At 44.1% G+C, this 104,612-nt stretch overlaps 1 protein-coding gene across 1 annotated transcript; it reads left to right on the top strand.

Moving 5' to 3' along the window:
* Window positions 1–3,172: 3,172 nt before the first annotated feature.
* On the top strand, window positions 3,173–100,976 carry LOC120053414 (protein kinase C-binding protein NELL2-like). Its single transcript, XM_039000537.1, has 20 exons — window positions 3,173–3,221; window positions 3,504–3,632; window positions 14,308–14,458; window positions 16,285–16,458; window positions 18,142–18,238; window positions 22,164–22,236; window positions 22,450–22,532; window positions 25,118–25,246; window positions 34,243–34,345; window positions 36,897–36,988; window positions 39,896–40,001; window positions 40,418–40,546; window positions 48,174–48,299; window positions 63,620–63,742; window positions 64,247–64,342; window positions 89,782–89,922; window positions 91,071–91,264; window positions 92,081–92,257; window positions 100,464–100,688; window positions 100,935–100,976. Exons 1-20 carry the CDS (start codon window positions 3,173–3,175, stop codon window positions 100,974–100,976), a joined length of 2,439 nt encoding a protein of 812 aa, XP_038856465.1.
* Window positions 100,977–104,612: the final 3,636 nt, after the last annotated feature.

A 104,612-nucleotide genomic window follows, 5' to 3' on the forward strand; every position in this document is an offset into this window, starting at 1 on the left:
TCTTCCAATTGCACGTTGTGTTAGCTAATCCAAGTTTAAAAGGCTAATTGATCATTAGAAAAGGCTATTCCATGTGAGAAATTGCAAAGAAACTGAAGATCTGGTACAACATTGTGTACTACTCCCTTCACAGAATAGCGCAAACTGGCTCTAACCAGAATATAAAGAGGAGGGGGAGGCCCCGGTGACCAACTGAGCAAGAGGACAAGTACATTAGAGTGTCTAGTTTGAGAAACAGACGCCTCACAAGTCCTCAACTGGCAGCTTCATTAAATAGTACCCGCAAAACACCAGTCTCACCGTTAACAGTGAAGAGGTGACTCCAGGATGCTGGCCTTCTAGGCAGAGTTGCAAAGAAAAAGCCATATTACTGGCCAATAAAAAGAAAAGATGAAGATGGGCAAAAGATCACAGACACTGGACAGAGGAACTCTACCTAGAAGGCCAGCATCCCGGAGTCGCCTCTTCCTTGTTGACAGAAGAGAAAGTTGGACCTGTAGCTAACTCTAGGGCTGGGTATGTTCCTAGCGGTTTGAACGTTCTGCAAACACTAGGTGGAAGATGGTGGACAAGAAAAAAAGAAGGAAAGTGGAAGATAGTTTGAGTAAATATGGAGTGTGGGATTGCACAAGCCTTTTGGAAAATCTAATGAAGGAGAAGATGGCAGACAGGGTAAAAAAGGAGAAGTGAGTTTTGAGTGAATATGGAATGGAGGATCACACAGAATGTTTGGAAGAGCTAGAGAAGGAACTTAAACGTGATGAGTGTGAGGATGGATTAAATGCGGTGACAGGTGCAGTGATGACCACCTAGAAGGAGCTAAGTGTATAGAGAAGTGATGTGGTGAGGAAGGTTTGTGTCAAGTACAAAAAGAGGGATATGTGCTCCAGTAGCTCAGAGATTGAACCTGACGAGAGTAAGGAAGAAGTACCTGCGTTGAGGACCACCGAGTTCAAGCCTCATCCCAATGATAAGAAGGATTCTGGCCCAGTGCGGGTGAGCTTTAGGGAGAGAATGGATCCTTGTATTCTGGCTGATCCATATGTGATGTCAGGTTGAGTGGAGAAGAGTTTGGGAACTTTTGAGTTGTTTAAAGTAACGCGAAGTGGACTTGTGGTGATTTATTCTGTCTTCCATCCAGAGTGCTCCGAACCACAGGACTAGGGACAAGAATTTACTTGCTTTGCTCTCCAGAGAAGGGTGCCTTTGAAAGGAGTGATAACAGGACTGGCATTAAATGTTGAGGAGGATCAGCTGAAATGGAAGATTCCTGGTGTCTGTGATGCCCGCCGTTTGGTGCGACGCAGACCCGATGTAGAGCGTGGTGAAACGGAGAAGATATTGTCTGTCTTGCTGAGTTTTGATGCAGAGTCTTTGCCCGACAAGGTCAAGTTAGGCTTTGCCAGTTATGCCGTGAGAGCTTTTGTTCCAATAATACTACAGTATTTTAGATGCCAAGCTTATGGTCATGTTGCAGCAGTGTGTAGGAGGGGGATTCGTAGATGTGAGAAGTGTACAGTAGGGAATAAGACAAAGGAATGTGTAGTATTGGTGGAGCAAGTTGTGTGTTAGCTGTGGGAGTGCCAATGGGGCTGGAGATCGGAGGTGTCCGATGAGAGAAAGGCAGGTTGTGGTTACCAGGGTCAGAGTAGTACAGAAAGGGTTGTATGCTGAAGGAGTGAAGAGAGTGGTAGAGAAAGATGGGGTGAGGGATCCTGAGAGGATTCCTGTGAGTAGGCAGAGACCAATATAGAGGGATGGGAATAGTATGTGTTTCAGCAAGGTGGGTGTCTTAGCATTCATAGTCATGGTTGTCAATTTAATGCAGAAATGGAACGTAAGTCACAGAAAACAGAGGTTGCGGTGGTAGCTGCAGAGAGTACTTGGGGTTGCGAGGTTTTACTGCAGAACAGTTGCAGGGGGTGTTGAGGGGTAGTGTTCTGTCCTCCCAGACCATTGGCCTAGAGTAGGATTAGACAGAGTTAAATAGTGGAGTGGGTGTTGGGTTTTTTAGTGAGAGCTATTAGTTGGAAGGTTCATTTTCCTTTACCATTTTTTCTATTTTCTATTACTGGAATTGAATGTAGGTAGGCCGTGACTGGCCTCACACTCCAGTACAGTAGGTGTCGGTGAATGCACCTAAAATTAGGATGCGATCCGCAAACCAGATCATAAAGAAAGACAAATAGAATATGTATGTGTGCTATTTTTTTTATTTTACTAGTCAAGTCAGTTAAGAACAAATTCTTATTTTCAAAGACGGCCTAAAAACAGTGGGTTAACAGCCTTGTTCAGGGGCAGAACGACAGATTTTTACCTCGTCAACTCTGGGATTCAATCTTGCAAACTTTCGGTTACTAGTCCAACACTCTAACCACTAGGCTACCTGCCACCCCATGTGTGCCATTCAGAGGGTGACTGGGCAATACTACAATACTGCCTTTGAATGGGGTATGGTAGTACTATAGGTGCCATGCACACTGGTTTGAGTGTCTCAAGAACTGCAACACTGCTGGATTTTTCATGTATCAACAATGGTCCACCACCCAATGGACATCCAGACAATTTGACACAACTATGGGAAGCATTGAAGTCAACATGGGCCAGCATCCCTGTGGAACGCTTTCATCACCTTATAGAGTCCATGCCCCGACGAATTGAGGCTGTTCTGAGGGCAAAATTGGATGCAACTCAATATTAGGAAGGTGCTCCTAATGTTTTGTACGCTTTAATGCGCGTTTTGGATTAAGGCCAGTTCAAGTCATTTTCAGCTGAAGACCACAAGGGGGCTTATTGGTCCTATTTCATTGGCTATATTCTCCTTTACTTCCCACCCTGAAAGCGGGTACCCTCGCTCTCCTCCGCCGCGCTCGTGCAGACTGCTGAACAGAGCGTCTCCGGGACTGGTGAAACTTGTTTTGTTACAACCTCTAGGCTATTGCCTACCCACTTGTGTTGCCGACGGACCGATGCCTGTGTAACAGACCTGTAACGGAGTTTGTACTGAATGGAATAATATCTCTGGCGTCAAAGTTCTGAATCTGATACGGTTTTCACAAGTGTGGGATTTGTAACACTGCGCTGGTGTGACATCGTTCGCATGTAAACCGATTGAGCAGGATTGACTCTTGGAAGTGGACAAAAGATGGACTACTGTTAATTTTGATTCACAATGGGATTAAAACTATTTATTTTCCTCGGTTTATTCTGCGTCACCTCAGGTAGGACACACATAATGTCTTGTAGATAAACATGTAAATTACTTGAGACACCCATTTTACAACAAAGTATGGTATAGGCTTTCATAAAAGGTATTGTTATTGTTTAGTGTTTATCCTATCAATTTTCACCTATTATTCCAAATTGCCGGTTTAAATATCAGCTGGAATTCTGTACACTTTGATGCGCATCTATCTAGCACCTTATAACGGTTCGGAAACGGGTCACTGAATTGATGCTATGAATTGTGTCCATGCGTACTGTGTTTGTTTCTGTCACTTAAGTTTTAGGTTTCGGGGTTGATCCTGCTCTATGCATCAATGTTTTCGATGAATTGACGCTTGGAGAGGGTTTTGATGGAGTTACTCAAGTCCAGGGCTTCCACAGCGAGTCTCGGGCGTTCCACTTTCAAGGTAAGATGCTCCCATAAAGAAACCTAATAGGCTATGCTATGTGGTATGTTGAAGGCGAGAGGGCAACAATGGTTATTTGCAGTTTTTTCCTCATCAGAATGAGACAACAAAACAGCAGGCATTATGAGTTCAAAAACTCATGGCAAGGGAAAAAACGTGTTTCTTTCCATATAATATTAGATTGACTGTCATGCATGGTGAATGGGTGTTGATGCTTTTGGAAGCTCTCACATAAAAGGAAAACCTTCCATTTATACATATTGTCCACAATACAACCTGTTTGTTTGCGCAACCATTTATTTTGACATACTTATCCTAGTGTTGTCATTTTCTCTCTGAATGAGGCCAGGGGCCCTGGGATGCCACCTGCCCAAAGCAAAGAACAGTGTTCCCATAAGAGAGAGGGAAACGCACATGCAAAGAATTATGGAAAGACTGGGCATAATGAGAAGTCAGCAACAAAACCCCAGGCTCATGGCGATGTATGGAGTGTGGTTGATGTTGAATGAGCCACTCTACAGGCCCCAGCCAGAATGGACCTTTAATGACCCCCCTGTGTCTGAGGTCTATGGGTTGTCTAGCCTGAACCTGTTGTTGGCGATTCCTACAGAGGACCAGTATGAAAATGTATGCACTCACTACTGTAAATCGCTCTGGATGAGAGAGTCTAGTAAAATGTAATTCTATGCTCCAGTTGTACATCCTACTGCTCTGCCCTCGGACAAGCACCTCTCAGAATATCACTACATGATACATAGTGTTTCCATGGATAAGTTCTCTGGAGAAGAATTTCAACCTGGACAAATTGGCACCTGATGCAGTAAGCATCCAGATCAATGTATACAAAATAATGAGTTATGGCTTCAAAAGGAACATTTGCCATCTTATAGCACATCATCCTGTATAAAAGTAAATAACATTGTTATAGGAATAACTCATTTCCAAATCCTTCTACGTGTACCTCGTATCTTCTCCTGCCTATCCTCACATATACTTCTCTGTAGCGACGCCAGCACAGTTACTGTATGTATAGTGCAGCTGGAGCCCCTCTTCCTCTTTGAAGATAGGGGGACATGATGTCCCGTCCTCTACTCCAACGCTTATGCATTCCACCTAGGCGGGGTTCCACCCGCCCTCTCTCCTTCAGTTTGCTATTAATTTCACAAAATGGAAACATGACTCAGACATCCCTGTACATTCTTCAGTGTTGCCCCTTATTTCATTTAGGATGTCTCTGTTAAGTAAGTAATGCTGGGTGGAGGCGCGGAGCGGCAGTCAAACCTGCTGGCCTCTGTGTAGTGTAGTCACTGAGCAGGCTGTCTAGAGCGAGGGGAGCTGTCTGAGTCAGGAGAACATTCCCTAAATGTCAAACAGAAATTACCCTGAACGTGGTTGCCATGTTCTCAGAACATAAGATATTATTGTTCTAAACACATTTCAAGGGAATGTTGCAAGAACATTTCTGTGTATCAGTTGTCAGAACATCACCTGATGGTCCCAAAGAAACATTCTCCCCAAAATGTTTTGTTTCGTTACACATTGTTACTGTTGCCGAGCCCATCAAGGACCTGATTAATTTACCGCTGATCTATTCACAGCTCGTTGTCAGTTGGCAATGTTAGGGACGCACATGGTGCTTTTAACAGTGCGTTCTATTGACATACATAATTACATTGCTCATGTTCATTTAAAGCATTCCAATCTTTCTGCTACGCCACCATGTCTGTCAGTTATCAGTTATGAGTTAATCGGACTATTTTCTCATTGATTTGATTTTCTTATTTCAGCTATTTTAGTGTTGGTGGGGCATTTTACCCTGTTTTAATGTTACTCCTGATTCACTATGATCAATAAAATAGTTTTTTATTGTGTATACTTTTAAACAGAGCTGAGATTTACTTCAAAGTGTGTTTCAAGAAGATGACGGAGAGATGCTCAGCTATATATAATTAATAAATACTCATAAATTATGAGAGGTAGTGGAAATGTCATTTGTGCTCAAGGGGTAAACTTACAGATTCACTTCTTTCAATGATAAACTGATTTAAATTAGATCAGTTAGGGGTGTTGTATATGTTACCAAATAATGACATTAACATACATTGCTTAGAAAGTGAGAGTAGTGTGACACCCCATGCGGATCTCAAACCCAGGCCACCAGCACCAATGAAGAACACCCTAGCCACTCTCCCAATAAGGGATGTCCCTAGAGTGTACAGTATGTGCTTATTGGGCCAAAATAGTTAGGTCCTGTCCTGAAGCCAACCCTAATTCCTTCTCCCTAGACACTTGTGTAGATCTGAAACTGGGTAGATATAAGCAATAGGGCAAATTAACTTTGAAGTAAATCTCAGCTCTGTTAAAAGTACACAAGAAAAACGATTTTATTGATCATAGTGATTCAGGAGTAACATTAAAACAGGGTTATGCCCCACTAACATTATACAACTATACAAAAAGCCCTAAAATTGCTGAAATAAGTCAATCAAATCAATGATGAGAAACTGCTCATTAACTGATACAGACATGGTGGCGTAGCAGGATGATCAAAATGCAGTGAACCTAAAGGTTGAGAGTTCAAATCCCAGGGCTGGATATTTTGAATAATAATTACTGTACTAATGAAGATGCACAATATAATAATTGATGTCAAATGTAAGTTGAAAACACTGTTAAAAGCGTTGTTTGAGTGTACCTAAACTTGCCAACAAACAAAGAGCTGTTGTTCACCAATCAGCCTTGATGGGCTTGGCCACAGTAACAAGGGGTGATGTGTAATGATGAAACAAACATCTTTGGTGACCATCAGGCAACATCCTGAACACTGATACACAGGAATGTTCTTGCAACATTCCCATGAAACGTGTCTAGAACATTAATATTGAATATTCTGAGAACATGGTAACCAATTCCGGGTAAGTTATGTTTGACATTAAGGGAATGGTCTCTGGGAAACAGTCCTTGTATGTCACTGGAACATTCCTATGAAAACGTTAGGTAATGACCTAATGAGGCTCTTAAGAGAACGTTCTCTAAAGTTGTTTCATTCTTAAAGTTGTGTGAACGTTTGTTGTTAGCTGGGTGCCTGATTGCCCATGGGGATGGCTGGTATCTCTAGGAGGGGGGAGAAGAAGGATATGTGTGTGTGCACTGGCTTGCATGAACTATGTGTGTGTGTGTGTGTGTGTGTGTTTGTGAGAGAGCTGGGAAGGTGGGGATTACATTTTAGAACTTCTCACCTGCTGCAGATTGCCTTTGAAATTACCTGTCAGCCGTACAGTGAGTGGCAGTACTATAGATATACAGAGGTAGGCCTCGGACTGATATGATAAAGCTGGAGGAAGGAATGTCCCTGTGCTACATATGAAGCAGACTGCCACAACCAGAGCACTGAACTAGGATCAGACTCTGTCCTAACTGATCCTGGAAGAGGAGCCTACAATGGTCACGACAGCAAGCAGCCAATGAGCAGTATCCTATCTACACAGCTGCATGCATGTGAGCCCAGAGACCCACGTGCTGATTTTATGTCATCATCAGTGTCAGAAAGGCATTCGTTCTTGTTGAGTGTTTGAGCACTGAGCAGCACTGCCGGTGAAGTGTTTCTGTGTATCTGGTGGTGGTTATGCTCCTAACTGCAACTGCCCTGGAGGGTAGCAGGATGGAAGAGACTCATTTGTTATACAGCAGCGCTCCCTGTGTGTGTGTCAACTAAATAGGAGGCAACTAATGGGCTAACCTCTGGGGCTACAGCCACCAATGCCAGCTACCAAAGCTATTCTGGCAAAAACACTGAATTCCTTTCTGACTGATTCTGTGGTTGGACTTGTAACAGTAACTTGGAATCCAGGTGTCCAGGTGCCCTCTTAGTCCAACCAGATCCTTTATTCCAGAATTGCTTATGGTGGTTGAGTGATATTTGTGTCAGCTCCGGGCCACTATAAATAGAGTGTTTACACTTAACCTTTTATTTAACTAGGAAAGTCAGTTAAGAGCAAATTCTTATTTACAATGACAGCCTAGGAACAGTGGGTTAACTGCCTTGTTCAGAGGCAGAACAACCGATTTTTACCTTGTCAGCTCAGTGATTCAATCTAGCAACCTTTCGGTTACTGGCCCAACTCTCTAGGCTACCTGCCGCCACCATAGATATAGGACTAGTGGCTGACACAAGCTCAAAGACTCTGAATGTCAGACAGCCAGTGGCTGACGGTCAGTGCAGAGTCGATCAGAGAATTTGGGAGAAAGTGCTGCCCCAGCAGTCCTGGAGGTGCCCTTGGCTCGGTTTAATATTTGTTCCAGTAGAGTGGACACACAGTGGAGGGAGAGACCATCCTCCGAATGCAGATTTCTTGAGTCAGCCGGAGCCGGAGCTGGTATTGGAATGTTCAGGGTGTAGGCTAGCCAAAAGGGGGCTACGTGAGGGTTTTGAGTTGCTGTTGAGTTTATTATTAATGTAATCCCCCTAGAGAGATGTTCTCAAGCCCAACCCTCCCACGCAGATGCCTCAGCCTCAGCACCGATGTTTAAAGCAGAGTGTTTTGAAAAAATGCTATGTCATTTTCTAACTGGCAGTGTTACGCAATGTTGAGTGAGTCATGAATATTTTTATCGTCTACCTGTGGTAGAGCTCTGCTACCCGAGCCGAGCCTGATGGGCCCCAACATTATACATTGGGTAGGGCCTGTTTTCTTCCATCAATAACAAGGGTATAGGTACGGCTCGGGCATCATTAAATTGATCACTAACATTTTGAAGCTGAGCCAGTACAGTCATATCTTACTAAGATCAAAACATGCTGTCAGAAGTGCTTCAACCTCATCAAATATAAGACAGGAGAGATTATTTCACAGAAAATAATAATGTTCCTTGAGTTTTGTCTGGGTTTAGAGTGACAAAAAGTAGTTAACAGCTCACTGCTCTGTCTCGTCATTGAGCAGAGAGGCCCAAGCGGAGCTGTTGCTATGGTTACTCACAGACTCAGAGCCGCCATGAGCAGAATGCATGCAGAGCGAGCCTCCTGTGCACAGGGAGCCAGTGACCAACAGAGAGGAGCGGCTAATGGATTTACGGTCAGGAATCCAGCTTTTGTCAAATTACCTTCAGATTGGACTTTTCGTAGCAGGTTAGGAGAATTAACGTAGCAGGTTACGTGAATTAGGTTAAGGTTAGGAAAAGGCTTAGGGTTATTATTGGCTAAACAATTTAACTTTTGACGATAATTTTACAAAAGCTGGATCCCTTCTAGCCATGATTTGTATTTACTAACTGAGGAAGTTATTTCTGATTTCAGGCAGGGCTGGACTTTAAATTTGGCAGAAGCAATCGGGCCTGGGTAGGGTAGGGCCTGAATGTCGCAGGCATGGGTAGGGGTCGGGCTAAAAATGAATGCCCATGCAGAGCTCTAATCTGTGGTATATTATTTGTTCTCTAATATGGCCGTTTTTGATTTTTTTAATGTTTGGACTGACTGGTCCCACTTGGTCATTCTGTGCCAAGGATATTTATGCAACTCACAATAATAGCATTTCATAATAAACAAATTCAAATACCCTGGGTTAAATAATCTATGGGTCTATTTCAATACCTCAGGTAAAATCACGTTCTCCCTTCTATAGTATCAATTATCACCAGTACAGTTCAATTCAGAAAATTACATTCAAATACAGATACAGTATTTCAGTCTTACCACATAACATGGGGTGATCCGTTACTGTTCAATTGAATGTTAGAATGGGCTAAACGAGTGACTTAAGTGAATTTGACTGTGGTATGATCGTCGTGCCAGGCACCCCAGATCCGGTATTTCAGAGCTGGGCTTTTCACACACACAACAGTGTCAAGGGTTTACATAGAATTGGGCGACAAACAAAAAAATATCTAGTCACCGGCAGTCCTGTGGGCGAAAACAGTTAGTTGATGAGAGCGGTTCGAAGGAGACAAACACAGTAGAGCTGTGGAGAATAGTGTACTTCAAGAAAAGGTCCTCTTGAAAAGATGTCTTCAGATGTTTTCTTTCTTTTGCATGCAATGGAAGATGTCGTTCTCCCTGGGTAGGCTCGCCATCCAAGAAGACTCAAACTCCATCAAAAAACCTGACCTGCGTGTTGAATAAGCAGGCCAAAAATTACAATCATGCATACTATGGATTAATAAACTGTACTTGGCTCCAAAAGGGGGCTTCGCCCCATACCGCATTGGTAATAAAACATCATTTGTTCGACCGCAACTTCTGGGGTAGCTAGCTTTAGCTAGGTACCTAGCTAGCACCAATACAACCAGCCTGAAAACAATGACCAGTAGAAACTGCAGTCATTTTCATTATTCTTAGCAATGATTTAGGAATTATTTTGAGTAAGTATTAGCTAGGTTGCCACTTGTTGTTCGCCTATTGAAATTGAACTTCAGTTCATGAAAATAAATAGCTATTAACCCTGTTGCCCAAAGCTAACATTATAAGCAGCCAGCTAGCTTCATCTGGCTAGTGATGCTCGACCGTACCGGGTTTTGTGTTGTGAAGCTAGCCACAATAAGGATTAGGCACAATAGTGGAATTTGTGGTTTGCCTTCAAAATTACTTTTTGATTTGTGTATATTGTTGTGAATTGTTAGATACTACTGCGCTGCTGGAGCTAGGGACGCAAGCATTTCGCTACACCCGCAATAACATCTGCTAAAAATGTGTATGTGACCAATATAATTTCATTTGATTTACTCTTCGAGCTCCTTCCTGCGATCAGAGACTGATCTACCTTGCAGCTGCTCGTATGCATTAAAGATTTTTTCTATGATACAATTAAATAGTCTCAGCCTTAATCTTTGGATCTAGTTTTCCACAATAATAACAAGGAAATAAATGTACAAATAGAATAAACTGCTATTAAAATGTCTTCTCTATGGTTACACAACATGTGCGTCTCAAAAGTTACCGTGAAATGGCATCTGACATTAGCTAGTGCTATGTACGTTTCAATGTGTCACTCAACTAACAAATAACTTTGAACAAAGTACCAATAAGTTGACTTTTCTACAATATATTACTGACACCAAATGCATCCGTTTGATATATTGTTCGCTTGGGAAAATTATAATTACTGCTACAAAAGTTTGCTTAGCAATTAGCATAAGTTACACCATTTACATTCACTAACATATAGAAAAGTTAGCATTGGCCCGCTAACGTGGCACTAATACAATAGCTTCATTAATGAAAATAAAACTCAGAGTAAATGGTCCACAAATGCATTCAACCACTTCTCAAGATGTTGCAATGAATAGAGCATCAATTATCAGCGTTTTTCTAAAGATATATCCATGTTTTACTCATTATTTTTGCTTTAGAGCATAGGAGAGAATGTGCCATAAATGGCTAATATGAGAGAATGTGCCATAAATGGCGCTTCCTCTACATGGCTTGCTCGACATTGCAACGATTGAACTGTCAAAGGTGGGACCTAAAGGATTTGCGCACTTCTGTTTGGGGGACAATCTAATTGGTGTGTATGCTCATATTTACATAAATATTTCACCCATTGTTTTGACCTGGGTTACACACAGTTGCCTTTTGAGAGAGATGACATGAAATGTTGGAGAGGAGTGTTATAAACGTGACCAGTGTTATTTCGATCAGAACACCGCTGTGATCTTTTACTTGCTGTTGTTGCTTTGTTATGGGTAAAGTCAGGCATCTTCATAATTTGAAACCAGGGCCAAAATGAATTTAAATGTTACCCAGTGAATTCATATTGTTCTTGGGAGGCTGTTTACATCTCAATAAACTAAGTTCTTCCCTGTACAGTATACAGTAAAGAAGTCACTCTGAAAATACAGGAACATATGGGAGCAGAAAGGATCATGTGATAGTTAGGTTAATGTACTGTAGGGCAGCTTTTCAAATTGAGCTTTTAAAGGCACCTGATCTAAATAGTAAACATATGAACCATTGATTAGATTGGCAGTATTTATTTTGCAATGGTAGGGAAGCATTCACCGTTGTGCACGGACTTAGAGTTCAAACCGACAAAATAAGGTATTATTACTCAGTGGCAGATTAGAGTCAATCCCTATGATGGAGACAATCGCCTGGTATGAAACCATTTAAAGCTGTTTATACTGGATCCTGCAGATAAGATTAGCGTGCCGGCAAGGCTACCACAAAGCTGTGCTTCCCAGGAACACTCTGAGACTTTGGACTTCTCACTCTATCAATGTATTATTTGATTCCTGAAAATGTAAATGTTTTCTTATTTTTTTCAGTAATTATCTGTGTGCGTTAGTTTTAATGACACATTGAAAACGGTGCCGATGTGAGATAAGGTATGCCGATGTGAATTGATTGGTATTGATTTGGTGGGGGGGGGGTCTGGCCCTCTTATCAGAGCAGAGTCTCATCCACTCCTCTTTCATGTGGAGGGTTTTTGGGAGGGTTACTGGTAGGGTACTACTGTCTGGTGGTAATCTTATGCCATGAGTGAGCAGCACCGATGCAGGGGTCCTATCTCTGTGCTTTAAATGCAGGCTTCTCCAAGGACAGCCGTGCTTATCAGTAAGTCTTAGAAAGGGGTCCGGTGAGTCCCACCCTGCCCCTCCCCCCATGTGGGCGTCTCGCCATCCCTCGTGGGGAGGCAGGCTGTGTCCTGGAGAAGAGAAGCTACTAACAGATCAAAGGCTGATGGCTTTCTGTGGAGCCCTGTGGTGGGGCTCAGTGCCAAGGTCCCTCGGCCCAAACTGCCCCCTAACCATTGTGTCTGGGATTGAGGTATCACTGTGGTCCTCCCCTTGCCTTGCACAGCCGCCCTGCTTAGGTCTGGCACATGACTGACCAGCACGGCACTCTACCATCTTCGGGCTGGAGTCTTTTGCTTGAGTTTTGTTTTGTTTCAAGTCTGACAAATGGCTTATTGTATTTCTGTTGTAGAAAATTCCACGGGATCTGAATGCAATTGTATAATTTTTCCAAAGGGAAAAAATGCACCAAACCCTTTATTTGATCTGTAATTGTGATTCAATGAGGCGGTCTACTAAGACACTTCAAAGCATTAATCATTTCCACCAATGTCCTACATTATTATGAAAAGTGGTCACTTATATTTAATTATTCATTCAGAGGCTTTCTGTTGCTCCCATCATAACTTCAAAAAGTGAAATCTAGACAAGCCTAAATATATTTTGAGTGATAATTCACTTTTTAAAATAAATCCTCACCAAGCTAAAATTATCTAACCTCGTTGGCAAAAATGGGTAAAATATATATATCTTGAAATAAGATAATTTACTTGTATTAAGCCTTTGGGGGGGGTAAAATAAGTACAAGTATCTACCAATGACGTTAGGTAATTTAGCTTGGTAATAGACACTAAGTGAATTATCACAATATAAGATATTTAGGCTTGGTTAGATTTCCCTTTTTGCAGTGCAAAAAAAAAAGACCCAAAGACCCACCTCAGCCAATAACACTTTAATGATAGTAGCTCTGTTGAGGATGTACTCAAGCCCTGTATCTGTCTAGTTGACCTAAAAACCAGACAACCTTTTTGTTTTGACAGAAACGACTCAAAACATGGCCTCCCCATGGAGTAGCCTAGCCAGGATCAGACAGATGCTAATGCTGGCAGCACACGCTACACTCCTTCTCTGAAGACTGTATAACGTGCTTCTCTCCAATCGCATGCATTGAAGCATCTACTCTGTGTACTCACCCTGCACAGTGACAGGCTTCATCATGGCCTTTTTAGCATTTTCATACTACATTGTGTTAATTGGCTACTCCCACCAGCACCAGCTGACGAGAAGAGAGGCAGCGATGCTAGCTTAGCTTCCTGTAGCTCTAAAGTGTGCCATGGCATCATGCATGCATCCCCTGGCTGGGAGTGAACTCTTTGATGTGATTTGCTTCTGAGAAACATCATAATTTATTGATGCTTCCATTAAAGTAGCATAGATGTCTGGGTGGAGTTAGGGGGAGAAGGTGGCACACTAGTGGGACTGGAGAACAGAAGACTAGCTACAGAACAGCAGCTACAGACTAGCCAGGCTACACAGAGATCTGAATGTCCACCGCACTTCTTCCTTCTTTTTCTTTAATCTTTCTTCTTCTTATTATTTCTTCCTTCCTTTTTCTTTCTTCTTCAAGCTGAGCTCAAAAGGTGCAGCTCTGAAGCTGCTTGTCGGAGATTGTTCAGCTTCAGAGGAGCTGATGTCTTTTGTTTGTATTTTCTAAAACAGCCAGATGTGTTCTGCTGTAATTTCAAGAGTGGATAGTTTCAAGCTGTGTTGAAATACTTATTTTAACTGTCTGTACCAACAACTGAGGCATTTGTGAATCACGCTAACGTGGGGTTGTTTCTCTATTCTGGCTCTGTTTGGCTTCAGTTGAGACACATTTACATTTTAGTAATTTAGCAGACACTCTTATCCAGAGCCACGGTGTAACACTGATCTCCCTGTTATTAATCTAAACACATTATACTGGTTGAAATAATCCTTAATTTCTAATATGGCACTATGGTTGAACAATCATGAATATCCTTTGTGTTTTGCAACAATGATAACCTGTAATGAATGAAAACACATGGAAATGAAATGCCTACATAAATAATGCTAATGTATTTGAATGCTCAAGTGCTACTACAATATTGCCTTTTAATGACCAAACTGCCAACCACCCTTTCCCCAGGTTCGTCCAGGGAGGTGAAGGCTCCTGAGGATGTGTCTGAGCGGATGCTCCAGAAGCTGAGGGGCCGGAGGGAGTTCACCGTTGTGGTCACCCTGAAACAAGAGCACTTCAACTCTGGGGTCATCCTCTCCATCCACCACTCTGAACAGAGGTATGGCCAGAGCCATTACAAATACGTACTGAATACAATGCTAGAGTCCTCACAATACCCACTGACCACAATGCCAGAGTCCTCATAAAACACACTGGTCAGAGTATGAATGGCTCACCTTTGCAGTGAAGTCCTTTAAAAAATATATGGGATTGTCATCTCTGCGTAAAATGTGTTGAGGGTACATACAGTATTTTTGTGTTTTTGTAAATCTGTTAGTGCTGCAGGAATCAGATGACAAAACAGACTAAACAATGCTGTACAGAAAAAGCAAATTACACCAACACTTTATTCCTAGTACATCACCAAACTAAACACACAACCGTGGTGATTGTGAACAGTTAGTTAGCTAGTATGCTGATCTGTTTTCCAGTCAGGACGCCACATAATGTGTTGATTGAACTGTGTATATTAAAGTCAGCGCAGAGTAAAGACCTCATAGCGACGTTAATGACTTTCCCCAGCTTTGATTAGCTGAGCCAGACTGTGTGCAGGATGTGTGTTCACGCTACAGAACCATTGTTTCATTTGGTTTAGAAATGGGTTGTTGGGTGATCCCGGCAGGCAGAGTTACTGGATTTGTGCAGCTGGTATATTGTGCATGGCTGGAGGACAATAACTCATTAGATTCGGTTTGTAGATAAATCCACTCCACCGCTACAGTTTTCCTAAATGGCTGTTTTTCTTTTGAATAATGCTTTGAAGTGAGTAGAAGTCTTTAAAGCCAGAGCTGATGAATCTGTATTGGCAACTCTGTCAGCTCTTTCCATTAGTGTCGCTGCTTCACATGGGGAATCTCAACGGACTAGACAGAAGGAAGGCAGGGGTTTCCTGGAATACCAATGTACCAATGAGTTTACTCCTCTCACTCACATTACACATATGCATTAGTGTTGTCTCACTGAAGCTGTCCTTGACAGCCGTTGAGTAGCATTAAGCTTGCACTTCAAGTGATTGGATCTTGAAAGGGTTTGCAGATCTACAGAGGAATGTGTCATGATTCTTTGAAACAGGGTGAAGCACTTATAATTTACCATGGGGTGAGTGTGGTGCACAATACACTTTACTGGAAGTATTCTGATTCAGGGAATGAACAGGAAATGTTCAGCTATCTGTAGAGTTATGGGTGTGGTCTGTCCTCAATTTTACTGCCTTTTTACCTGTTAGTGATGTTGTGGTTGAATTGGGTAGTGTGGGTGTGCACGTGCAAAAAGTATGTGGACACCCCTTCAAATTGGTGGATTCGGCTACTTCAGCCACAGCCGTTACTGACAGGTGTATAATATCGAGCACACAGACATGCAATCGGCATAGACGAACATTGGCAGTAGAATGGCCTGTACTGAAGAGCTCAGTGACTTTCAACGTGGCACCGTCATAGGATGCCACCTTTCCAACAAGTCAGTTCGTCAAATTTCTGCCCTGCTAGAGCTGCCCCGGTCAACTGTAAGTGCCTTTATTGTGAAGTGGAAATGTCTAGGAACAACAACTGCTCAGACGCGAATAGGTAGGCCACACAAGCTCACAGAAGGGGACTGGTGAGTGCTGAAGCACGTAGTGCGTAAACATTTTCTAGCGGAAAACCTTCCCAGAAGAGTGGAGGCTGTTATATCAGCAAAGGGGGGACCAACTCCATATTAAAGCCCATGATTTTGGAATGAGATGTTCGACGAACAGTTGTCCACATACTTTTAGCCATGTAGTGTATGTGTGTAGCATTTTCTCTCTCCATATTCCATCTGCTCATTCTTTCAGGATCCACTTTAGACAAACTTGTGTCCATATCAATTCTTCTCCATCCATATTCTGTCTGCTCGTCCCTTCAGGTTCCTGGAGTTGGAGAGCAGTGGGCAGCGCAGTGAGGTGCGTCTCCACTACCGCACCAAGGGTCAGAAGGCCCACACCGAGGTGTTTCCCTACAGCCTGGCAGACGGACAGTGGCACAAGGTTTCTGTGGCTGTCAGCGCCTCCCACATCATACTGCACGTTGACTGCAACAGGTAGGCTAAATGTACTGAGATATAAACATGTTTAATTTAATCCAGTATTATTCCCAGTATAAACAACCTATAATAAGTAGGGAATAGGATGACTGAAGAGGGTGTATTTTAGTGTTAGAGGCATTATTACCAATCAATTTAATCAAATATGTGACTCACCACCTGGATTTTGTCTTATGTAGCAAAATTTGAAATTGTGTTTTTTTTATATTGGATAAAAGTAGAGACTCAGAGCTACAAAATGGTATATCATACACTGCATTTCTGAGGAACAATGGGAAAGTAATTATGCTTTGAAAGTTGATAAACTTGTAAACTCACTTTTGAGAATGTTTTCTGAATGTTTTGGTGTCTAGTGAAGAGCTCTTCTTTGTCTACACCCATTCAGCATCGTTCACACCCTCTTAAGCTTGAGCCCCACCCACCTCGTTTCGCTCTCGGAGCGTTCAAAGCGCACACTTGACGCTCTGGATGATTTGTTTACCTCTGGATAGCATGAAAACAGCCTAACCAGCTCTGCTGGCAACAATTTCATGAATCTTTTTTTGCCGACGTTTACTGACACCGGCCATATTCAATGGGTGTTTTACACTTTAGCTTAAGACATGTAGCTAGCTAGCTAGGTAAACAACGTATAAGATCACACACGTCACGTAACGTTAGCTAACGAGCCAGCCAGCTAACGTTAGCTAGTTAAACAACAATGAACATCGTGCCAAATTATGTCGCTAGTACCCTGCATGAATCTGCTGGGAGCTAACCAACCAGGTTCAATGTTAACTAGCTAACATTAGGCTCTAACTAGCAAAGCAAACGACTCTGGGATACGAATAATAACGTCATACACGTAACGTTAGCTAGGGAGCCAGCCAGCTAACGTTAGCTAGCTAGCTAACAGTATACTTTAGCTTGAAATGAAAACACTTTCTGACAAAATCAGAAACTTGTCATATCTGAAAATGTAGCTAGCTAGACTATCTTACCCGTATACATCATCATGCATGATGGATGCGTCTCCCTGTCACGGATGCCATACCACGGTTGCCCTTAGTTTGAAGATGTAATCCGGTGTTTTCTCCATCTCTTTAGCTATCATATTCCAATTCCACTGATTTCAAAACTCGATCCTCCAGAAAGTGGTGAGCAACACTTACGCAGCTCCACTACACAATACATTTTAAAAAAGGCTCGTTCAACAGGATTACCAACACAGACTGACCAACTCAAATAGACAGAAGCCCTCTATATGGCAGACCAATCCGAACTCCTCTTTCGGCATGTCTAGCCCACTCATTATCTCAGCCAATCATGGCTAGTGGAAAGGTTGCTGACTTTTTCTGTGTCTTAACCAACAAGGCTCATAACTGTAAAGTTTTATTCGTATTTACAGATGGCATATACGTTTCTTATTAAGGCACATGAAAGTTCACATGTTCCTGAAGGCATTTCTACCAAAAAACACATTTTGATTTATTTATTTTAAGAAAAAAAAGAATGGCTCTCCTCTGAAGTCATGACTTGTGACATACGCCTAGATTCCTGAAACGGGTCACATATTATTACTGTTACAAGCTTTAGTGGTTGTAGTATTAGAAGGTGTGGTGTGGTTGGCAAATACAGTATGTTTTATGATGAGCAGTAATCATGTTTTGCTGACTCGTTCCTGTCTTTCTGTCTCTGTAGGATCTATGAGAGGGTGGTGGAGATCCCATTCATGGACATCCCTGAGGACACAACCTTCTGGTTAGGGCAGCGGAGCAGCGCCCATGGCTTTTTCAAGGTAAATATGACATGTTTTGTAAAGCTGAAGACACTTCATGGTGGCTTAGGTTTGACGGTGTGGCATAAACGGTGCTGATGCTGCATAATAAATTATTCAAATAATTGAAGAGGAAATTAAGCGCGTTGGCTCATGGACGTTGTTTTCCCACATGCCACCCTGGTACGTACCCCGCACCCCCCTTCCCATCCTCGGTTGTTTAGCCCTGGAATTGTTTTATTTATTATGGCTGGGAATTTAATTGCTCGCATTTTCTCAAGACTGTCAATGTAATTTGTGCATTCTTTCTCCTTTCTCTCCCTCACTGCTAAGAATACATTTACAATTTTGTCCCATAAATTGTTTCCCCCCTAGTCTGCTGCTCTATGCATTGCTGCCGTAATTATCCCACTAACACTGATTTGGGAGAAATCATTAAACTCTCTGGACCGTGCTCATTAAAGATGGTCCATTGTTTATCAGACATGAAGACATGTATCACCCCTCACAGCGGTTTAATCCACATGGGAACATCCTTCCCATATTGATAACTTAGAGTATAATGTCAGCTTTAATGTCAGATTTTACCTATTTTAACCACACTGGTACTACTTTTTGTTTGCTGTCGGGCAGAACGTGTATGTGTGTCTGTGTGTTGAACTGCGTGTGTATAATTTTGTGTGACGCTCCTGGCTGTTGCATTTCCTCTGCGTTAATTGGCAGATGAAAGAAGACTTGGAGGTCACCCACTAATCTTGACGTGTGCCCACCACACCTCCCCCTTTTGTGCCTCTGAAGCCCTGATTAGTGCTGGGAAAGGAAAGCCACATCTCATCTAAAGGAAAACTCCTTCATTAACAATCAGACATTCTTTCTCTCGGTTTGGGTGGGGGTTTAGAGGAAGCAAAAATTGCATCCCCAGCAGTATAGTGACAAACACTTTTATCACAGAGATGTGATGATACCCATTCAGCAGTTCGATATTATAGCATCCTACATGTATAATATACCATGATATGTGTGAAGGAGAAGTCCATAAGATGATTCATTCACAATTGATTACCAATTTAGTTGCATTTAGATCTTCATCTTTCATTAAAAGACACTGTGTGTGGTTTACAGCTGTAGTCTACATCTGGAAAGTAGCTAGTTAGTAATCATACACTCAATAACCTTTCACACTAAATGCACACATTCATCAGTGATACATACATGCATTATCGTCCCTAGTCTAATGGTTTTTCAGCCTTCCACTGAGTTGGTCTAAATTACCGGGAGATGGAAACATGTTTAACTTTTACCGCCTCAGAAACCCGGATCCGGGATCACCCCCCACCCCCCCCACACTGATTAGCATCGCTAGCATAGCGTCACAATTAAATAGTAGCATCTAAATATCATTAAATCACAAGTCCAAGACACCAAATGAAAGATACAGATCTTGTGAATAAAGCCACCATTTCAGATTTTTAAAATGTTTTACAGGGAAGACAAAATATGTAAATCTATTAGCTAACCCCGTTAGCAAAATACACCACTTTTCTAACTCCATCAGTTTCTTACTCCATCAGGTGCTATCACCAATTCGGCCAAATAAAGATATTGATAGCCACTAACCAAGAAAAAACTTCATCAGATGCCAGTCTGATAACATATTTATTGTATAGCATAGGTTTTGTTAGAAAAATGTGCATATTTCAGGTATAAATCATAGTTTGCAATTGCAGCCACCATCACAAATCTCCCCAAAGCGACTAGAATTACTACATAGAGCAACGTGTATTACCAATTTACTCATCATAAAACATTTCTTAAAAATACACAGCTCACAGCAATGGATAGACACAGATCTTGTGAATTCAGACAATATTTCAGATTTTCAAAGTGTCTTACAGCGAAAACACAATAAATCGTTATATTAGCATACCACATATGCAAACGTTACCCGACCATTGATTCAAGCCAAAGAGAGCGATATCGTTATCATCGCCAAAATATATTAATTTTTTCACTAACCTTCTCAGAATTCTTCCGATGACACTCCTGTAACATCATATTACACAATCCATATAGAGTTTGATCGAAAATGTGCATATTTAGCCGCACAATTCGTGGTTACACAACGTGATTAGTGGGCAAAAAATCAAGCAATTTGCCCGGCGCCATTTTGGAAAGGCACCTAATCTTATCGAAAACTATTCATAAACTTGACTAAAAAAATACAGGTTGGACATGAAATGAAAGATGCATTAGTTATTAATGCAACCGCTGAGTTAGATTTTTAAAATTAACGTTACTAGACATACAGTGTGCGTTACAGCCAGACTAGTGCCGCAATAATGGCGTCACTAATCGCCATTATTGAGTTTACATTTTTCCACATAAAAACGGAATAACATCATAAATAGCTCTTACTTTTCGACGAGCTTCCATCAGAATCTTGGCCAAGTGGTCCTTTGTCCAAAAGAATCGTTGCTTGGTTGTAAAACGTTGCATTCAACTTCTGATATAGCAGCTAACAATAGCTAACAATAGCTATTTTGCCCCAACGTGTCCAAATCCTCAAGACGCAATACTGAGGAAATTCCGAAAAATAGCAATATACTCGCATAATCTGATATAACTCGGTTTAAAATAGCTTCGTTATGATGTTTCTAAAACCTATATCGAATTAAATTACAGACGGATACATCTAACGTTGATAATTGAGCGTTTGAAAATGGCATCCTGAGGTCCCTCTCTGCGCAATGGTCAGCGTCGAAAAGAGGGCGCACCTCACTCCTTGGCCTTTTATAACCTCTGAGAGCTACGTATAAAGCCCATTCCACTTCTCATTGGTTACTGACATCCAGGGGAAGGCGGGTGCAGTTCATGTCGTTCCATAGGATACACACAGACCTTTAAAACTGATCTGAGACCAGAGCTTCGCTCTCAGACCATCGCAGTACCTGTCATGGATTTCGCTGTAGAAAGAGTTCTGGGTCACCCACAGACATAATTCCAACGGTTTATGAAACTAGAGAGTGTTTTCTATCCAATAGAATTAATAATATGCATATTGTACGAGCAAGAATTGAGTACGAGGCAGTTTAATTTGGCGACACCCAGAAAAAAAAAATGCTAACTGCTCCCCCTATTGACAAAAGGTTAACAAAACATGACTCATGCCTGCTTCCATCTCGCATGATGTTGCCATGAGAAATCAGCTAATTGGTTTCTTTGGATTTTAATTCATGGCCAGTAAATTAAAGTGGCAAGACAATTAAAAAAAAAAAAATTCTCATAAGTTGCGTGGCTCCACTTCTGTAAGAGAAGTACATGCACTCAAGGAATGAGATGGGCCAGGTTTCCATGGTTACTGAGTGTCTGGATGTGTGCTTCGACCACACGATGATATGCTATACAATGAGGATACCTATGAATCAAATTTAATGTGTATCTCATAGCTATGCTTATCAAAGGGAATCAGGAGAAAACAGAAATTGCGATTACATTCATTATTGGTTCACTTTACATCCCATTTCAGTCCAATTATCTCAACGGACATCAGGCTGTACCAGTCCAGAGAACACATTAGCTCAGAATAAACTTGTCCAACTCCCTCCCTGCTATCGAAACATACATTTCCAGTAACAGTAATCTTCACTAAATATGTAATACATTTGTTTACTTATAGCACAGTATTTATTGAGCTTTGTGCGTGACTTGAGGTGTGTGTGTGTGTGCTAAGAATATTAGACCATCTCTCTTATCTATTTTCTACCTATTGCACATGTAGTTGTCCTAGCTTCTCTTTCTATAACACCGTCCACTGCACTGTGATGACGGCTATCCTCTCATTTAGGGGTGCTATCTGTGATCAAGTAGGACACATTTAATCAGACGAGACAGTACGCTCTGTGCTGGCTGTAACTAAGCCAGTGTTTTTTTCTATGTGTGTCTGCAGGGTGTAATGCAGGACGTTCAGATATTAGTCATGCCTCAGGGATTCATCTCCCAGTGCCCAGATCTCAACCGGAGTAAGTCCACATTGTAGGAGGATGCTGAGGAGAGAACAGCTCATAATAATGGCCGGAACGGAGCAAATGGAATGGTATCAAACACCTGGAAACCATCTCTTTGATCTATTTGATACCATTCCACTACTTATTGGTGCAGTCATATTAAAATGTTATTCATCTGTAACAAAGTTATGTGTAAACATGTTGTCTCTGTGGTCTGTTCTTTTCTAGCTTGCCCAACCTGCAATGACTTCCACGGACTGGTGCAGAAGATCATGGAACTGCAGGATATCTTAGCCAAAACATCCAGCAAGGTACTGTAATGTATCCTGATCATAAAACTTTGTTGTCAAGGCTGATACCTCAGGCTATTCATTTCTGTTTCAACAAGTTTCATTCACCATCAAAGGGCATCTATGGTCTACCTACAGTGCCTTTGGAAAGTATTTGATATTTTGATACGTTACAGCCTTATTCTAAAATGGATAAAAAAATTATAATAATCCTCAGCAATGTACAAGCAATACCCCATAATGACAAAGCGAAAACACGTCTTTAGAAACAGAAATACCTTATTTACATAAGTATTCAGACCCTTTGGTACAAGACTCAAAATGTTTACCATTGATCATCCTTGAAATGTTTCTTCAACTTGATTGGAGTCCTCCTGTGGTAAATTCAATTGATTGGACATGATTTGGAAAGGCACACACCTGTCTATACAAGGTCTCACAGTTGACAGTGCATGTCAGAGCAAAAACCAAGAATTGTCCGTAGACCTCCCGAGACAGGATTGTGTCGAGGCACAGATCTGGGGAAGGGTACCAAAACATTTCTCAAGCATTGAAGGTCCCCAAGAACACAGTGGCCTCCATCGTTCTTCATTGGAAGAAGTTTGGAACTCCAAGACTCTTCATAGAGCTGGCCGCCCGGCCAAACTGAGCAATCGGGGGAGAAGGGCCTTGGTCAGGGAGGTAACCAAGAACCCGATGATCACTCTGACAGAGCACTAGAGTTTCTCTGTGGAGATGGGAGAACCTTCCAGAAGGACAACCATCTCTGCAGCACTCCACCAATCAGGCATTTATGGTAGAGTGACCAGACGGAAGCCACTCCTCAGTAAGAGGCACATGACAACCCGCTTGGAGTTTGCCAAAAGGCACCTAAAGACTCAGACCATGAGAAACAAGATTGACTGGTCTGATGAAACTAACATTGAACAGTTTGGCCTGAATGCCAAGCGTCACGTCTGGAGGAAACCTGCCACCATCCCTACGGTGAAGCATGGTGGTGGCAGCATCATGCTGTAGGGATGTTTTTCAGCAGCAGTGACTGGGAGATTAGTCAGGATCGAGGCAAAGATGAACAGCGCAGAGATCCTTAATGAAAACCTGCTCCAGAGCACTCAGGACCTCAGACTGGGGTGAATGTCCACGTTCCAACAGGTCAACAACCCTAAGCACACAGCCAAGACAACACAGGAGTGGCTTCGGGACAAGTCTTTGAATGTCCTTGAGTGGCCCAGCCAGAGCCTGGGCTTCAGAGCCCGGACTTGAACCTGAAGGAACATCTCTGGAGAGACCCTGAAAATAGCTGTGCAGCAACTCTCCCATCCAACCTGACAGAGCTTGAGAGAATCTGCAGAGAAAAATGGGAGAAACTCCCCAAGTACAGGTGTGCCAAGCTTGTAGCGTCATACCCAAGAAGACTCGAGGCTGTAATCGCTGCCAAAGGTGCTTCAACAAAGTACTGAGTAAAGGGTCTGAATACTTATGTAAATGTGATATTTCAATAACTTATAACTTAGATCTCCTTTAGTGCATGGTTGACTCTAGCAAGGCTTGTAGTAGAATGCGTTTCATGTGTATATAGATCAGTGGTCACCAACCTTTTCTGAGTCATGATCGCTTTCTGAGTCAAAATGCAAGCTGAGATCTCCTGCTCAGATTTTTTTTTACATGACTTAGAAAATGTAAGCCTATGCAACATTAACCAATCAAAAACAGTAGCAATGACGTTTGTGCAGTAGGCTATAGGCCCAATACATTATCATTGCATATTGGCTAATCTTGAATTGCCTTGCCATTGTTGTTCTTCTCAGACCATTTTGAAATTATATTTACAAAATGTAGGTGTATGATCACTCTGGTAATAGATCATTTGTTGTATTACTTATGAAGCACAGCTGAGAGAGCATAATAATTATAATAACAACGCAAGCTTATCGGAAATCATTTGCTATACTCATTCTTTGCAGTGCTGGTTGTATTGTGAGTGGAAGTAGCGAGAACGTGCATTTTATGGCTTATAAAAGTGTTGAACAAAGTGTTGACAGTGCTGAATAACAATTTAAACATGAACATACTTTTAAAAACAGCAGCCGTTTGCTGTATGTGTTGAGTCTCTCTCTAGTCATGGTTTTAAGTTTTGCTGTATGTGTTGAGTCTCTCTCTAGTCATGGTTTTAAGTTTTGCTGTGCATTCGAGATTTATTTTTTACAGTCTATGGCTCAAGGAAACTGTGCAGACACAGTGGTCTGAGCTATCTGATTGGCCAGCGGTAAGCCTATAGGTTCACTTGAACTTCTCTAGGCCTGCCCGGTAGGCGGAGTCTACCTTCAGACACATGAAATGGTTAAAAATGGGAACACTTTGCCTTTCCGGGGCTAGGGCTGCTGAATCAAGTGCACCTCCAGCCAGCAGCACAAAACAAATAAAAAAACATAGGAACGCAAGGCTTTTTGGGGTTTTTACAGAAATGTTTGGTGATCGACTACGAATGCCTTGGAGATCAACAGGTTGGTGACCACTGATATAGATGGATTATATGCACCGATCTGAGACCCTCTCCCTCCCTCCATCCCCCTCCCTCCCTTTGTATCTGGGCCTGGCTTGGCCAGCTGTCCAGAGCAGAGGAGATGATGAATGGTCTGGATGGATGCTACTGTGAGAGGACCTGCAGCGTCAAGGGGGTCATCTACAGAGAGGACGAATCATTGACAGATGGCTGCAGGAACTGCACATGCACGGTGGGCTATATCAGTGTGTGTGTACTGTGTGTGTGTGTGTGTGTGTGTGTGTGTGTGTGTGTGTGTACTCTGACTGTACAAAATATTATGAACAACTGCTCTTTCCATGAAATAGACTGACCAGGGGAGTCCAGGTGAAAGCTTGGATTATTGATGTCACTTGTTAAATCCACTTCAATCAGTGTAGATGAAGGGAAGGAGACCGGTTAAAGAAGGATTTTTAAGCCTTTAGACAACAGAGACATGGATTGTGTATGTGTGCCATTCAGAGGGTAAATGGGCAAGTCAAAAGTTTCCCGTGTGTATCAAGAATGGTTCACCAACCAAAAGACATCCAGCCAACTTGACACATCTGTGGGAAGTGAACATGGGTCAGTATCCCTGTGGAACGCTTTTACCACGTTGTAAAGTCCCTTCCCCAATAAATTGAGGCAGTTCGGAGGGCAAAAGGGGCAGGGGTGCACTCAATATTAGGAAGGTGTTCTTAATGTTTTGTACACTCATTGTATATAACTGGTGTGTGTATGTGTGCGTGCATTTGGTTTTACTATCCTTGTGGGCTTCAGAAGTCCTCAAGGTAAATCTGTACAAATGCCGACATTTCACCGGTCCCCATAAGGAAAAAGGCTATTTTAGTGATTGGGGTTATGGTTAGTGGTTAGGGAAAATAGGATTTTGAATGGGAATCTATTTTTTGGTCCCCACAAAGATAGTAAAACAAACATGTGTGTGTGTGAGTGATTCAATCCCATAGTTGTCCCTGCCTATGTTTTTGTCTTCTGTTAATCAATTGTTGGTGGGAGGGGGGGGCAGTACTCCATTGTTGATGGCTTATGTTCTCATTACTTCATTGGTTTGAGAGAAGTGTTGCCCTAGATATTTAAAGAAAACAGGGCAGAAACACTGAGGAATTATAGAAAACATACACAGTAACTAGGATTAAACAGAGCACCAGGACTCAGCTATGCTGGACAGACCCTCTCAAGGGTCTACTTTCCTCTTCACCAAGTATGTCAAAGGAGCGTAAATACTTATGAGAGTGCTGTGGTTATTTACCACATCAAAAGAGATTTCACCTCTGTCACTCTCCCAGCTATAGGACATGCATTACTCTCTATGCCACTGGACTCCTGAAATGAGCCAATGGGGTGGATCTGTGGCTTAGCACCTGCAGCTGAGAAACTGAGGAGATCACATATTTCTCAGTACATTACATTGGTATAATGTGAGTAAATCACATCTCTCACTACATTGCACCTAATTACTCTCGACAGATGATAATTATCGTCTGCGATTCGTTCCGCCCCGTTCGTCGAATGAATCATCGGTGCTCATCGACGTGTCACTTCCCTGATGCAGACTGCAATTATGCCATTAGATAGACGTGTTCGTTACCTTATGTGTGGCAATTAGCCGCGACCTTTGAAACTCAAAGGTCACGGCATTAAGATGTTATCAATTATGGTGGATCAGTCACATACAGTGGTTCTTCCTTCAAAAGTTGCATCATACTGCAGCACAGCTTGAAGGGTGCTGCAGAATGGTATGGCACGTTGGAGTGCATGACACCATCGTATTTTACTCTCAGCCATTGTCTCCATTAATGCTAGTTAATTTTAGTTTGACCACCAGAGGACATCTTTGAGATGTTAAGTTATTGAAATGACATGGAGCTGTAGACCTAGTGTCCTGTTTACTGTAGCTATTTTAGCGTAACTTACTTATTGGCATACAGGCCTACTTCAATATAAAGTATATCAATCATTCATTTGTGTGTGTCATCACACAGCATACTGTAATGGTCTGGATGTAGCTGGTGCAGAGGAGTCAGGCGCAGGACAGCAGAGATGAGTAACACAAGTAACTTTACTCAAATATTCCAATAACATGTCGTAAATACCGAGGACACAGTAACGGACCGAACATACATAAAACAATCAAGCACAAAAACCATGGGGAAAACAGAGGGTTAAATAATGAACATGTAATTGGGGAATTGAAACCAGGTGTGTAAAACAAAGACAAAACAAATGGAAAATGAAAAGTGGATCGGTGATGGCTAGAAGGCCGGTGACGTCGACAGCCGAACGCCGCCCAAATAAGGAGAGGGACCGACTTCGGCGGAAGTCGTGACACATACAAGTCATCCATGTCTTTAAATACAGCATTATAGTTCTAAAACGAAATAACAAAGGGATCCTTGAATAATTAAACAATGAATAAACCGCAACACGTCGGCTAAAGCAATTGAATTCACAAATGCATTTGACTGTTTTTAATATTGGTTGTACTAGAGACTTTAAAACCGTTTTTGTTAACAGACTATATGGGATTGTTAGAAATGTTGCTTAATTAAATTGATTAATATCATGGTGTTTCTATTCCAAGAAAAACTCAAATGCAATTTACGGTAGCCTGTGTAGGCCTCAGGGTTTCCGTTAGGAAGATATGGCTCTGTACAATGTGACCGGTCGGGAGTAGATCTAAGCTACTAAGCGACTGCGAGTGAAGAGCAAAATAATCCTAACATTTCCACACCCTAATTGTAGGCTAACCAATACCCACATGGAGATTCGGTGAAAATAAAAAACGGATTTATCAAGACCAGTCCTCTCAAAGCAGCACGAAACGGTGCTGAAATAGTTGACCACATGCTGGTAGGGTATTGCTTCAAATCCTATTATCACAATTGGATGACTTTGGGTGTTTCATTAAGCAACAATTTGTTGCCTTCAATTCTAATAGCCTACTTTGTTCCAATATTTTAGTCATTCAGTGATATTTATTCCCATAGTAATTCGTTATGGATCCATCCAGATCTGAATGGAAAACAATGCATGTGGTGGGCTATACAAAGAGATGGGTGAAGCAACGTACCTCGCAAACATCCATTAATACATTTAAAGTCCCTAAACTCGGCAAGAGTCTATTGTCCTGCTGATAGCCCATCAAGGGTGGATGGCTTCTTTTCTATTCCAATTTATTGGAAAGGCTGCTGAACCACACTTGGACCACAGCGTTGTTGCATACTTACAGTACAGTGCACTTTCACTCCATTCTCCGCCTGTCTCTCTACCAATGCCACCAGATTATTATTGTTGTTATCGGTAACATTCTACAAGTAAATGTGTAAATGTAATAAATAAAATACCTACATTAAATAGCTCAGGTCTTCAAAATATGTGAAACCTTTTTAAAATTATTTTTTATCTATGCTTAGTAGCGGAGCTTTATGGCTTTGCCATTAACTTGCGTATATTCAGTCAACACATATATTTTAAGAATATAATGGAATATAACAGACCATTTTTGTTTCTCTTACAATAAAAACCTTATAGTGTAACAACAGTTTTAGTAAGTAATAAGCTACGGTCCAGTTACAGCTTCTTCTGACAAAGTAGGAACAAAAAAAAGTATATTTTGAGTGTGCTCATGGGACAGAGGAAGAGCAATTCTTACACTATTGTTCTAAATTCAATCACTCTTCTTCTTCATTCTCATCATTCAGTTCATTCAAATTCAATTGTAATACATTTTGTCACTCCCGTTGAACAAGTCCAAATCCCTTTTGCATGTGCTCCAAAGGGATAACTTTAAAAAAACATGATATAGGTACATTTAAATAATCTAAAGGAAAAATGTTATTATTTATGCCTACTCTAGTGGATATAAGTATTTGAGGCATATCATGTGAATTAGGCCTCATGTAAAATCATTGTCAAAAGTGCAAGAGATACTGTTGCATGACAAACAGGTGCCGTTAGATTACAATATAATTTATCTGTCAGCTTGGCACAGTGTAAACAATAATAAATAAAGTAAAAGTAATACCAGAGTATGTTCTAATGTGAAAAAAATGTAAATCCTTTAATACAGCATAGCAAAGTTTAAAAAACTGCCAGATTTGTGAAATTGCTATATCCGATATTTTGCGGTTGCATGAGGCTTGGCGATCACAGAATCAGTAGGATCTTAAACAAACACTCACATAGGCAAGAGAAGCAGGAACAGCGGAAGGTAGTCTAGTGGTTAGAGCGTTGGACTAGTAACTGAAAGGTTGGAAGATTGAATCCCCGAGCTGACAAGGTAAAAATCTGTTGTTCTGCCCCTGAACAAGACAGTTAACCCACTGTTCCTAGGACGTCATTGAAAATACGAATTTGTTCTTAATGGACTTGCCTAGTTAAATAAATAGGGCTGAGTGACTCACTCATTTCTGGCTTCTGTTCAAAATAAGTTATATTAAGGTTAAAGACATTCTTTCTGATTGTCTATAGCATGCAGTCTGTCCTCTCGCTACAGCTAATTTTGTTTTAAGTACTATGTGGATTATAATAAATATATATATTTGTAGGGATTGATGTATTTTTCGTAAGGCTAAATCTGGTCTGTGATATTGAGTACTTTGGCGTACTTAAGCATCAAATACATTGCAAGTTTGCCCTTTTTTGGCCATTAGGCTACACTTCACAATAGGTCTCAACTATGACTGACCACAGTATCTGTCGGTAGTCTAAACTGTGGCACAAATTGGGGGCTTTTTCACACTTAGCCGAGCTATTAGACTAACCATTTGTAAATTAATGGAGGTGTAAATGTTTCAGTCAGTCTTTCTCCTATCGCACTAGAGTCCTGCATAACAAAGGCTTAACAAAATCAGCTGGTGGGTGGTCCTGGAGTTGAGAGAACTTTGGTAAATAAAATGGCGCAATTACACTTGACATGTGGAATGACAATTTTAGAAAAATAGGATACTTGTGCCTTACAGCCCATTACATAAATGAAGAGTGGATGTTATCCACCACGGAGTAGGGCAGAGCAGCTCAAAAATACAGATGACATAAGACCAGCTATTGTGAAAGAATACTTGTGGATCTTGTTGATTTCCTCTATCGCTTCAAGAGGCCTACTGTCCACCTGGTAATTGTGTGGATCCAAAGGATAAAGGGTCACCTTCAGATGGACGACATGAATAACATACAGTTGGCGGTTATACAGTGCCTTGCGGAAGTATTTACCCCCTTGGCATTTTTCCTATTTTGTTGCCTTACTACTTGGAGTTAAAATAGATTTTTGGGGGGTATGCATCATTTGATTTACACAACATGCCTACCACTTTGAAGATGCAAAATGTTTTTTATTGTGAAATAAACAAGAAGTAAGACAAAAAATAGAACTTGAGTGTGCATAACTATTCACCCCCCCAAAGTCAATACTTTGTATAGCCACCTTTTGCAGCAATTACAGCTGCAAGTCTCTTGGGGTATGACTCTATAAGCTTGGCACATCTAGCCACTGGGATTTTTGCCCATTCTTCAAGGCAAAATTGCTCCAGCTCCTTCAAGTTGGATGGGTTCCGCTGGTGTACAGCAATCTTTAAGTCAAACCACAGATTCTCAATTGGATTGAGGTCTGGGCTTTGACTAGGCCATGCCAAGACATTTAAATGTTTCCCCTTAAACCACTTGAGTGTTGCTATAGCAGTATGCTTAGTGTCATTGTCCTGCTGGAAGGTGAACCTCCATCCTAGTCTCAAATCTGAAACAGGTTTCCCTCAAGAATTTCCCTGTATTTAGCGCCATCCATCATCCCTTCAATTCTGACCAGTTTCCCAGTCCCTGCCGATGAAAAACATCCCCACGGCATGATGCTGCCACCACCATGCTTCACTGTGGGGATGGTGTTCTCGAGGTTATGAGAGGTGTTGGGTTTGCGCCAGACATAGCGTTTTCCTTGATGGCCAAAAAGCTACATTTTAGTCTCATCTGACCTTCTTCCATATGTTTGGGGAGTCTCCCACATGCCTTTTGGCGAACACCAAACATGTTTGCTTATTTGTTTCTTTAAGCAATGGCTTTTTATGGCCACTCTTACGTAAAGCCCATGTCTGTGGAGTGTACGTCTTAAAGTGGTCCTATGGACAGATACTCCAATCTCCGCTGTGGAGCTTTGCAGCTCCTTCAGGGTTATCTTTAGTCTCTTTGTTGCCTCTCTGATTAATGATTGCCTGGTCCGTGAGTTTTGGTGAGCGGCCCTCTTTTGGCAGGTTTGTTGTGGTGCCATATTCTTTCAAATTTATATTAATGGATTTAATGGTGCTCTGTGGCATGTTCAAAGTTTTGGATATTTTTTTATAACCCAACACTGATCTGTACTTCTCCACAACTTTGTCCCTGACCTGTTTGGAGAGCTCCTTGTTCTTCATGGTGCCGCTTGCTTGGTGGTGCCCCTTGCTTAGTGGTGTTGCAGACTCTGGGGCCTTTCAGAACAGGTGTATATACTGTATATATACTGAGATCATGTGACAGATCATGTGACACTTAGATTGCACACAGGTGGACTTTCCTTAATTAATTATGTGACTTCTGAAGGTAATTGGTTGCACCAGATCTTATTTAGGGGCTTCATAGCAAAGGGGGTGAATACATATGCAAGCACCATTTTTCAGTTTTTTATATTTTTAGAATTTTTAAAAACATTTTTTCATTTCACTTCACCAATTTGGACTATTTTGTTTATGTCCATTCCAAGAAATCCAAATAAAATCCATTTAAATTGCAGGTTGTAATGCAACAAAATAGGAAAAATGCCAAGGGGGGTGAATACTTTTGCAAGGCACTGTACACAGTACACTGTATCGGCAGGATAGAACAGCAGCCTCTTGTAAGACAAGGGATGACGGTCTATGTATATTTGTAAACAACAGCTGGTGCACGATATCTAAGGAAGTCTCGAGGTTTTGCTCGCCTGAGGTGGAGTGTCTCATGAGAAGCTGTAGACCACACTACCTACCTAGAGAGTTGTCATCTATATTCTTCGTAGCTGTCTGTTTACCACCACAAACCGATGCTTGCACTAAGACCGCACTCAATGAATTGTATATGGCCATAAACAAACAGTGAAACCCTCATCCAGAGGCGGCGCTCCTTGTGGCCGGGCACTTTAATGCAGGGAAACTTAAATCTGTTTGACCTAATTTCTACCAGCATGTTAAATTTGCAACTAGAGGGATAAAATCTCTAGACCACCTTTACTCCACACACAGAGACACGTACAAAGCTCTCACTCGCCCTCCATTTGGCAAATCTGACCATAATTCTATCCTCCTGATTCCTGCTTACAAGCAAAAATTATAGCAGGACTCACCAGTGACTCGGTCAGTTAAAAAGTGGTCAGATGAAGCAGATGCTAAGCTACAGGACTGTTTTGCTAGCACAGGCTGGAATATGTCCTGGGATTCTTCCGATGGCATTGAGGAGTACACCACATCAGTCAATGGCTTCATGTACGTACAGTGACTGTACGTACAGATCCCAACCAGAAGCCATAAATTACAGGCAACATCCGCACTGAACTAAAGGGTAGAGCTGCCGCTTTCAAGGATTGAGACTCTAAACCGGAAGCTTATAAGAAATCCCACTATGCCCTCCGATGAACCATCAAACAGGCAAAGTGTCAATACAGGACTAAGATCAAAATGTACTACACCGGCTCCGACGCTCATCGGATGTGGCAGGGCTTGCAAACTATTACAGACTACAAAGGGAAGCACAGCCGTGAGCTGCCCAGTGGCACGAGCCTACCAGACTAAATTACTTATTTGCTTGCTTCGAGGCAAGTAACACTGAAACATGCACTGAAACATGCGGACGACTCCGCAGCCAATGTGAGTAAGACCTTTAAACAGGTCAACATTCAAATGGATTACCAGGATGTTTACTCCGAGCATGCGCTGACCAACTGGCAAGTGTCTTCACTGACATTTCCAACCTCTCCCTGTCTGAGTCTGTAATGCCAACATGTTTCAAGTAGACCACCATAGTCCCTGTGCCCAAGAACACCAAGGTAACCTGCCTAAAATACTACTAACACGTAGCACTCACGTCTGTAGCCATGAAGTGCTTTGAAAGGCTGGTCATGGCTCACATAAACACCATTATCCCAGAAACCCTAGACCCACTCCAATTTGCATACCGCCCCAACAGATCCACAGATTATGCAATCTCTATTGCACTCCACACTGCCCTTTCCCACCTGGACAAAAGGAACACTTATGTGAGAATGTTATTTATTGACTACAGCTCAGCGTCCAACAGTATAGGGCACTCAAAGCTCATCACTAACCTAAGGACCCTGGGACTAAACACCTCCCTCTGCACCTGAATCCTGGACTTCATGACGGGCCGCCACCAGGTGGTAAGGGTAGGTAACAACACATCCGCCCCTCAGGGGTGCGTGTTCAGTCCCCTCCTGTAGTCCCTGTTCACTCATGGCTGCACGGCCAGGCACGACTCCAACACCATCATTAAGTTTGCCGATGACACAATAGTGGTAGGCCTGACCACCGACAACAACGAGACAGCCTATAGGGTGGAGGTCAGAGACCTGACAGTGTGGTGCAAGGACAACAACCTCTCCCTCAACATGATCAAGACTAAGGAGATGATTGTGTACTACAGGAAAAGGAGGACCGAATAAAAAAAATGTTTTATTATCCAAATGTTGAACTCCGGGATCACCCGCAAGCAATTTTTTTGGGGTTGCCTGATGCAGGACTAGCGGCAGACAAGAGAGACTCTTGGACTGAAACATTCACACCTCCATTCATTTACGAAAAGATAGTCAATTTGTACGAAAGTTCCGACTACCAATAGATCAGTGTTCTAACTCCCCCTTGTGATAGTGTGGTGCAATGACAGAATGATGCAATTTACCACAATCTGCCACCATCTACCACAAATGGTCATGGCATATTTTTTTTATTTAACCAGGCATAAGCTCAACATTTAATTGAGGAACCACTGTACATGTTCCTTTTGAGCAAAGTTGAATTATCTGAGAGGAATGGGGTGAGCTACAGAGGTAGAGATACAGTATGCATCTCATACTTATTTAATTCTTAAGACTGAATACTCCCCTGACCTCTTATATTAAGATGCGTTTAATTCTGTTGCCTGTCAGTTTGAGTGACTTCCTGTCTTTTCTCTCTCCTACAGAACGGCACGGTGCAGTGTGAGACTATCTCCTGCCCTCCCCCTCAGTGCCCAGCGGACACCACGCCTGCCTACGTGAAGGGTGCCTGCTGCATGGAGTGCCAACGTGAGTAAAATGTTTTAACATAAACACGCACAGATGGACACATGTATGCACACACATACACACATAAACACTCCTCTTCTCACACACTCAACACAGAAACACCAGAGACACACATAGCACGCCTCCACAACGGCTGCCTGGCAACTGACCACAGCTCTGCGTTGCTAAGCTGCTCCCCAACACACCTCCTGAGATGCTCCATACTTTTGCATATACATGGACCAATCAATTATTCAACAGCCAGCTTCTCAACAGAGCTGGCCACATTGACACAAATGGGAAACAGAATTCAGGGGTCGCAGGATGTGAGATGAACTAGTTCCTGTTTACAATAGACAGGATGATGCTATGAGCCGGGAGCTCGTCCAAGGACTTTCAGGGAGTTTTCTTTTTAAGAAAAATGTCAAATTAAAATGGAAGTTGGAAGCTGTTGGAGTATCCTTTTGTCTGGCTGAGTGGACTATGAAACATAAAGATAAATGTCTGTGTTTTGTATTTGATCAATAGCCGTTTGCTATATACGCTCAAACTTGTAGTGTATTTGAGGTTTAAAACTGCTTCTAAAGTTTGTAGTTTCCACTTGATTTTCCCTGACAAAAAATGTATCAACCCCTAGAAAAATGTTAATTAATTATAATCCACATAATAATTCACATTTCCTTCTACTGCGGGATTATTTTCCTGCTGTAGCAAACTGGCTCAAATTAGGATCCTATATCTGTACATGCTGTATGTCATATATTCAAAGGTTCTCTCAACTTTGTTTGCTCTCAATAAGACATGGCTCTTATTTTTGTCTCTTGTGTGGCTACCTATACCTTATATATACAGTACCAGTCAAAAGTGGGTTAGTACCCGCAAAATACCAGTCTCAATGTCAACAGTGAAGAGGCGACTCCAGGATACTGGCCTTCTAGGCAGAGTTGCAAAGGAAAAGCCATATATAAGACTGGCCAATCAAAAGAAAAGATTAAGATGGGCAAAAGAACACAGACACTGGACAGAGGAACTCTGACTAGAAGGCCAGCATCCCAGAGTCGCCTCTTCACTGTTCACTTCACTCTTCACAGACGTTGAGACTGGTGTTTTGCGGGTACTATTTAATGAAGCTGCCAGTTGAGGACTTGTGAGGCATCTGTTTCTCAAACTAGACACTCTAATGTACTTGCCCTCTTGCTCAGTTGTGCACCGGGGCCTCCCACTCCTCTTTCTATTCTGGTTAGAGCCAGTTTGCGCTGTTCTGTGAAGGGAGTAATACACAGCGTTGTACCAGATCTTCAGGTTCTTGTCAATTTCTCGCATGGAATATCTTTAATTTCTCAGAACAAGAATAGACTGACGAGTTTCCGAAGAAAGTTATTTGTTTCTGGCCATTTGAGCCTGTAATCGAACCCACAAATGCTGATACTCCAGATACTCAACTAGTCTAAAGAAGGCCAGTTTTATTGATTCTATAAATAATATAAAATCTATAAAATGATAATGGGCCTATGTAGATATTACATAAAAGAAATCAGCCGTTTCCAGCAACAATAGTCATTTACAACATTAACAATGTTTACACTGTATTTCTGATCAATTTGATGTTATTTTAATGGACAAAAAAATTGCTTTTCTTTAAAAAACAAGGACATTTCTAAGTGACCACAAACTTTTGAATGGTAGTGTATATGAGGCCTGGGTGGGTTAAACAGTACATACTCTCACATGTAAATTGAATTCACTTCAAACTCACACTCTACAAAACCTCCATTAGCTTAGCTAGCTAATCAGGCTGTGTTGATGTAAACACTCTCACTCCATACCCACTTCATACCCAACTGCACTGCGTTGTGGCAGGGGGAGTGGATCATAAGGCCTGTAAGCATCCTAATCTGACATCAACACACTGGTATTAATCCTCCTGCTACTGTGTCTCTACCGTGTCTCTGTGTACAGCGCTTATCTCACTTAGGTAGACAAACACAGGGTTTATTAAGCTTGCTTTGGTGTTAGACACAAAGACACAGCGCCCTCTCCAAATTAAAACCTTATCTGTTCACATACTGTACAGTACCCTCCTCCACGGAGCGGGAGGCAAGGAGCTAGGTTCTCGTTCTAATGACTTGTCAAACACAATGTTTAATTGCGTTGTCAAAAGTTCATCATTGATTTTCCTTGTAATCACCATTCTAACATACTGGATGTGATGTATCAGTTTATTCAGTTTTACTACTGTAGTTCTTGTGCAGATGTAGGAATTCACAGTTTGATTGAAGTGTGAAGTGGCTTAGGGCTAGTTCTATATCGTGCTTTCCTCCAATAATTCTGATAACCAGGTAGCCTATCCACTCAAACCTCCACATCAAACTGACACATTTAATACGATGTTCTGCCCAAGTAAGAATGACATTGAAGTCCAATGCTCCAATTCTATTTTCTGATAATAAAGATTGCCATGTCTGATCCCAGTGTCTCCACACCACCACAGGTTGTCACAGACTGCCATACTGAAAAGTGTGTGTGTGTGTGTGTGCATGCGTGTGTGTCCGTGGCATGTGTCTATTTCCAGCTGTATGCCATTTCGGAGAAGAAGAGTTGGTGGAGGGAGATCAGAAAGCGGTGCATTATAACTCTGGCAGATGCCAGCTGTCTGAGTGCAGGGTGAGTAACACGGCAGCCCTAATGAAAACATACAACTGTTTTTCTGCAGTACTGCTTGCTTAAAACTCCTTCAACTCTTCTGAAAAAATACAATAATTCAAGCAAACAAGCGCTAAAAGTGTATTTCAGTGTTTCCATTTTCATCTTGATGTGTATGACAGCCTCATTAAATACTGATTCCAGACTGGAGCTGCGCTCCTCAGGCCAGGGGCTAAATCAAGCCTGAATGAGAGACTGTGGTGGGCCGTCAACATCAGCTAAATGAATTGATCCGTTGGTTGTCAACTCTCCATTTTTTCTATTGCTCTCTAAGGAGAAAGTAAATGGGCAGAACTGAGTAATTGAGTTTCCATAAGGGTACCAAACTGTCACAGCATGTCAATCACTCCAGTGTTTTGATCCATCCTCATCAAATAGATCTCCTGTGGATTCATGCATGGACCTATAGATTTTTTTTTTTAAATACCTATATTCTGCATTGTTGGGAAGTGCACGTAAGTAAACATTTCACTGTTAGTCTACACCTGTTGTTTACGAAGCATGTGACAATTAAGATTTGATTTGAGACTGATGGATGTACACTCTTAGAAAAAAAGGTGCTAAGTACTGTACAACCATACAGGGTTCTTCGGGTTGTCCCCATAGGGGAACCCTTTTTGGTTCTGTGTAGAACCCTTTGCATAGGGTTCTACCTAGAACCCTCTATGAATGGTTTTGCCTAGAACCCTCTATGAAGGGTTTTACCAAGAACCATTTTATCATCTAAAGGTTCTTCCTAATACCGTCTATGAAGGGTTCTACCGAGAACCCTTTTATCTTTGGTGGGTTCTTCCTAGAACCCCCTATGAACGGTTCCACCAGCGTTATTAGCCTTTAACATGTATAATTTATGATAATACATTACATATCTTGAGGCCTTTTTTAAGGCCTAGTTATACCCTAACACGGCGGTGTTAGGAATCTCCTGGTTGACAGGCCACATCAGGCCTGAAAGTTACATAATGCTGGCTTGCAAAAGTGATGTGTAATTCTATTGAAATCGAGTTAGGATATCCAAGAAGTGGAATTGTTAATCACCCGCAACCTGCATTCAGGGTGACTGCCAGGGTAGGAAAGATTAAATACTGAGACGACCTACAATCATCTAAACTGAAACAGCCAGTAACGGGTGTAATAAATCCAACAGATTGGATTAGTTTAGAAAACCGTATGTTATTAATCACTGTGTAGCATAAAATGTATCAACCAATCAATGTACATGCACAAACAAATATTACAGTAAAACAACCAATTCTGAAAATCTCCCTGCAATAGAGCATGCTGGGAAATATTATATATGGTTCAATGTAGAACCCTTCTTGCCTTCCAAAGAATCATCAAAGAACCCTTTCTTCCAAAAAAGTTTACTATGATGTTAAAGGTTCTAGGTAGAACCTTTTGCCTTAAAAAAAGAACCCTTCTCTTCCAGATAAATTTTTCTGATCAAAACAATTCTTGGTAGAACCCTATCGCTCCACAAAGAACCCTTTTTTTCTAAGAGTGTATGGTTAGGTCACTCACCTGGCCCACTGACAGCCCCTGCTTTCTGACAGCACAGATACAGACATGGATAAAGATACAGCTACAGACAGACAGACTCAGAGATAGATATAGATAAAGACACAGGTACAGACACAGATATAGACATACAATAGACAAAGATACAAACAGAAAGATACAGACTCACACAGACATAGACACAAGCAACAGACAGAAGCTGCAGAACCAGACATCAGCTGCAGATGAAAGGACTGGGTGATGGCAATAGTCATCCTGGTCCTCCAGTCTCAGACAGGTGGCCATCTGGCTACTGGTGACAGCTGCCTGTCATGTCTTGTGTCTCTGATCTCATGTCTGACTGCTGCTGGTTGAAGGAGGTTTCTGGGGAGAGGGTGACTAACATAGAGAGACAACTATTAGATTTATCTCTATTTTGACTGAGTTGTGTGGAACGTAGCTAGTCAGAGATTAGTTCTAAGTTGGTTTATTAGGTTGGTTTTCTCTGGTTGTGTGTTAATGATCATGAATTGGCATCAGTCAGGTAGACAGAGTGGAGAGGAGCGGAGCTGTTGAAGAGATGGTGGGAGAGGGAGCCCCCTTATAACGTTACTGTCTAATCACACAATTGGGGACAAATAAACTGGTTTCATATCCTATCCAATGAGCTCTGTTCAATTGGATATCATGCTCATACTCATCATGAATCTTAAAAGACGGGTTGGTTGTTTAGCATCAAAACCGACTCGTGCACAACTATGGGGCAAAACAGTAAGGGTTGGCTTATAAGCTATATTTCCTCTCCAAATGTTGATTAACAGCATAAATACTTTTGCACAATGAGCACCTGTTGTTGCTCAAATGCATAGTTACAGTTGTTGGTTAGCTAGCTAGGGAATTTTTGCCTTATTAGCATAGACATGACATGAGTCAAGACATGACATCAATAACAAGCTACAACGAGCTGAAATGAGACACCTACAATTCTCCACATGGCAGCTTCTTGTCATTGTTTCTAGCTATCTGACCATTCAGAATCATAACGTCACACGGCCTTCTACCTCATCGATGCAAGTGCATAATTTTCGTGACGTTGTCAGCCAATCCATCTATAGGTAAGAGAATCAACGTGCAGAGTTTACTACATCGCTAAAAACTAACCTGAAATATGTAGACCTTACTGCTATTGACCCATTATGTCACTTTAGTTGGGAAGATGTGCACAGTGAGGAAGGAGGCACACAATGGATGGCTTACTGCCTCTAATTAAATTCAAGCCTTATCAAATCTGTGGGAAACTAGCAGCTGAGCTAATCTAACCCTCCATTGGGTTGTGTCTCATATTGTTTCTCATTGGTTCCCTGTTACTAGGAGAGGACCATGCATCGGGTCGTCATGACTAGCCCCTGTCCTGAACTCAACTGTCCAGAGTCCGAGGAGGTCACGCTCACCGACAGGTGCTGCAAAGTCTGCAGAGGTATTGGAAAATACATTCACCTACCTATATTCTACTGTACAGATGTAAACCTTAAAATAATCTGCAAATCATGACTGGAATCATTGCAAGAAACCCACCTGGACTGTTAGACCCAGTCTGAGAGGAGTGACCTGTGTGTAACCTCCATAGAGATGGATAGAGGATTAATCTTTGTATCTGTATCGTTATAGCATCTGTTACAGCATGGGCAGCGCCATTGAGGCTATCTCCATTTTAAAGTAGTCCATTTTCTTCTTCTTCTTCATTGGCTGATTGCTCCCCAGTAGGAATCCCCACCCAGTTGACTGCTTTAAAATGGTGGAAGCTATCAATGGCAATGTCCATGCTAAAACGGCTTATATCCATGATGAGTCTTCTATCTATCTCTATGGTAACCTCTGACCTCTGTGCCCTAGGTCACGACTTCTGTGCGGAGGGCCACGGCTGTGTGGAGAACTCTGACTGTATCAACTTGGAGGCTGGGGCCTGCTGCAGCTGCAAGGACGGCTTCCGCCCGCTCCGAGATGACAACGCATACTGTGAAGGTACATAAAGGATTCTAATAAAATAATAATAGAATTGATAACAAACGCCTTCCATTGATCTACTGTTTTCCTCCAGGATAATTTATTTTGTAGATCCAGTTTGCTTTTCCTTTTGTGCACTTTGGTTGAACTGTGAGGTACTTGTAACAGCATAATTCTTATTTTGCAACATAACTACATCTTTCAACACTTTGAGAGATGACATCCTGTTAAACAGACTCTCTGCTGTGATTTGTGTGGAGGTATTAGACATACGTACAGTGTCTGATCCAGGGACTTACTTTCACTGACACTCACACCACTCTTGTCCCTTTGTCTGCTTGTGGTTAGTCTCTACTGTCTATTGGTATGAAAATACAGAACGCTCCCTAGCTGTGTTTATTGTATCACTGTCAAGAATACATCAGTGCTATTTTATGAGCAGAGATGTGCATAAGTAGTGCTGTCATGTAAGTAGTGTTACACTATATATACAAAAGTATATGGACACCCCTTCACATGAGTGTATTCGGCTATTTCAGCCACAACTGTTGCTAACAGGTGTATAAAATCGATCACACAGCCATGCAATCTCCATAGACAAACATTGGCAATAGAATAGCCTGTACTGAAGAGCTCAGTGACTTTCAACGTGGCACCGTCATAGGATGCCACCTTTCCAACAAGTCAGTTTGTCAAATATCTGCCCTGCTAGAGCTTCCCCGGTCAACTGTAAGTGCTGTTATTGTGAAGTGGAAACGTATAGGAACAACAACTGCTCAGCCGCGAAGTGGTAGGCCACACAAGCTCACAGAATGGTACCGCCGAGTGCTGTAGCGCGTAAAAATTGTCTGTCCTCGGTTGCAACACTCACTACCGAGTTCCAAACTGCCTCTGGAAGCAACATCAGCACAAGAACTGTTCGTTGGAAGCTTCATGACATGGGTTTCCATGGCTGAGCAGCCACACACAAGCCTAAGATCATAATGCCAAGCGTCGGCTGGAGTGGTGTAAACCTCGCCGCCATTGGATTCTAGAGCAGTGGAAAAGCGTTCTCTGGAGTGATGAATCACGCTTCACCATCTGCCAGTCCAACGGATGAATCTGGGTTTGGCAGATGCCAGGAGAACGCTACCTGCCCCAATGCATAGTGCAAACTGTAAAGTTTGATGGATGAGGAATAATGGTCTGGTTATTCATGGTCCGGGCTAGGCCCCTTAGTTCTAGTGAAGGGAAATTCTAGACAATTCTGTGCTTCCAACTTTTGGCAACATTTTTGGGAATTCCTTTCCTGTTTCAGCATGGCAATGCCCCTGTGCACAAAGCGAGGTGATTTGGCCCTTCACTTTTGAAGATTGGAAAACGTGTTAATACATCAAGGGCATTATAATTGCACATGGGTTGCCTGCTAAAATACATGCTCGTAAATGCTATATAACACACTGTGAATATAGATGTCTTTGCCCCTCCTCCCCTCCCTCTGTTGAACTTCCCACATACATACAGTACATGTATGCTTCTTACTATACGGAATCTTCCTGGGATGATCAAAGACGAGATGACTGCTTCATCTGCAGTGATGTCATGCTTTAACATCTACAGTGTTTACCCCAACTCATAGTAATACATGTGGGATTCCGGGAGCTAAATCTAAACATGACGTTGATGACTAGTGCAAATAAGCCATTAAATCTTGGCTCCATATCGCTTTCTTCCTCACTGCCTCACTCCGTGCCTGTGTGCATACATGCCCTACTTTTAGCAAGCTGACAAATTCCCTCCAACTTCTCACCTTCACCAAGATCAGTGGGATGTCTTTGGCTACATGTTCATTGGCGCTGACAGAGATATCCAAGGAGGGAAAGGCATGTGTGTGAGAAAGAGAACAGTTATTCCTGACCTCATGTCAGTCTGTTTTAATATGCTGAATATGACCAGTTGGTCAGGTAATTACACTATCTCTGGGAATCTGCATAATTGAAGATGCCATCAGCCCCCAGTCTCAAATTAATGGAGTGTATGGTCTCTGGGCTTCAGGTTAAGCTCTTGCCACACGGCACCACCTCCACGCACTGAAATAGACTGTGACCTCCCTCCGCTGTGTACATGCAGCACTACAGGCAGCTTAACCCACTATATGTTGGAGGGAAGAGTTTTGCTAAAGGCTTTGCAAAATCTGTGAAGAAGACGTGTCCAATGTTTTTGCACACCTATTGTGTTATTTAAGTCATTTGTTATGAACCTGAAGGTTCAAATTAGGTGTGCATATTTCAGTTTAGAATTTAGCCATATTAGGTTTTTTTGTGTTTTTATTTTGCTTTATCATGGTGTTGTAGTATGTTTGGAAATTGACCATATTCATGACTGTATTCAGTTGTTCACTGAATGACTCAGAACAGCCATTCCATCAAAGGGGCAATCAGCTGTTAAAACGACAACAAAGCGTTTCCCTGCCACTCACCTCGAGAGTGACCCGGTCTCTGTATGAAATTGGATAGGGGTGTGATCTGAAAACTGCATTTGCATCTGAAATTGCGTAGGGACCAAATTGACTGTAACTCTCACAAAATAAATGTATTTTTGAGGGTGTTTCTGGAAATCACTTACATTTTGAGTAATGTGCCCTGCTAAAATAAGTGGACCCGTCAACATACACTGTAGTTGTTTTGAGGATCACACAGGTGTATGAGAGAATGTTGTTGTTCAGATAATAGTCTGGACAAAGGTAGTTATGCCATTTTGCTGTTGAGGGTCGGTATATGTCAGTAGACAGATGCACACAGACATTGAAATTGGCAGGTTCCAAATGTTTGTCAGCTTCATTATCAGATCGCAGAAGAGATGAGATGGACTCTGATAGACAGTCTTGCTGCACACAATGTACATAAAGTACATACAAAATACCCCAATACAGTTCCCTGCACCCATCAGGCAGGAGTCAGATAGGACTAGGTATATCTCTGTCTGGAGGAAAAGACAGACACTAATGTTAGCTCTTTAAAACAGTCCTAGGTCACTGATGTGCTGAAAATAGCATATGAGATCACTCCTGTGTAAATGTTTCATAGAAGCAGTGGTAGCAGAGACAAAGGGGGGCAGATGCACTCCTCTCCCAGCCTCTCTCTGCTCTGTGAGATAGATAAAGTGCTGTTCTCTCAGACAGAAAAGCACCAGAACCCATCTCTAAGGGGTTGTGTCCCAAATGGCACCTGTGTTCCCTATGTAGTGCACTACTTTTGACCAGAGCCCTATGGCACCTGTGCAAAAGTAGTGCACTACATAGGGAATAGGGTACCATTTGGGATGTAGTCTCAGTCCCTCAGAAGGCAGCCATTAAGAAGGCTCCTGAACAGCTTTTACCCCCAAGCCATAAGACTGCTGAACAGTTAATCAAATTGCTACCCAGACTATTTGCATTGACCCCTTTTATTATTATTATGATTTTTATTTTGTTTGCACTGACTGTATGAGCACTCTACACTCTACCCACACACTCACACATACTACACTGAACCTTCAACACACACACTACATACGCTCACAAACACACACACACACACACATGCATATTGACGCCACACACACACACACTCACTCGCACATAGACACACTTTCACACTCTTCACATATGTTGCTGCTACTCTGTTTATCTATCCTGATTGCCTAGTCACTTTTACCCTTACTTACATGTACATATTACCTCAACTACCTCGTACCCCTGCACATTGACTTGTTACCAGTACTAGTTGTATCGCATTGTTATTTTATTCATACTATTTCCTTTTATGAATATTTTTTATTTTGCAAATATTTTTCAACTCTGCATTGTTGGGAATGGGCTCGTAAGTAAGCATTTCAAGGTAAAGTGAAATTTGGCGCATATGACCAATTTTGATTTGTATTTTCCAACACAGCTCCATGTGTTGGGGTGTATTAAACATAACTGTTAGAGTAAGAGCCAAGCTGCTGTGGCTATGTGATGGACTGTGTGATTGGCTCTAAATTGAGGCATCAGTAAAGCGCTCTAAAGGTTGGAGCTAGTCTCATTATTAGTATTTTTACCACAGGAGAAAAGGCAAGGGGCAGATCGTGTAGGTTTTCCTCTTACGGAAATCATTATTTTCTGGGTCTCTGAAAATTACTGTAGTATCACTTTTCTTTTTATACCTCAAAAGGACAATTTGAAATGCGTCTCTATTTTGAAGTACACAGTAATTTAGTCAACTATCGGCATTTGCACATTGCAAACCTCACAAGAGATTTATCTAGTGTATGATTACCATTCAGAGGGACTATGTTGTGTACCATCCAGTGCATTGTGACCTGGCCGGTGTATTTTGCAGCGTGTTTTAATGTCACAAGGTGGAGGGAGGCTAATTGGTGTTGACTGAGGAGCACAGCTCACTCCCCAACGCAATCACTGCTGGGATGAGCCTGACCCACACAGCGTGCAAACGCCAAGACTGCTGACAAACACCCTGTGGTGCTGAAAACCAGGCCAGTCTGTAAATAGCAACAGCATATGACAGCAACCGCGCTCCTACTGTGTCCTTCATCACCAGAGACACTTCCCCTGTGTTTGTCAGGCAGCATTAGAGACAGCTACAACTACTAGCACCTGTTATTCAGAGAGAAGGATGATAGATGATGGTGATTCATTGATTCATTCAAAGAGGCAAGATTCCTCAAGATTAATGAGTGCCGTGAAGGAGCGTAAAGCCCACTCACTCCCTCAGACAAATCCCCCATCATTTCCTTACATGCTTGATAGCATAGCAAGGAGTTTTTTCCGTAAAATACATTAGCATTCATCTAGCTTGTCATGACACACACGCACGCACGTGCACAAACACGCACACACACACACACACACAGTGCATTCCTCAGTGTCTGCAGAGTTCATTCATACCAGTCCATTATTCTAAACTCAGGTACTGTAGTGGGATGATTCCTCTCACTTCATTCTCGCTATGATTTATCACTTCTGGTTGTTGCTTTGAAAAGAGACAATGGCTGTACTGCTTTTTAAACAGAATTGAGACAGAATTGTTGTTGCATCCTAATGTGCTTCTTTTCACTCCATTGTGTTAATTGTTTCGCTTTCCAAAACAGTTTGAGATGCTTTTCCATGTTTGTTTTGGTCTTTTTAAAGATTACTCATTGCCTGGTTTTTGAAAGAGATGAAAAGATGTTGAGCATTGTCTCTCGCCCATTAAAACACAAGCAACAAAGCATATAATCTCCCCACCAATGTTTAGGCAATTGTTCTGAAGAGATACTAATGGCTTCCTAGTTGTTTACTGAGAGGCCTGTTTGCGTAGAGTGATTATAACATGTAGCTTGAAAATAATCGGAGACTCTTGGGATTTTAACATAAAGGAGCCAGCTATTTTTTCCTCTATCAATTACAGCTGCAGACTCTGCTGAATGAAGGAAATGGAGTTGCATTTACTCTCCCTCCTAATATACTATGCTCTGCCTCCTTCGACCTAAGCAATATATTGTGGAAATTATTACACAGGAACACTCAAAGTCAATCTTAAATTAATCATTGTTTATTGTCAGCATGCTTGAGAGGTTCCAACAAAGTTAATTCCCCATAGTGAACGTCTGTCAGAAGCTCGAACGGGGCAGTCCCGTTAGTTCCCTTATATACTGACAAGTCATATTTGCATGATTTAGCTTATTCACTGTTCCCCGAGCGCCGAAGACGTGGATGTCGATTAAGGCAGCCCCCTCGCACCTCTCTGATTCAGAGGGGTTGGGGTAAATGCTGAAGACACATTTCAGTTAAAGGCATTCAGTTGTACAACTGACTAGGTATCCCCCTTTCCCTTTCATAATGAATTAATCATTCATGTTTGCTTCATTCATGTGACCGACCAATACTGGGTCATGCATGTGACAGACCAATACCTCACAAGGCTTCTTCTCTCTAAGCGGAGACCTTAAAACTGAGATATCTCTAAACAAGGCTCTGTGTGTACTGACAAATTGTAGACACTGATAGTGAGGATTCGTTCAATCAGTCACTAGCATAAACACAGAAATTGGTTTATAGAAAAGCACAAACATAGAACATAGAAATTGGTAAATAGAAAAGCACCAACAGCATTTTCCATCACAAATACATAGACAATTAACATGTAGCATCACAGTAAGTGGAGTGCTGCCTAGAGAGAAACCTATTGAGGACCTATTTTTTTATTGTAATATGTAGAATCATTTAAAAACATAATTCATACGGAAAGCGGTGGCACCTACTGAATTGTCTGAAAGACAGAAAAGTCTGAAAACTCTCCAAACAGAATAGCCTATCTATATACTGCAGCTCTGTTCACCGAAGGTGCTTCAACAAAGTACTGAGTAAATGGTCTGAATGCTTATGTAAATGTGATATTTGTTTTGCTTTGTCATTATAGGTTATTGTGTGTAGATTGATGAGGGGGAAAAAATAATTTATACATTTTAGAATAAGGCTGTAATGTAACAACATTTTCTACACACAATAACCTAAAATGACAAAGCAAAAACAAATTTCACATTTACATAATCATTCAGACCATTTACTCAGTACTTTGTTGAATGTGGAAAAAGTAAAGGGGTCTGAGTACTTTTCGACTGCACTGTATACAGTAGATCACTGGTTGTTGGTTGAGCTCTGTTTGCATTGCACTGTGTTGAATCACAATATGAGCATTTTATTTACCCCAGCAGTGAGATTCTGCATGTTGTGTATAATGCTTTTGATAGGTTATTTTGTTTGTGTACTTCACAAAGAGTTGCTGTGACCACTCTCCAAGGGTCTCTCAGGGGGATGCAAACCCATTTCACACCTCACACATGTACAGGTTACCCACTTGTACATACAGTGAAACAGGACTATATAAGCACCCCCTAATTATTATATTAGCTAATGGGATTAGGAATACATTTATAAAAGATTGAATCTACTGCCTTGTGGTGAGTCATTATGCATAAAGAAAATATATAGACAGTTCTGTGAAGTTGACTACTTGACTACTTGGCTTCTCCAATACAACAGCAGGGATAGGCAACTGGCCCTCCTTTTGAAGGCCCTCAATCAAAAATATATCTCACTCAGATATCATATTAAAACCTGCAAACATTTCTCTCCACCCTATTGGAAAATATGTAGAATTGCAGGAAATTAGCTGTTAAACAGCAACATTTTCTCTTCGCCCCATGGCAAAATGTGTAGAATTGCACGAAATTAACTCTAAAATGTAAAAAATGTATCTTCTGTCAAAAGTGGGCTGCTAAAATGTTTTGCTTGCAATGTGGTGGTGGGGGAGAGGTACGCAGACCTGCGAGCAACTGCCGCCCTTCAAGATTTTTGATGGCCACCACCCCATCAATGTTGCCCATCCCTAATCTAAAGTATGAGTAAAGGATGTTGTTCTTTGAGTACATGGAAGATCTAGAAGCACAGCCTCCAGTGTCCCCCTCCATCTCCCCAGGGTCTCCACTGATGAAGAAAAACTACACTTGAGCTCTCCCTCCTTCCCTAGCTTTGTATGAGGACTTAAAGCTGATCTGGGGCCCTTGTCTTTAGTAGAGCACCAGTTAGAGGATCCTAGGGTTGGCCATGCATGACCAGCTGTCCCATCTTTACACCTCTCCCCAGATATCGATGAGTGTGCAGAGGGGAAGCACTACTGCAGGGAGAACACCATGTGTGTCAACACCCCCGGCTCCTTCATGTGTGTCTGCCACACGGGTTACATCAGGATCGATGACTACTGCTGCACGGGTGAGTCCTTTCTTCTGGCAGACTCTTATGGCTGCTAACAGGAGAGACCCATACTGCCCTACCAAGCAAAAAGGCAGTAACTGCTAATTTGGTCGAAAATGAGTTAATGTCATTTTTGCTACATTAAATACATGCTTAATCATGTGGACAAGTGTCCTTCCACTATTGTTTCTTGGAGAAAATGGGGGTCATGTCAGCAGTAACTGCATAAAGTTATTGTGAAACCACGTTAATAAAAGCCATTTTTCTTAGTTCCACGCTATGAGCAGTTACTGCCTTTTTGCTTGGTAGGGCAGCATACTGTACTTGTTTCATGTTTATGACTTCGGACTAAACCGTTGAAAGCTGCAGAGGGGAGCCTTTTCAACAGAAGTTATTGGAAGGGATATTATTTAATAAGGCAACTTAGCTGTGCTCAGTGTGTGCGTCAGCGTTTGTGTGTGTGTGTGTGTGTGTGTGTGTCAGTATGTGCGCACAATTGTGACTCATGCTTGTGAGCCTTTTTAAAACAGTTCCAGAACTATCATCATGTGATGAAAACACTTCAAACACTGCATAGCCATGTACAATTGAAGTCGGAAGTTTACATACATCTTAGCCAAATACATTTAAACTCAGATTTTCACAATTCCTGACATTTAATCCTGGTAAAAATTCCCTGTCAGTTAGGATCACCACTTTATTTTAAGAATGTGAAATGTCAGAATAATAGTAGAGAGAATGATTTATTTCAGCTTTTACTTCTTTCATCACATTCCCAGTGGGTCAGAAGTTTACATACACTCAATTAGTATTTGGTAGCATTGCCTTTAAATTGTATGACTTGGGTCAAATGTTTCGGGAGCCTTCATCAAGCTTCCCACAATAAGTTGGGTGAATTTAGGCCTATTCTTCCTGACAGAGCTGGTGTAACTGAGTCAGGTTTGTAGGCCTCCTTGCTCGCACTTTTTTCAGTTCTGCCCACAAATGTTCTATGGGATTGAGGTCAGGGCTTTGTGATGGCCACTCCAATACCTTGACTTTGTTGTCCTTAAGCCATTTTGCCACAACTTTGGAAGTATGCTTGGGGTCATTGTCCATTTGGAAGACCCATCGCGACCAGGCTTTAACTTCTTGACTGATGTCTTGAGATGTTGCTTCAATATATCCACATAATTTTCCACCCTCATGATGCCATCTATTTTGTGAAGTGCACCAGTCCCTCCTGCAGCAAAGCACCCCCACAACATGATGCTGCCACCCCCGTGCTTCACGGTTGGGATGGTGTTCTTCGGCTTGCAAGCTTCCCCCTTTTTCCTCCAAACAATAAGATGGTCATTATGGCCAAAAAGTTATATTTTTGTTTCATCAGACCAGAGGACATTTCTCCAAATAGTACCATCTGTCCCGATCGTCTTGAGGATAATGAGTGGACCAAGGCGCAGCGTGAGAGAAATACATCTTCCTTTTATTAGACGAAGACGTAACACGAAACGAAACACTCTTACAAAACTAACAAAACAATAAACGACCGTGAAGCTAATAAACGAAAGTGCACACACAAGCTACTAACGTTCAACATAGACAATTACCCACGAAAGCCTCTGCCTTAAATATGGCTCCCAATCAGAGACAATGAATGACAGCTGTCTCTGATTGAGAACCATTCAGGCAACCATAGACTTGCCTAGACAACTATACTAAACCCAACCCCATACACTCAACAAAACCCCCTATACAATACAAACACCCTAAACTAGACAAAACACACAAACATCCCATGTCACACCCTGACCTAACTAAACTAATAAAGAAAATCAATATAACAGAGGCCAGGGTGTGACAGTCCCCCCCCCCCCCCCCAAAGGTGCGGACTCCGGCCGCAAAACCTGACACAGAAGGGGAGGGTCCGGGTGGGCCTTCCTATGGTGGCGGCTCGGGTGCGGGACGTGGACCCCCCTCCACCATAGTCACTAACCGCTTTGGTGGCGCCTCTGGAACGGCGAGTACCGGACTGAATACCATCCCAGAGGGCGCCACTGGACTGAGGGGCAGCTCCGGACTGAGGGGCAGCTCCGGACTGAGGGGCAGCTCCGGACTGGCAGACGGCTCTGGCGGATCCTGGCTGGCTGGCGGCTCTGGCGGATCCTGGCTGGCTGGCGGCTCTGGCGGATCCTGGCTGGCTGACGGCTCTGGCCGGTCATGGCTGGCTGACGGCTCTGGCCGGTCATGGCTGGCTGACGGCTCTGGCCGGTCATGGCTGGCTGACGGCTCTGGCCGGTCATGGCTGGCTGACGGCTCTGGCCGGTCATGGCTGGCTGACGGCTCTGGCCGCTCATGGCTGGCTGACGGCTCTGGCCGGTCATGGCTGGCTGACGGCTCTGGCCGCTCATGGCTGGCTGACGGCTCTGGCCGGTCATGGCTGGCTGACGGCTCTGGCCGCTCATGGCTGGCTGACGGCTCTGGCCGCTCATGGCTGGCTGACGGCTCTGGCCGCTCATGGCTGGCTGACGGCTCTGGCCGCTCATGGCTGGCTGACGGCTCTGGCCGCTCATGGCTGGCTGACGGCTCTGGCCGCTCATGGCTGGCTGACGGCTCTGGCCGCTCATGGCTGGCTGACGGCTCTGGCCGCTCATGGCTGGCTGACGGCTCTGGCCGCTCATGGCTGGCTGACGGCTCTGGCCGCTCATGGCTGGCTGACGGCTCTGGCGGCTCCTGTCTGGCGGACGGCTCTGGCGGCTCCTGTCTGGCGGACGGCTCTGGCGGCTCCTGTCTGGCGGACGGCTCTGGCGGCTCCTGTCTGGCGGACGGCTCTGGCGGCTCCTGTCTGGCGGACGGCTCTGGCGGCTCCTGTCTGGCGGACGGCTCTGGCGGCTCCTGTCTGGCGGACGGCTCTGGCGGCTCCTGTCTGGCGGACGGCTCTGGCGGCTCCTGTCTGGCGGACGGCTCTGGCGGCTCCTGTCTGGCGGACGGCTCTGAAGGCTCAGGACAGACGGGCGGCTTTGAAGGCTCAGTACAGACGGGCGGCTTTGAAGGCTCTTGGCAGACGGACAGTTCAGACGGCGTTGGGCAGACGGGCAGTTCAGGCGCCGTTGGGCAGACGGGCAGTTCAGGCGCCGTTGGGCAGACGGGCAGTTCAGGCGCCGTTGGGCAGTCTTGCAGTTCAGGCGCCGTTGGGCAGACGGGCAGTTCAGGCGCCGTTGGGCAGACGGGCAGTTCAGGCGCCGTTGGGCAGACGGGCAGTTCAGGCGCCGTTGGGCAGACGGCCGACTCTGACCTGCTGAGGTGCACAGTAGGCCTGGTGCGTGGTGCCGGAACTGGTGGTGCCGGACTGGAGACACGCACCTCAAGGCTAGTGCGGGGAGCAACAACAGGACGCACAGGACTCTGGAGACGCACAGGAGGCGTGGTGCGTGGTGTAGGCACTGGTGGTAATGGGCAGGAGACACGCACCATAGGGCTAGTGCGGGGAGCAGGAACAGGGCACACTGGTTTCTCAAAGCGCACTATAGGCCTGGTGCGTGGTGCCGGAACTGGTGGTACCGGACTGAGGGCACGCACCTCAGGGCGAGTGCGGGGAGAAGGAACAGTGCGTACAGGGCTCTGGAGACGCACATTAGGCCTAGTGCGTGGTGCCGGAACTGGTGGTACCGGGCTGGGGACACGCATCTCAGGGCTAGTGCGGGGAGCAGCAACAGGACGCACAGGACTCTGGAGACGCACAGGAGGCTTGGTGCGTGGTGTAGGCACTGGTGGTAATGGGCAGGAGACACGCACCATAGGGCTAGTGCGGGGAGGAGGAACAGGGCTCTGGAGACGCACAGGAGGCTTGGTGCGTGGTGTAGGCACTGTCTTAACCAGACGGCTAGCACGCACCTCAGGACGAGTATGGAGAGCTGTTCCCGGTGACATCAAATCCCGCACACGCTCCTTCAAGAGGATGCGGTGCTTTATGCTCCACAACAGCACTTCCCTCATTTCGCTCTCCTCCAATTTCCCCATTAATTCATCCACAGTCTCAGCTTCACTCCCCTTACTCACCTCCAATTCCACCTCGACTGGCTCTGGTTCCATCTTCGGCTCCTCACAGTAAGCACGGGGAGCTGGATCAAGTCTCCTACTTGACCCAGCTACACTCCCCGAGAGCCCCCCCCCCAAGAAATTTTTGGGGTTGCCAGCCGCTCTGCCGTGCTAGCTCCTCATACCGGCGCCTCTCTGCTTTCGCTGCCTCCAGCTCAGCTTTGGGGCGGCGATATTCTCCCGGTTGTGCCCAGGGTCCTCCGCTGTCCAGAATTTCCTCCCAATTCCTGTAATCCTGCGTTTGCTGCTGCTGCCTTGAATCACGCTGCTTGGTCCTTGTTTGGTGGGTAATTCTGTCACGATCGTCTTGAGGATAATGAGTGGACCAAGGCGCAGCGTGAGAGAAATACATCTTCCTTTTATTAGATTAAGACGTAACACGAAACGAAACACTCTTACAAAACTAACAAAACAATAAACGACCGTGAAGCTAATAAACGAAAGTGCACACACAAGCTACTAACGTTCAACATAGACAATTACCCACGAAAGCCTACTGTCTATGGCTGCCTTAAATATGGCTCCCAATCAGAGACAATGAATGACAGCTGTCTCTGATTGAGAACCATTCAGGCAACCATAGACTTGCCTAGACAACTATACTAAACCCAACCCCATACACTCAACAAAACCCCCTATACAATACAAACACCCTAAACTAGACAAAACACACAAACTTCCCATGTCACACCCTGACCTAACTAAACTAATAAAGAAAATCAATATAACAGAGGCCAGGGTGTGACACCATCTTTGTCCCCATGTGCAGTTGCAAACCGTAGTCTGGCTTTTTTATGGCGGTTTTGGAGCAGTGGCTTCTTCCTTGCGGGGCGGCCTTTCAGGTTATGTCGATATAGAACTTGTTTTACTGTGGATATAGATACTTTTGTACCTGTTTCCTTCAGCATCTTCACAAGGTCCTTTGCTGTTGTTCTGGGATTGATTTGCACTTTTCGCAGCAAAGTACGCTCATTTCTAGGAGACAGAACGCGTCTCCTTCCTGAGCGATATGACGGCCGCGTGGTCCCATGCTGTTTATACTTGTGTACTATTGTTTGTACAGATGAACGTGGTACCTTCAGGCGTTTGGAAATTGCTCCCTAGGATGAACCAGACTTGTGGAGGTCAAAATATTTTTTATGAAGTCTTGGCTGATTTCTTTTGATTTTCCCATGATGTCAAGCAAAGAGGCACTGAGTTTGAAGGTAGGCCATGCACAAAGTAGATGTCCTAACTGACTTGCCAAAACTATAGTTTGTTAACAAGTTAAACGAGCTTTAATGACTCCAACCTAAGTGTATGTAAACTTCCGACTTGTACATACAACCTCAAATACCAGTGCACCCGCACATTGACTCTGTATCGGTACCCCCCTATATATGGTCTCGCTATTGTTATTTCACTGCTGCTATTTAATTACTTGTTACTGTTATCTCTTATTCTTATCTGTATTTTTTGAAACTGCATTGTTGGTTCGGGGCTCGTAAGTAAGCATTTCACTGTAAGGTCTACTACGCCTGTTGTATTCGGCGCATGTGACTTGGCGCATGTGACTTGAATCGCTTTGAGATTCTTTGAAAGCGCTATATCAGTTGAACAAATTAGAGCAGGCAGGGCGTGCATGTGACAGTTAGAGTGGGGAGGGAGAAGCGGCAGCCAAGTCAATCTATACTGAACAACAATATAAACGCAACATGCAACAATTTTACGATTTTACTGAGTTACAGTTCATGTAAGGAAATCAGTCAATTGAAATAAATTCATTAGGCCGTAATCTATGGATTTCACATGATTGGGCAGGGGCACAGCCATGGGTTGGCTTGGGAAGGTATAGGCTCACCCACTTGGGAGCCAGGCCCAGCCAATCAGAATTAGTTTTTCCCCACAAAAGGGCTTTATTACAGACAGAAATACTCCTCATTTCCATCAGCGGTCCAGGTGGCTGGTCTTAGACGATCCCGCAAGTGAAGAAGCCGGATGTGGACGTCCTGGGCTGGCGTGGTTGCAAGTGGTCTGCAGTTGTGAGGCCAGTTGGACATACTCTACCCCAAATTCTCTAAAACGACATTGGAGGTGGCTTATGGTAGAGAAATTAACATTAAATTCTCTGGCAACATCTCTGGTGGACATTCCTGCAGACAGCATTACAATTGCATGCTCCCTCAACTTGAGACATCTGTGGCATTGTGGTGTGTGACAAACTGCACATTTTAGAGTGACCTATGCCACACCTGTCAAGTGGATGGATTATCGTGGCAAAGGGGAAATGCTCACCAACACGGATGTAAACTAATTTGTTCACAAGATTTGAGATAAATAAGCTTTTTTTGCTTATGGAACATTTCTGGGATCTTTTATTTCAGCTCATGACAGATGGAACCAACACTTTCCATATATTTATATATATTTTTGTTCAATATAAAAAGACTGCAAGCAAGATTCCTCATCTTTCTTCTCCTCTGTTCTTCCCTGTTCTGTTTCTCTGTCAGCAGTACTGTAGCCCTCCATGTTCAGGTCAGCCAGTTCTCTTCACACCAGATTGAAATGCCACATGGTGACACAGTTACTACTGACACAAGCACTCTTTTTCTGTAGAGCTACCCTTAGAGTTGTGTTCCCTTAGATTGTTTCAGGCAGTGAGTTGAAGAAACAGACTTTGGGAAATATTTACTAAGTTTGCATCAATAAAGTTTGTGGTTTTCAGAAGAGAATGATACTGCAGCTAAAAAGCTTACAATTTCTTCTAAAGTCCATGTTTTTACCATGGATGTCATATGTAGGTGCAGACCTTGAATAGATAAATGGCAAATACACTACTTGAACTTGAGTAGACCTTTGTGACTACACTCAGGCTTTAATGAAGATCATTTGATTATGGCCCTGACTTCTTGATGACCCACAAACTGTTGACGAACCACCATTGTTCCATTAGTCATTTTAATCAGTCTTACGTTTCACAATAAACAATATCACAAAGATAAAGAAAGAAATCAAATATTTAAAATAACATCATGACTAATATTGTTACTGAACAGCAGGCCCATGTCTCCTTCCAGTTGTAAAGATGACTCAATGGTATACGCATAGATACAGTATGTAGCATGGTCGTCATGTTCGCTGTGAGTGCATTACAGTGCGAGTTATGAGGCTAAGTAGATCCCTGTGTGTGTCGTCTCTGAGGGGGACACAAAGAATTTCCTCTTCGTCTGTAATTAAAAAAGCAATTACCACTAATTCAAACTAACTCAGCACGGAGGAGAGGAGACAGAGAGAAGAGGAGGTAGAATGCATAGTAAAGGAGCAGCCTGCCTGGCTGAGACGTGCCAGAAAGAGGGTTGCATCCCAAATGGCACACTATTCTCTTTATAGTGCACTACTTTTGACCAGGGCCCATAGGGAGGGCCCATAGGGCTCTGGTCAAAAGTAGTGCACTATATAGGGAATATGGTGCATTTGGGACATAGCCAGAGAAAGGATTCGGGCCTGCTGCAACGCTGCTCCCCCCCCCCCCCCCCCCCCCCCCCCCCTCCCCCTCCTTCCCCTCTGAGCTTCTGGGTTTGACTTAAAGCAGTAAGAGTCTGTAAGACACACCAAGACAATGCAACAACACAGCAGATTTTTTACATTTCCTGACTGCCACAACTATGCCAATGGTGGGTTTCCCCTTGTTGATGGGAACAGGAAACAGAAGAGGATATGGGAATGGAGGTGGTGAGGCTGTCAGTAGATATTTAAGGAATGTTTCAGAAGGAATAATCATGAGAATTATCACTCATCTCACACTTTTTTGTTCTCTTATTTATTCAGTGAAGAAGAGACACACACCTTGGGTACTCAGTCTTTTCTCTAGTGTTAGTTCTCCTTAGACACACCCTGAATTACATTCCACTCACAGTTATATTTCTATGCATCTTAGAGCCGGATGTAGTCTCCTATTCATTTGTCTCCTATCCTGCAACCCATTAGTTTCACCGATTTACAATGAAGATTAATACTGCAGCCCAGTGGATTAAGTTGTGTCTCTGTATTTTAAATAGAATCTTATTAAAATGCCTTCAAGTCAGAGCCATGCACACCTCTGTTATGCATCATGATTAAACCGAGGTGTATTCAGGGGGCCTGATGTAATGACTTTCTGCCTGCTACAGTACAGTCAAATTACTGTCGTAATCTCTCTCTGGGTTATTGGACTATCAGTGTATATTCACAAGCATTGCCTCATGATATAGAATCGCTCATATAGAGCCACACTCCACCTCTTATCTGATATTAAAAAGATGAATTATGGTTAAATTGTACTTAATTCAAAACTTGTCCGATGGACCCATATGTGGCTAAATCAAATCAAACCGACACAATCTTATTAGAGCACATACACAAGGCACTGCCTCCGACAAGATTCATGTTTATTTCCAGAGTATGCCATCTCGCCCATTCCTGTTGTACTGTGATATGTTAGCGATAGGGGCCCTTTGCTAAGGTAGCTATGGGGTTCTATTCATTATTAATAGCAATCAAACATCTGTTTCTGTCTGAACAGGATCCAGAGGGAATGGGCTATTCCCCACGTGGCTTAGAAAGGAAATATAGCACCAGCTCAAGAAAACACAAAATGTAATATCTCCCATGTCCATTAGAATAACTTATTCAATATGAGGATCTTTATTATTCTCCGTGGATTCGAGCAATTACTAGATTGCAAACCTCAGCAGAAATAATGCACAGGTAGCCTAATTATATTGTTTTTCCATAAGTGCATGTATCTATACTAGTCCACATAGTGATTAAGAAAGAATACACTTATTTAATTGAGTTACTCTAGTAACAGTAATTCTGGATTAAAAGGCTAAACCCAGAGAGATTTTCTATAGTAACATCATGAGGTTCTGGGTTCAAGTGAACATGGTATTTACATAAAACACCCCACAGTGAAGGGGGTCACTATTTAACATCCCAGCTGGTCAATGTCGAATAGAGTCAGGACAGAAAGGAGCAACCCAACTTTCCCCTGCTCTCTGACTATCATTTTAGCCTTGATCTTGAAGGTCAAGATAGCCCTCCTCTCTTCCTCCCTCCCCAAAGTGTCTGGGGAGTGCTCCTCACTCCTAAAGATGAGTTGCCTTTGAATGTTATTAGAGGGCTGCTGTCCTGAGGTGTGTGTGATGGGATGTGAGGTGTGTGACCCCGCTCTTATCCGATGATGACCAATCCGGCCTTGGTCTCAGAGGCAGTAAGAAAGGAGGGAGGGAGGGAAGAAAGGAAGGAGAAAGGGAGGGTGGAGGTGGGGATGAAGTGAGGGTGGAGGTGGATATGAAGGGAGGGCGGGGGTGGGGATGAAGTGAGGGCGGGGGGGGGGATGAAGGGAGGGCGGAGGTGGGGATGAAGGGAGGGCTGAGGTGGGGATGAAGGGGGCGGAGGTGGGGATGAAGGGAGGGCGGAGGTGGATATGAAGGGAGGGCGGATGTGGATATGAAGGGAGGGCGGAGGTGGATATGAAGGGAGGGCGGAGGTGGATATGAAGGGAGGGCGGAGGTGGATATGAAGGGAGGGCGGAGGTGGATATGAAGGGAGGGCGGAGGTGGGGATGAAGGGAGGGCGGAGGTGGGGATGAAGGGAGGGCGGAGGTGGGGAGGAAGGGAGGGCGGAGGTGGGGATGAAGGGAGGGCTGAGGTGGGGATAAAGGGAGGGCTGAGGGAGGGCTGAGGTGGGGCTGAAGGGAGGGCTGAGGTGGGGATGAAGGGAGGGCTGAGGTGGGGATGAAGGGAGGGCTGAGGTGGGGATGAAGGGAGGGCTGAGGTGGGGATGAAGGGAGGGCTGAGGTGGGGATGAAGGGAGGGCTGAGGTGGGGATGAAGGGAGGGCTGAGGTGGGGATGAAGGGAGGGCTGAGGTGGGGATGAAGGGAGGGCGGATGTGGGGATGAAGGGAGGGCTGAAGTGGGGATGAGGTGGGGATGAAGGGGGGGCTGAGGTGGGGATGAAGGGGGGGCTGAGGTGGGGATGAAGTGAGGGCGGGGGTGGGGATGAAGGGAGGGCGGAGGTGGATAGGAAGGGAGGGCGGAGGTGTATAGGAAGGGAGGGCGGAGGTGTATAGGAAGGGAGGGCGGAGGTGTATAGGAAGGGAGGGCGGAGGTGTATAGGAAGGGAGGGCGGAGGTGTATAGGAAGGGAGGGCGGAGGTGTATAGGAAGGGAGGGCGGAGGTGGGGATGAAGTGAGGGCGGAGGTGGGGATGAAGGGAGGGCGGAGGTGGGGATGAAGGGAGGGCGGAGGTGGGGATGAAGGGAGGGCGGAGGTGGGGATGAAGGGAGGGCTGAGGTGGGGATGAAGGGAGGGCTGAGGTGGGGATAAAGGGAGGGCTGAGGTGGGGATGAAGGGATTGCTGAGGTGGGGATGAAGGGAGGGCTGAGGTGGGGATGAAGGGAGGGCGGAGGTGGGGATGAAGGGAGGGCGGAGGTGGGGATGAAGGGAGGGCGGAGGTGGATATGAAGGGAGGGCGGGGGTGGATATGAAGGGAGGGCGGGGGTGGATATGAAGTGAGGGCGGGGGTGGATATGAAGTGAGGGCGGGGGTGGATATGAAGGGAGGGCGGAGGTGGGGATGAAGGGAGGGCTGAGGTGGGGATTATAGGGAGGGCTGAGGTGGGGATGAAGGGAGGGCTGAGGTGGATATGAAGGGAGGGCGGAGGTGGGGAAGAAGGGAGGGCTGAGGTGGGGATGAAGGGAGGGCTGAGGTGGGGATGAAGGGAGGGCTGAGGTGGGGATGAAGGGAGGGCTGAGGTGGGGATAAAGGGAGGGCTGAGGTGGGGATAAAGGGAGGGCTGAGGTGGGGATGATGGGAGGGCTGAGGTGGGGATGAAGGGAGGGCTGAGGTGGGGATGAAGGGAGGGCTGAGGTGGGGATGAAGGGAGGGCGGAGGTGGGGATGAAGGGAGGGCTGAGGTGGGGATGAAGGGAGGGCTGAGGTGGGGATAAAGGGAGGGCTGAGGTGGGGATGAAGGGAGGGCTGAGGTGGGGATGAAGGGAGGGCTGAGGTGGGGATGAAGGGAGGGCTGAGGTGGGGATAAAGGGAGGGCTGAGGTGGGGATGAAGGGAGGGCTGAGGTGGGGATGATGGGAGGGCTGAGGTGGGGATGAAGGGAGGGCTGAGGTGGGGATGAAGGGAGGGCGGAGGTGGGGATGAAGGGAGGGCGGAGGTGGGGATGAAGGGAGGGCGGAGGTGGATATGAAGGGAGGGCGGAGGTGGGGATGAAGGGAGGGCTGAGGTGGGGATGAAGGGAGGGCTGAGGTGGGGATTATAGGGAGGGCTGAGGTGGGGATTATAGGGAGGGCTGAGGTGGGGATGAAGGGAGGGCTGAGGTGGGGATGAGGTGGGGATGAAGGGGGGGCTGAGGTGGGGATGTAGTGAGGGCGGGGGTGGGGATGAAGGGAGGGCGGAGGTGGATATGAAGGGAGGGCGGAGGTGTATAGGAAGGGAGGGCGGAGGTGTATATGAAGGGAGGGCGGAGGTGGGGATGAAGTGAGGGCGGGGGTGGGGATGAAGTGAGGGCGGAGGTGCATATGAAGGGAGGGCGGAGGTGCATATGAAGGGAGGGCGGAGGTGGGGATGAAGGGAGGGCAGAGGTGGGGATGAAGGGGGGGCGGAGGTGGGGATGAAGGGAGGGCTGAGGTGGGGATGAAGGGAGGGCTGAGGTGGGGATAAAGGGAGGGCTGAGGTGGGGATGAAGGGAGGGCTGAGGTGGGGATGAAGGGAGGGCTGAGGTGGGGATGAAGGGAGGGCTGAGGTGGGGATGAAGGGAGGGCTGAGGTGGGGATGAAGGGAGGGCTGAGGTGGGGATGAAGGGAGGGCTGAGGTGGGGATGAAGGGAGGGCTGAGGTGGGGATGAAGGGAGGGCGGAGGTGGATATGAAGGGAGGGCGGAGGTGGGGATGAAGGGAGGGCTGAGGTGGGGATGAAGGGAGGGCGGAGGTGGGGATGAAGGGAGGGCGGAGGTGGGGATGAAGGGAGGGCGGAGGTGGATATGAAGGGAGGGCGGAGGTGGGGATGAAGGGAGGGCGGGGGTGGATATGAAGGGAGGGCTGATGTGGGGATTATAGGGAGGGCTGATGTGGGGATTATAGGGAGGGCTGAGGTGGGGATGAAGGGAGGGCTGAGGTGGGGATGAAGGGAGGGCTGAGGTGGGGATGAAGGGAGGGCTGAGGTGGGGATGAAGGGAGGGCTGAGGTGGGGATGAAGGGAGGGCTGAGGTGGGGATGAAGGGAGGGCTGAGGTGGGGATGAAGGGAGGGCGGAGGTGGGGATGAAGGGAGGGCTGAGGTGGGGATGAAGGGAGGGCTGAGGTGGGGATGAGGTGGGGATGAAGGGGGGGCTGAGGTGGGGATGAAGTGAGGGCGGGGGTGGGGATGAAGGGAGGGCGGAGATGGATATGAAGGGAGGGCGGAGGTGGATAGGAAGGGAGGGCGGAGGTGTATAGGAAGGGAGGGCGGAGGTGTATATGAAGGGAGGGCGGAGGTCTATATGAAGGGAGGGCGGAGGTGGGGATGAAGTGAGGGCGGAGGTGGGGATGAAGTGAGGGCGGAGGTGCATATGAAGGGAGGGCGGAGGTGGGGATGAAGGGAGGGCGGAGGTGGGGATGAAGGGAGGGCGGAGGTGGGGATGAAGGGAGGGCGGAGGGGGGGATGAAGGGAGGGCGGAGGTGGGGATGAAGGGACGGAGGAGGTGGGGATGAGGAGGGCGGAGGTGGGGATGAGGGGAGGGCGGAGGTGGGGATGAAGGGAGGGCGGAGGTGGATATGAAGGGAGGGCGGCGGTGTGGCAGTGGGGATTAGAAAGGATAACTTCCACTGTGTGAAGTCAAAGGGCCTGGCAGACATAGAGGATTATGGGAAAACAGTGGGCCTTGACCCCCGTCTCTCCTCCCCATCCTTTCACGCTTTGTTCCCACTCTATTATATCTCCCTTTATCTCAGATATTGCATCTTATGATGACTTTGATACTCTCCCAAAGATGGAAAACAGACACTGCTATTTCAGCACAGCCTTCACATTTAGAACTGTAATTATGGTATTCCTGTGAAGACCCAGAATGCCTCCATTTTCCATAAAGATCAGTGAGTTCTCCATGAGTTTATAAGTAGTTCTAGATGCAGTGACAGTATTAACTGATACAGTGACTGTATTACCACGGCCTAATGCAGTTTTAGTTACAGTGTGTCGGTCAAATTGTTGGACAAAGGCTGAGTTGGCTCCAGGCTGGGCTGAGGCTCCAGTCAGTCTGCTGTAGCACGCTACAGAGGGCTCCCTAGTGACAGCCTGTACATAATTGATTGTTTATCTGTCTGCAGCATGAGCAGCACTAGTCAAGAAGAAAAACCCCTACACAGGAGGCAGAGGCACACACATACAAAGATGGACGCACGCAGACACATGTACTGTACGCGCACACACACACACACACACACACACACACACACACAGGAAGGATAACCTCGTCGCAGACACACACACACACACATGCACCTAGTCTGCCAATTTCTCCATCCTGTCGATTCAGAGTGATGGCATACAACTCCCCTGCCCGGCAGGCATAGACAGATGTGACCTTGGGCAAATCTCCTCTCTGTTTTTACTCTCCCCTTCTGTTAGTTTTATATGCTATCTGCATCTCATACGACACCCTGTTCCCTATAAAGTGCACTACTTTTGACCAGGTCCCATAGGGTTCTGGTCAAAAGTAGTGCACTTTGTAGGGAAACGGGTGCCATTTGGGACTCATACTATATGCTGCCTCAGTGGGGACTCAGAGCAGGTTTTAATGCAGGACATCAGCAGGTGTGATAGAGCAGCAGGACCGGTGTTCCTCCATGTTCTTGACTCTGTAATATAGACATTATACCCTCAAAGGAGAAGCTCAACACCTCATCACTTTCAATTTGTTTGAGCCTGATACTGTTCAGGAAATGTAATGGATGGGATGATGACAATGAAATGGATGTAGCTTAGGTCTCTCCCGTGGCACGCATTCTCATTCAGATACGTTCTTGTTCTCAGATAGTAAGACGTTCAGTTTGAGGGCCGTTTGGTTTTTGCTGTATTACACAATAGAAGTCCAACAACTACAGAAAAAATACTTCCACTAATTAGGAGAAAAGCACAATATATTAATACTGTACTTTATTGTTATTGTTTAGTAAGACTCCTGAGAGCTAGTCGGTTGGTGTATGAACATGTGTGACCACAGCAAAGAGGACTTGATGCCAGGCTTTGGATGGCCCAGAAATCCACTAACAAATGGAAGAAGTGTTACCCAGAGATAAGCAATACAATGTTATGCACCATAGTTTTTCATCTGGTATTATTGATAGAAGTGGTCAACTATTACTGGTGTAATAGTGTCATGTCATCTCAGTGCTCAGTGCAGAGCAGACTCAATCAGGACTAGAACATTCTCTCTGCCAAAAGGAGTTGGATAACCAATGACAGGTTTGGGTCCTTTGAGACCTGACTTTTTGTGTCATTCTAGATACTGAGTCATAACTGAAGTTTTGTTTTGCTTCTATAAAGGTACACAGTAAGTTTCCAGTCGTTTTTGGAAGATCACAACGCAACACCAAAAGTTTAGTAACCAACTGCCTTAAGTTGTACACAGTAAGCAAATACTTATCACGAAGTAGTAGTTCTCTACACCCACAATAACATCTGCTAAATATGTGTATGCGACCAATAAAATTGAACCCTCTGGAACGGTCCACACAGAATAGATTTATTCCTGTGTGTCTGTGGGATAAAGATCTCCCTGTGTTCGGCTTGGTACTGATGATAGTGTGTGTCTGCCTCTCTCTGCTTCCTGCGGTTAAGGTGTGATTGACCTGTGTAAGGAAACGTTTTGTTTAGGTCTTAAAGGTGCTGTTATGGTATGATTGACCTGTGTAAGGTGAAGTTTAGTTCAAGTCTTAAAGGTGTTATGGAATGATTGACCTGTGTAAGGTGAAGTTTAGTTCAAGTCTTAAAGGTGTTATGGAATGATTGACCTGTGTAAGGTGAAGTTTAGTTCAAGTCTTAAAGGTGTTATGGAATGATTGACCTGTGTAAGGTGAAGTTTAGTTCAGGTCTTAAAGGTGTTATGGAATGATTGACCTGTGTAAGGTGAAGTTTAGTTCAGGTCTTAAAAGTGCTGTTATGGAATGATTGACCTGTGTAAGGTGAAGTTTAGTTCAGGTCTTAAAGGTGCTGTTATGGAATGATTGAACTGTGTTTGTTTTGCTGTTCCAGAGCATGATGAGTGTGTGAGCGGACTGCACAGCTGCGCCCAGAATGCCCTCTGTTTCAATACGGTGGGGGGACACAGCTGCTCTTGTAAGCCGGGATACACTGGCAACGGTACCATCTGCAAAGGTGAGATCCTACTGACCAGACCCACACAGATACAGTACAGATAGGGTCCTTTTTCATTCTAGTACCCCTTCCCTAATGGATAGACCATTACTAACCATCCAACAAGTAGTGGATGAATTCTAAAATATATATTAAATTTATCTCACTGAAATAAATTAATCAAAAAAGCGGTATGAGTTTGAAAAATGTAATCACATTGCAAAATGACCCCATCTTTTTTTCTATCTAGAACCTTAAAGGGTTCTTTGGCTGTCCCCATAGGATAACCCTTTTTGGTTCCAGGTAGAACACTTTTGGTTCCAGGTAGAACTCTTTCTACAGAGGGTTCTACATGGAACACAAAATGGTTTTACCTGGAACCCAAAGTGTTCTACCTGGAACCAACAAGGGTTATCCTTTTTTTTTACCTTTTTGTAACCCTTTTTTTCTAGGCCTAATTCAAATGTTAATTGAGCTAAATTAATGTTGAATACTGACTTTGTGGTACCTGTGTTCTTCCTCTAGCGATGTGTGATGGCCTGTGCCAGAATGGAGGAACCTGCATCTCCCCTAATAACTGCATCTGCCAGCTAGGCTTCACAGGGAAGAGCTGTGAGACAGGTAAGACTTCCTTTGTCTAGTCGGCAGTCCTCTGACTTAAACACTGCATCAAGACTACAGAATAGAAAGTATGAGGGAAGAGGTGAAGTGTGGAGTTGTTTAGATAGATTTGATTTGTATTTCAAAGGATCAAATATGATTTTTTTAATCAAATGTTATTGTCACATGCGCCGAATACAACAAGTGTAGACCTGGCAGTGAAATGCTTACTTACAAGCCCTTAACCAACAATGCTTTAAGATGTTTTAAGAAAAATAAGTGTTAAAGTAGTCACTCTTGCTGAAAATAAAATCTTAAGAGGATACTTTCAGTGTTATCATCGCTTTGGTGCCAGAGTTTATTTCATTTTCTAGACATACCAGAAAGAGTCCATTAAGTCATCTGCATCCTTGTTTAAAATAAAACCAATGTCTTGTGTTCAATTGGAATACATTTGACTGAGACAATCAAATGAGACTGTTGTCCATTTTAAGTGTTGACCGGGCCCTGTCTGTACTTGGTGACTGTCTTTATTTACTCTGACAGTAAAAATGGCATGTGATATTACTGAGATATTTTCAGTATACTCCAGCTGGGTTATTTGGAGCTTGCAAGAAAGGCATTTCGCTGTACTTGTGACATTAAAACTTGAAACTATTCACAAAAAGCACCCACCTTCAGTTTCTCCAGAACCGTTTTCCATAAATACATGGCTCTTAGTTTCCCCATTTCCCCTGTTCATCCTCCTTCATTACCTATGTGTTCTGTTCTGTGGTGACTAATAAAATAGTAATCTGTTCCAATGTGCCATTGGAGGATTTTAACTGCAGTCGCAGCACTATGGGAATGACTGTCTGCATCACACCAGATATTATTCAGTATGGCATTTTCTTTTACAGGGCTTTAAACTTTCTCACTTTCAAATGACAATAGCACACAAACACTGATGCACTGTGCATTATAGTGCATCAAGCATTATACTGTAGATTTACCACTATGCAGCAAACTCATCCTATATTGATGTCTATCATTTGTAATCTGTTTTCGTATATATTTCCATCTGCGGTGGTGTATATGTAAGCATCATGGGGAGAGGTTGAAACGGCGTTGACATGCTCATGTAGCAGCTTAACACTCCGTATCCCTGATCTATACAACAGATGCTTTGCTCTCAGCCTGTCGTACATAGAGAATAGCTGTCAGGACAAGACAACATGGAAAGCTGATAAAAAAACAGGGCCTTAAAGTTTGAGACTGTCTTTAGGCTCTCAGACAGGGCAGACAGAACAGAAACCGAGATCTGCTGAGCTGAGCCGCTGCCTACTCATTGGTGCAGGTATTGATTGCACATAAAGGACCTTTATGAGGCGTACCCTTTTACTGCCTGTCTTAAAGTAAATTACTTTTCTCAAGGTGCTGTTCTGTCCTGTTTTGTGATGCTGAGGACGGCTGAAGGGAAGGCTAGAAAGCTGGCTGGTGTTATGAGCATAATAACCATGATCTCTTATCACTCCATCTGCTCTCTGCAGTAGACCAGCTCTGATGACCATGTACCCTAGTAATGATATGGCCAGAGCTCTCAACCATTTCATTACCTTCACTAGGCTGGGCTTTGCCTTCACTAGGTTTTCTCTGTAGAATCTGCAATTTTCTGTTCTGTAGATCTAGCAATAGTGAGTAGCAGGGGACATGGAATTGTGAGAATGTATTTTCTGTTTAATAGAACAGTTTAGAACAGAATGCTTAAAGCCTAATTAGTGACAAACAAATAGTTGTGGTGCAGAGTGATTTTGTCAATCTAATCACAGAATGAGAGAAAACAGTAATGATGATGATGTGGAGCTCAGGCCTCTATTAATTTTTGGCTCCTTCCTTCCCAACAGTTAATCATCAACGTTGATTTTAATTCACACACAAACACTCAAACAGATTCCCAGAGAGGGTGCCTCAGGTGACAAGGCTTTTGTCACCACCTCTGCATCTGTTTCTCTCCTCCTTTCCCCTCTGAGAGTCTTCCCCTCCTTTCCACTCTGTCTCCAGCCCCGTCAGGCTTGTGACAGCTCCTGTCCTCACGTGCCCATTGTGCCCTCAACAAATAGCTGGAGCCACCTCTGGAGTTGCCTGACGACTCAAACTGAATTCTTCCGCTGCTCTAAGTTCACTACATAATTCAGTCTGAGACGCCATAGTTGAAGTAATTTGTGGTGACGTCAAAATTAGGGATGTTGCACAAAACATCAGCGATTTGATCATCTCTAACCAATCAGAGTATCAAAGCCAATGATGCATTCTTTTTTACACCCTTTTTTGTGATATCCAATTGGTGGTTACAGTCTTGTCCCATCACTGCAACTCCCGTACGGACTCGGGAGAAGCAAAGGTCGAGAGCCATGCGTCCTCCAAAACACGACACTGCCAAGCCGCACTGCTTTTTGACACACTGCTCGCTTAACCCGAAAGCCAGCCGCAGCAATGTGTCGGAGGAAACACAGTACAACTGGCGACCGAAGTCAGCGTGCATGCGCCCGGCCCGCCACAAGGAGTGGCTAGAGTGCGATGGGACAAGGACATCCCGGCCGGCTAAACCCTCCCCTAACCCGGATGACGCTGGGCCAATTGTGCGCCGCCTCATGGGGTCCCCAGTCGCGGCCGGCTGCAACACAGCCTGGGATTGAACCCGGGTCTATAGTTACGCGCCACTCGGGAGGTCCCACCAATGACACATTTTCTAAACGCTGCTTTACCCACGTATGAAACCCATCGGTTTCTGGAAATAGTCTGGTGGTACTCAGATCCAGGCTCATTGAGGAGAAGAAACTAACGTCCATGGGCGTGACGCAGCGTTTGGCTAGAGCAAGGAGTTTGGGCAACCAGGCAACCTCTGGAGGCCTCTGCAGAGACCTCACCAGGCAGTCAGTGGATGGACTGGAGGAGTCAGTGCTCATGTGCTTATGAGCAGAGAGAAAGAGAGAGAGAGAGAGCTCCATCCATCCATCCAGCCTGGGGAGCAAGGCTAGTCGAGGTCGAGCAAGGCTTGGTGACTGAACATGGAAAAGCTTTCACAGCGGCCCGCTCCCCCAACCAACCCACCGTGCTGCTTTTAGACCCCTCCCCCCGGACACACACTGCCTCCAGAACAGTGGCAAGCTACCTGCCTGTGACAGCTGAGAGTGAGGTCCTAAAACACAGAGCGAAGACACACACACACACACACACACACACACACTACATCTTTCTTTTGTTTTTAGCTTATTACCTTCTCCCTTAATTTATATTCAAAGCCATTCCAAGCTTGTTAGGCTTTATTGTTGTTTTTTTCCTCCACTCTGATAGCCCACTGTGCCTTCAGTCTCTAATGGCAACCCATTGTTGCCCTTGGCGGCAGTTATCTGTGGTTACAATAAGACAATGAAAGCAGCCAAAAGAAGAGTGATCTTGGTGTTGTGTAGTGTCTCACTCCCTCTGTTTGACTCATCTTTACACTGAAATTGTTCTTCAAGGACCAAGATAAAGAAATAGGGGCTTGTGTTAGATGTTATTGATGTGCTATAGAAACAACTCTGCTCGACATATGGAGAACAACCTGGTGGAAAGCTTGTAACTATTCAAGGCTCGTTATTTTTCTACTATTACAGTAGTTACATACTCAGACTTACATACTCGCCTTTCTACATTTAAGAAAGGTCCGGAAGGTCTTAAACACGCTTGATGAACCTTTCAACATCCTCAGGTAACTTCATATTTGAGGCTTTTTTTAGGCTCTATTAAATGAGAGTTGTTGCCTGACTAGAGGAAGAGAGGAGAGGATACAGCACAGTTCTGTTACAAACCAGACCAGACAGCAGAAGAGCCGGAGCCCAGGGGTCACTCTGACACATCGACCAGGAGGGTGGATGGGAGGACGGATGCAGACAAACAGTTTGTTACTACAGACCTCATTAACATGGAAGACAGACAGACAGACAGACAGACAGACAGACAGACAGACAGACAGACAGACAGACAGACAGACAGACAGACAGACAGACAGACAGACAGACAGACCAGACATCTTCTAATCAAATCAATTGTTATTTGTCACACATACACATGGTTAGCAGACAGACCTCTTCCCATCTTAGTTACTGTTACATAAAAAATGTTTTGACTATGTCAGTTTACAATCTTGTGTTACACTAAGCAGTTTAGTCTCCTCAACAGGTGAGACTAACGACTGACTAATGAGGCGACAGGTGCAACACATCCTGACCAATGAGAATGATTCAAATCAGTGTGTGTCCACACCTGAATAGAACCAACCTTGAAAACCAAAGCCGGTAACAATGAGGATTAAGGTTTAGCAAATAATTTGTCCCAAATACTATGCTTTTAGTTTTTGATATGTTTAGGACTACCGTAATACTAGCCACCCATTCTAAAACTGACTACAGCTCTTTGTTAAGTGTTGCAGTGATTTTACTTGCTGTGGTAGCTGACATGTATAATGTTGAGTCATCAGTGTACATAGACACACAGGCTTTACTCAACGCTAGTGGTAGGTCATTAGTAAAAAATGAACAAAGTAAGGGGCCAAGACTCTACCTGGTTTACTTTAGGAATTCCTGATTCTACCTGGATTATGTTGGAGAGGCTTCCATTAAAGAACACTCTCTGTGTTCTGTTAGATAGGTAACTCTCGATCCACAATATGGCAGAGGATGTGAAGCCATAACACAAGGTTTTTTCAGCAGACTATGATCGAAAATGTCAAAAGCTGCACTGAAGTCTAACATAACTGCTTCCACAATCTTCTTATTTTAGCCAATTCTTTCAGCCAATCATCAGTCATTTGTGTCAGTGGCGTACATGTTGAGTTAGCTGACAATGTCATGAAAACGATGTGCACGCTTCAAAGCGGCCAGATAGTTAGCAACAATGACAAGAAACTTCCATGTGGGGAATCGTAAGTGGCTCATTGCAGCTCATTTGATCTTGTTCTTGATACCATGTCTCGTTTTGAGGTGTTTTGACTGATTTTGCATCTATGCTATTATGGCTAACATCTGCTAGCTAGCTAGCTAACCAACAGCTGTAAATATGTATTTGAGTGCTCATTGTGGAACTTTAGTTATGTTTTCAAAAAACATTGTAGACTAAATATAGTTTACATGTTAAAAAACAATCTGAGCCATCCGTCTGTTTTTCCCCGTAGTTGCGCACGCGTCAGTTTTGTTGCTAATCAACCAACCCATTTATATATATTTAACATTTATTTAACCTTTATTTAACTAGGCATGTCAGTTAAGAACAAATTCTTATTTACAGTGACGGCCTAGGAACAGTGCCTTGTTCAGGGGCAGAATGACAGATTTTTACCTTGTCAGTGTGCTGAAAGTCAGTTAACACATTTACTGTGAAATAGCATTGTATCTGGTTAAAAAGTTTACTAAAGGTTGGTAGCAGGCTGCTTTGGTCGGCTGTTTGAACGAGTAAAGGGCTCTTTGCTATTTTTTGGTTGTGTAATTACTTTTCACTGGGCTCAAACGGTCTTATCAGGGTATATATTTAATAACATGTTAGATATCCGGAAATATATAGATAGATGTAAGGAGTAGACATGCTCCAGATACTCATGTCCTTACTTTCATATACAGAGCTAGGATATTCTCCTTAATGGGACAGTTTCTACATGCGTCCACTCTGGACTTCAGAAATCTCCCTGCTACCGTATGAGTCCAGAGAGATATCTGAGGGGAGATATGTTCAAGACACGCACCTGATGCGTGTGCACCCGCTTACATATTTTCAGAAATGTATCATATCTGTAGTCATTACCTGATCATTTATGTATATGATTTTTTTTAATACTGAATTTCTTCAATAGATATCCTTAAATGATATGTAATATTCATCCTCGCATGTCTGATCGAAAATGGGCTAAATCCAACTCATTAAATGCCCCGTGACCAAATGATTTTACCTGTTCAGGTGCCGAAAATCATTATGCTTCTGCACATATGATGGTGACATATCTGAGCATACATTTGCACCATATTCAGTAGGAGGCTATACAAAGCACAGAAAGGCGAACGTCATCATATTTAATCCAAGTTGCTATTTCCAAAGCACATCTTTTTCTGTTTAAAATATGCAGCACAGCAAATCCAGAGCTCCCATCACAAAATTGCAAATGTAGGCAAATCTTTGCTAAAAATAAATGTTGTTTATGTAGCCCTCTCCTGCAGTCGAATGACCAAAGAGCCCTCTAGTGGCCTCATGGGTGGAATGTTATTCATATTTATCACAATTTCATAATTAATAAACATACAACAACAAAAAATTACTAGGGTGTTTCTATGTCAATTTTTTATTTTATTTAATTAAAGTCTTCTGTGATGTATATGAAGTGTAATATTGAATACATTTAAACTCTATATTTGACATGGTACAGGTGTCTTTTTTAAGCCCATAATCATATACATGTTTCCGTGAAACAGAGTATGTTACAATCCCTGATGTCTCTCTGGAAAGCAACCCTTACCCTGATTTCGTCAACTTTGTTATCTAGGGACTGGACATTAGCGAGTAATATACTCGGAAGCGGTGGGTGGTGTGCGCCTTCGAAGTCTGACTAGAAGACCGCTCCAACTCCCTCTCCTCCGGCGGCGTTGTTTTGGGTCAGCCTCAGGAATCAGTTCTTCCCGGCTGTATGTAATAACACTTAAGATTTTCTGGGCTGACAATGTAAGAAATAATACATAATAAAACAAATACTGAAAAGTTTCCTAAGGACTAGACCATGAGTAACAACATACTCTGGTCTGATGAAACCAAGATTGAACTCTTTGGCCTGAATACCAAGCTTCACAACTGGAGGGAACCTGGCACCATCCCTACAGTGAAGCATGGTGGTTGCAGCATCATGCCGTGGGGATGTTTTTCAGCGACAAGGACTGGGAAACTAGTTAGGACTGAGGGAAAGATGAACAGAGCAAAGTACAGAGAGATCCTTGATGAAACCCTGCTCCAGAGCACTCTGGATATGACTGGGGTGAAGGTTCACTTTCCAACAGGACAACGACCCTAAGCACTCAGCCAAGACAACGCAGAAGTGGATTCAGGACAAGTCTCTGAATATCATTGAGTGGCCCAGCCAGAGCCCGGACTTGAACCTGATCGAACATCTCTGGAGAGACCTGATAATAGCTGTGCAGCAACGCTCCCCATTCAACCTGACAGAGCTTGAGAAGATCTGCAGAGAAGAATGGGAGAAACTCCCCAATTACAGGTGTGCAAAGCTTGTAGCGTCATACCCAATAAGACTCAAGGCTGTAATCGTTGCCAAAGGTGCTTCAACAAAGTACTGAGTAAAGGGTCTGAATACATTTGCAAAAATGTCTAAACCTGTTTTTGCTTTGTCATTATAGGGTATTGTGTGTCGATGAGGGGAAAAAACAATGTAATCCATTTTAGAATAAGGCTGTAACATAACAATATGTAAAAATTCAAGGGGTTTGAATACTTCCGAATGCACTGTATCTGTATTCCCAGTCATGTAAAATCCATACATGAAGAGAGAAAATAGGTTGTCATATCTCAGGATATTGAATGAGTCTATATCTGGCCATAGGAAATGTCAAGATGTGATATTCGGAGTAAAAGATACATCTGGATTCAGAATTTGTCAGGATAAGGTGCATATCCACAAAACTCAAAATATGCATTGGAAATGGTCTGTATTCTCTAGAATATCAAAAACTTGTCCTGTAAAGATATCCCCTGATATGGACCCTTTACACCCAGTGTTTGCTTTCCTCCCGGTCCGAGGGCACACCCTTTACTGTAGGCTTAGAATTAATGGGAAATAGGAGTGACAATATAGTCCGCTACCATCCTCAGTAATTTTCCATCCGGTTGAGAAGGAGGAAGTGGCAGTGTAACAAATAGGAGGAAAGGTAAGAGAAAACATCAACCAAGTAGTTGAGTGCCTTTGGAGAGCTGTTTAAATAGAGACTTTGTTTCAAGCCTGTCGCTCACCATAACGAGAGAAATAACCATGTCTGTCCCATCAGCTCTCTCCCTCCACCTCCCTCCTTCCCTCTATCGTTTGTTCCTTCGTTCGTTCTTTCTTTCCTTCTTTGTTTATCACTTTCTCTCCCCCTGTTTCCATCGCTATTGCTCTCTTTTTCGGTAGCCATTGTTTTTCACTGAAAATGAAATATTATTCCATTTATGGCCAGGATGTACTAGAATATGATTCACAGACTTGAATCAGGCACAGCCACTGCTTATAGTGATTCAGTCATTCTACCTTATGCATTCATATACAGTTAATTTCCTTCCTCTCACCAGAAATAGGTCATTTTCACATGAAACGCCCATATTGTTATTGCTCTTGATGGTAAATTATGAATTGTAAGATGTAAGGGGAAATTTACACATGTGCCTTGCACACTGCCTTGCACATGTGCCTTGTACACTGCCTTGCACATGTGCCTTGCAGTCTAATTCTGACGTGACAGGAAGCAGTCGTTTGAGAAGGTATATTTAGACCCACCATCAATTTTACAAAGTCCTCGGAAGTGCTTTGTTGTAATTGTGATCGACAGCTGTGGTGTCACATAAAGGAAGTAGAGGGTGAAACGTTTAATTGAAAACGTGACCCCCTGTCACCATAGCAGGGCATTTAGGCATAGCAACAGAACAGTTTGAATGAATATACGCTGAAAATAGTTCAATTTGTGTATATTTAGAACTGCATTCCCTCTAGGTTGGTTATAAATAGTAACTCCATCTTTCTTTGAACAATTTCATACAGTTAGATTGGAGAAAATATCATTTAAATAGATTGTTTTTTCCCCCCTTCCCCATCCTGGCTTGAGACCACATGCCGCTTCTCTATTTCAAAGCATGCCAAGCTCTGTCAACTGAAATTCACTGGCAGCAAAGATCATGAGAGATTTCACTTTATGACTGAGAGACGAGAGAATATGCTTAATTTCAAGGCTGGTTATTATTTTTGGTGTTACCATATGATTTTAGGTGACAAGGTGGCTGTAAGGGTCTGCATTTATTTTCTTAGTCAACCTTGTGTTCTGTTTCGTTGTGTTCTTGAACGTAGCACTGTTTCTTTGTGTTCTTGAACGTAGCCCAGGCTTTCATTTTTGTTCATTGATGTCACCTGTGTTAGTTACTCACCTGGTCTCATCAGCTCCTTATTTAGTTCAGTTCATTCTGTTTGTGCCTTTGTGAGGTATTGTTCATTTTGACTCTACTAAGCCTTTTCCTAGCTCGTTTGTTAGAATCAGTTGTAGCCTTCAGTCCTAGTTTTGATTCACCTGCCTGTTTGCCTACCTGTGTATGATCATTGCCTGCCTGTTGACCACGATTCCTGCCTTCTGCGAAGGCGAAATAAACGCCTGCCGCGCACTGCGTGTGAATCTACACATTTTTCACCCTGAGTATTCATTACTCAGGGAGTAATTCATTACACCCAAAAACTGAATGGATTCAGCGGAGCTACAGCGGCGCATAACCCAGCAAGAGGAGCGTATGGAGGAAATCTGCCATCTTCTCCGCCAGCCTATCCCTACTCCTCCGATGCCAGGTTTCCTAACCCATAGCCCTCCTTCATTCATATCCATGCATGGACAATATGACAGACCTGGGAAATGTCAGGGATTTCTGATGCAATGCAGCAAATACATTGATCACAACCCCACTAACTTCGCCACTGACAAGAGCAGGGTGGATTTTGTTGTCTATACTCACAGGCAAAGCCCTGGATTGGGCCACCGCCATATGGACTGCCAACAGTACAGAACTCGGATCCGAGACCCATTTCCACACCCTCTTCAGAGGTATTCGATCACTCTCCTTCCGGTCGTCCTATAGGAGACCTCCTTCATAGAACTTCAACAAGGACGCAATTCAGCTGCCGAGTATGCCCTCGAGTTCTGCACCATGGCTGCAGGGAGTGGATGGAGTGAGGCTGCTTTACTTACCGTCTACCGAAGAGGGCTCAACGGGGAACTTCAGGCGGAGCTGGCCTGTAGAGGTGACCTTCAGGATTTAAATCAATACATTCGTATGTCCATCTCCATCGACCACCTCACCGCCGAAGAACTCTGCCACCCAGGAACCCGAAACCTTCTCTTTCCATGATTCCGTAATCCCGTCCGAGTCTTCCAGAGCCCATGCAGTTGGGCCATGCTCCTCTCCCGTGTATCAAACGTCAAAGGTGGATCCAAGAAGGGCTCTGCCTATACTGTGGAGGGAACGATCATCTACTCAGCCATTGCCCTGTTCGCCCCCCACGGAGAGATATGGATCCCTCCACTGCCATGCAATAAGGCGTGTCCTTATTTCTAAATATCTCCCAGAAGCAATTCTCCATCCCAGTATTGATAACCGTGAAGGGGGTTACTAAGTATGTAGAGGGCTTGATAGAGTCGGGAGCAGCAGGTAATTTTATCGATCACCAGCTAGTACAAGTGCTTGACATTGATCTAACACCTGTCACCCCTCCCTTAAGGAATAACACCCTGGACGGGCAGCCATTGTGCACAGGCTTCATTACGCACCTGACACAGAGCGTCACCCTTCAGATTGGAGTCTTCCACATCGAAACCATTCAACTCATGGAACTCTCATCCTCGGACACCCCTGGCTTTATCGTCACGACCCTGCCATCTTATGGTGACAAGGTGAACTACTGTCCTGGTCTTCTACCTGCTTCACCAGTGCCACCCACCATACCTTCTGAATACGCCCAGTACAGCAATGTTTTCGTCAAAATCAAGGCCTCCACTCTGCCACCACATTGCCCAGGGGACTGTGCTATTGACTTACTCTTTGGAGTGTCCCCACCGACGGGCCCTGTTTACCCCCTATCTATCCCGGAAAATGAGGCAATGGAGAACTACATTGATGAAACACTCAAGCGGTTTCATCCGTCCTTCTTCCGCGGCTGTGTCCAGCTTCTTCTTCATTGGAAAAAAGGACGGTGGTCTCCGTCCATGTATTGATTACCGTTCCCTGAATGACATCATGGTCAAGAACCGTTTCCCTCTTCCTCTGATCCCAGTGACCCTTGAACAAGTGGGCCGTGCCAACATCTCTACAAAACTCGACCTGCGAAGTGCATATAACCTTGTCCGTATACGTGAAGGCGACGAATGGAAGACGGCCTTTATCACCGCATGAGGGCACTACGAATACCTGGTCATGCCCTACGGCCTTACTAACGCCCCCGCCGTCTTCCAATCCTTTGAACGAGATTTTCCAAGATGTGATCAACCGCTTTCTCATCATCTACATTGATGACATCCGGATTTACTCCCACTCCCTGAAGGAACACATACAGCATGTGCAAAAGGTTCTTCAATGGCTCCTTGACCATATCCTTTATGTGAAGACTGAAAAGTGCACCTTCCATGTTACCTCTGTAAACTTCCTCTGTTTTGTACTGACACCTGAAGGGGTCAGCATGGATGAGAACAAAGTCACCGCCATCAGTAACTGTCCCAAACCCACCACCGTTAAGGAACTCCAACATTTCATTGGGTTCTCCAACTACTATTGCCGGTTCATTTGGAACTTCAGTTCCCCTCACTGCCCTTACCAGCCAAAAGACCCGGACACTTCAATGGACTGATACCGCCCTGACTGCTTTCAACAACTTGAAACACCTCTTCACCTCAGCTCCTGTCCTTCGCCAACCTGATCTGATCCTTCCTTTCATCTTGGAGCACGCCCCCAACGTAGGAGTAGGAGCCATACTCTCTCAGCGGGTGGGAACACCTCCAAAATCACATCCCTGTGCCTTCTTCTCCAGGAAGTTATCCTCCGCTGAGAGGAATTACGATGTAGGGAACAGAGAACTCCTCGCCATCAAGCTGGCCCTCGAGTGGCACCACTGGTTGGAGGGCGCACAACATCCCTTTCTTGTCCTAACAGATCATCGTAATATGGAATATATCAGAGGGGCCAAGAGGTTAAACTCCAGACAAGCCTGCTGGGCTCTCTTCTTCACATGCTTCCATTTTCATGTTATTTACATTCCTGGAAAGAAAAACGTAAAAGCTGATGCTCTCTCCCGCCAGTTCGACCTTCCAACCAGTAACTCAGACCCTACACCCATTCTTCCTTCCTCTTCCTCCTGCATTTCGGGACCGGTACAGTGGGAGGTTCACTCTGCCATACAAGAAGCACTAACCTTAGACCCGGCTCCTCCTGAGACTCCAGCTGGGAGGAGTTACGTACCAGCAGCTGTTAGACCCCAACTGATGCAATGGTGTCACACGTCTTTGGGGTTAGGACATCCGGGCATTACACAAACCACCGAACCTCTGGCCCGTACGTTCAGGTGGTCCTCACTGGCATTCAACGTAAGGGATTACGTACTCTCCTGTCGAGTCTGCGCCCAAACCAAAAGCCCTTGTCATTTATCTTCCGGTAAGCTTCAACCTTTGCCTATCCCTCACAGACCCTGGTCCCACATGGTCTGTGATGAAGTCAACAGCTTTCCTGAATCCTCTGGTAACACCACCATCCTTGTCATAGTAGACCATTTTTCAAAAATGTTTCTTGTTCCTCGTCCTCATTTACCTAACGTCATGGAATTGGCTGAGTGTATGTTCCAGTAGGTGTTCCGTCTGTTTGGGATTCCGGAGGACATGGTCTCTGACCGCGGGCCCCAGTTTGCAGTTTGTCTCCCGCGTGTGGCGAGCTTTCTGTGACTGACTGGGGGTCGCCCTCAGCCTCTCCTCCGGGTACCATCCCCAGACCAACAGATGGAACGCATGAACCAAGAAACAGGGAAGTACCTCCGCCAACAATGTTCTGCCTCTCCACACGACTGGAGGCAGTATATGGCCTGGGCCGAATACGCTCAGAACTCACTCATGCATTCATCCCTCTGCCTTACCCCGTTTCAGTGTGTACTTGGTTACCAACCCCCCATGTTTCCCTGGGAGGCAGAGCCTGGTAGGTACTGTAAGGTTCTGTAAGGTACTGGTAGGTACTGTAAGGTTCTGTATTTATTTTCTTAGCCAACCTTGTGTTCTGTTTCGTTGTGTTCTTGAACGTAGCCTTGGTTCGTTGTGTTCTTGAACATAGCCCTGTCTTTCATTTTGGTTCATGGATTTCACCAGTGTTACAGTGGCTTGCGAAAGTATTCACACCCCTTGGCATTTTTCCTATTTTGTTGCCTTACAACCTGGCATCAAAATTGATTAAAATTGGAATTAAAACTATTCACCCCCCCCTACTTTGTAGAGACACCTTTTGCAGCATTTACAGCTGCAAGTCTCTTGGGGTATGAGACTATAAGCTTGGCAAATCTTGCCACTGGGATTTTTGCCCATTCTTCAAGGCAAAACTGCTCCAGCTCCTTCAAGTCAAGTTGGATGGGTTCCGCTGGTGTACAGCAATCTTTAAGTTATACCACAGATTCTCAATTGGATTGAGGTCTGGGCTTTGACTAGGCCATTCCAAGACATTTAAATGTTTCCCCTTAAACCACTCAAGTGGTACTTTAGCAGTATGCTTAGGGTCATTGTTCTGCTGGAAGGTGAATCTCTCTCCCAGTTTCAAATCTCTGGAAGACTGAAACAGGTTTCCCTCGAGAATTTCCCTGTATTTAGCACCATCCATCATTCCTTTAATTCTGACCAGTTTCAATGTCCCTACTGAGGAAAACATCCCCACAGCATGATGCTGCCACCACCATGCTTCACTGTGGGGATGGTGTTCTCGAGGTGATGAGAGGTGTTGGGTTTGCACCAGACATAGCGTTTTCCTTGATGGCCAAAAAGATCAATTTTAGTCTCATCTGACCAGAGTACCTTCTTCCATATGTTTGGGGAGTCTCCCACGTGCCTTTTGGCGAACATCAAACGTGTTTGCTTATTTTTTTCTTTTAGCAATGGCTTTTTTCTGGCCACTCTTCCATAAAGCCCAGCTCTGTGACTTGTATGGATTAAAGTGGTCCTATGGACAAATACTCCAATCTCTGCTGTGGAGCTTTGCAGCTCTTTCAGGGTTATCTTTGGTCTCTTTGTTGCCTCTCTGATTAACTCCCTCCTTGCCTGGTCTGTGGGTTTTGGTGGGCGGCCCTCTTTTGGCAGGTTTGTTGTGGTGCCATATTCTTTCCATTTTTTAATAATGGATATAATGGTGCTCTGTGGGATGTTCAAAGTTTCTGATATTTTTTTATAACCCAACACTGATCTGTACTTCTCCACAACCTTGTCCCTGACCTGTTTGGAGAGCTCCTTGGTCTTTATGGTGCCGCTTGCTTGGTGGTGCCCCTTGCTTAGTGGTGTTGCAGACTCTGGCGCCTTTCAGAACAGGTGTGTGTATGTGCATGTGTATATATATATATATACAGTGGGGAGAACAAGTATTTGATACACTGCCGATTTTTGCAGGTTTTCCTACTTACAAAGCATGTAGAGGTCTGTAATTTTTATCATAGGTACACTTCAACTGTGAGAGACGGAATCAAATACTTGTTCTCCCCACTGTATATTGCACACAGGTGGACTTTATTTAACTAATTAAACTAATTATGTCACTTCTGAAGGTAATTGGTTGCACCAGATCTTATTTAGCTTCATAGCAAAGGGGGTGAATACATATGCACGCTCCACTTTTACGTTTTTTATTTTTTAGAATTTTTTGAAACATGTACATTTTTCATTTCACTTCAATAATTTGGACTATTTTGTGTATGTCCATTACATGAAATCCAAATAAAAATCCATTTAAATTACAGGTTGTAATGCAACAAAATTGGAAAAACGCCAAGGGGGATGAATACTTTTGTAAGGCACTGTAGTTACTCACCTGGTCTCATCAGCTCCTTATTTAGAGCAGTTCATTATGTTTGTGCCTTTGTGAGGTATTGTTCATTTTGACTCTACTAAGCCTTTTCCTAGCTCGTTTGTGAGAACCAGTTATAGCCTTCAGTCCTAGTTGATTTACCTGCCTGTTTGCCTACCGGTGTATGACCCTTGCCTGCCTGTGACCAAGAGTCTTGCCTTCTGCAAGGGTGAAATAACCACCTGCCGCGCTCTGCGTGTGAATCTACACTTTTTTCTCCCTGAGTATTCATTATAGTGGCAAGGTGCTGTAGTTAGCTTTTTTTGTGTTATTTCTTAAATTATTTGCTCAGAATGTTAAGTATTATGTCCTACAACCAAAAATAACGTTTGGACATTAGATTGGAGGTCACTCGAGAAATTAGACCAGAAATGTTACTTCCCTGATCTGGATCCTTTGTTTGGACTTCCCGAGGCAGCCCCATTCATCCTGGGTGCTACACCCAAATGTTGATGCCAGAGAAAAGAGAGGAGAAGTGTGGTTCTAGTCAGGCGGCGAGCAAACAACCCTCCGCTTCCAAGTATATTACTCGCAAACGGTCAGTCCCTGGACAATAATGTAGCCAAGCTCCTGAGCTTGGATCAAGGATCTCCTTTCATTGAGACATAAGGGACTGTAGCATACTCTGTTTTACGGAATCATTACACTGGACTTCAACGTCAGCAAGACAAAGGAGCTGATTATGGACTACAGGAAACGGAGGGCCGAGCACGCCCCCATCCACATTGATGGGGTCGTATTGGAGCGTGTCAAGAGATCCATGTTCCACGGTGTCCACATCACTAAGGAATTAACATGGTGCACACAAACCCACATCGCTGTGAAGAGGGTACAACAGTGCCTCTTCCCCCTCAGGAGGCTGAAAATATTTGGCATGGCCCCTCAGATCCTCAAAGTTCTACAGCTGCACCATTGAGAGCATCTTGACTGTCTGCATCACCGCTTGGTACGGCAATGCAAGGCAAGGCGCTACGGTGGTGAGTACCACCCAGTACATCACAGGGGCCGAGCTTCCTACCATCCAGGAGCTCCATACCAAGTGCTGTCAGAGGAAGGCACTGACTCTATGCACACACTGGACTCTACCCACAAACTCACACATACTTACACTGACAGCGAAACACACACACACTACATACGCATAACACATGCATACTAATGCCACACACACACTTTCACACTCACCACATACGCTGCTACTACTGTCTATTATCTATCATGTTGCCTAGTCACTTTACTCCTACCTATATGTACAAAGCAACCTTAATTACCTCGTACCCCTTCACATCGATTCGGTACTGGTACTCCCTGTATATAGCCATGTTAATTTTAGTGATCGTTATTTGTTTTTCACTGTATATTTATTCATTTTATATGCAGAACCAGTCAAAAGGTTGGACAAACCTACCGATTCAGTGGTTTTTCTTTTTTACTATTTTCTCCATTGTAGAATAATAGTGAAGACATCAAAAAAATTAAAATATATATTTGAGATTCTTCAAAGTAGCCACCCTTTGCCCTGATGACAGCTTTGCACACTCTTGGCATTCTCTTAACCAGCTTCATCTGGAATGCTTTTCCAACAGTCTTGAAGGAGTTCCACATATGCTGAGCACTTGTTGGCTGCTTTTCCTTAACTCTGCAGTCCAACTCATCCCAAACCATCTCAATTGGGTTTAGGTCAAGTGATTGTGGATGCCAGGTCATCTGATGCAACACTCCATCGCTCTCCTTCTTGGTCAAATAGCATTTACACCGCCTAGAGGTGTTTTGGGTCATTGTCCTGTTGAAAAACAAATGATAGTCCCACTAAGCACAAACCAGATGGAATGGTGTATCGCTGCAGAATGCTGTGGTAGCCATGCTGATTAAGTGTGCCTTGAATTCTAAATAAATCACTGACAGTGTCACCAGCAAAGCACCCCCACACCATCACACCACCTCCTCCATGCTTCACGGTGGGAACCACACATGCAGAGATTATCCGTTCACCTACTCTGCGTCTCACAAAGACACGGCGGTTGGAAACTAAAATCTCAAATTTGGACTCATCAGAACAAAGGACAGATTTCCACTGGTCTACAGTTGATGTTGAGATATGTCTGTTACTCTGTGAAGAACTTATTTGGGCTGCAATCTAAAGTGCAGTTATTCTAATGAACTTATCCTCTGCAGCAGAGGTAACTCTGGGTCTTCCTTTCCTGTAGCGGTCCTCATGAGAGCCAGTTTCATCATAGCGCTTGATGGGTTTTTTCGACTGCACTTGAAGAAACGTTCAAAGTTCTTGACATTTTCTGGATTGACTGACCTTCATGTCTTAAAGTATTGATGGACTGTCGTTTTCTCTTTGCTTATTAGAGCTGTTCTTGCCATAATATGGACTTGGTCTTTTACCAAGTAGGGCTATCTTCTGTATACCATCCCTACCTTGTCACAACACAACTGATTGGCTCAAACGCATTAAGAAGGAAAGAAATTCCACAAATTTAATTTTAACAAGGCACACCTGTTAACTTAAATGCATTCCAGGTGACTACCTCAAATCAAATTTTATTTGCCACATTGTCACGATCGTCTATAGGTGAAAGAGAGGACCAAGGCGCAGCGTGATTAGAATACTTTCTTCCTTTTAATAATGAAGAACACTTAACAAACAATACAAAATAACAAAACGAACATGACTGCTATAACACTGAGTGTAAACATGCAACATCACATAGACAATTACCCACAATAGCCTAATGCCTATGGCTGCCTTAAATATGGCTCCCAATCAGAGACAACAATAAACAGCTGTCTCTGATTGAGAACCAAACCAGGCAACCATAGACTTTCCTAAACACCTACACTGAACACAACCCCATACACTCTACAAAACCCCCTATACAATACAACCACCCAAGACGAGACAAATACACACAAACATCCCCCATGTCACACCCTGACCTAACTAATATAATAAAGAAAACAAAGATAACTAAGGCCAGGGCGTGACACACATGCGTCGAATACAACAGTTGTAGACCTTCCAGTGAAATGCTTACTTACAAGCCCTTAACCAACAATGCAATTTTAAGAAAGAAAAAAACAGGGAAAAAATAAATAGAAGTAACAAAATTAGTTGAGGTAATATGTACATGTAGGTAGAGTTATTAAAGTGACTATGCATAGATAATGACAGAGTAGCAGCAGCATTAAAGAGGGGGGGGTAGCCATTTGATTAGCGGTTCAGAAGTCTTATGGCTTTGGGGTAGCAGCTGTTAAGAAGCCTTTTGGACCTAGACATGGTGCTCCGGTACCGCTTGTCGTACGGTAGCAGAGAGAACAGTCTATGTCCAGGGTGGTTGGAGTCTTTGACAATTTTTGGGCCTTTCTCTGACACCGCCTGGTATAGAGGTCCTGGACGGCAGGAAGCTTGGCCACAGTGATGTACTGGGCCGTACGCACTACCCTCTGTAGTGCCTTGCGGTCGGGGGACGAGCAGTTGCCATACCAGGCACTAACCAAGATGGCGCCGACAGAGAGGGCCGCCTCACTGTGAGTCCATAGCGAATTTTGCAGTTTTCGCACACCATCCAAAGCTTCCGAGTATATTACTCGCTAATGTCCAGTCTCTAGATAACAAGGTAGACAAAATTAGGGCAAGGGTTGCTTTCCAGAGAGACATCAGGGATTGTAACATACTCTGTTTCACAGAAACATGGCTCTATCGTGATATGTTGTCAGAGTCAGTACAGCCACCGGGATTCCCAGTGCATCGCGCCGACAGGAGTAAACATCTCTCCAGGAAGAAGAAGGGCGGGGGATGTATGTTTCATGATTAACGACTCATGGTGTAATTGTAACAACATACAGGAACTCAAGTCCTTTTGTTCACCTGACCTAGAATTCCTGAAAATCAAATGCTGACTGTATTATCGCACAAGAGAATTCTCTTCGGTTATTGTCACATCCGTGTATATCCCCCCCTCAAGCCGATACCACGACGGCCCTCAAGGAACTTCACTGGACTTTATGCAAACTGGAAACCATATGTCCTGAGGCGGCATTTATTGTAGCTGGGGATTTTAACAAACTAAAATTTGAGAACAAGGCTACCTAAATTCTATCAGCATATTGATTGTAGCGCTGGCATAAAACTGGATCCCTGCTACTTCCACGATGCATAAAAGGCCCTCCCCCGCCCTCCTTTCGGCAAATCTCACCAAGACTCCATTTTGCTCCTCCCTTCCTATTGGCAGAAACTCAAACAGGACATACCCGTGATAAGAACTATTCAACACTGGTCTGACCAATCGGAATCCACACTTCAAGATTGTTTTGATCACGCGGACTGGGACATGCCCGGAGGTAGCCTCAGAGAATAATATTGATTTATACGCTGATTCGGTGAGTGAGTTTAAGGAAGTGCATAGGAGATGTTGTACCCACTGTGACTATTAAAACCTACCCTAACCAGAAACCGTGGATAGATGGCGGCATTCGCGCAAAACTGAAAGCGTGAACCACCGCATTTAACCATGGAAAGGTGACAGGGAATATGGACGAATACAAACAGTGTACTTCTTCCCTCCAAAGGCAATCAAATAAGCGAAATGTCAGTATAGAGACAAAGTGGAGTTGCAATTCAATGGCTCAGACACGAGACGTATATTGCAGGGTCTACAGAAAATCGCGGACTACAAAAAGAAAACCAGCCACGTCGCAGACACTGATGTCTTGCTTCCAGAAAAACTAAACACCTTCTTTTTCCGCTTTGAGGATAATACAGTACCACTGATGCGACCCGCTAACAAGGACTGTGGGCTCTTCTTCTCCGTGGCCGACGTAAGACATTTTAAGCGTGTTAACCCTCGCAAGGCTGCCTGCCAGCACGGCATCCCTAGCCGCGTCCTCAGAGCATGCGCAGACCAGCTGGCTGTTTTGTTTACGGACATATTCAGTCTCTCCCTATCCCAGACTGATGTCCCCACATGCTTCAAGATGGCCACCATTGTTCCTGTACCCAAGAAGGCAAAGGTAACTAGTCAAGGATAATATCACCCTAGACCCACTTCAATTTGCGTACCACCCCGAAAGGTCCACAGACGATGCAATTGCCAAAACACTGCACACTGCCTTATCACATCTGGACAAGAGGAATATCTATGTAAGAATGCTGTTCATTGACTACAGCTCAGCATTCAACATCATAGTACCCTGCAAGCTCATCATTAAGTTTGAGGCCATGGGTCTCAACCCCGCCCTGTGCAATTGGGTCCTGGACTTCCTGACGGGCCGCCCCCAGGTGGTGAAGGTAGGAAACACCATCTCCACTTTGCTGATCCTCAAGCTACTTTTATGTCTGTTATAGATTATGGGGATATTATCTACATGCATGCTACGGCATCCACACTGAAACTGCTGGATGCTACTTATCATTGCGCACTTAGGTTTATTACGGGTGCTAGCTACAGAACTCACCACTGTGTTTTATATCCAATTGTGGGTTGGACTTCGCTGTCCATGAGACGAGAGCAACATGCTCTCGTGTTTGTCTATAAAGCACTTCTGAATAAACTACCTTCTTATTTATCATCACTCATCAACATTATAATTCAGAAAACCAGGTCTCAAGTGGATTACACTTGAGGCCCCTGCGATCTCCACAGAGTTGGCTGCCTTTTCCTGTTACGCTCCTTGCTTATGGAATAGCTTGCAGACCAAATTTAAACTTGAGACTCTTGTCCCCCTGTTGCCCATTTTAAACATTTATTGGAGGATTTTTATTTTTGTATTGCTTGTAACTTCTTTGGGGAATACAAGTTATTGTGCTATTAGGGGAATAACCTATGTCTAAATGTAACAATCTCCTGCTGTATTGTTTTGTGTTATCTGTGATCGTTTATTTTGTCTTGTGTAATTTCTTAATAATTGTACCTAAACTGTATATGTATAAGCAGGGCCCAGCTGTAAAGGAGACCTTGGTCTCAGGCTGTGTTCCTTGTAGAAATAAAGGTGAAATAACACTGGGGCCCCACAAGGGTGCGTGTTCAGCGCTCTCCTGTACTCCCTGTTCACCCATGACTGCGTGGCCATGCACTCCTCCAACTCAATCATCAAGTTTGCAGATGACAGCGATAGTAGGCTTGATTACCAACAATGACGAGACAGCCTACAGGGAGGAGGTGAGGGCACTCGGATGTCAGGAAAACAACCTCTCACTCAACATCAACAAAACAGATGATCGTGGACTTCAGGAAACAACAGAGGGAGCTCCCCCCTATACACATCGATGAGACAGCAGTGGAGAAGGTGGAAAGTTTTAAGTTCCTCGGCACATCACGGACAAACTGAAATGGTCCACCTCAAACAGACAGTGTGGTGAAGAAGGCGCAACAGCAACTCTTCAACCTCAAAAGACTGAAGTGTGGCTTGTCACCTAAAACCCTCACAAACGTTTACAGATGCACAATTGAGAGAATCCTGTTGGGCTGTATCACCGCCTGGTACGGCAACAGCAGTGCCCACAACCGCAGGGTTGTGTTCAAAGCTGTCTTTAAGGCAAAGGGTGGCTTCTTTGAAGAATCTCAAATATATTTTGATTTGTTTAACACTTTTTTTAGTTACTACATGATTCCATATGTTATTTTATAGTTTTCATGGAATCACTATTATTCTACAATGGAGAAAATAGTCAAAATAAAGAAAAACGCTAGAATGAGCAGGTGTGTCCAAACTTTTGACTGGTACTGTATATTATCTTTAACTCTGCATTGTTGGAAAAGGACCCGTAAGTAAGCATTTCACTATTAGTCTACACCTGTTTTTTACGAAGCATGTGACAAATACAATACAATTTCATTGATTTGACTTTGTGCAAACTGGAAACCGCAATTCCTGAGGCCACATTTATTGTAGCTGGGGTCTTTGATAAAGGAAATCTGAGGAAAACTCCCGAAATTCTACCAACACGCTTGACCATTGTTACTCTCACTTCCGGGACAACTGCAAGGCCCTCCCATGCGGCAAATCAAATCACGCCTCCATCCTGCTCCGCCCCGCCTATAAGCAGAAGCTTAAACAGGAAGCACCCATGGTAAGGTCTTGTTCTACGTTGGTCTGAACAATCGGAATCTATGCTTCAGGATTGTTTTGATCACGGGTTGCGTCTGGGAATAGTATCAATGTAAACACTGACTCAGTGACTGGGTTCATCAAGAAGTGCATAGAAGATGTTATTCTTACTATGACGATTAGAACTCCAAACAACGTGGATAGATGGCAGCATTTGGCAAAACTGAAATCGCAAACCACCACAGTTATCCACGGCAAGGTGACTGGAAACATGGACGTGTAAAAACAGACCAGCGAGGACCTCCGTAAGGAAATCAAAGATGCAAAACGACAGTACAGCTGGGTGGAGTGTTTACAGACATATTCAATCTCTTCCTATCCCAGTATGTTGTCCCCACTTGCTTCAAGATGTCCACCATTGCTTTCTTGGGAACAGAAACAAAGGTAACTTAACTAAATGACTATTGCCCGGAAGCACTCACTTCTGTCATCATGAAGTGCCTTGAGAGGCTAGTTAAGGACCATATAACCTCCACCTTATCTGACACCCTAGACTCACTACAATTTCCATACCGCCCCAACAGATCTACGGACGACGCAATCGCCATTGCACTGCACACTGCCCTCACACTGCCCTCCAAGCTCATCACTAAGCTCAGGGCCCTGGGTCTGAACCCCTCTCTTTGCAACTGGGTCCTAGACTTCGTGACTAGACAACCCCAGGTGGTGAAGGTTGGCAGCAACACCGCCACACTGATCCTCAACACGGGGGGCCCCACAGAGGTGCGTGTTCAGCTTCCTCCTGTACTCACTGTTCGATCATGACCGCATGGATACGCACGTCACCATCTCAATCATCAAATTTGCTGACAACACAACAGTGGTAGGCCTGTTTACCAACAAAGATGAGAAAGCCTACAGGGAGGAGGTGAGAGCCTTGGCAGTGTGATGCTAGGGACGGGGCCGCAGTGGAGAGGGTCAAAAGCTTCAAATTCCTCGGTGTGCACATCACTGGGAACGTAAAATAGTCCCTCCACCCTGACACTGTGGTGAAGGCGGCGCCACAGAGCCTCTTCAAACTCAAGAGGCAGCCAGCCAGGATCCGCCAGAGCCAGCCAGCCAGGATCCGCCAGAGCCAGCCAGCCAGGATCCGCCAGAGCCAGCCAGCCAGGATCCGCCAGAGCCAGCCAGCCAGGATCCGCCTGAGCCAGCCAGCCAGGATCCGCCCCTCAGTCCGGTGCTGCCCCTCAGTCCGGAGCTGCCCCTTAATCCAATGGGGTTTATATGGAGGGTGGCCATTGGAAAGAGGCCACGGAAGCGGGGTTTGACTATGGTGGGGTGGGGACCACGACCAGCGCCAGAGCCGCCACCGTGGACAGACGCCAACCCAGACCCTCCCCTAGAGTTTATGCTGGTGCGCCCGGAGTTCGCACCTTAAGGGGGGGGGGGGGGGGGGGGGGGGGGTTTATGTCACGTTCCTGACCTGTTTTCTTTTGTCTTGTATTTATTTAGTTGGTCAGGGCGTGAGTTGGGTGGGTTTGTCTATGTGTGATTTTCTATGTTGGGATGTTTGTGTTCGGCCGGGTATTATTCTCAATCAGAGGCAGCTGTCAATCGTTGTCCCTGATTGAGAATCATACTTAGGCAGCCTGGGTTTCACGTGTGTGTTGTGGGTGTTTGTTTCCGTGTTTGTATTCATGCCACACGGGACTGTTGTCGGTTGTTTCATTTTGTTATTTTGTTTCATGTTAGTGTTCAGTTTCGATTTAATAAATTATCATGAGCACTACCCACTCTGCGTGTTGGTCCGATCCATGCTCCTCCTCGTCTGAGGAGGAGAACGACTATGACGATCGTTACAATGCCAAGTGTTACGTCTGGAGGAAACCTGGCACCATCCCTACAGTGAAGCATGGTGGTGGCAGCATCATCATGCTGTGGGGATGTTTTTCTGCCACAGGGACTGGGAGACTAGTCAGGATCGATGGAAAGATGAACAGAGCAAAGTACAGAGAGATCCTTGATTAAAACCTGCTCCAGAGCCCTTTAGACCTCAGACTGGGGCGCAGGTTCACCTTCCAACAGGACAACGGCCCTAAGCACACAGCCAAGACAACACAGGAGTGGCTTCGGGACAGGTCTCTGTCCTTGAGTGGCCCAGCCAGAGCCTAGACCTGAACCCAACCGAACATCTCTGGAGAGACCTGAAAATAGCTGTGCAGCAACGCTCCGCATCCAACCTGACAGAGCTTGAGAGGATCTGCAGAGAAGAATGGGAGAAACTCCCCAAATACAGGTGTGTCAAGCTTGAAGCGTCATAACCAAGAAGACCCGAGGCTATAATCGCTGCCAAAGGTGCTTCAATAAAGTACTGAGTAAATGATCGGAATACTTATGTAAATGTAATATTAAAGTTTTTTATTTGTTATACATTTGCTTAAATGTCTAAACCTGTTTTTGCTTTGTTATTATGGGGTATTGTGTGTAGAGGAATATAATCAATTTTAGAATAAATCTGTAATGTAACAAAATATGGAAAGAGTCAAGGGGTCTGAATACTATCCAAATGCACTGTAAGTGACTTTGAGTTTCACAATCAATTTTAGATGCTTTTAGATGATTTGGACACGATAACATGTACCAAGACTTGGATGAGATGTTTGCCACAAATCCTAAAACATTAGCATTTGGAAACAGTGCCAGAGAAAGTAAACCAAAATCGTGGATTGCTGTCAAACCTTGTCCATAGACTGCTTACAGTGTAAGGAAACCAATATGTAATTTGGGTGAACTATCCCTGATAAGTGCCTAATATCCACAACATTTCTGCTGGATAAATTCTAATAAAGGGGTGAATGCTCATTAGCCAATAGATCGTAATCATATTACTGCTGTGGCAGAGGGAGAGGACAAGAGGAGAGGAAGGGAGAGGAGACGAAAGGGAAGGGGAGTAAGGGGAAGAGCAGAGAGGAAAGGAGAAGAGAGGGAAGGAGTAGAGGAGCGAATGAGGGGACGAGGAGGCCTGACCTGGGCCCTCCAGGGGATCCTGATGTGTTCTATTCTGTCTGGACTCTGGGGGAATTGAATGGGAAGGTCACTGATAGTACAGGGCAATTTTCATAATGAGGGACTCTGATAATGCATCACACACGCACACAATCATAAAAATTACATCCGTGCCTACACAGACACATTTAATCACTCTGCAACCTGGGCCCTTACATTTAGCCCCAATCCCGTAATCACTAGCTAAGCTTTTCTCATCTGGCCAAGCCAGTCTAATTAAATATTAGTTGAAATATTAGGGCATCTTCTTATTCAGTACTCACATAAATCCAGTTGATTTGAGATGTTTAATTTATTTGCACCTCGTTCCTTTGTAATAAACGGATGGTCAAGTTGTTGTTTGTCTAAATAAATTGTCACGGTCAATGTTGAAAATGCCTGTCAGGCAAGAATGAAGCTAAATTCGATACGCTGTTCCAAACTTAGGGAGATAGAGGTCTAGTCCTCACTGTTCTCTCTCTCTCTCCTGACAGACATTGATGAGTGTTTTCATGGTTTCGTGGAGTGTGATGACAAAGCCATCTGTGTCAACCTGCCCGGCTGGTACCACTGCGAGTGTCGGGATGGCTACCACGACAACGGCTTGTTCTCTACTAATGGGGAGTCGTGCATAGGTGAGTTGACTCGCTCCTTTCATCACAAGACCAAAAGAAACACTGCGGTTGTAGGCAATCTTTATTCACCTAGTCACATATGATAATTTATATTGATATCACATGCATAGAGTATACCTGCACACTAGTTTGTTTTTCCATTATTCTAGTCTAGTGTATTCTAACATTGATCATAGCAGCACATCTAACCATTGCAGAGCTAGAAATTTCCTTGGTCTTCTTTCGACCAGTTGTTTTTGCTGTCGGGTGTGGGTAATAGTATGTTTGGACTGGACATACCATTACTGGTGCATTTTCCTCAAAATCCCTGTCTGCTTTTTACTGCTCATTCAATCTTTCTGGAACATTCTCTGAAGCTGCCTGACAAGAGCTTGTCACATGTCAAAATGGAGGGAAACCCTTATGCAGTTACGCCTCAGTAGTGACAGTACTACAGCTCTGTGTCAGACAGACAGACAGACAAGACAGACAGACAGACAGACAGACAGACAGACAGACAGACAGACAGACAGACAGACAGACAGACAGACAGACAGACAGACAGACAGACAGACAGACAGACAGACAGACAGACAGACAGACAGACAGACAGACAGACAGACAGACAGACAGACAGACAGACAGACAGACAGACAGACAGACAGACAGACAGACAGACAGACAGACAGACAGACAGACAGACAGACAGACAGACAGACAGACAGACAGACAGACAGACAGACAGACAGACAGACAGACAGACAGACAGACAGACTGTCTGTCTGTCTGTCTGTCTGTCTGTCTGTCTGTCTGTCTGTCTGTCTGTCTGTCTGTCTGTCTATCTGCGCTATAGACAAATTTTACCTGTCAAGTCTAGCCGATCCTCACAGAGCACATCAGAGACTGTCAGAGAGGTGAACATACTGTGAAGAACAAAGCCAACTGCAGTTATAATTTGATGAAAAATGGTCTCTGGGGGGACGAAATTACAAAGTGTTTTGACAAGAAAGCCCACTTCAGTTTACTGAGGCTGAGAGCTGTTAGAATATAATACATGTGCTTCCTTTGTATTTTTTAAAGCAGTAAGATGCATGTGAATTTAAGCATGACCTACAGCATTTTACCTGTGTTGAGCATATGCCTGAAGTCATCTCTCTGGCTCCCTACAGATATCAATGAATGCAAGACTGGGAGGAACACCTGTGCCAATGACACGGTGTGCTTCAACTTAGAGGGGGGCTATGACTGCAGGTGCCCCCACGGGAGGAACTGCACCGGAGACTGTATTCATGACAACAAAGTCAAACACAATGGACAGATCTGGGTGCTGGACAATGATAGGTGCTCAGTCTGCTCTTGTCAGGTGAGACAAAGAGGATGATGGGTGAAAAAAACAATGGTCAGGTCAGGGGCGTTCTATTGGTTGATGTAAAGCATTATGATGACTTTATTAATTCAGTTAGTTATATGATTAATACAGGTCTGAAGAATTTAGAACTATTTGGAATAGTTAGTTTTTAATTAAGCAAAAAACCTAACATTTATCTAAACATTATTATGCTACAGTCTTGTCATGTTTAGTCATTTAGCGTTTACTTTTGGATAATGGCTGGTGTATGGGAATGCTTGCAGGTGATTATAGAGGATTAGTATGGGTATTTAACAATCAAGCATCATATTATTCATTTGATTAAAGAGGAGGGCAGAAATGAAGCTTTAATGAAATTAGTCATTTTAATTGATTGGAGAAAATGAGAACCTGCCTGTCAGAATTAGTAGTATTGAACGGCTGAGCAAACAGAGAAATGAGTAAACATGTTATTGTTTTGTAATGTTCACGGTCAGCTAGTGGAGAGCAATGGTAATGTTGAGTGTGTGTAATCAACCAATAACCAAGGTCAACAACTAGCAAATATTGAGTTTGGGTTATGGAGACTGTACTTTACAATAGTCGTTCAAATCAAATTGTATTTGTCACATGCACTGAATACAACAGAAATGCTTACTTACGAGCCCTTAACCAACAATGTAGAGTTTTAAAAAAGTAAGTTAGACTGTACTTTACAATATAGTAGCTACAAACTATACTTTGTAGTTTGAGACTTCACAACATGTTTGAGTTGAGTGTTACTGTCAGTTGATTGACAGACAGTGTATCGCCCCCCTCCCCTCTGTGCAGACTGGCCGTGTGATGTGCAGGAGGATGGTGTGTGACTGTGAGAACCCGACAGCTGACCTGTTCTGCTGTCCAGAGTGTGACCCTCGCCTCAGCAGCCAGTGTCTGCACCAGAACGGCCTGCTGACCTACGGCAGTGGAGAGTCCTGGGTGGAGAACTGCCAGCAGTGCCAGTGTCTGGTGAGTACCAATAATACACACCCTATAAATAGATAGAACACACTGTACTGGACTCTGCTTTAAATTAAATCAAATCAAATTGTATTTATCACATGCGCTGAATAACACTGGTGTAGACTTTACAGTGAAATTCTTGCTTACGAACTTTTCCAAACAATTCAGAGTTTAAAAAAAAAAATTATAAATAGTATCTAACACAAGAGGAATAAAATAAAATACGCAAGAATGGAGCTACGCCTCCCGGGTGGCGCAGTGGTCTAGGGCACTCCATCGCAGTGCTAACTGCGCCACCAGAGTCTCTGGGTTCGCGCCCAGGCTCTGTCGCAGCCGGCCGCGACCGGGAGGTCCGTGGGGCGACGCACAATTGGCACAGCGTCGTCCGGGTTAGGGAGGGTTTGGCCGGTAGGGATATCCTTGTCTCATCGCGCTCCAGCGACTCCTGTGGCGGGCCAGGCGCAGTGCGCGCTAACCGAGGGGGGCGGGTGCACGGTGTTTCCTCCGACACATTGGTGCGGCTGCCTTCCGGGTTGGAGGCGCGCTGTGTTAAAGAAGCAGTGCGGCTTGGTTGGGTTGTGCTTCGGAGGACGCATGGCTTTCGACCTTCGTCTCTCCCGAGCCCATACGGGAGTTGTAGCGATGAGACAAGATAGTAATTACTAGCGATTGGATACCACAAAAATTGGGGAGAAAAGGGGATAAAATTTATTAAAAAAAAAAAATAAGAATGGAGCTACAGTATATACAGGGAATACCAGTACCAGTACTTTCGTAATTAAAGTACGGGAGATACTGTGTGTGTGTGTGTGTGTGTGTGTGTGTGTGTGTGTGTGTGTGTGTGTGTGTGTGTGTGTGTGTGTGTGTGTGTGTGTGCTGTATACAGATTTCTATGTTCACAGGTCTCTATGCCCTGCAATATATATAACTGAATTACGATGTGTCAAGAGCGTTCTCTATTGAATCTACTCAAAGAAATACGCACTGTTTGCATTGACTCTCTCCACTGTTGACCTTTTCCAAGGTTCCCGCATCCCTGCTGTTCAAACAATAGGAAGGCTTTTTTACGAGGATTTCACACTAAATCTGACAGAACATCACATCCTACCGCCTTCAATAAGCCTTTCAGACGCTCTTCACCACCAGCCATATGTTTATTAAATGCAAATGTCACACTTGGCATTCACCCTGGCCATTCCACTCCCGGATAAAAGTAACACTTAGCTGCATTTTTGTCAATCTGCCTTTGCGTCGACCCATAAATCATCTTTAGCTTTGTTGTTCTGCCAGCTCTCTCCCGCCCGCCCGTTCCTTCGGAGGAGTGGCATTACCGTTGGTTCTTTTTTCCCTCAGATCAAACAGAATGTTGTAGCCACACATACAGCCTTCCTACCTCACTCTCCTTCTGTGATTAGCATATGCATGCACACACACACATCATGTTGCACACACACACATCATGTTGCACACACACACATCATGTTGCACACACATACATCATGTTGCACACACACACACATCATGTTGCACACACACACATCATGTTGCACACACACACATCATGTTGCACACACACACACATCATGTTGCACACACACACATCATGTTGCACACACACACATCATGTTGCACACACACACATCATGTTGCACACACATACATCATGTTGCACACACACACACATCATGTTGCACACACACACATCATGTTGCACACACACACATCATGTTGCACACACACACATCATGTTGCACACACACACATCATGTTGCACACACACACATCATGTTGCACACACACACATCATGTTGCACACACACACATCATGTTGCACACACACACATCATGTTGCACACACACACATCATGTTGCACACACATACATCATGTTGCACACACATACATCATGTTGCACACACACACACATCATGTTGCACACACACACACACATCATGTTGCACACACACACACATCATGTTGCACACACACACATCATGTTGCACACACATACATCATGTTGCACACACACACACATCATGTTGCACACACATACATCATGTTGCACACACACATACATCATGTTGCACACACACACACATCATGTTGCACACACACACACATCATGTTGCACACACACACATCATGTTGCACACACATACATCATGTTGCACACACACACATCATGTTGCACACACACACATCATGTTGCACACACATACATCATGTTGCACACACACACATCATGTTGCACACACACACATCATGTTGCACACACACACATCATGTTGCACACACACACATCATGTTGCACACACACACACATCATGTTGCACACACACACACATCATGTTGCACACACACACATCATGTTGCACACACACACATACAAACACAGCTACCAGCCAAAATGGTATAAACAGCAGCACACGAAAGAGAGGAGTGGAGGAGAATGGTGAGAGATACGCGTGGGATCTAGTAGCGTGACCGCGACGTGAAATGAACCTTGAATGCCTACACAGTTAGCAGAGCCAGAACCATACTGGCCCTGCTCTGCTCAGCAGAGAAACGGACAAGCAATTCTCTAAGACAAAGATACAAATCCCCTTTTAAATTACAGAATATGAATACAGAATATGACAGAATATGGCTCTTTGACGTATGTATCTCTGAGTTGCTACTATAGGTATTGGACGTAATGGGTATAGGATACTATTATAGCCTTAGATTTGGAGGAATGAAAAATGGTTGGTGTTCGCCACGCTGTTGTCTAACCAAGGCAAATTTCTGGCAAAGCTCCCTAAACCAAATGTAATTCACTTGTAAATGTAATTCTCCTGAAACACGCTGCAACATTTATGCCTTTTTATAGGACCATCTTCTGTAAAGCGTACTGAGATCTAAAAACATGATTCTTTTTAAGAGTAAGAGTGGCCTATTTAGAAACATATCAGTGACTTACCCACCTGCCAGGGCTCATGTAAAGGTGATTGAAGGACATCACATACTCTATCAACCCTCTATCAACCCTGTTCCTGAAGAGCTACCCTCCTGTAGGTTTTTGCTCCAACCCCAGTTTTGACTGACTTCATTCAGCTTATCAACCAGCTAATTATTAGAATCAGGTGCGCTAGATTAGGGTTAGAGCGAAAATCTACAGGGCGGGAGCTCCTGCTCTATCATGTTACACGTCAATATGCACAGATACTAGTCTCCCTTTTTCTAGATGTGATGGAGACCTGAGTCTACAGCTACACCCACTGCCTGTGGCTATGATGAAAAAATTCTGCTACAGAGGAACCACACTTCAAATGTTTACAATTAATGACACATTAGCATGGCATGGGCCTTTATTTTATAGCCTGACTAATTTACTACAACATCACATAAATGCCGAGCTAGCTGATTTTCGGGTATATTAAATATCCCAATTGGAGACTTAAATCAAGTCAAACTCTTGGCTGTTTGGAGTTTCTGTGTGTGTGTGTGTGCGTGTGTATGCGCGTACGTGTGTTCACATTCGCGCACATGTGTGTGTGCACGCATGCATCTTTGCATGCATGTGTGTGTGTGCAGGGGTGTATTCATTAGTCGAAATCCGTTGCAAAACGTTTAGTCTGTTGCAAAATGTTTTGCAACAGAAACCATTCATCGTTTACTCATTTACTCTTTACTCTGAACCAAATGGAAGCAAACAGAGCAAACGGAACAAAACGGGGAGCGCCAGAGCAAAGGAGCAAACAGAGCAGCTGCATCGCCACTTTCAAAATAGATGCAAACGTATGTTTTTGAACCCCCAAATTCCCTTTCTCCTTCATTTCTCACTCACTCAAATGTGTTCTGACCACTCCCTCTACACATGCATCCTGAGTGTAGTCCCGTTAGGACTACAGAAATGTCTATAAAAACATATCTAACTGATGGGATAGACAAGCTACATCCCTTGCCAAATGACAACAGTTTTATCACAAATTATAAATTGACTGGTTGATTGAAGTTGGGAAATATGTGTTCAAACAACGAGCTGCAGTTTTGGAATAATTGCATCCCGTCTAGGCTACTTTGCGAACTGCTATTAACATTTAGAATTGGTTAACCTGGGGCTAGGCTATAACCCCCCTAAACATAGACAGGTTCCACACTGAAAATATGCAAAAACAGTTTGATAAATACAAAGAGTGTATTTTCATCAGCATCATTACGCTTAGGCCTACTCACAGATGTTGTGGCTGTAATTCATCACCATTAGTCCATCAATGTGGAATTGTCCATTTAGAACATTCAAAAGAACAGGCATACTGAACAAAAATATAAATGCAACATGTAAAGTGTTGGTCCCATGTTTCATAAGCTGAAATAAAAGATCCCTGAAATGTTCCATATGCTCAAAAAGCTTATTTCTCAAACATGTGTGTTTACATCCCTGTTAGTGAGCATTTCTCCTTCGCCAAGATAATCCGTCCACCTGACAGGTGTGGTATATCAAGAAGCTGATTAAACAGCATGATCATTACACAGGTGCACCTTGCGCTGGGGACAATAAAAGGCCACTAAAATGTGCAGTTTCGTCATACAACACAATGTCTCAAGTTTTGAGGGAGCGTGCAATTGGCATGATGACTGCAGTTGTCACGGTTTTCTAAAGTTGAACCCAGAAGCAGACCAGGACAAGGAGAGTAAGACGAAGGTGAGTATTTATTTACAAGTTTGAATGTAGTGATAGAAAAATCCAGGTGACGGAGCGGGCAGCGGAGGTGAGTTGATGGGATTGAATAGGCAGATCCAATGAAGTAACTGAAGTCACCGACGACCAGGTAGGGATGAGATGAGTGTTCCGGGTGAATGACTGTAGACAGAAAAAACGGAGGTGAGTTCAAGGCAAGCAAAACGTACAAAACAACAAAACAAACTCTATCAAACTGGAGGCTGATACACTGGCACAACATACTGTTCATGGCTAATGATCCGGCAGGGAATGGATGTCAGGTCAGTGCTTATGAAGTGGAGGGGTGATGATCAGGACCAGGTGTGCAGATAGCGAATTGGAAACAGGTGCGGTAAATCAGAGATCTCCCAACCAGCTACGTCGCCCGGCAACCAGACAGGGTGCGTTCCAGGACACCGGAAAAAACACTCCAGGACAGAACACAGGCAAAAACAGACTCAGGAAGCGGGATTCGTGACAGCAGTAATGTCCACAATAGCTGTTTCCAGAGAATTTAATGTTAATTTCTCTACCATAAAATGCCTCCAACGTCGTTTTAGAGAATTTGGCACTCCGTCCAACCAGCCTCACAACTGCAGACCACGTGTAACCACGCACCCCACCCAGGTCCTCCACATCTGGCTTATTCACCTGCGGGATCGTCTGAGACCAGCCACCCGGACAACTGAAGAATTTCTGCACAAACTGTCAGAAACCGTCTCAGGGAAGCTCATCTGTGTGCTAATCGTCCTCACCAGGGTCATAACCTGACTGCAGTTCGGCGTCGGAGCCGACTTCAGTGGGAAAATTCTCACCTTTGATGGTGACTGGCACGCTGGAGAAGTTTGCTCTTCACAGATTAATCCCGGTTTCAACTGTACCAGGGAGATGGAGTCGTGTGGGCGAGCGGTTTGCTGATTTCCTACATTATGAACAGAGTACCCTATGGTGGCGGTGGGGTTATGGTATGGGCAGGCATAAGCTATGGACAATGAACACAATTGCATTTTATCAATGGCAATTTTAATGCACAGAGATACCGTGACGCGATCCTGAGGTCCATTGTTATGTGATTTATCCGCCGCCATCACCTCATGTTTCTGCATGATTATCTGTACACAATTCCTGGAAGCTGAAAATGTCCCAGTTCTTCCATGGCCTGCATACTCACCAGACATTTTACCCATCGAGCATGTTTGGGATGTTATGGATCAACGTGAACAACAGCGTGTTCCAGTTCTCGCCAATATCCAGCAACTTCGCACAGCCGTTGAAGAGGAGTGGGACAACATTCAACAGGCCACCATCAACAGCCTGATCAACTGATCAAGATGTGCCGTGCTGCATGAAGCAAATGGTGGTCACACCAGATACTGACTGGTTTTATGATCCACGCCTCTACCTTTTTTTTGAAGGTGTTTGTGACCAACAGATGCATATCTCTGTTCCCAGTCATGTAAAATCCATAGATTAGGGCCTAATGAATTTATTTCAGTTGACTGATTTCCTTATATGAACTGTAACTCAGTAAAATCATTGAAATTGTTGAATGTTGAGTTTATATTTTTGTTCAGTGTAAATTGAACATCTGTATATCAAAAAGAAGAGCGATTTTGGTTTGTAAACCTGGAAAAATGGTCTTTCAACTCGCCAAATTGAGCCCCTTTTCAATTGATCCCTCTTTGAGAATAACTGCTCCAAAAGCGAGATGCGCATCTGGAAAAATATTCTGTCATATTTTATTCTGTTATATTACGTCATGTTTTGTACTATAAAATAGGTGAGTCTTGACTGTGAACTGGGCTCGGGAAATAAGTATCTTGTCTGCTAAATTAACAAAACAAGGCTATGCCATTGCGCAGCCACAGGCTTCCACAAGCAAGCGCCATTGCTGAGGTTACTGCCTTTTTGAAGATTGTGTTCCACGATAATATAACCCGTTGATATTATGGTTTCATCAAATCAACAGCCTCGATTCGTCGGCATGGGCTCTACAAGGTGTCAAAAGCGTTCCACAGAGATGCTGGCCCATGTTTACTCCAATTCTTCCCACAGTTGTGAAGTTGGCTGGATATCCTTTGGGGGGTGGACCATTCTTGATACACATGGGAAACTGTTGAGCGTGAAAAACCCAGCAGCGTTACAGTTCTGGAAACAAACGGGTGCGCCTGGCACCTACTACGATACCCCATTCAAAGGCACTTAAGTCTTTTGTCTTGCCCATTCACCCTCTGAATGGCACACATACACAATCTGTCTCAATTGTCTCAAGGTTTAAAAATCCTTCTTTAATCTCCTCCCTTTCATCTACACTAATTGAAGTGGATTTAACAAGTGACATCAATAAGGGATCATAGCTTTCACCTGGTCAGTCTATGTCATGGAAAGAGCATAATGTTTTGTACACTCAGTGTATATGGGCAATTTAGCAATTAGGATTTGTTATCTGTAATGGCTATGATATATTAGGCATTGTTGGCCTATAGATAAATGAGCAAAAACATTTCTGGCCATGTGTCCTAAAAATATATTTTTTATTAGAGTACTTGAGTTCAATATAATTTATTATGGCAAAACCTAATAAAAATTGTTGTGTTCTGTTCATCACATTGAATTTTTTCAAACATTTTTGGGGAACCCCGAATTTCAGACAGTCTGCCACCCATGGAGGGACCTACCTGCATTTGTCCAATAGAAGCTCTTGTTGTCATTGCAAAACGTTTTCCGTTTTGAGTGAACGGTTTCCTTTGCAAAACGTTTTGCAACAGATGAAATGTTTTGCAATGGAATCCGACTAATGAATACACCACGTGTATGTGTGTGTGTGTGTGTGTGTGCTTGTGCTCTTTTTCCAAGGAGGTGTAAACCACAAAAGCTCAGGGATGAAAATGTTAACAGAACTAGGTCATGCAGAATCATAGCTTAACCAGGATCTATAAAGTTGGCCAGAATATATGACATGTATTCACTGGCTTATTGAAACGACTGCTGGAGAAATCCAATAAGGCGTTCTCTGCTACAACTGTGTAGTGATTAATATAAGAGGGAGTATGAACGGGTGACCAAAACAACTCCATTAGGAAACACATTTAGCCCAGTGTCTGAAAATGTCTTTCTTCTCATACTGCTACTCCTACGCAACGACATATTCTTAGCCCCATGTACTGTACATCTATGCTGTATCAGGACAAAATGTCTATGTTAATGACTTCATCATGGTGGTATAGAAGTATGCCTAAACATTTGGCAAGGGGCAGGATCTATTCAATACAATTGTAGGGGTGATGGGCTGCACATACCAGTGGAGGCTACCAAGGTGAGGACAGCTCTTAATAATGGCTGGAATGGAGTCAATGGAATGGTATCAAACACGTGGTTGATACCATTCCATTGGCTCCATTCCAGCCATTATTATGAACCGTCCTCCCCTCAGCAGCCTCCATGGGTATGTATCATTGTATTGTCCCCGTGATATGACTCCAGTCTGTCTTTCTGTCTCGCCCGTCCACAGCAGGGGCAGGTGGACTGCTGGCCACTGTTGTGCCCCCATGTGGACTGTGAATTCACGGTGGTGCCCGAGGGCGAATGCTGTGCCCGCTGCGTCACTGATCCCTGCCAGGCCGACACCATACGCAACAACATCACCAAGACGTGCATGGACGGGCACGGCATCCAGCGCTTTAGCGGCTCCTCCTGGGTCAAACACAGCACCGAGTGCACCCTCTGCCAGTGCAAGGTAACAACCATGGATATTCATTATATCTATGCAGACTTCAGCCAACTATACCCCATGTTGGCGCTAAACACTCCATGACTATCGAAATTCTAAATGTCAAACAAAGTTTGCCTTTCAGTGAGAAATAACAGAACATAATAACAGAACCTCATTCTGCAGTAGAAAAACTTCAAAGAGAAGAACTGTATTGTGGTTAAAGTCTAACAGTGACCCACTCTAAAGTCTCTCTCTCCTGCTCTCTTTCAGAATGGACATATCTGTTGCTCAGTGGACCCCATGTGCCTTTAGTTCCTGAAGCTCTGAAGGCACCTCCCTGTACAGTGTTATCCATGTAAAAACAACCAGCGTTTTCCACCCTCCAGCCCAACTTCTTTATACCAAATACAAAACATGTATCATAGAACACAGATGGACTACAGTATCCACAAGCCCCCTCTGTGTTCAGCCTCACCAATCAGGGTGACCTGTGCATTGAGGAACACCCCCAAATCATCTGCAACATGACGCTGTAAAATACTATTATACTGGCATGAATGTGCTCGATGTAGAAACATTTTGCTCATTTCTAAACTCTTTAAATCTCAACGATATCCTAGATAGCGGTTGTTTTAGTGTAAGTTTCATTTGCTACATTATTAAAGTTGTCTATATTTTGTGGTCCTCTAGCATTATTTTCTATTCATCTTTTACATTTATTTCCAGGCTTGTTAATGTGTAATGGTGAATAAAGTATTTCAATTTACATTAATTGTTTGAGCTTGTCTTTTTTAGGATGTTGTTGTGTATTAGTCATTAGAAACCATCGATCTCCTACGTAACCACGACTTGTGTCTGTATTCATATGAAGTCAAAAACTTATCCTCTCAGGTCTCGTGTACCCGAAAATTCAATCAACACAGATGACAAATCGCTTGAGCTTTGCCTTCCCAGACCTTCCCACTTCCTGTGAAGAGGATAGCGAGGTGAGAGTTAGTTCATGTCAGAACACATGTTTGTGTGACAGTGTGTTAGAGCAGAAAAGAGGAGAGGAAACTCAGCCTGACACCAGCAATCACAGCCTATCAGTGGTACCTACACATCATCATGCCTGACCTTTCACATCAAATATTAATTGAGCAGGTGGACTTCCTCTGTCTGCACTGCTGCTGGTGTACATGGTGCTGGTGATGATTACATAGTACAGTGCAGGATCCAGAACCATCCAGATCAGTCTGATTTTGAATGGATAATTGGAAGGTGTTTGAAGTTTAGGATTTTAAGGATAGCATTTTGAGGGTTTGTCAATACACACACAGTACTTGATTGAGTACTGGATTTGATTGAGAACTTTCATTTGTTCAATACATTGAGCATCTCATTTGTGTATACTGTGATACAGTATACACAATGTCCCAATTGGTTTGCTTTGCTTCCTTCCACTGGTTCCAGAGGTAATGGTAATACTTGTATGATTCAGAGTACAGTGCTTTAAACTCCTAAAATAATTAGCATATTAATATACAGGCTGGCTGGGAGGAATGAGTTGTGCCTGAAGAAGACTAACCCACTAATTCCCTGGGTCTCCCTAGCAGCAGCTTCTTACATGAACAAAAACAAAGCGGAACCGAACCATGGAGCACATTGTTATTCTACCATTTCCTCTCCTCCCTCAGTGGAACATTTGCCATCTCTCTCTCCTTCGAAACGTGTTATACCTGTCAAATGATGAATATAGACTACTGTGAACGTGTGCCTGACTGCAATGAAAGCGTGCGTGTGTGCGCATGCGAGTGTGTCTGGTTTGTGTGTGTGTATATGTGCGTCCGCAGTGGCTGGAAGCACACTGGCAAGGGCACCATCTGGCAGGCTTTGGTCCAGTGACTGCAAGCCGGTGGTGGCTCCTAGCCGGTGGTGGCTCCTAGCCGGTGGTGGCTCCTAGCCGGTGGTGGCTCCTAGCCGGTGGTGGCTCCTAGCCGGTGGTGGCTCCTTGCCGGTGGTGACTCCTAGCCGGTGGTGGCTCCTAGCCGGTGGTGACTCCTAGCCGGTGGTGGCTCCTTGCCAGGGGCACAGGGGTAGTGGCACAGCGGGGCTAAGTGGCTGTCCAGCTGGCTCCTAAATGTCCAATTCTCCATGGTGGGGTAAGTTGAACTCACCGCAACAGATGTCTCCGCCCACATTACTGCCTGTCCTGTGTTCATTACTAATGGACACTTATATTATTGGGTTTGGCAAAGGCAGGAGGACTAAGGCAGTGGAGCAGCGCAATAGTTTTACGTGGAGATCTGTAAACACTGTAGCCTTCATAAACCATTAGTTTACAACATGCGTGTTAGTTGACATTGACAACTCTCAAGGCATCAGAAGGGTAATGTATTGGATGTCAGTCATCAGACATTATTGAACCCTTTCATAGGTCTAGGACGTACAGTGTAGAATGCTACAGTAGCTTGATTCCTCTGTAGGGGACCTGGTTCATATTCTCTGTGTGTCAGAGGGAGCAGCAGAGACTCAACCTCAACTCTTTAATTATTAATTGGCAAATTTGTTAATATGTAAATCCAAAACAGTGCTGACTCTATGTATAGCAAAGCCTCCAATTATCACTATGTCCGGATGTAGCCTACATTTAACTAGATATGACATGCAGTATGTGCTTATCTGGCAAAATAGTTGGTTGGTTGAATGCACTAAAGCTGCAGTCACTTATTTTTGATTCTCCCAACAAGTGTTGTGTATTGCATCAGTGAGTAAGTTAAGGGAGGTGTCAACACTCAAGGCTACACTAGCTGAGAAACCACCTCCGCTACATAGCCATACAGTATATGTGCAGGTATTAGTCCCACAGTGTGCAACCACCATTGCTTAACTCAAAACACTTCATCCTCGCTGATAAAAATGAACTCTCGCCACCTCTCTATTCCAAAGAAAAGGAAGCAGAAGAAAATCAATCGGAGTAATACTTTTTTTTTGTCCGTCAATCTCTCTTCCAAGCGAGTGACTGGATATAGGCTACTCAGAGACTAATCTGAGCCCCCCGTCTCACTGTTAGGCATCAGAGGCACAGTAGGAATCAGACAGGGATAACATCATCACCCACAGCGTCAGACACAGCTGACAGACTGAGACTGTCTTCAGACCAGTCAGTCTCATGGGGAAACCACCCTGCCTCTGTCCTGACTGATGGATTCACAGGAGACTCACAGTTCACAGACATGAAGTTGAACTAAAATTAGTTTGAAGCCAATTCTTGTAAAGTTGCATGACTATTCCTCACTTACAGAAGGGCCTACTTTACCCATCTCATTTTGGGAGTATACAACTTGGGCACAGACGTCCCACCTTTCTCATCCCGAACATTATTGAAACTCTTGGTTTGATGATTTCCCTCCCTCACTTGCATACACCCATAAATCAATATCTAATTTCTCACTGCAGTGGCACACTGGGAATGGCTTCAGCGTAAGACCTAGCACTCCAGCTGTAAGAAATATGTTTCCCTTAGCCAACAAACTACACTGTAGAGTGACTAGTTGATGGTTTGACTGCCCAGTTTGACTTTTAGAAGCATTCTTGTACAGCTCCGTGCCCCCTATGTTTGACATGGTCTGTATCTTTGTAAACTAGCTACAGTATATTGTATTCTGTATCAACAAACGACTAAACTACAGAACGTCATTAGTGAGAAGAGGGCTAATCATGGCCTAATGGCATGAACAGGGCTATGTTTAAGTGTAGATAATATCTTTCTCTCATATCTTACCTTGTGTAAATACAGTACTACTATAATTATACTATCTCTCTCATTTTCCAAGTTTTATTAGTTGTATGTACAGGATACACCTGGTATACACCATCCAATGAAATGTTTACTTGCAGGTTCCTTCTTGACAATGCAACAGTAATCTTACATATTCCATGTAATTGGGTCAGCAGCTGTATGAAGTT

This window comes from Salvelinus namaycush, chromosome 9, assembly GCF_016432855.1.
Source record: "Salvelinus namaycush isolate Seneca chromosome 9, SaNama_1.0, whole genome shotgun sequence".
In the NCBI taxonomy this organism is placed as follows: Eukaryota; Metazoa; Chordata; class Actinopteri; order Salmoniformes; family Salmonidae; genus Salvelinus; species Salvelinus namaycush.

Coding starts and splice junctions, on each gene's coding strand:
- LOC120053414 (XM_039000537.1), top strand. CDS start 3,173: ATGGGATTAAAACTATTTATTTTCCTCGGTTTATTCTGCGTCACCTCA. Junction 63,743..64,246: donor CAACGGTACCATCTGCAAAG/GTGAGATCCTAC, acceptor TTCTTCCTCTAG/CGATGTGTGATGGCCTGTGC. Junction 91,265..92,080: donor GCTCAGTCTGCTCTTGTCAG/GTGAGACAAAGA, acceptor CCCTCTGTGCAG/ACTGGCCGTGTGATGTGCAG.